This window comes from Apodemus sylvaticus, chromosome 3 (assembly GCF_947179515.1).
Source record: "Apodemus sylvaticus chromosome 3, mApoSyl1.1, whole genome shotgun sequence".
NCBI classification, from domain to species: Eukaryota; Metazoa; Chordata; class Mammalia; order Rodentia; family Muridae; genus Apodemus; species Apodemus sylvaticus.
The window spans coordinates 134,017,032-134,118,622 of NC_067474.1; the positions used below are offsets into that span (position 1 = coordinate 134,017,032).

The following is a 101,591-nucleotide window of genomic DNA, read 5'->3' on the forward strand; positions in this document are numbered from 1 at the left end:
ACAATGACTTCACAGAGGAAGAGAAGACAGAATCTCATTTAGGTTTATGGATGACGAGATGTGCAGGCACAGCCTGAGAGCAGGCAACTGCAGCCCAATCTGTGATATCATCAAGGGAAACCTTCCTAGGGAGCAGAGCTCAGGACCCCCAGTTATGCATTCTGTTTTGGAGGAGAACTCACCAGGAGTACAGTAATACAAGCACACGGGTTCACCATTCACCACCAACAGTACGCCTGAGTGGTCAGGAACTTGTAAGGACCATGATTGGAAATTAGGTGAAAAGGAAATTTGAGTTAGGTGGGATGGCTCATACCTTTAATCCTGACACTGAAGAAGCAGAACCAGGAGGGTCTCTGTGAGTTCAAGGCCAGCCTGAATTACATAGTGAGATTTATGCCAGCCGGGGCTACATAGTGAGACTTTTCTCAAATCAATCAATCAATCAATAAATAATAAAAAGCAATTTAAAAAAGAAATTTGGGAATACATATGATCAACTTCTCTGAAAAGTCAAAAGATGCGAACACATTTGTGTCTTACATGAATGCTAACCAAACAGTGACTTAAACAGAGAAGGATGTCAGTAACAGTGACCCATTCAACAGATGCGGCCTGGCAGCTCTTGCTCCAGCTACCTCTGGCACCATTCAAGGGGCTCGTGAACAACCTTCTACAGCAGCAAAGGTTATGCTTAGCCCCAGGAATATGGACTTCCATTTAGCAAAGCTGACGAGCCATAGTCCCCTACTCCAGCAGCAACAGCACCAACTGAGCCCCCGACATGACACCATTTCCCTGGGTGAGAAGCCAACTCCCAGCCGGACAGCATTTCCCAGGATGATTAGCCGATGCCCGGTGGCAGGATGACTACACTGGGCCACTTCCACCATGCAAAGAGCAGCAATCTGTTCTTTCTCGAATCAGCGTTGACTCTGCATAGGGATCTGCCTTCCCTGCATGCAATGCTCTTACCCACTGGCTCACTCGTTATCGTGCCGCTCTCTATATACATCATGGTTTCCGACTGAGGAGCTCACTTCAGAGTCAGAGGAACGCAGCAGCAGACCTGTGCTCACGGAATTCACTGGTCTTATCACCCTTGCCATCTTGAAGCAACTGGCTTAACAGGAAGTGGAATGGACTTCTGGCAACTCGGTTCCAATTAGGATGCATACAGAACCAGTGGGTCCAGGCTCTCCAGAAGGCTATACGTGTTCTGGATCTCTGCTTAATCTGTCAGTCCTCCCACAGCCCGGACTCACAGGCCTAGGAATCAAGGGTGGGAGTAGAAGTGACATCACCTGCCACCTTTGCTTCCTGGTGGCCTAACTTTATATTCTCCTAGCTGCCAGGTTTTAGTTCTAGAGGAAGAAGCAATTCCACCGGGAGATGTGACAATGACACTGAGCTTCTCCCGTCCTCCCTAGCCTCCTGGGAATCCCCATGGCTCTGAACCAACAGGCCAAGAAGTGGAGTGATTGATCCAGACTCCTTAGTGGGTATTGGCCTGTTAAACTGTGGAGGTGAGGAAGACTCTGAGCCCTCAGGGCCTCTATTTTCACTATGCCCTAGTATTATTGTCTTAGAGTTTTACTGCTGTGAACAGACACCATGACCAATGCAAATTTTATAAAAGACAACATTTACTTGGGGCTGGCTTACAGGTTCAGAGGTTCAGTTCATTGTCATCAAGACAGAAGCATAGCAACATCCAGGCAGGCACGGTGCAGGAGGAACTGAGGGGTCTACATCTTTATCCAAAGGAAGGCAGGAACAGACTGGGCATGCTCAGGTTATCTAGAAGGAAGATCTCCAAGCCCATCCCCACAGTGACACACTTCCTCAACAAGGCCACACCTTCTAAGAGTGCCTCTCCCTGGGACAAGCATATACAAACCGTCACAATTATGATCACTGAAAACTATAACCTACTCCAGGCAGGAACGCAAACGGCCTATATGCTTCAAGAATGAAGACTCGGGTCCGGTACCACTTCCCCCCCCCCCCCCCCCCCCCGGTTAAAAACCCTGATCGGCTGGGGCTCCCAGTGAAGACAAAGCGTGGGTGGTGGAAGGCCATAATTCTGAAATATCTGCTGCCGCCGTGACCACTTACAGAAACGAGTGCTCCAGCTGTCACCAACTGCTTCCTCCATGATGTGTCGATCTGTGTGTCTGTCTAAGCAAGCAGCTGTGTTTTCTTTCTTCTTTTCAGTTAGCGTGTAACATGCAGCACACAGTATTGTCAGTTTTATATCCATGAACAGAGCTTAAGGAAAACGCATGGCATTCATGGACTTCACGTCCTCTTGAAGGGGGTGAGTGGCCTTGATCACACATAGATAGCAGCACCATGTTACATAAGACCGTGAGCTCATATTGTCCTTATTTGGAGATAAAGTGTGGTTTAAGGAACACATATAGGCACCGGGTTTACAGGGAGCAGGCTTGTGGTGGGTAATATTTGCCTGGGTTAAGGGGCATGAAATGTTCCTCACAGGCCTGTGTATTTATTTGAACACTTGGTAGTCAGTCCCTGATACGTGCATTTGTCTGTGAAGGTCCTGGATGTTAACATTTGAGTCAGCTGACTGGGATGGTCCCACCAGTGAGGGTACAGTGTCCAGTCCGTTCATGGTCTGTGCAAAAGCAGCAAACTGTGGAGGGAGAGTAAATCTCTCTCCATTCCTGAGACTGCTAGGAACTCCTGCACAGGCAACAGAGCTAGCAGCATCCTGGGCCTTCAGGATCCACTCCAACCCAAGTCTCAGGACTTCAGTCTTGGATTAAGAGGTATACCTTCCTTCCTTCCTATGATTTATTTATTTATTTATTTATTTATTTATTTATTTATTCTACATATGTGAGTACACTGTCACTCTCTTCAGACACACCAGAAGAGGGCATCAGATCCCATTACAGATGGTTGTGAGCCACCATGTGTTGCTGGGATTTGAACTCAGGACCTCTGGACGAGCAGTCAGTGCTCTTAACCACTGAGCCATCTCACCAGCCCATACCTTTCTTTTTTAATTTAACACTTCCATGTGTGGGTATTTTGTCAAATGTATGTCAATACACCTCATACACGCCTCATGCCCATGGAGGCCAGAAGAGGGAACGAGGTGCCCTGTTACAGATGCTGTGAGCCCCCGTCTGGGTGCTAGCGACCGAGCCTGGCCCACGGGAAGAACAGCCAGTGCCGAGGTTAGCTGCTGCGCCGTGGCTCCAGCCCGCCCTCTCACTAGTGGCCTCTGACCTAAGACGGGTTCCTGGTTGTCTGCATACACAGGGTATGGTGGGACTTCTTAGCCTTAACAACCCGACAATCTAACCCTTATAATAAACCTCTTCTCTTCTATCTACCCATCCATCAGCTCTGTTTCTCTGCAGTTTTACTGTGGGTAGGTACTTCCCTCTTTTTTTTGGGGGGGGGGATGGGTATTTTGCCTGCATGCACAGTTATGGGTACCACAAGCATGCCTAGTGCAGTGGATCCCCTGGAACTGGAGTTACAGACAGTTGTAAGCTGCCATGTGTGTGTTAGCAAGTAAACCCCAGCCCTCTAGAGGAACACCCAGTGCTCTTAACCACTGAGCCATCTCTCACCTCCACTTTACTATCAGGAACACTCTCCTGCCCTTGTTTCAGACCACACATACTGAGAAAGCAGTTCATCCAGGGCCCTCTTCCCTCAGTAGCCTCTCCCACCCAAGGAGAGTGCCCTACTCACTGAACCATCCTCTCAGCCCTCCCTGGTTGTCAGTTTCTTGGCGGGGGAGGGGAGGTTTTCAGTAAGTGGAAAATGAGAATCTAAAACCAACCAGTATCATAAAGTAACCCAAACACTGTCCAGGGTTCAAACCATCACCAAGGGCTCTTACAGTGGTCACTCACAACCTGGCTCTGGGCCAGGCCCAATGCCCTCCATCCAGCCCCTTTGTCTGGACAGACTCCTGGAAAGCCACAGAAACATTGTGCCCAACAGGGATCAGTCTGGCACAGAGAAGTCGTCCATAAGTATTTGGGGAATCTGGCTTTTCTTAGCCTCCCGCTCTCCAACCTTGGTTGTCAGCCTCTTCCATTCCTCTTTATTTACTCTCTGAGCAGGGAGTCCAGGCCCCTGGAGACTGTGGTTCACATTCATAGGCAAGACCTTGAGTATCTTTTATGTAGGTTGTGGGAGAAAAGCAATAAAGATTCTGCCTTCTAAGTGCAGTTGTAGGAGGAACTCAGCGCAGAAGTGAGTAACAGACACAGGGAGGGACGCCAAGAGCTGGCTAGCAAGAGAAGCCAGGCTGACCGGCGTCGGGGTGTGGGTCTCTGCTGCCTGTCACATAATCGCTCTTCCAGGGAGACTCACTCTCTCCAGACTCAATCCACACGTTTATACTGCACTTGGCTGTAAAGCCCCAGAGGTCAACCTCTCTCCCAGGCATGGCAAATGAGAACATCATCTTCCCCTGGCCTCAGAGATCATTCGAGAACAGACCCACAGTGTAATCAGACTGGCGCGAGGCAAGGATTTGTGGGAACATCTGAGAAAGTGCTAGTCACGCTTTCTTCTCAGCTGTACTGAGCCCAGAGGGACAACTCCAACCTTTACGCAGGAGGAGCGAAGGCCTTTCTGTGTGGAGTCAATGTGAACAGACAGGATGCCAGAGAGTGGGATTGGGTCTGTAGCCACCATGCCTGAAGCCAGTCTTTCACTGCAGAGCCAAGGAACTGCCTTTCCTAGGGCTGAAGCTGGCTGTTTCGCTAAAGATTCAAAGCATGATGCATGTAAGCAGACCTGGATAAACTGTCTCCAGGTTACCTGTCAGTAGATATGTGTTTGGTGGCTGGGGGGACCAGCTTTAGAGCTAACCAGGCCTGCATACAATTTTAGAGTTGGATCTAACATTTCTCACCCATAATCCCAGCACTTGGGAGGTTGAGGCGGGAGTAGTCATCTGTTCAAAGCCCCTTGAGCTGCACACTTCCAACCCATCCTAGAGGATGTCCTGTCTAAAAAAAAACAAAAACAAACACATAAACAAAGAACCCAGACATTCATGGTTCACACTGGTAAACACAGAGACTGAGGCAGGAGGATCACAAGTTCAAGACTAGGCTGAGCTATATAGCAAGACACTGACTCAAAAACAAACACAAACCCCAAATGTGCATGGTTATAACTATAAATATATTGATATAAGACAATTACCAGGCTTAAGGAGATCTTGTACCATTGTTCAAGTAACACAGAATAAACTAAACTTTGCTAAATAACCTCACTTATAAACTTACAAATTAGGCATATTTACATATTTTCAACTGAATTTGTACACTTCATGCTCTCTTTTTGTTTATGCTTTTGTATTCCCAGCCAATCCAGTTCCTACCCCTAGTAAACAAGTCCTGCCCAAGTACTTTACAAAGAATTTACAAATGTAGAAATGCAAAATCACCGGGCAGTGATGGAGCACAGCTTTAGACCCAGCACTTAGGAGGCAGAGGTAGGCAGATGTCTGAGTTTAAGCCAGCATGATCTACTGAATGAGTTTCAGGACAACCAGGGCTACACAGAGAAACCTTGTCTTGGGGTGGGGTGGGGACATAAACTCAGCAGATCTAGTCAAATATTACAATACTGTTTTATGAACTTAATAAAATTTTCTTATAGTTCACAAGTCTTAATTCAATTATGCTGATCTATCAGATTCTGTAATATGCCAGGTTATTTTAAAATCTTACTTGAACTATGAAACAAATATACACAAAATTCTAAACGCAAAATTATTAACCTAAGCTGCTTAATCTATCAGCTCTATATTAATTCTCCCATCCAGGCACTAGCCAGGCCTTCTCACTTCTCATGATCTGGTGTATGTGGGTGGTAGAGGCATAAATGCTGTATTTAATCCTAAACACTAATGGTTTGAAAAAAAAAAAACATTAGTCAGCAGGGGAAGAGTCTAGCACCTCTAGGGAGCTCACATTACTGGATCAGCAATCTACCACCATGCTGGAGTTACATTCTTGGGCGGCCGAGAGGAGGTGATCAGCTCATCAATTCCTGGCTGTGACATCGTGTCCCATGCAGGAAGGCTAAGTTTGACATCTTACATTGAGTCTGATAATAGATAATTTATTCACACCATATCGCTAGCAGTCAGAAATTTGACACCTGAGACAGAACTTGAGCTTCGCACCTCTCTGGGATGTTTCTATCTGAGTCACGGTAGATACAGTGAGCCCTTTTTAAAGTCACCATTACAACATGAGACTTCTATTCCATATCTTCCTGCTGGGCTCAAATTACACCTGTCCACAATCAGCTAAATTTGCAAGCTCATCTAGCTTGTAAAAACAAAAACAAAAAATTTGTATTACAATTTGGGGGCGCTTGTTTTGTGCTTTAATCTTTACATTTTTTTTTTAAAAAAATTATTTATTTATTTTATTTGTGTAAGTACACTGTAGCTGTCTTCAGACACACCAGAAGAGGGCATCAGATCTCATTACAGATAGTTGTGAGCCACCATGTGGTTGCTGGGAATTGAACTCAGGACCTCTGGAAGAACAGTCAGTGCTCTTAACTGCTGAGCCATCTCTCCAGTCCCCATCTTTATATTTTTATGTATTTATTCATTGTGTGTGTACATGCATGAGGTACGAATACCACAGCACACATGTGGAAGTCAGAGGAAAACTTACAAGAGTCACTTCTCTCCTTTCACCATATGGGTTCCAGTGTTGAACTCAGGCTGTCAGCTTTGGCCTTGGGGCCTTCACCCACTGAACAATCTCGCCTACCTGTTCATTTTGTGTCTCACTCTATAGGCCAGGCTACCCTTCTGCTTCAGGCTCCGAAGTGCTGGGATTACAAGACTTTGGCTGTATTCTTTGACCTCTTAGGACAGTTTATGGCTCAGTGACTAAATGTGCCTGCTGCGATCCTTACCACCTGGGTTCGGTCTTGCAACCCTCATGGTGAAAACCAGAGAACTGAATTCTCCACGTTGTCCTCCATATACATAAACACATAAATAAAATAAAATACATTAAAAAGACTTTATTGGAGATGCTTATTATTTTGGAATTATATATTTCTGATGGCTTAGAAATTTTAAATATATCCCTTTAAGAAGAACCATCTTTATTATTTTTGCATGTACATGTGTGTGCCTGGAGCTGTGTGTACAGGTGCTTATGGAGGCCAGAGAAGGTGTCGGATGCGCTGGAGCAGGAATTACTATGAGCTGTCCACATGATGCTGGGAACCTCCTCTGTCCTCTCCAAGAGCCCCAGCCTCTCTTGGCCACAGAGCCACCTCTCCAGCCCTGCCACCCTCCCATGGCACTTTAAATATAGCACTTCTTTTTCTTTGGCGTCTCTTTTCTGATCTTAACCTATGTGCAGCTTGGGTCTTCCCCCCTCCCACCCCCCCACCTCCCCCCAGACAGGATTTCTCTGTGTAACCCTGACTGTCCTGGAATTCTCCTTGTAAACCAAGGTGGCCTTGAACTGCCTTTGCCTGCCTGGGATTAAAGGAAGGCTTCACAGTTTGGATCTTGGCAGTTCCCCAAATCCATATGACGAGTTTGGTCCCCTAGGTGGCGCTGTTGGGACGAAGTGGAACCCTTGAGAGTTGATAAATCAGCCTGGGCACATATTTCCCTCAGCTGATCTTTTCTGAAAACTCTTTGTCTTCTAACCGATAAGTTTATTACATTTTTATTTTCATTTGGAAAACCATTTGTACCTGTTCTGCTCTTCTTTGGGACTGATCAGCCTTTAAGTCATTTTTTTTTTCCTATTTTGGTAATCAGAATTTATGGGGGTTTTGGGCATGTGCTTACCCTGGGCTCTGTGTGTGTGTGTGTGTGTGTGTGTGTGTGTGTGTGTGTGTGTACAGCCTTGGTTGTCAGTCTTCAGCTCCCACCTTGTTTACACAGGGTCTCTTTATGGTTAGCCTCTGCGTGTATCAGACTTGCTTGCCCTGGAGTCCCCCACCCCCAACCACTACTCCAACCCTGACCCTGACATACACTCACCAAAGGGGCACTGGGATTGCAGATGTATACTGCCACACCCTGCTTTCTGTGGGTCTGGACATTCAAACTGAAGAGCTCACCTTGTGCAGAAGCCTCTTGACTCACTGAGCGGCTGCCCAGCCCTGGGACGGAATTTTTATTGCTTTTGTGGTTACATTTAACTTTTTCATGAGCACACTTAACCTTAAGAGTAAACCTGCTTCTTTCACATGAATAAACTTAAAATGTTTTACCGTAAACATTCCCTTGTAAAGTTTTTTTTTTTCCAAATCTACTTCTTTAGTATGCGTGTTTGGGAGAGAGAACAGGGGAGGAGGTGAGGATGCTCGCGGACAGCCTTCACAAGTCACTCCTGTCCCTCCACCTGTGGGCTCTGGGGAGCAAACTATGCCATCAGGTTTGCAAAGAAAACACTTTTACCCGTGGAGTCAGCTTGGTGACCCCAAACATTTCAAACTTTGATACAGAGCCTCAGATCAACAATATTAAATACAAGCCCATGGAAACATGAGACTATTTTAAAGTTCACTTTCTTGATAAAGATGCAACATATTGAGGTAACATTATAACCTAAGTATCAGTTACAATTCTCCAACCAGCATAAGCCCAACTCCCTAGCTTCTTATGTTATGGTTGAAACTATGTCATTAGCAGGAGCACCAGGAGTTCAACGTCAGCCTTGGCTGTATGAGACCTTATCTCAGAGACAAACCAAAACCAAGCCATGTCTTCAGGTCATTAGATCAGTAAATGCAGTCAAGGTACCAAAAGATGTCTGTGGGGCATTTGTCTTGTGATTTGCTATCTTTAGGGCTGGCCTCTATAGAGTTCCTGGAACTCCCTTTATAGACCAAGCTGGCCTTGAACGTGCCACAGAGATCTGCCTGCCTCTGCCTCCTAAACCCAAGTGCTGGGATTAAAGGTGAGTGCCACCACTGCCCTGTGAGAGTTCCTGTATTTAATTAATCTGTTTTTATACTTTGAGCTGGAGAGATAGCTCAGTGGTTAGATGCACTTGCTCTTCTGGAGGACTGGAGTTCAGCTCCGAGCACTTAGGTTGGACAGCTCACAAACGCTGTAATTCCAGCTCCAGGGACTCTCACGCCCTCTTTTGGCCTTCGTGGGTACTTGCACTCATACACTCACACATATACCTACACATGTGCACATGCAGAGACATATACATGAAAACAAAAATAAGTAAATAGATACGTTTAATAAAATCTTGATACTTCAGGTCTGGAGATGTGGCTAGTGATGTCAGTCTTGGCTAGCATACACAAATCCCAAACCCTGGCTGTGATCCCTAGCACTGCAAAAAATAACAATAGGTAATGTGAGACTAGAGAGATGGCTCAGAGGTTTAGCACACTTGTTCTTACAGAGGACCGGGGTTCAATTCCCCGCACTCACATGGCGCTTCACAGCTAACTGTAATTCTAATTACAGGGACTCCAGCACCCTCTTCTGGCCTCTGCGGGCACCAATCATGCATCTGGCACACAGACATAAAGCAAGCAAAGCATGCATGTAAAAGAAAAATACTTTTACAAATTACTTTAAAAACAGGTAATGCTGGCCTCCGTGGGAGAGGATGTGCCAGCATAGACAGATATGGGGAGGAGGCTCCACCCTCCCAGAAGAGAAGAGAAAGGGAGTTGGGGGGAGGGACCGTGGGAGGGGGAAACCAGGAGGGGGGGGGGACAGTGATCAGGATGTAAAGCGAATTTTAAAAAGTAGGTAATGTATTTAAGTGGCTGCTTGCTATATTTCTTATAGCTGTAGTGGTTGGTTTTTGTTTGTTTTTTAAAGAATTACTTATTTATTTTATATATATGAGTACATTGTAGCTGTCTTTAGACACATACCAGAAGAGGGCATCGGATCCTATTACAGATGGTTGTGAGCCACCATATGGATGCTGGGAATTGAACTCAGGACCTCTGGAAGAGCAGCCAGTGCTCTTAACCACCTAGCCATCTCTTCAGCCCTCATTGTGTATTTTATGACTTTACAAGTTCATTATAAGTTTAGAGCAATAGTTTTATGTCACAAGTTAGAATGGTTTAGTCAAGAGACAGATCATCTGCCTTGTGTCTTACTATTTTGACGTCTTATGTAGATAAACTAGTTATTTTATTTTCTATCCTTGTACCTACCATAAATTGCCCATTCTCAGTTCATGACCTTTAGTTGCCAGATAGTGGCCTCATTCCTGACCCAGGAGGAATGTTTTCCTTGATCATAAATTTGTTCCAAGTCTTTCTTTTCCTAGTGCAGTTAGCCTGTGACACATGAAGTTTCACAGAGCTCTATTTGCAACTTTTATTCAATATGAGGCTTGAGATTACTTGTATCAGAGTGGGAGTTCTATAAAATCATTATCAGAAATTATGAAATCATCAATTTGTCTATACAGCATTACTACATGAAAGTACATCTTCATATAGATCCTGCACAAGATCTGCCCAATCAGACGGGCTGATGCCCAGGAATCATTAGACTCTGTAAGAGTAACAAGAAAGGCAGATCAGCAGCAAGAGGCATTCCTGGATGAAGTCTCTGAGGACCCTGCATCTCCAAGCACACCTATGAAAAATGGTGGGCCATGTCCAGAAACCTCACTTGCTTGCCAGCCTGTCCTAGATGGCTTCTGACATAAAACCAAATAGACCCTTTCTTTTGTAAGTTGCCTTGATCATGGTGTTTTACTAGACCAATAGAATAGTAACTGATTCAGATATATTCTGTATATCTCCCGCTCCAGTACTTGTCTAACAAACTCCACCAGAGGGAGATACTATGTATCATAATACTTGTTATAGTTGATGAACCTATACTGACATATTATAAGTTCACATTTTACCACAGGGTTCATTCTTGCAGGGTTTGGATAAATGTGTGATGACCTGTATCTAGTATCTGTGTATCTATTAATTTGTATAATATGTAGTATTTTCACTACGCTAAAAGTCTTCTGTGTTCCACCTATGCATCTGTTCCTTCATCCTAACCCTAGCAAACACTATTCTTGTCTCACAACTTTGCCCTTTCCAGAATATCATACAGTTGGTATTATACATATGGGTTTTAAAGATGACTTCCTAAGACTTAGTGTATAAATCTAACATCCCTTCATGTTTCTGTTTTAAAAGGCTCCTTTTTAAGTGCTGAACACTACTGCATTGTGCATTGATGCACCACAGTTTATTCACATACTCAAGGGCATCTTGTTTGCTACAACTCTGGAAAATTATGGCCAGAGATGTTACAAATAGGTTCCACTTGGATATAAATATCCAGCATAAATATAAGCAACAAGGAGCAAGTGACAGCTAGATTACATACTCACAGTACATTTAGTTTATAAGGAAATGCCAAACTTCCAACAACGTGTTTGTTGTTCCACGTCCCCACCAGTGTTGTGGTCAGAGTCTCGGGTTTGGGACTTTTAAATAGACAGAGCGGCATCACACTATTGTGTTACGTGTAATTTCCCAACACCATATGTGGAATGTCTTTTCATGTTTATTTGACACCTCTATATCTTTACCAAAATGTCTTTTCAGATCTTTTGTCCATTAAAAAAAAAAAAGTTATGTTCAGGGCTGGAAAGATAGTTTAAGAGCACTTGTGGCTCTTGTAGAGGACCCAGGACCAGTTCCACAGGACATCCTCTTCTGGCCTCCATAGACACCAGGCATGATGTACTGCACATACACGCAGAGGAAACATTGGCACACAAAGTTAAATAAGTAAATCTTTTTAAAAATTGTCTTAGTTGGGCTGGAGAGATGGCTCAGCGGTTAAGAGTACCAACTGCTTTTCCAGAAGTCCTGAGTTCAGTTCCCAGAAACCACGTGGTGACTCACAATCATCTGTAATGGGATCTGATGCCCTCTTCTGGTGTGTGTGAAGACAGCAACAGTGTACTCAGATACATAAAATAAGTAAATAAATCTTTAAAAAAAAAGTCTTAGTTAGGGTTTTATTTCTATGAAGAGACATCATGACGGCAGCAGGAAAACATTTCATTGGAGCTGGCTACATTTTTCAGAGATTTAGTCTGTTTTCATCATGGTGGGAAGCATGGCAGCGAGCAGGCAGACATGGTGCTGGAGAAGCTGAGAGTTCTACACCTTGATCCACGGGCAGCAGGAAGAGATCTGTCTGGCTTAAGCTTCTGAAACCTCAACACCCACCCTCTGATCATGCATTTCCTCCAACAAAGCCACACCTTTTAATAGTGCTACTTCCTGTGGGCCTATGAGGACCATTTTCTTTCAAACCACCACAAAAATCATGTTTTCTTATATTGACTCTCTGAGACAGGGTTTCTCTATGTAGCCCTGGCTGTCCTGGAACTCACTCTGTAGACCAGGCGGGCCTCAAACTCAGAGATCCACCTGCCTCTGCCTCCCAAGTGCTGGGACTAAAGGCGTGTGCCACCACTGCCCGGCTGTCTTCTTTTTATTCTAAGTCCTTTGTGTCTTTTGCAGTTACTTCCCAGTCTGTGTGGTCTTGTTTCTCACAGAATAGAACCTTTCCGTGTTCACAAAGCCCAGCTTGCCAATTGTTTCCTGGGTCATGCCTTGGAGTTGTGCCTTGAAAAGTCATCATCACACCCAGGGTCATTTTCACACAGACACACACCCAGGCATTAAAGGTTTGTGTGCATGAGTGTGCGCATGCACTTGCATATGAGTGTGTGTGTGTGTTGTGTGTGTGTGTGTGTGTGTACTCGAAGGTGTCCACAGAGGCCAGAAGAGGGCCTTAGAGCCCTGGAGCTGGAGCTAAAAGGTACTTGTGAGCTTCCTGTGGGTGCTAGGAACCAAGCTTGAGTCCTCTGCAAGAGCAGTAAGCACTGTTTCCTCTTGACCTCTCTGAGGCCCCCTAGCGGTGTCATGTAGCTTTGCAGCTTTCCCTTAGGTCTTGTCCATTTGAGCTGATTTTATGAGAAGTTGGGAATGTTGCTTGTTTTTTATCTTGGCTTATGGATGCCTCACGGCCCAGCACCATCCCTTGGACAGACTCGGTTGGCTCCTTTGTATTGATGCAACTTGTCAAAATCAGTTAGATACATGCACGAGAGTGTATTCTGGTTCACTGGATTCTGTGTGTATCCCCTCATCGGACATACTGTCTTTCTTCATTATTACACTTTTAGGAAAGCCTTGAATTCAGCATCTTTGCTTCTGTAATATTGTGTTAACTATATTAAACCTTCCATATCTCTAAATTAAACCAGTTTGTAATATCTGAAAAATGACTTGCTAGACGTTTCATTAGGATTCTATTCGGCATATAGAGAAAATGGGGACGAGCTGACATCCTAACGATTCTGAGGATTCCTGTCCAAAGTGCACACTCTACCTTCCATTTTCCTTCACCACTTTTGTAACTCTTCTCATGTAGACCTTGTACCACACGTTGTTATTTTTCCCCTATTTCTATTTTTAGGGATGCTAATGTAACTGGTATTGTCTTAGTCATTGTTCTATTGCCAAGAAGAGACACCATGTCCAGAGCAACTCTTACAAAAGAAAGCACTTCGCAGGCAGACATGGTCCTGGAGAAGTAGCTGAGAGTTCTAAATCCTAACCTGTAGGCAAAAAGTTGGAGAGAGTCTCTGGGCGTGGCATGGTCTTTGAAACCTCAAAGCCCACCCCAGTGACACACTTCCTCCAATGAGGCCACGCCTCCCAATCCCATTCATCTTTTCAAATAGTGCCATTCTCTGCTGACTAACATTCAACTGTATGAGCCTACGGAGGCCATTCTTATTCAAATCACCACAGGAATTATATTTTCATATTTGTTTAGTGTGTATGTTTGTGTGTGTGCACACGCACGTGCCACATGCCATGACATGTGGATGTCAAAAGACAACTTGTGGAGGGGAGGTAGCAGTCCCTTTACCTACTGAGCCATCTTGCAGAACCAAATGATACATTTTAAATCTAAAATTCTATTCATTCAATGGTATTTAGGAAAGTGACTGATTTCTATGTTCATTTTGTTTTATTTATTTATTTATTTATTTATTTATTTATTTATTTATTTATGTTTTGGTTCTTCGAGACCGGGTTTCTCTGTGTAGCCCTGGCTGACCTGGAACTCACTCTGTAGACCAGGCTGGCCTGGAACTCAGAAATCCGCCTCCCTCTGCCTCCCAAGTGCTGGGATTACAGGCATGCGCCACCACTGCCCAGCTTCTGGCAATCTTAATTTATATAACTTTTATGTGTCTGAGTTGTTTTTGCCTGAATGTATGTCTATGCATTATGTTCGTGTCTGTGCCCTTGGAAGCCAGAGATAGCTTTGCTGGAAAATTGAATCCCCCTCCCCTCCAGTTCTATAGAACAGATTTGGTGTTCTTAACCTCTGAGAAAACTCTGCAGTCTTTCTGACTTTCTATAAACACAATACTGTCATCTGCAAATACAAAGTTTTATTTGCTCCCTCCTAATGAGGCTGGCCTTGAACTCACAGAGACCTCCCTACCTTTGCTCCTGGGTGTTGAAACTACTTGGGGAGTTCTGGTATGTTAAGAGGGATCCTTTCTACTCTTCTTATCAAGAATGCAATCCAATACTCCCAGGATTTACTATAATAACTTAGTCAAGTCCCCAGAGGTTAAACTCACAGCTGTGTGGAGCCTTCCAAGGCATGAAATCTCCCAACAGCTTCTACCTGCCAGATGGTCTGCACTTACTTTCCAATAATTAATCAATTACAGTTGAGGTTGTCCTACCCTGGCACTGGTTCCCACAGAGACATGTGCTCTGTCTAATTCTCTATCCAGCCATCTGTCTCTTCATTCTAGAGGCAGTGATTTGGCCTGTGAGACTGGTTCTCTTCTGGACTGAAGAACTGTTGGTTGCTCCACTTGTTCAGGCTTTACCTGTCAGGACAGAGGGGCGACTCCTAAGATTTCTACATCCAGTTTTCCTTGGAGTCAAGGTCTTACTATGGAGCAAATGCTAGTCTTGAACTCATGAGTGCTCTGTTTACCTGCCTCCCGGGTGCTAGAATTACAGACATGCACCACCACACCCAACTTGAATACATTTTTAAATTCAACACAGAATCTGGGTTTAACTAGCATACACAAGTCCTTCAGCACTCCATAAACCAGGCACGGTGGCCTATGCCGGTTATCCCAGCATGCAGGAGGTGGAGGCAGGAGGATCACAAGTTTAAGGTCATCTTTGGCTACCTGGTTTGAGGCCATTCTGTGCTACATGAAATGTTGTTTCAAAAAACTTAAATAAATAAATTCTATGCCAGAAGTAATAGTTTACAGAGCCAATGAACTGTTTCTTAGCATGTGCGAGGTCCTGAAAAAGAAACAGTAATTTATATACTACAATGCGTCTATATATGTCCATATTTGGGGTCACCAGTGGTCTTTATATTTTGTGTGCTTTTTGTTTTTTAAGATTTATTTATTTTATGTATGAGTGATCTATCTGCATATACACCTGTGTGCCAGAAGAGGGCATCAGGTCCCATTACAGATGCTTGTAAGCCCCCATGCGATTGCTGGGAATTGAACTCAGGATCTCTGGAAGAGCAGGCAGTGCTCTTAACTGCTGAGCCATCTCTCCAGCACCTAATTGATTCATTCAGTCATTCAGTCATTCAGTCATCCATCCATTCATTCATTCATTTATTTTAGTCTTGACTGCTGGACCTAGGGCTTTGAGCACTGCTAAGCTAACCCTCCAACCCTTTCCTCTGCTTTGCACTGTTGCTGTGCATTGTCTCTCTGAACTTGACTGTCCCTGTTCGAACTCAAGAACTCCCTTTAGCTTTCTTCTCTTTTTCTTGTTTTTGCTTTGTTTGTTTTTGAGTCATGGTCTCCTTCTGTAGCAGCCCTTGCTGCCCATGACTCCACAGAGATCCACCTGCCCGTGCTCCAGAGTGCTGGATTTAAAGGGTGCGTGCTCCCATGGCCTGCTGCTTTTGTTTGGGACAGGGTCTCACTCTGTAGCCCAGGCTTGCCTTTCCTGAGGCCTCCTGAGATGCTGGCACTGCAGCCATGCATCATCAGAGCAGGAAGCATGTCTGTACATCCGGTCCAGTGCTGACCTCCCTTGGCCTGTACCCGGAAAGTCCACTCCTCCTCCACTCTCCGAAGGACGCTTTTGACAGATGTAATATTTTGTTTGGCTGTATTCTTTTTTCTTTTTTCTTTCAGTATTTTGAGTATTTCATTGCACTGTCTTCTTGCCAATCAGGTTTCTGCTGAGAAATTTCTTCATAGTATTTTAGGAAGTCCCTTGTGTGTAACAACTCATTTTTCTCTCCCTCTTTTCTTTACGGTGTTTGGACTATAATATTTCTTAGCCTGGTTTGGAATTCTCTGACCTCTTGGCCATAGTTATTCATTTCTACCTTCAGATTTAGAAAGTTTTCAGTCATTATTTGTTGAAATATGCTCTCTGTCCCTTCTACCTCCCCTTTTCTCTTAATGAAACTCCCATAATGCATCCATCTACGTGATGGTGTCCAATAAATCCCTTAGGATTGTATCACTTTTTTCATTTTTATTCTTCTTGAGACAAAGTTTCACTAGGTAGACCAGGTTAGCCTGAAACTCAATATGTAGCCCAGGCTGGCCTGTAACTTCTGGTAACTTCTCTCTTCTGACTGCCCCCCACCCCCAGAGGTGAAGGGGTGAAAGGTACCTGCTCTTAAAGTTTTGTTTCTCTGATCTGGCAATTTCAAACGACCCACTTGACTCTGAGTTTTCAGATTCTTTTTTTTCTTTTGCTATTATTTTGGGCTGACAAACTGCTCAGTGGAGAAAGGCACTCACCTCAGAAGCCTGGCAACCTGAGCTGATTCCCCAGGACCCAAGTGAGAACTGATTCTATAGAGCTTTCTTCCAGGTTCTACATGTGCACTCTGGTACACGCACCTACCCCCTACATGCACACCATGTACACATATGATAATAAAAAATAATTTTTCCAAAACCAAAGCGTTTTTAAAATCTCTTTTTATTATTTTTTTGGGGGGGGGAGGAGAGGAATGTGGCACACATCTGTAAAAGGACAACTTTCTTTTGCTCTGGTTGTATTTTGTTTTGTTTTTTCAAGACAGGGTCTTACTATGCAGCCCTAGCTGTCCTGGAACCCACTCTGTAGACCAGGCTGGTTTTGAACTCAGAGAGATCTGCCTACCTCTGCCTCTCCAGTGCTGGAATTAAAGATATGTGCCACATAAAGATATGCGTCTACCTAGTGAAACTTTATGGAAATAAAGATATATGCCCAGACTTAATGCTCATTTTTAAATACACATATGTGCCTACATGAGTTTATGTGTACTATGCCAGAGTCTTCTGAATCCCCCTGGAGCTGGATTATACTATAAGCCACCTGATATAGGTGCTGGGAACCAAGCCCAGATCTTTACAAGGGTCGTGCGTTCTCTAAACCACTGAGCCAGTTCCCTAGCTGCAGAGGATAGCTTGCAAGATTCAGTTTGCTCCTTTTCCTGTCGGGCTGGAGATCAAGCTCAGGTTTCAGGCATGTGCGCTGAGCCACCCCCCTGGCCTGTGCGGATTCTTTCCCTTGCTCGAGTCAGTTATTAAACCCTCTAGTAAATTTCAGTTATTATAATTTCCCATTTCAGAATGCAGAATGTTTGTTTGGTTCCTTAACACTTCTCTCTACTGATGCCCTCAAATCCTTCCTGCATCATTTTTCTGACTTTTAGTAAATTCCACTCATACTAGGAAATGCCTTTAATAATCAGCCCACTCCATTCTGGGGGAGGGGTGTCTCCCAGTGATTTAGAGGGAGATGTCACTTTGTTTTTTAAGACAAGTTCTCTTTACGTATCTCTGGTTGTCCTCAAACTCACTATGTAGACCAGACTACCTCAGACTCAAAAGGTTCCCTGCCTTGGCCTCCCTGCTCTAGATCTCACTTCTATTTCAAGATTTTAGGAGTTCACGATCTCTTGCGCCCCCTGGTGTTCACTTCAGTCCTACAGGCTTTCTGGCAATATGCTTGTGATTGTCTTCAGTGGCCAATTGGTATTTAAATTTTGCCGAACTACATGTCTAAGGTTTCTGGTTTTCCGATTCTTGAGACTGGGTCACCCTATGCAGCCCTGGTTGTCCTGGAACTCGTATGTGGATCAGGCTGGTCTTGAAGAGATCTACCTGACTCTGTCTCTCAAATGCTGGGATTAAATGTGTGGCACATGCTGGGCTACAAGTCTTAAGTAAGGTAAGCCTGGTCACACAGCTCAAGAAAAGAAATGGGAGGGAAAGGAAAAAAGGAGGAGAGGAAAGAGATATGAAATACAAGTGCTTTACAAACTGAAGTGCTCTACATACACAAGGGAATCATCTGAGAAGTCTCTTACAGTTTCCTTTTTTTTTAAAAAAAGATTTATTTTATTATTATATGTAAGGACACTGTAGCTGTCTTCAGACACCCCAGAAGAGAGCATCAGATCTCATTACAGATGGTTGTGAGCCACCATGTGGTTGCTGGGAATTGAACTCAGGATCTTCGGGAGAACAGTCAGTGCTCTTACCCGCTGAGCCATCTCACCAGCCCCCACATTTCTTTTATTATTATTTTTTTATTGAATATATTCTTCATTAACATTTCAAATGTTATACCCCTTCCCGGTTTCCCCCTCCCTGACAGTTTCCATTTCTTATGTTACATTTACTTATTGTATGTGTGTACGCATGTGCCACGGTATGCATGAGGTCAGAGGGCAACTTATGGGAATCATCTCTCCCCTTCCAACACGTGGGCCCTGAGGATCAAACTCAGGCCACCAGGCTTGGCGGCAAGCACCTTTATCCACTGAGCCTTCTTGCCAGCTCAGTCTAGAGTTTAAATCAAATTCCTAAGCATCAATCGGGCAGTCGGTTCCATTTGTGGCCATGGCATCTTGGCCTCCATTATCTTGGACAAGTCGCTGTCTCTGGCAGCCTGTTTCCATATCTGTGAAGTGTGGATACTATTACCTCTCAAGGAGCCTGTGAGAATTCACTAGTGTGCAGTTCCTGGTATATCCTATTCGGGCTGAGTGGCAGGATCAAGTCACAGGCCATACCCTTGTTAACTCTGGTACCAAAGTAACTGGGTACACTGGGCACAATTGTAGACTACTCTTACGCAGGGAGCCAGGACCCAGATTAACAGAAGAGGTAGGAAAGGGTGTCTTGATTTTGGTAAAGGAAAGCTGAGTGAAGCTAAACTTCCAGGTGAGAAACTGACCTATGAAGCCAGGCCTAAATCAGGGCTGGAAACCTTACTGTCCGAGCCCTAGGGACAAATCTACTGTTATTACTGAAACGCTATCATCTGCTTTTTAAGAATTCTTATATCACCCCATTCCCAGTCCCCTACTCCCTGTCACTGCCATGTCCCCTAGCCACAAAAGTGCCCAATCAATAGTCTGAAGTTTGAAAGGTTCTTATCCTGCTGTGACTTCCAAGAGCAAAGAGGTTAAGGTTGTTATCAAGAGGCCACACATGCGCCCACCTCTAGGCCAGCCTAGGAAGTAGGCCAGCCTTCTTCAGAGGCCAACAAAGCATATGAAAAAGCGTATGTCTGAGCTAAAGCCAGGCTTACACAGGTCCCACCACACGCCCACTTCATGACCTTCCTTTAGACTGTTCACCGGCCTGGGAGGGGTTCTGTGGGAACAGAATGAGGTAAAGAATGGCTTGTTCAACCAGCAGCCTCCAGTGGATGCTCATTCAGGTGACCACTTCCCTCCCCATCCTCTTCAAAGGCTCCAGAGGCTCAGCCCTGCTGTCCCTCACATTTCAGAGGAACTGCCACCTTCTCAGAAGTCAACTCAACACTTTTGCAGAATGGCTACCCTGGGACAATCTCCCCAGCCCCACATCCCCCAAATAAGTACACAGGTTCTTTCCATTGAATGGTTTTACTGGTAATCACTGAGGAGACAAACACAGTCGGTAAAAGTCAAGAAAACCAGGTAAAAGCATGGGAGTGTAAGGGTCCCTGGATTGTGGATCCCTGAGGCTTCCTTTCTTACTGAAGGGCCACAGCCTCTTCTCGGACTGAAGAGGCCTGTCAACAGGAGGGCCATGCCCCCAGCCTAAGGCTCTAGAGGCTGACACGGGGTGAGGCACAGCAGGTAGGAACTCACAGGCCGTGTGTGTGAAGCTAGACAACTTTGGAGGACCTGCAGACAATGACACCATCTCAGGCACTACCCCAAGCCTGGGGACTGACACCCCAGTGACAAGAGCATGTCCTGAACCTTTCCCATTTCCCCCTCCACTGAGGAAATGAAGAGCAGGCACTATGATTTTCCAAGGCAAAGAAACTGTTGGGAAGAGGCAGGATTTTTACTCAGGCGCTTCTCAGGATTTCCTGACTGCAAAGGCGAGAAGGAGCTGTTCCGCAGCCAAGTGAAGGGTTTATAATCCTGGAGGACACGGCAGGACCGAAGGCCTCCTCCTCCCATCAAGGCGGGCTCCATGCTCCCCTCACTCTCCAAGCAGGGCTCCCCTTTAGCTAGAATCCTTCTCATCCTGCTCGCCCAAGTGTGTTTTCTGGTGTCGGATGAGGTTGGAGCTGCGGGAGAAGTGTTTCCCACACAGCGTGCACCGGTACGGCTTCTCCCCTCTGTGCGTTCTCTGGTGTGCACCAAAGTTGGAGATATCACTGAAAGTCCGCCCACACTCAGTGCACTCGTAAGGCCTCTCGCCCGTGTGGGTACGGTGGTGCACCCCAAAGCTGGAGCTGTTGTTGAAGCTCTTCCCACACTCACAGCAGATGTAAGGGGCTGGCTCCAGGTGGGTTCGGTGATGCACAGCCAGCGTGGTGCTCTGACTGAAGCTCTTGCCACAAACGTCACAGCGGTATGGCCGCTGGCCCAGGTGATCTTGCTGGTGCGTAGTGAGGTCCGAGCGCCGCCGGAAGCTCTCCTGGCACTTGGCACACTGGTAGTGCTTCTCTTCCAGGTGGATGCGCTCGTGCCGGATGCGGTTGGAGCTCCGGGAGAAGCTCTTTCCACACTCTGAACACGTGTATGGCTTCTCGCCAGTGTGGATCCGCTGGTGCGTCCTCAGGTTGGAGGCATTGTTGAAGGTCTTGCCACACTGGGCACATATAAAAGGCTTCTCATCTGTCTCTGGGCTTGAAAACGTCACGGAGTCCCCGGGGCCCCCAGCTTGGGCAGTGACTTTCTGCCGTGGCTTTTGTGGATGCGTTGCGTGGAGCCCCTCGGACAGGCTCTCCTGCCCATGTTCCTCCCCAGATGTGATCTGAGAATCCTCTGAGCCATCCGCTCTCCACGGCTTAGCCCCTTCCCCTTCCGCAGGCAGGTGTGCTTCGGGACCCTGCTCCTTCTCGCTGCTCATCTCCTAACCCTGGAATGAACACAGCCTTTATTCCTTGCGTCGGGCCAGGAGACCCCACAGAATCTTGCTTTTTCGTTGAAGCTGTGAATACCTCCCTGCCCCTCAGGAATAACCTCAAATGACTTTATTTACTCCGTAACTTTCAGATGATAAACTTTCACAGAGAGTTCAGGCTACCCACCACTAACAGATGTACTCTGTGCAATCTGAATGTCACTCTTCTTAATCCCATAAACAATGGCACTTAGACTATAATTTATGTATAAGTAAAGGTGCTTCTATTTAGAGATGAATTCAACTTCTTCCTGTTAAGTAACCACTCACTGACTTGGAGATGAACATAAATACCTAGAAGTAGTTGCTTACAAGGCCCAGCCTGAGTAGTCTCAAGATCTGCTAACCCATCCCCCTCTCCCTTCCGTAATCTTCCAACAGGCTGACAGGACCTACTGCACGGCTTGAGCTCTGGCTGTCACTGTGGATCAGTGCCAGCTTCACACAGACTCACGCACACAGCTAACCTCTTAAACAACACACAGCTATCATCGTGTTTGGCTATAGCTACATTCTATCACACCACACACAGGGCCAAACACACTGACATCAGCTATACTACATACCATGCATGTATTCATGTCACACATACAACCAACATACTGACATCAGCCATACAGACCACATACACATCCATATCTGATACAACCACAAAAAGTATACATGCCCCCGCAGTGAACAGAAGTGTACAGAAGGCCAGAAGTATATCCAGAACGGCTGTCACGCTTTCTTGCGGTTAATCTCACCCACTGCTAAGATCCCTCAGCAACCTCCTTTATAAGAGAATGCTATACATGTTTGTATACTTACTTTTTCACACATCTCTTCTCAATAGTTATGTATAAGCAACTTAAGGGACCGGATCACTGTAGCAGCTTTCTATAGCACAAGGCTGGGCGCTCAGTTGATTTTCTGAATGAGAGATAGATGGGAACTTTCATCTTGGCTCTGCCTAGGACTTTAGGATCTAATATACAAGAAGCAATGTAGCCTACACTAATTTTTTTTTTTTTTTTTTGCTTTTGTTTTTTTCAAGACAGGGTTTCTCTGTGTAGCCCTGGCTGTCCTGGAACTCACTCTGTAGACCAGGCTGGCCTCAGACTCAGAAATCCACCTGCTTCTACCTCCCAAGTGCTGGGATTAAAGGCATGTGCCACCACCGCCCGGCTCACTAATTATTTTTTAAATAGGGTTTCTCTATGTAATTGTGGCTATCCTGGAACTCTCTATGTAGACCAGGCTGGCCTTGAACTGACAGAGATCCACTTGCCTCTGTCTCCTGAGTGCTGGACTTAGAAGCAGGTGCCACCATGCATGCCCAACTGCATAGTCTCTTGTAAAACTGCTCTTGTAAAACCATATAACTTACCAAATCTCTCTCCAGGGCTGAATGCTGGGTAAATATAAGAGTAGAAGGACAGCCAGGCATAGTGGCCCAGGCCTTTAATCCTGGCACTTGGGAGGCAGAGGCAGGCGGATCTCTGTGTGTTCAAGGACTGCTGGACCTATATAGTGAGATCTGGGACAGCCAGAATTACATAATGAGACTCCATCTCAAACACTAAAACAAACAAACAAACAAAATTAAAAGAAAGACTGAGTTGGGGGCTGGAGAGCTGGCTCAGTGGTTAAGAGCACTTGCTGCTCTTGCAAATGACCAAAATTCAGTTCCTAGTACCCACATCAGGTAGCTCACAACTGCCTATAGCTCTAGCTCCAGAGGATCTATTGCCCTGTTCTGGTCTCCACAGGCACCTGCACACATGTGGTACACATACATATACTCAGGCGTACACACATACATATAATACATTTTTAAAACTGAACTGAAAAAAAAATGGTGGTAGGTAAAGACACTACTCACCAAGTCTGAACACAACATGCAAGGTTAAGTTCCAGGGGACAGACAGTACTTATACCCATTCTTTCTGGCCAGCACATGGCATATTAGACAGTAATCTGTAATAGTTAATATTTTTAAAGGCCCCACAGAGCACTCGAACTAGGAGGGCTGAGCAGTCCAAATGCAGCATCTCAATTCATTTTGACAGCACCTCTGCCTCCCCGGGGCAGGGACTGAAGGCATGTGGCACTACAGCTAGTTTCATAGTTACTTTAGAAATGATGAAACAGAGACTCAGAGAAATCAGGTCACTTGCCTAAGAGCACACAGTAAGTGGCAAAACTGAAGCCCATGCTCATCCTGCCAAAGTACTGGAGGGAGAAAGGGACGAAAGATGAGAGAAGGTGCCACAGCAGGTAGGACACACAAAGGGAAGGAGCTTCATGGAAGAGGTGGTATTTGAACTATGACTTGCAAAATGGACAGATGAGCGAGACCAAGGCTGGAGTCCATCACTGACTGAAAGGGCAATGCAGAAAAAATACAAAGTCACATTGCATTCCCAAGATCTGAGGGAGAGGAGACCCAGCGCATAGGTTTTCTTCATCGGGGCTCAGCAGCACAGAGTCGTGAGCAAGAGTGCAGAGGAGGACGAGTTCTAAGAACAAGGCAAGAAGATGAGGCTTGGTGATCACAGATGATGAAGGACACGAGCCTGGATTAGAGGGAAGAGACCAAGCTGTGGTCTGAAAGATTAAAGTTCTAGATCAAGGGCACCGGGTGTAACTTGGAAGGACAGGACGAGGGACGGGGTGTGGAAAATTAAGCAAGCACTCACGGGAGCTACATAGCGGATCAGAGACGGAGCATCAAAGGAGCCAGAGGATCTGAGGTGGTCGGGGAGAGAGGACAAAGGCTGCAGCGGTGTCCAAAGAGCATAGTTAAGTGGGAAAGGAGGGATAAAGCGGGAGGAGTCCGCTGAGAAAGCTGAAAGACCGGAGTTGGCTTCAGCTCGGCTAGCGGCCGGAGCTGGAAGAGTACAAGGGGCGACGCTAACGACACGGTGTGTGGGAGAGGCATGGAGTGATCCAAGGCCAACAGTAAGGGAGGGAGGGTAGTAAGGCTGGGCCATCCGAGGACTGGGACAGGATCGCAGCGAAGAGACACACGGTACCCGGCGGCCTTTGAGACTCGCAAAACAGCAGCTTCCAAAATAGCAGCCTTCAAGGACTTCGCGAGAGCGAAGATCCCAGGTTCGAAGCGCCCCGCGCCTCGCATCCGCCTCCCCCGATAACCCCCACGTCACCTCAACACAGTCGTGACCCACCTCACTCCCGCAGCTCGGTCAGGGACAGCGCCGCCTCGGTGGGCGGGGGAAGAGCCGGAGCCGGAACCCAGAGAGTACCCGCCTCTGCAGCGTCTGGATTGGATCCTGGAAACTGTCTTCCTCTCTATTGGCTGCACTAAGTGTCACTCTGCACAAAACCTAGTGGGATAGCCAATAAACATTGGTCTAGGGCGCAGCATGCTGGGAGTTGTAGTCCTGAGTCTTGCTTCGCTGAAAATATTCAGAACTCAGCTGTGAAGCTGTCTTCACTTCTAAGGTCATCGGGTTTCTTTTCTGTTTGTCTTTTGAAATGGTGGTCCTCGATCGAAACCTCGCACTTCATTTAAAGTTTATAGTTTAAAATTAAAAGAGCATGAACCTGGAAAGAAGTTTAAAGATAAAGTAATTTGATCTCTTTGTCCGAGAAGCTAAGTGTCCCCTTCCAAGGAATGACCTCGAGCCTGGTCGGCCAGTGGCCCAACATAGGTTTTGTTTTGTTTTGTTTTCTATGTCCTATGTGATCCTGTTAACCCAGAAATCTCTCATCAGTCTGGATATAATAGTCTAGTAAGATATCCAGAGATAGTTTTTGTTTGGTTGGCTGGTGGTGGTTTTTTTCCCAGATTTTATTTTGAAGAACAAAAAAGATAAGGAAGCTTGCAAGATAAAGAGGGTAAAGATAAGTTGTTGGGTAAGCTAACTACAAGCTTTTCCTGTTTGTGTGGTCTTTCAATGGTTGTCTTTGTAGCTGGAAAAGCTTTAGGGCTGGTAATGACTCAGTAAGAGCAGTTACAGCTCTTTCAGGGGACCTGGATTCCCAGCACCCACATCAGGTAGTTTACAGCCACCTGTACCTCCACATCCAAGGGATCCAATAGCCAATCTGGGCTCCTTGAGCACCTATACACAAGTACACATGAGCACACACACACACACATACACACACAATCAGAAAAGAGAAAAGAGAGGGTCAAGTTTTATAATCCCAGCTCTCTCCTCTATAAGATCCCTGGCACAACTATTGTAAGGATATAAGGATATACAGACTAAATGGACAGACAGACAGACAGACAGACAGATATACATTTTCTGCCCCTACAAATAGCTCTATTCTCTATTGATAATTTCTCTCAATAGGTAAGACCAGCATGAGTTAGTTTTAGGATTGACTATTCAAGCAATTATGTTTGGAACTGAAGATGTGTGTGAAGTCTAAGTATCTATCACACACTATTAGTTTATAAGTTGATAAAAAGTAAAACATCAGAAGGCAGACTCCGGAGTAAAACTGGGTTTATTAGGAACGGTGTCTAAAGTTTGCTTGAACGGTGGCTGAGCGAATTGAAACCAACCCCACAATGTGTTTTGTCCACAACCTCTTTCATGATGAAGACGACATACCAAGCAGTAAGTACTAAAGGGTATATTTAATAACTGTACAAAGACAAACAAAAATGGAAAAATTTACATATCACTTTGACCTGTCACAAAGGTCTCAGAAACTTGGTCAAACATCACATCTGGTGTCTCTGTGAGAGGAGCTTGGACAAGATCAGCATTTAATCTGTAGCCTGAATAAAGCAGTCACCCTCCTTAATTCCAGTGGGAGTCAACCTATCAGTGGAAGATCTCAGAAGAGTCTTGCTGCCTTTCAGGCTTTAGACAGATATCAATTCTTTCCCTGCCTTAGACTACAAGTAAAACTTGGCTCTTTCCAAGACTCTCATCATCTGCCAACTTCACTCTCATATTTATTTTCTGTCCCCATCTCTTACTATGTCTGCATGTATGTATGTACATGTGTATACACACACACACACACACACACACAGTTGGTTCTCTTTCTCTAGGGAACACTAGTGCAGGTTCTATTGGAAAGAGACTGTAGCAGATCTAGTTCCTGAGGAGTCCAGCTGCCTTCCCATTTGCAAATCGGTAATTATACCTCTGCAAACAGGCTGAATCACATATGTGGGTATGACTTGAAAGTGCCTTGCCTTCTTTCCCTAATCCACATCCAAAACTTGGATTCATTATTTAAGTATTTAACTTAAAAAGTGTGTGTGTGTGTTTGTGTGTGTTTGTGTGTGTGTGTGTGTGTGTTGATGTGTAGCTATGTGCAGTGAGTTGTAGGTGCCCTTAAAGACTAGATAAAAGATAAAGTCTTATCCTCTGGATCTGGAGTTACAAGTGGTTGTAAACTGCCCAATATGGGTGCTAAAAACAAACCCTGGTCCTCTGCCAGAGCAGACGAGCCCCTGATCGACGAGCCATCTTTGCAGCCCTGAATTCGTTATCTTATATTCTCATCTTATAATCTTCCAAAATGATATCTTGTCTCATTTTGAGGAGGTGGCATTGAGATAGGATTTCTCCCCACAGCCCTGACTGTCCTAGGACTTACTATATAGACCAGTCTGGTCTATAATTTACACAGATCTATTTTACAGTAATCCACATGGGATTACAGGTGTGCACCACAGTACCTGACCATAAGGTGTCTTATTTGAAATAAGACCAACTTTCTTGAAATCAATAATCTCTGACCTGGAGGCTGTTGTCAAGTCTAATAGTCTTGTCGGTATGCATGAGTGGTTCAAACTGCCAGTCTTTCTCACTGGGCCTCTCTGAGTATCAGGAAGTTTTCAGAAGGGCCATAGCCACAGACTGGAGACTAACTCATCTGCCAGGGCTGCACAGCTGGCTTGCTTTGGTTGCAGCTGTGCCTCCCAGCCTGTGCTCCAGTTTCTTGGGATTATGGTTCCTGCCATGAGGCAGGTAAGTTGATTTTTGAGAACATGTGCATTCTGGATGTCTCCGTTTCAGATTAGCTGCTGAGGAGAGCCCTGGGTGTCTCCAACCTCTGCTGTGAACAGCATGGAGAAAGCAGGAAACCATGGAGTGTCTACCCCTCTGCCTCAAACCCTGAACAAAGAAGAAAGGATGTGTGAATCCCAAGACATATGCTTGTAAAAAGCTGGCATGGGGAGTCAGAGGCCTGCCTGGGGGGAAAGAGAACAGCCTCAAGTGGAAGGCATTGGGATCTGGGGGCTGTAACTTCACAGTTGAAAGCCCACTGAGCAGGCTGACGATGAGAAGCTGGTGTCATGATTCCCTGGGGAGAAAGCCCTTTCTCCTGACCTGAACGGAGTCCTCCTGAGTCACATCCAAGAACTCCTCCTAAACCTCGACTGAGTGTGTTTTGTTTATTTCAAAAAGTCATCTACCATAGCAATGGACATGTCTAGTCTCAAGAAAAAGGCAGAGTTCAGAACTAAGCCCTGGGAGAAAAGCAGAACAGAAACCACAGAAGGATTTGGATTGGGGTCAAGGAGATGGGGTACTAGAGAAACAGGTGCTGGACCAGGAGCCTGGGTCCAGGGTACCAGGCTGGGTGGTCATGAGTGGTGCACAGGGCACACAGCCCTACAAAGAAGGAACCTTGAGCCCCTTCAGGGCAGGGCCAAGGTTAGAGTGCCAGGTATCATTAAGTATAAATAGCTCAGACCCCTGAGGGGACAGTAAGGATGAATTCACCTTGAGAGACACGTCTCCATTAGCACAGTCTTTTCCTTCTTGTTTGGGGACAATCAATTCTTCTGATTTCTGAAGCTCAGTACAAATGATTAGAGGCGCAGTGTTTTTCCCCTCGTCGTGAAGACAAGGTTCAAAGAAAGGGCGAAGCGGGCTCGAGAAACTATGGGTGAAAGTGAAGATGTGGGACTTATCGGTCACGTTGTAAAAGGAGATGATGCCGGCTTCATAGTCCAGGAAGATCCCCACGCACTTCGGGGACTCTTTGAGGCGGAAGGAGGTCTGCGGGGACGTGAGTGCTTCGTACACATTCTCACGGCTCTGTCGCACAAGCCAGTGGCCATTGGCAGGCGAGGCGGTGACCTTCCCTTTCCTGCTCACAGACTCACTACACACTCCAAGAATCCATTTGGTCTTCTCGCCCACGTACACTTCCCAGTAGTGACAGCCGGTTGTGAAGTACTCAGAGCCCAGGACGCTGACAACAAAATCAAACCTCTCTGGGTTGTCAGGAACAGGCCGCTTCCTGTTGCCCAGCCTCACACATCTCCGATCCTCAGACAGGATGAGTTTGGGGTGTGCTGTGTCGGGGTCCAGGGTCACAGCCGCTGCAGAAAAAGAGAGGAGAGATGAGTGATTTATGTTTTAAGGAATCTTCTAGTAGATTTGGAGGGGAAAAATGGTCTGGATATCTGCAACCCATCATTAATCTGATTTGGTTTATGGCTTTCTCCTGACCTCCTCCACATGTGTACTGGACTTCTAGCTTGTAGGCAGAAAGCACATGAAGTCCCAGGCCCCACCCTCAGGACTACATAAAACAGGCATGGCAACTCACTTCAGTGCTTGGGAATAGAGACTGGAACATCAGTAGCATAAGGTCACCCTAGGCTGCATAGAGCATTCGAAACCCGCCAGAAGCACCACATTAGACTCTCTCTCAAAAAGCCAAAACACACACACACAAAATCTAGACTTGGATGTTAGGCGCTGCACTGGTTACAAGCTAGAGAAGATAACAACTTGTAGGTCACAATTTCTTGGGGAATCACATATCAGATATCCTGCATATCATATATTTACACTGCAATTAGTAGCAATAGCAAAATTATAGTTATAAAGGAGCAATGAAAATGATTTTAGGGTTGGGGGTCACCACAACACGTGGAACTGCGTTAAAGGGTTGCAGCATTAGGAAAGTTGAACCCACGGAGCTAGTGTAACCTGGGAAGAGGGAAACTCAGTTAAGAGCATGCCTCTATCAGCTTAGCTTGCTATTTGGAGTTCATTTTCTTGATTAATGGTTGATGCCATGGTACTTGGCCCATTGTGGGCGGTGTCATCCCTTGGCAGACGTTCCTGGCTGTATAAGAAAGCAGGCTGAAGAAACCATAGGGAGCAGGCCAGTGAGCAGAATTCATTTCCCATGGTCTCTGTTTCAATTCCTGCCACCGTAGTCCTTGGCTTTGCCTGATGATTAACCATAAACTGAAAGCCAAATATACCCTTTCCTCCTACATTAGGAGGAAATAGGGTTGCTATTGCTGTGATGAAACACCATGACCAAAAGCAACTTGGGGAGGAAAGGGTTTATTTGGCTTTTATGTGTCCTGGGTCATAGCCCTTTAAGGGAAGCCAAGGAAAATCACAGATTTGATCCAACTATGCTACATTATGACAGTAACAATAACAACAACAATGCACAGTCTGCATCCTGATGGGACGGGATGAAACCTAAGTGGCAGAGTTCAAGAAGGATGGCTCTGAAATGAGAACTGGTTATTTATTAACTTACCAAAATGCAGCCGGGCTCTTCTCCAACCTGAAAGGCAAAGAAAGGAGTTGTTAAGGCTGAGGAGACGTGGAGGCTGCCCAGAGCCCAGAGCCCAGAGCCAGGAGAGAGCAGCTCACCTGCATTGGCAGCGGCTCTTTTCAACTCTGCGGAAGGAGAAACAAGGAATGAGCTGTCTGCCTCTGCACTTACCGAGCAGGAGACCAAACAGCACGGACATGGTAGAAACATGGGCCACTTACTCAGTTCACTCCGGAGTTTCTCTGAAGAATAAAAACAGTTGGACATCAGAACAAGGTCAATTACCCACACACAATGCTTTGGTCCCTCACACCCACCTTCCTATAGCAGGTTAGAAACGGCAATGTCTTAGGACTTCCTCATAATGTTGTCTGCACTGGTGATAGCTCCCAACTGTGGCCTGGGGGTCCCCAGAGATATGACAGATGGTCCTCAAATTTCTATGTGAGCCAAACCTCTTTTTTAAAAGATGTATGTATGTATGTATGTATGCATGTATGTATGTATGTATGTATGTATGTATGTATGTATGTATGTATATATGCATGTATGTATGTATGTATATAGTGTTCTATTTGCATGTGTGCTTTCATACCAGAAGAGGGCGCCAGATCTCATTATTGATGATTATGAGCCACAATATGGTTGCTGGAAATTGAACTTAGGACCTCTGGAAGAACAGACAGTGCTCTTAACCTCTAAGGTAAATCTTATCTACAGACCCAATAAATACTGCATGTCACACCTATAGTGACAAAATAAAGGTGTGAAGATATAATAGAATAAAATATAAGTTTATTTAAAACTATCACCTATTCCTATTAGCTCTTGATAGCATGTATATTTTTCTATGTAAAATATATAGACATGTCACATGTCTTCAGGTTTGCTTGTTGTCTTATTTTTTGTTTTGTTTTTTTGAAGTAGGGTCTCACTATGTAATTCTGGCTGGCCTGGAACTTGATATACAGACCAGACTGGCCTTGAACTCCCAGAGATTTATTTGCTTGCCTCTGCCTCCCCAGTGCTGGGATTAAAGGTATGCACCATTGTATCTGGCAGGGTATTTTTTTCTTGTTGTTATTTTTGTTATTAGATGTCAAAAATTGGTTCCCAAAGATGAAGTGACTGAGAATCCAGAGGGCTGTGTCAGGTTCAAGTAGAGACTCAACTGCTATAGATTCTGCCTAAGGCAATACTAGGCCTGCATATAAAGGACTCCCAGGTGACTTTAGCTTCAAGAGACACACATCTTGATAAAACAGTTCCCATTTAGAGGCTATGTAAGTGTTATGCAGGAAACAGAAACAGAGATCCTTCACAAAGGGGCTGTGAAGAGCCAGGAAACCACCTGTGGTTCGAATTACTCTATTCCCCCAAATAATGAAACTTGAGTCTCAGCCCACAGCCAAGATGGCAGCAGAAAGCAGGAGGTGCAGTAGAACTTGGCAAAACTTACTGAGGGCTTTGTGGAGTCTTCCTAAAAAACAGAGAGAGACGGAGAGAGAAGTGAACAACCAGCGCCTGTCCCTTTATTTCTGCAGCCCTGGGAGGCCTACCACTCCACTGCCCCACAAATTAAAGGATGGGGCTGCTTCCAGCCAGATCCAACCCCTGGTTCCAAAGGTCAGACTCGGGAGTCCACGGGAGCTTTTACCACTTTCCTGATGGCCAGCTGCCCCAAACTTTCGTTCCTCTTTCCATTTTTATCTGTCTGGTCTCACTTCCTCTGTCTGTTTCCATATTTGCATGTATGTGTGCAAGCACATGTGCACACATATGTGTATGTGTGTACGTGTGTGTGTGTTTGTATGCACACACGCGCGCGCGCGCACCATACTCAAGTCTATTTGCAGCCTTCTGGTTACAGTATCTAAGGTGTAAACCTAGCTCAAGGCCCAGCATTGACTGCCTTGTATGCCTTTGTAATTCTCTGGAACAATTCTCCAATGAAACTGTTTCCACAACTCAGGGTGACAGGAAGTTTGAAATGTTTATAGCTTCCTATGCTCTGCAGGGGTGCTCTGGGTTCCCTGGAGGGCCCACCTGGCCCATATGCTCCCTGCCAAAGAATTGAAGCTGTGCATCTGAGAGTCTCCTAAAAAGCTAAGGGCTAGACTCAAGGTAGGTTCATGGGCTTGAAACAGTGAAGCTGATTGTGTCGCAGCTTCTCAGGAGCTTAGGATTGATGGCTGTTACTTCCACGACTGAGTGCTTCCGTTTACCGTGTCCTGCCCTTACAGACAATGGCAGGGGGTCTCCTAACAATGACAAACCTGGAATTACTACTCCTGTTTTGCAGAAAGTGAGCTGAGGCTCGGAAGGGAGTGACATTTTCTCAAAGTCATTTATCTATCCCCTTGTCCTCTTCAGCAGAACAGCCAGTGTGACTGCAGCGTGCAGTGCACACTCCAACTCCAGGATGGGGAGATACAGGGGGAGGCACAGAGCCTAACACCACTCAGCTATGAGCTGTCAAGCCAGTGGTGTGCCTTCTCAGCAAGACTTCACAAGCATGTCTGTTGACACTCCGCCCTGGGTGGGCCCCAGCACACGTTCATTTGATTAATGACAAAGGTGTGGCATTGAAGAAAAGGAGCCCCAGACCCTGTGACAGATCTTTGACACTTAGAACTTACTATCCCCATATTACAGATGAGCCCAGAGCTCTGGACAAGACCGAATTACTCAAGGCTGAGATGTGGTAGACCAGCAAGCAGAGTCAAGTACTGCTGACCCCAGAGCCTGCAGTCCTTCCATGGCTCCACATCGCTGCTCTCCATGTTAGGGTCATGTAGATCCCAAAGATCCTCATGCATCCCATGTGGCCTTGTTCATATATGTTTCAGCCATATGCAGACCTCCTTTTACAATGATTGGTAGAAGGACTGGTGAGGGGAGCATATGATGGTCCAGACCCATGCATTTGGGCTATTGGTATCTCCTCAACCACCACCACCAACTCCATCACCCCTTGACACTGACAACTACATTCTGTACTGTGGAGGGACAGCCAGTATTTGTTATAAGTAGAAAGAATTCCATGTTTGTTCCCTGTCTTGCACCCTGTGCATACCTTTTTCTTTGGCATGGTCTTCCAGAAGATTTTCTAGAGAAAGAAAAGAGAAAGCAAATAAGACTCTTGGCCATTTCTGTGGTGGGTCCCTGGTCCCTGTTGGTTTTCTCGAGAGAACTGCCCAACTCTGCCATCCTCAACTCCACCCCACCTGTTCTGGTCTATCACCCTTCTTCTGAACAACAACAATAGAAGCCCAATTTGTCTCCCATGTCTTGTCTTACTCCTCTGATCTCTTCACAACACAGTAGCTGAAGAGCACACGTCAGAGAGTGATTCTGAACAGGATGTCCCCATCTCTTTGCCATCTCTTTTAGGAGAAAGACTGGGCTCCTCCATCAACACAAACTTTCAGGGACAACGTTTAGCTCTGTGGGCTCTGGAGATACAGAAATCAACCAAACAAAAGCACATCCCTGCCCCTGCCCAGGACACTTACCTACCTCCATCGCCTGTTCATACAGCAGTTTCTCTACACGGGGAGAGAGGAGAGAGTGAGCTCGGCTGAGGAAGCACCTTTTCTAACACATGTTGTGGCCCAAACATGGTCTGAGCTGTCTGAGGAGGACTGACCCCTTTGCCAATATAGGTGTATATGACCATTTGAAAAGATCATAGTCGTCACACCATCCGATGGGGGAGGAGGGGTTGGGTTATGTAACTTTCCAAATTCTTTGCAATTAAGATCCTGAGAAATGTGACCATTTTAAATGAGGGTTTTATCCAAATGAATATAATTGGATTTCCTGATTAGAAGGCTCTAATTTCTTAGTTAATTAGAAAGCTGCCAGGGTTGGTTCAGATCTAATTTCTCAAAGACTGAGAATTCACAGCTCTACCCAGAGCCTCTCCACAGCTTCTCCACTCCCTCTGCCATGTGAGTCCCTGGCATATGGCTGTCCCGGTTTTCAACCGGCAGGGTCTCCCACCTGCAGCAAGCATCGTGTCCACATCTACTCCTACGGGTCTTTCCTCCAGAGCAATCACAGTCTCCCACGCCCCACATCCCCGTGCCCACAGATCCTTTACCTTTTGATTTTTTTTGTTTACAGATGATCCAAATGCCGAGAAGGATGAGGAGCCCCAAGATGGGCAAGACCACAGAGAGAGCCACCGCTGGAGAGGACAGACTTCTTGGATCTGGGGATGAAACAAAGATCACCAATGATCACCCTCAGGGAGACATTGAGAGCAGCTCGCTGCCTCAAAGGGCAGATGGCCCAGGCACATCCTGCTGTCCCATTGCCTCTAGGAAGACTGAGGAGACTCTTTCCTTCTCTTGGGAACTCAAACTCCAAGTACAAAGAGAAATGGGGTGCTCATATTTCATGAAATCTTCCCAAGCACAAACTGATCCTGTCCTCTAACTCCATGGACACATACTCCCAAGGAACTCACAGTCCTGAACGTGTGCTCCTTAATAATTGCCAACAGTCCCTCCTTAGTCCTGACCGCATTTTCCTTCTGGTAGGCAACCACAGGCTCAGCCTCAGCAGTGTGCTCCAGGCCAGCCTCTGCTCCATCAGCAGTGACTGACAGCTCCAGGCCAGCCTCTGCTCCATCAGCAGTGACTGACAGCTCCAGGCCAGCCTCTTCCCCACCATCAGCAGTGACTGACAGCTCCAGGCCAGCCTCTGCTCCATCAGCAGTGACTGACAGCTCCAGGCCAGCCTCTTCCCCACCATCAGCAGTGACTGACAGCTCCAGGCCAGCCTCTTCCCCACCATCAGCAGTGACTGACAGCTCCAGGCCAGCCTCTGCTCCATCAGCAGTGACTGACAGCTCCAGGCCAGCCTCTGCTCCATCAGCAGTGACTGACAGCTCCAGGCCAGCCTCTGCCCCACCATCAGCAGTGACTGACAGCTCCAAGCCAGCCTCTGCTCCATCAGCAGTGACAATACGAGGTCTATGGACCACAGCAGCAGGCAGAAAGCCCAGGCAGGGAAAGAGTGCCCAATGTGGGACTGAGGACAGGTAGGGCAGGAAAGGGTGGAGCTGATAAGTGGTGGGGAGTCCCACCTGGCTGGATATCCTTGATCAAAGAGACCCAGCCTGGTTTAGCTCATCTGTAAAATGGAGATAGTGATGGCCCTAATTCCCTGGGACTTGGAAGAAGGGAAGGACTTAAGTAAGTCACCTTAAAGTCTTATCAGCTATGGAGAGGCAATGTCAGAAGTAAGAGGAGAAGGGCATAGAGGGAGGGATAAAGAACGGGATCAGCAGATGTACAGGAAGTTGCTCTACCATCTCATTGTATCACATGACTCCATATTTTAGGGATACTTCAAAGTGTCACCCTTTTGAACCCATTGATTCCATTTCCCAAGGCTGTGATTCTGAATCAGCTCCAAGTAGGTGTGACAATGTCCATTATATCATTAGTTATAACATGAGGGGAAATTGTAAGTCATCTGGATTTCCAGATGCAGCCTTTGGTTAATTTGTTTTAATCTATAGACACACAATGAAATTCTATGCCACCCCCAAATCAAGTTATGAAAAGATATTTAAGTATATAGATGAAAAATAGCATATGACTAGGCAGTGGTGATGCACACCTTTAATCCCAGCACTTGGGAGGCAGAGGCTGGCAGATCTCTGTGAGTTCGAGGCCAGCCTGGTCTACAAAGAAAGTTTCAAAAAAAAAAAAAAGAAGAAGAAAGAAAGAAAGTTTCAGGTCAGCCAGGGCTGCTACACACACTCTTCAGAGGTACATGCATAAAAGCCTTGAGAGCCATACCCAAAAAATATTTGCAGTTCTCTATAATTTAGCAGATTCTATGCTGTTGTTTTGATTTCTCTAAAATGTTCCAATTTTTCAAGTTTTTCTTTTCTTTTTTTTTTTACAATATACATTCTTAGAGCTATAATATGGTATAATTCATGGAACTTTTGAAAAAATTTAAATTTTATATAAATGGGTGTTTTGATTGCCTGTATGTCTATGTACCATGTATGTGCCTAGTGCCCCAACCACTGAGCCATCTCTCTACCCCTGAAATCTCCTTATAAAGTCTCCACTGAGGTAGGGGCTTCCTCCAGGCCTCTTGGGAACCTCAAGCTTATTTACATCCTAGCATTACCTCCAATAACCATGGCTGTTGTCTTCTCTTGGCCAAGGGCCTCATTATGGACAGTGCAGAACACATTTCCCAGAGCGCTATCCCTGATTCTGCGGGACACTGCTATTTGGAACAGCCCAGGGAGTGGACCTCCCGAAGGGAAAGTGACACTCTACCCGTAGGTCTCTCCACTCAGTCCATGGCTTTGGGAACCATCCCACTGATCGGCATACCAGCTCGATGAGTGCGGGAAATTCTAAAAAAAACTGAACCAGCACGTTCCTGCGGTTCTGCCAGCAACTCTCTCTGCCTCGGCGGCCTGGCGAGAGGCACTCAGAACTCCACAATCAGTTCCCACTGGTGGATCCCTACCACACCAACTCCCCCTCACTGCCTTCATGGTGCACACCTGGCAAACCCACGCTTTGCTACCATACCTTTCTCTCTTGAACCTGAACAAGCCACCATGTGAAGGAAAACGCAACACAAACTTAGTTCAGAAACAATGGTAACTCAATCTCTGGGTGCAACAACTAAAACTTAATCTTGTAAGCCTTATTAAAATCTGATTCCTCTGTTGGAGAATCCTTGTAGAGGGAAACTCCAGCAGCTACATCTTACCCATACGCTGTCCCTGTTCCAAAAAACAGCACCACAGCCCTTCACATGGACATAGGGATAAGAACCTAAATTGAAGAGGACAGATTGCCTGGTTGAGGCAACCTAGCTGACTGGCAGGGCCCTGGCAAGAGCATGGTCCAAGCCAATTTCTTGCCCTCTACTCTTCCAGCCTCCTCTGATGGACAGCCACAGCTGTTAACAGAACTGAAGCATCTGCCTTCTTACCTTGACCCACAGCAGCTCGGTCCACCACAATGGAATAAAACAGTCAATCCAAATAAAATACAAGATCCACTCAGGACAATACAAGCTATTGCAACCCTTTGGGGACCCCAGTCTCCATTTGAAAATGACTTACCCTCTAAAGGACTCTATGATTGCAAAGTCTACCAACTACTGTGTGTTTTAAAGGAATTCATCCCTCTGGGTCATGTAACCAAATGACAATCAAAAGATGATCAGGGGCTGGAGAGATGGCTCAGCGGTTAAGGTACTGCCTGCCCTTCCAGAGAACCCAGGTTTGGTTCCCAGCACCCACATGGCAACCCACAACTTTCTTTAATTCCAGTTTCAGGAGATCTGACCTGATCTGATCTTTTGGTGTCTGTTGTTGGCCCCTGGTACCCATGTGGTGTACAAACATACATGAAGGCAAAACACCCACACACATAAAATAAAAATCTTTGGAGTGATGATCCACAGTGACTACACAGAGCTGACACGGAGCAAATGCAGAGACTTGGATTGGGTTTGAGGTAGATTGATTTTTCTAAAAACACAGAAGCTACTTTGAGAAACAGTATCTGCATTTTTGGCCCTTTAAATACTCAGAACTCAGAAAGGAACTGTGCAGCAGCAAATCCTTGTCACAGCTGGGAATTCTGAGCCTTGAGGACTTTTCCTTGTAGCCCTGATTATGAATTTTTTGGTAGTGGAGAAGAGAAAGCTTCCCTTGTTGTCTGAGCCAAGTTTACAGGTCACCAACTGTGTTTATCCAGGTCCTGTATTGAACAATGTTTTCCAAAGTCCATGTTCATCCCCTCCTCGCAACGAAACACCAGTCGGTTTCAGTGAGTTGAACGGGCAGGACCAGAGAAGCCCGGGTTGATAAAGCAGTTGTCACTAATGACCCCAGCCCCTCCAACCTGTGCTAACCTGACACCTGCAGGATCACGTTGTCCTCTTGACTTGAGTTTCCAACCCAGACCTGGCACTGGTACAGTCCTTGGTCCTCGAGCCTCACGTTACTGATTTGCAGGGTATAGTTTCCCTTGTGGGCATCCCTCACCAGTGCCGTCCTGCCCTTATATTCTGGTATGAGGTCTTCATCACTGTCCTGCCCATCCCGGAACACGTGGACAGCCTGGGTCCGAGGCAGGTGTCCGGGCCGAGTCCACCTCATCTCGCTGAGCATCATGTTAGGCCAGAGCAAGAGAGGGCAGGGCAACTTGGCTGTGTCCCCAAGAGGGGCTGTGTAGACCTTGCCAGCATCCCCTGTTTGATGGAGACCAAAGGGAGACAAGGATGCTTTAGAGACAGCTCTGGAAGGAATGAGAACGGGAATTTTCTTAGGGAAAAGACAATCCTGGGAAGGATAGTAGAAAATGGAACCCAATAATAATCAAGTCCCAGAGCTGTGCCTCACCCCTGTCAGACCTCCCAGGCCGAGAGAGACCCAGAACGCCTACCTGTCACCCAAGCAGGCAGCCGGAAGACGGCTGTCACGAAAAAGCAGCCGACGAGCCAGGAACCGGGGGGACTTGGTCTCTCCATGTGAACTAGGACAGACATTGGGAGAGAACTGATGAATTTGAGCTGTAGAAGCTGTAGAAGCTGTAGAAGCTGTAGAAGCTGTAGAAGCTAGGAACTGGGGCTGGGACCCATGGCCCACCTGAGGATCAAGGACATGTGCTTTTAAACCCAGCTCCACTGCCCTACTCCCCTGTGACACCACCCTTACGCTGTGTGATGATGTGACTAAAATCCTCAGAAATTCTTCTTCCTAAAGTATTTTTTAATTTTATGCATATGCACCACGTGAGTGCAGGTGCCCCCAGAGGCTAGAAGAGGGTGCCGGCCCCCTGTTAACTGGAGATACTGGTGGTTGTGACAATGGTCCCCTGCAAGAGCAGCAGGTGCTCTCAACTGCTGAGCAACATCTCCAGCCTCCTGACAGCCTTTCAAGTTGACAGCCAATCATACAAGGCTGCAGAGTCCTCATCATGCTCCATCATGAAGAAACCAATCCTTCAAACAGGCATCGGGGCTAGCTGACCAGACCTGGGCTCCGGTCTTACCCTTTTCTATTTCCTAGTCCCACATCTCTAGCAAAGTTGGGTGATATCTGTGCCCACCATGTTATTAACCTGTCGGGGCAGGGCTTCATCACAGACAGGTGGACAAGATTCCGGAAGAGAGTATGCCCTGAGCACTGGCCGTAGTTGCCTGGAGAAAGGTGCTTGATAAATGCATACTAAACTCACCGGGGATAGTCATAGCTCAGAGATGCCAATCACTCTGTGTTCTCGCGGTGGGAGACCCCAGAGGGTTCCCTAGAGAAGCTCTGCCCACCCACTTGCTATTGCCTGAAATGCCATTAGCAGGAAGCATAGTCTGTCTTGCCACACTGAGGAAGAAGTTGAAAAGCGTCTAGGAGGAGAACACCCCCAAATTCTCTCCACCAGTTCCCACCCTTCCCATCACTTTGGTTATCAGAAAACAACCTGGGGGTGCTGGAGCATTGGCTCAGCTCACAAGTCTCCTGCCTGCTCTTGCAAAGGACCTGGGTTCAGTTCCCAGCACCTACACGGCAGCTCACCAGCATCTGTAGCTCCAGTCCCAGGGGATCTGATGCCCTCTTCTGACCTCCGCGGGCACTAGGCACACATTTATGCATGCAGAAACACTTATACCCATAAAATAAAAACAAATAAATCTTTTTAAAAACATAAGCCCATCGTGTTGCTTTGATACCTGACACCTTCCGTGAGTGTGGCGTTACACACATTTCCCCCGTCCCATGATCCTTTAACAACTTCAGTGTTCCAACACGGACCTGTGAGAATTTTTAGAAATAATTCCATATGGTTGAGCATTGCTACAGGTGACAGAGGGTTGGCATCTGGAATTAGGAGGCTTAGTCTAGGGTCATAGTGTAGATTCAAGCAAACTGCTTAAGCTCTTAGGCCTTGAGTTTCCTAATTTTAAAATAGAAATGTTTCAAAAAATTCACTACCAAATTGTCCTAAGGGATGAATGAGTGAGTAAATGAATAAATAAATAAATAAATAAATAAATAAATAAATAAATAAATAAATAGTTCTTGCTTTCCCACAGCCTTGCCTTAAGTGGAATATATCAAGTTAAATAATGTTTTAATCAATTTGGTAGTGAAATAATATTTTTTAGATTTTTTTTGACTTATTGCCTCATAATAAATCTTGAATAAATCTTTATATAGTAACCATTTTTCCCCATGACACAAGTTGGAAGTATTTTCCTTCAGTCAGACTCAGTCACATTTTAAGTTTGAACTAGTTTAATTTTTAAAGCTTATAAAATTAAAAAAAAGATTCCAACAGATATTCTCTTGCCAATCTTGAGCAATTTATGAAAACCCTACACATCTATAAATCGCCCAGCCCGGACCCAGCAGATGGTGCGGCCAAACTGCACACCTGCTGTAGTATTAATAACCACTGTGACATTAAGTAAGAGTCTAAAACAGAATCTGCCCATCACTCTCGCCACTTGGGTTTGAGGCTCCTAAGTGACAGCTAACCACTGTCCCATTTTGTCCTTTAAGATGATCTTTGTAAAAAGAAATATTATTTCCCTATTGAACTTGAAGATCCTGAGAAATTTAAAGAACTAAACAGACTAAGGAAAGAAAAGAAACCTGAGAGAACTCACCGCTTTTGGGATGGGAATCTGTCCTTTAGCGGCCAAGCTGGAGCCTCCTAGCTGGGAACATTGGGCTCCCCACAGGCAGGGCAGTCTGACATCAGGCAAGAGTGCCAGGAAGATCTCAAGAGATGGGTCTGCAAAAAGTTCATATTCTAGTCTGATGACCAGAGTCTCAAAGCCAAGGGCTCCATCTACCCCACAGAGGGCCTCTGGCTGTCCCTATAAACAAACAAGCAACGCCCTGTCTGCCCATCCCTGATAAAGCGAGCGTACAGAAAGGAGACTCCCCAAAAGCAAGGAACCGGTCAACTGCTGCAGAAAGACGGGGCCTTTCCCCCAGCTCTCTTTTCCCCCAGTGCGTGGTGCCATCCATGACTTCTACAGTTTGACTCCATTGCTCCTTTTTTTTTTTTTTCTTTTGGTTTTTTGGATTTGGTTTTTTGTTTTTTTGTTTTTTTGTTTGTTTTTTTTTCCAAGACAGGGTTTCTCTGTGTAGCCCTGGCTGTCCTGGAACTCACTCTGTAGACCAGGCTGGCCTCGAACTCAGAGATCTGCCTGCCTCTGCCTCCCAGAGTGCTGGGATTACAGGCATGCACCACCACCGCCTTCCTTTTTTAAAATAAGGGCTTGCTCTCGTTTACTTCCCAATCAGCATAAATTAGAAGCTTCATAAATGGAACTGGAGACCATTATGTTGAGGGAAATAAGGCAGACTCGGGAAGACTAGTTTTCTCCTATATGTGGGATTTACGTTTAGGGGTCTGTGTGTGTGTGTGTGTCTGTCTGTCTGTCTGTCTGTCTCTCTGTGTGTGTCTGTGTGTATCTGTGTGTGTCATCTGTGTGTGTCTGTGTGTATCTGTGTGTGTCTGTGTGTATGACCGTAGGTTATGAAAACCAAAAGGAGACCATGGGAGAGGAGAAAGAAACCATAAAAGGCAGAGGGAGAGTAAAGTAATACAGGCAATATGAAAGCACAGGGAGGAGCACTGGGGAGGAGGGAGAACTGTAAGAAGGGGTTGGGGAGTGTATGAGAAGATGCTGGGGAAGGGGATGAACAGGAACAACGAGTAATGGTGTGTACATATGTAAATGCCACAATGAAACCCATCACTCTGTACGCTAACTTTTAAAGATTTATTTATTTATTTCATGTATGTGAGAACAATGTCACTGTCATCAGACACAGCAGAAGAGGGCAATGGATCCCTCTTACAGATGGTTGTGAGCCACCATGTGGTTTCTGGGAATTGAATTCAGGATCTCCGAAAGAGCAGTCAGTGCTCTTAACCGCTGAGCCCTCTCTTCAGCCCAACTTTTGAAAATTGACTTAAAAATTAGAAGGTTGGTTTCAAGACACCCGCCAATCAGCCACGGTGTTTATCTCCAGCTACACCTTGATATGCGCCGACAAGCCGACTTGCCTCCTGCCCCTCCTCATGAGCTACACCCTTCCCAACCGACTTGCCTTCTTCACACTGACTGTACTCAGCAATACCGGACATGCACTTGGACTTTTATAAAGATGTACTGGTCACTCAGAATCCCCAGGGTTTCCTTTTTCAGCCAACACAGGGCTTTGAATGTAGCAGATTCCGGTGGTGGCCTACACTATGTCCCTTGCTCCTGGCTGAGCTGTCACCTTCAGTGTAGCTGAGACTTGTCAGCAAGCTGTAGAGCCCCGGAAGCTCTTTGCTTACTGTCTGAGATTCCATGAAAAGGCTCAGCAGGCTGCTCCGCCTGTGGACATCCCTAAAGTCGCCACCGTAGGTGAGGAAGGCGTCACAGGAGCAGTCCTGAGCCATCTTTACTACATAACTCCTCCAAGATTTCCCACTGGTCCCTTGGACAAAAGAACCCCCTTTCTTCTCCTAGATCTCCTTCTGAAAATCCTTGCACTAAAGGGCTTGTCTCATACTTTGCTTTGTGTATGGAGGTAGGTTGTACTAATTCATTCACCTGGCTCTGGGTTTCATCTCCAGCACACCACACACACACACACCACCACCACCACCCTCATTTGTGTTAGGAAACCCCCAACTGCTCTCTCTCCTAGTTAAACTGAATACATAACAATCTTACATGTATTCACCCCAGAATGCTAGAGCTTACGTCTCCTATCTGTTTGTTGACAGTCGCAACTCAGCCTTTGTCTATGTCCCTTCCCCGAGTTTTAATTGTTTTGTTTTCAGACAGTATCTCAACTACATAACCCAGGTTGACCTCAGACTCATAACCTTCCTGCATGACTCTTGAGAGGTGTTGGTACAGCCACTTACAAAATCAGCCCCACCATGCTTCGCTTTAAGGGGTTTATCGACAGAGGACTGGACTTCCAGCTAAATAACTATGGTTTCCTGAACATCTCCCCAAACCCCGAGGTGCTATTACAGAACATTTATTGTCTTTTCTCCTTTATTTGAAGCAGAGTCTGCTTTGTACTTCAAGTTGGCCTTACACTTGAGGCCCTCCTGGGTGCTATGACTACAGACACCATCCCAGCGTTTGGCTCTTATACTTTTCCTGGTTCCTGAAGTATAAATATCCACTGTAAACATTTCACAAAATACAGGAAAACTTAAACAAGACAAATATAATCCCTACTAATACAGCAAGATGCTTTAATAATTTTGCTGTGCTTTCTTCTCCCTCTGTTTTAAAAATATAAAACAAAATACTGTGCTTAGACAATATATGTTGTTCTTTGTGGCTTTTTAAGTTTTAATATACTAAAGCACTGCTCTGTGTGTGTGTGTGTGTGTGTGTGTGTGTGTGTATAGAGGCCAGAGGTCAATGTCAAGTGTCTGTCTCAATTGAACGCCACCTTATATTTTGAGACAGTCTCTTACTGGACCTGGGCCACTGAAGTGGTTAGGTTGCCTGGTCATCATGCTTTAGGGACTCTGCCTGTCTAAAAACCGTTGTATTATGTCATAAAACTTTCTCCTGTGCTATTTTATGGTTGTGTTGAATTTTACTATAGCTACTCTTACATACATTTTGTTTGTTTTTGTTTTGAGACAGGGTCTCTCTATGTAACCCTAGCTGTCCTGATTCCCACTTTGTAAACCAGGCTGTCTTCCCCCCACAACCCCCCAGAGAAAGGGTTTCTCTGTATAGCCCTGGCTGTCCTGGAACTCACTCTGTAGACCAGGCTGGCCTCGAACTCAGAAATCCGCCTGCCTCTGCCTCCCAAGTGCTGGGATTACAGGCGTGCGCCACCACTGCCCAGCCCAGGCTGTCCTTAAACTCACAAAAATCCTCCTTCCTCTGCCTCCTGAGTGCTGAGATCAAAGGAGTGTGCTACTACAACCAGCCTATTCATTCATCTTAACTCTGATGATAAGATGCTGGTTGTTGCAGGATCCCCCTTACGGACAGAGCTGTTTCTGGTCATTCACTTAGGACAACTCCTTAAACGTGAAATTACTTAAATTAATGGTTGTGTTGAATTTTATTATAGCTACTCTTCTGTCCTTTTTAAGGCTGGGGTAAAAACCCTTTGCCATTTTATGTTTTGCTTCCTTCTGGTATTGGGCACTGGATTGAGCACAGGGGCACATGCTCGACCACTGAGCTACATCCCCGATCTTCCTGCTTCTGTGAGACAGGCTCTGAGCAAGCTGCCCTACGCTGATCTTGAAACCACTCTCTAGGTAGCTCAGGCTGGCGTTCAACTTGTGATTCTCCTGCCTCAACTTTTTCAGTAACCGGGATTAGAAGCATAGCGTTTTAGTCATTTTAAAGTCTACACACAAAAGTATTAACATTGCCAGGCATCAAATCTCTAGAAATTTTTTCTTGCAAAATGAGGGCTGGAGAGATGGCTCAGCGGGTAAGAGCATTGACTGCTCGCTCTCCCAGAGATCCTGAGTTCAGTTCCCGGCAACTACATGGTGGCTCACAACCATCTGTAATGGGGTCTGATGCCCTCTTCTGGTGTGTCTGAAGATAACTCCAGTGTATACTCATATATGTAAAATAAATAATCTTTTTTAAAAAAATGAACGCTATATCCATTGAACAATAACTCTCCTTTCTCCTTCCCCCAAGCCCCTTATGTTTTTTAAGAATTTGACTAATTTTGATACCTCATAAAAATGGAAGCATGTAGTAATGTGTGTGCGTGCACATGTGTGCACAGTCGTGATTATGCCCATTTTTAAGGTTTTTGAGATCTAGTGCAGAATTGGCCTCTGACAAGAATATAACAACTCAGACTGAAAGCACCTCAGTGTCCATGCAGGCTTCCCATTGGATGGGACCCTGGCAGGTCTGGAATTTGCTAGGTAGGCCAGGCACACAGGGACACATTTGCCTCTCCCTTTGGAGTGCTAGGATTACAAGTGACAGAGGGATGAAAAAGCAGGTCTGAGTGTGTCTCCAGAGGCCAATGTCTTCTGAACCCTGTCTAAATGCTTGTTTTGCACTTACTAGTTGGGTAACTTTGGACACTTAACTTTCCCATGCCTGTTCCTGCTTAGAAATCATATTGGTACACATCTTTCTGAGAAATAGGGAACTTAATAACGCAACGCTCTCCGAGTATTGCCTAGAATATAGGAAGCCCCAGGGGGAAGCAGCCATTGTCGTTGATCTGGTTCTTCCTCCTTCTCCTTCAGATAGTTCTTGCTAATATAACAAATGAAATGACAGCTAGAAATTTTAATGTATACCCTGTTGATTCTCCCCCTCCTTCTCCCTCTCCTTCCACCTCCCACCCCGTGTGCGTGCGTGTGTGTGTGTGTGTGTGTGAGTGTGAGTGTGTGTGTTGTCTGAATACACTTCTGATTCCTGTGGTGGTTTGAACATGCTTGGCTCAAGGAGTGGCACTACAAAGAGGTGTGGCCTTGTTGAACGAAGTGTGTCACTGTGTGGTTGGCTTTGAGACTCTTCTAGCCATGTGGGAGATAGGTTTTTTCCTGTTTGCCTTCAGAACAAGATGTAGAGAAATGGTTAAGAGCACTTGTTGCTCTTGCAGAGGATCCAGGTTTGGTTCCAGCACCCACATGGCACCTCACAGCTGTCTTTAACTTCAGTTCCAGGGAATTCGGTTTCCTCTTCTGACCTCCAGCACCATGTCTGCCTGCACACTGCCATGCTCCTGCCGAGGTGATAATAAACTGAACCTCAGAACCAGTAAGCCAGCCCCAATTAAATGCTGTCCTTTATAAGAGTTGGTTATGGTGTATTTTCACAGCAATGGAAAACCTAACTAATACAATTTCTGTCAGGCTGAGGGTATAGTTCAGTAACAGAGGGCTTGCTAGCACATGCTTGGGGCCCTGAATTTGTTTTGTTTTGTTTTGTTTTGTTTTGTTTTGTTTTGTTTTGTTTTGTTTTGTTTTGTTGAGACATGGTCTCACTGTGTAGTTTTGGCTGGCCTGGAACTCATTTTGTAGACCAGGCTAGTCTCCAACTCACAGAAAACCTTGTGCCTCCTCCTTCTCAGTGCTAGGATTAAAGGCATGCACCACCAGGACGGGCTAGGGGCCCTGTATTGATAGATAGATAGATAGATAGATAGATAGATAGATAGATAGATAGATAGATAGATAGATAGATAGATAGACAGATCATTTTTTTTCAAAGCTTTCAAAGCACTGTGCCAAATAGGATCCCATTTGATCCTCCTTATAGATCTACAAATCAGGAAGGAAGCAGTCAGCAATCCTGACTTTCTTGATTTAAAACTTGATGCTAAGAATTCCAGTGTTAGCCCATTTCAACCGCAGGAATCAGATTTTGCCTTTCAAAGCCTCGCAGTTGTCCCAGAAACTAGAAGCCAGGAAAAGCTTTGGTTACTTGTAAGAATGTCCCTGCTCCCGGCCCCGCCCTCCAATAGCAGCCCCGCCCTACCCGCCTCCGATCCCGCCCCTCAGGTCCGGCCACGCCCAGGTGTCCTCGCTGCGCGCGCGCAGTGGCTTCTGCGGGAGGGACACCTCAGGCCGCGGCCCCGCCCTCCCCGGCGTGGCCCGCCCAGTCCAAGGGCAGCGGGCTGGGCGCTGCGGTCCCGCGGAAGGGGGAGGCCAGGGTGAACCCCGCGTGGGGGCTTGTCTACGACGTGGCGGAGGCCGGGAGCCCGAGGCCGGGTAAGGAAGCGCGCGGACCCCCGAGCCGCCATCTTGCTGCGGAGGGGCCGGGCGGGCGGGCGGGGCTGGCAGAGGGGGCTGCCGCGGACCGAGTGGCTTGCCCCTCGGCCTCTGAGACCCGGCCCTACCGTACGCCCCCGGGTTGGAGCTGCTTTCTCGGGCCTTCCCATCTGCTGCTCACCCGGGGTTGATAGGGAAAAGACCAGAAAATGACTGCTGTCCCATTGTGCGGGAAACTGAGACTCAGAAGTGAGACTCGACTAGGACCGCACAGCAAGGTGCTGGCAGTGGGACTCCAGGGCTCCCTGCCTCACCTGCCAAGCTAGGGAGTTGGGAGAAAGACTAGCAAGCGGTTCTCTTTTTGTACCATCAGGTCAGAGCTGACCAAGAAGCATTCAGAAACCAAACCATGGATCCACCTGCCCGGAAAGAAAAATCCAAAGTTAAAGAACCTGCCTTCAGAGTGGAGAAGGCTAAACAGAAATCTGCCCAGCAGGAGCTGAAGCAAAGACAAAGAGCAGAGGTGAGACTAAAGAGGGAGCTCTGGATGCCTGAGTTACCTGGGAAAGGTGCTGGAAGAAAAAAGCAGCAGAGAAAACTTTAGGAGGTCCCTGCTTGTCCCCAGGCATTGGTCCCTCGAGAGATAGTGTCCAACCAGGTTCCAAATGGCAAAGTGGAAGCCCAGAGTCACACATCAAGTTAATGTCAGAATGCCAACCTGTACCGGGTCCCCAGTTGACTCCTGGCACGGAGCTTTTGTGTTAGAGATCTGAGGAATGAATGAAAAGAGAAAAGGCAGCTGTGGGTGAGAGGGGGGTCAGAGTGGGAGGAGAATATGAACAAATGAATGGAGGGGGAGGCATGAAGTGACAGTGTGACCTTTGACCCGGTACGCATGTGCATTTGGTGCAGAGAGTAGCTAGTTGGTGGGCGGGATGGTAAAAGTCCTCACTGGAGAAGCTTGGCAGCCTGAGTCTGTTCCTCAGAACCCACACATAGGTGGAAGAACAGAAGGTCTACATAAAACTGACCTCCACACTTGCTAAGGCGCACACACTACCACCACCAAGAACAGCAGCAGCAGCAGGTTTTTACGCTGCTCGTTCTGTGTAAGGCCCGAGCTTTGCGCCCACCAGTGCTCCTTTGTTCTCTCAGCACTTACAGTCATTTAAAAAGAAAAAGCTTTAAAATGTCTGCTTTGCTAATGGCCCACGTCCAGATTTATTGCCTATTTACTATTAGGAAAACATTTGCTGGTCTTTTCTGCCTCTTTGTTGTGTGTGTTTTTGAGAAAATTTAAAGTACAGGAAACACTTGGCATTCAGCTTCTCAGACTGGTAGTGGCTAGTAGCATTGTCGCATTTTCCTAGAATTTTCTTAAGATAAATAAAGCCGCATATAAATGTGACGGCTCCTTTAACTGTCTCTTGTCTTACACTGGTTCTCCCTCTCTCTAGCTAAGCCCTTTGTTTACTGAATTTTCAAACAGGCGAGTGCATTACCGGTGCCTGTATGTTTTGTTTGCACAGCATTTTAGAGATAGTTGTGTTACCCTTAAGAATCTGTTTTCTTTGTTCTTTACAGGGTCTTCATTATAAACCTATTTTTAAAAGATGTATTTTTCATTATGTGTGTAGTGATGTGTGACCATGAGGTCGTGCGAGCACATCGGAAGCCTGGAGCTGGAGTTACAGGTGGTTATAAGCCACCTGGCATAGGTGCTGAGTGTGGAACTGGGGTCCTCCGGGAGAGGAGCAAGGGCTCTGAGTCACAGAGGCCTCTCCAGCCCCCGGGCCACCTTGTTTGGGATGCCTACCCATTCCTCCTGCGATGGGTGTTGTCATTACTTAGTTCTGCTTTTTACAAGCATTCGTGGTGGAGAAACCTTTTCAGATGCTTCCTTGGCACCTGTGCTAGGATTCCTGTCAGGTAGTCGACTGGAGGCCTTCCCAGTGCCAGTCAATTCTCCTAGACATTGCCAAATGGCTTTCAGAGGATTCTTCAAGCTTGCACTTCTGTTGACAGTGTGAGACACGTCCTGTTCCTTTTGGTCTGACAGTTAAGATTGTCAAACTTTGTTTATTGGATCCATTTATTAATACCCTGCTGCTGTTGTGGGTCACCAGACACTTATGGACTCATGACTTGCCAAGCCAGAGAACAGCCCTGCCTTCGTAGAGCATGCATTCCAGTCATCACAGTAATTTCCAAAGTCTTCTGGGAACAAATGTGCCGTTCGTTCCCTTACCCAGACTAAGCCGGGGATTGAACTGCTATGGGCTTTAGCAGGCAGTGCCAGGTTTAGAAGGCTGCTGCATGAAACAGCCCCACCCCAAACTGTTGTGTGCACACTGGAAGCTAGACACTGTTGTGTGCACACTAGGAGGGCCTCGTTCCTGTCCTTGCCAGCACCTGCTCGTCTGGCTTCCATGACTCCTTCCCATGTGAACTGGGAAAGGACGCTCGCTTGTGAACATCGCCTCCTCGACGCCTCTTTGGTAAAATGAGGGTGGTAGGATCTACCTCTCAGTGTTACAAGGAGGTGAAATAGAAATTACATAGGTAAAGCACTTACCAGAGTGCCTGGCACGCTGCAGCCGTTTAATAGCCAGCCATGATCATGACCTAGAGTCACCATGCTTCCAAGCAGCCGGCCGATGTGCTTTTACCATGTGGACTTAGAAGGACCAGCTGGTTGTGTCCGTATTTGTTTGCTGGGTGTCAGACTGGATGTCCATGCTGGCAGCAGCTGCCACCTGTAGCTCCTCACGTCAGCCTGAGGCGGGCCTGCACATGTGTGAGCAAATACCAAGGCAGGTGTCAACTGTCTCTCCCGTACCCTCGGTGAACCCTTCCAGAATAAATGCTGTAACCACAGTCCGGCTGTTCCTGAGGGCAGGCCTGTGGTCAGAGCCCTGCTTCTTTCTTTGTGACCCCTTGGTTTTGTTTCTGTGGTGTTGGGGCTTGAACCCAGAGCCTGTATTCGCCTGTGCTCTGAGCCACACCCCACAGCTGTCTTGCTGTCTTGTCTGTAGTCCCTGGAATGGAATGGAATCTTCCCTAGGAATGTGCCAGCACCTCCTCAGGAAGGAAGGAAGGAAGGGATCAAGATACTGTCTCTCCAGAAAGCTAGCCGTGAAGGAGAGCTGAGAGGCATGCATGGGCTTGGCGGCTCGTTTGGAGTTGAAGTAGCTTATCTGTGCTTATCATAGCACCGCTGTGACCCTAAGACTTGCAGACCCAAAGTCTCACTCCTTGCCAAAGATACCTGGACATCTTAAAACTTGTCTTGCCCTGCTTACTCTCCCTTCTCTCCTACAGTCATGCCTCTTTGACTGGGAGATCTCTAGATCTAGAATGCTACGTAATATCTCTGTCAGTCCCAGAACAGAAAGTAACATACAGATCACAAAGGCTGGCATGTTATGTTATCAAACATAACAAGTGGAGGGTGGGCATTTATCCTTTTTAGATATATTAGAAAGTATAAATGTAATCATGTATGGTTTAAAGAAGAATAGGGCTGGAGAGATGGCTCAGTGGTTAAGAGCACTGACTGCTCTTCCAGAGGTCCTGAGTTCAATTCCCAACAACCACATGGTGGCTCACAGCCATCTGTAATGAGATTCAGTGCCCTCTTCTGGTATGTCTGAAGACGGCTACAGTGTACTCATATGCATAAAATAAGTAAATCTTTAAAAAAAGAAGAGGAAACACCTTCATATCTAACACTCAGCCTAAGAAACTCAACTTGAAGGCAAGCCCAGTGGCACAAACCTGTAGTCCCAGCATTTGGGAGACTGAGGCAGATCGATGAGTACATGAGTTCAAGACCAGCCTGAGTATCATAGTGAGGCCTTGTTTCAGAAAAAAAAAACAAAAAACAAAAAAACAAAGGAAGAAGGAAGGAAAGAGGAGTGGGGGAGAAGGAAATAGACCAGTAACCTACAAGCCCCAGTACCACCTCTGGTGATGTGTGTGTCCACCTGACTACTTAAATTTTATGCTAATCATCCCATTGGTGTTCTATATGAACTCACTACCTCTGCAGTGTGTACTCCTGAGTAGTATTTCATAGGATAACACAAAGTCCCTTCATTTTGCATATTTCTGGATTTTTAGCCACTATATCTGGCTTCAAGTTCATTTTAGTTTGTTTTGAGACAAGATCTCTCTACATAACCCTGGCTGGTCTAGAACACTTTATGTAGACCAAGCTGGCTTTGAACTCATAGAGATCTGTCTGCCTCTGCCTCTGCCTCTGCCTCCTGAGTACTGTGATTAAAGGTGTGAGTCGCCACATCCAGCCTTTTTTTTTTCTTTAAGATTCTTTTTTGTTTTTAACTGTTATTTATGTGTATTTACGTGTGTATCCCTGGGGCGCAGGTGCTAGGAACTAAACCCCAGCCCACTTTAAGAGCAGCAGCACTCCTGACTGCTGAGCCATCTCTCTCTCTGGCCCCAAGTTCTATCCTTCTGCCTTTCAGGATTTTTGTTTTGTTGAGACAGGGGCTCTATTATGTGGCTATGCTCAACTTGTCAGTATGTTTGTTCTTCCCCTCCCCCTCCCTCTCCCTCCCTGTCCCTCCCCTCCCTCTCCCTCCCTGTCCCTCCCTCTCCATTCAAAGTGGCCTCAGACTCACAGAGGTCCACCTACCAAGTGCCTCTCAGATAGCTTTATTGTTATGAGTGTTTTGCCTGTGTGCATGTCTGTGCAGCGTGTGAGTGCGTGGTGCCCATAGAGGCCGGCAGAGTGTATAGTATCCCCTGGAACTGACGTTAAAGACAGTTAGTTATGAGCCACCATGTGGGTGCTGGGACCAAACTGAGATTCTCTGCAAGAGCAACAAGTGCTCTTAACCACTGAGCCCCAAGTTCTATTTCTTTTTTTTTCCCCCAAGACAAGGTTTCTCTATGTAGCCCTGGCTGTCCTGGAACTCACTCTGTAGACCAGGCTGGCCTTGAACTCAGAAATCCGCCTGCCTCTGCCTCCCAAGTGCTGGGATTAAAGGCATATGCTACCACTGCCTGGCCCAAGTTCTATTTCTTAAATTGGCAGTGGACGTATATTCTGTGACTGGTTCTCCATTCCTGGACATTTTTCCTTACTATATTTATGTGTGTGTCATGGCACATTGAAGGTCAGAGTGCTTTCTTCCCAGTGCATGGCCTGTGCCAGGTCGTGCTCCCACTGCTCCTCCCTGGACATTTCTGCAAATGCTTCCTAAGTAGCTGATAATCCTTCCGTCTGTCCACCACCACCACCACTGGCCTCCAGACATCCTTTCCAAAGCACAGATAGTCAGGGTGTCCCTGCATACCAATGTCTGCTGCTCTCTAGAGCTGCAGGTGAAATGCCAGACTCCCTGGAGTGGCTCTGAGGCCCAGACATGCCTGTCTCTCTGAGCTCCCCAGCTCCCCTGTGAGTCTGCCATGTTAACACACTTGAAGCTCCCAGAACTGATGCTGTTGCCTCATAGCTGTCAAGTACCATCCATGAAGACCAAGCCCGTGCCTCACTATGCTCTCCTCAGTCCCCGGGTGGAAGTTGCCATCCTGTCGTGGTCCCTGCCCACCAGGCCGCTCCTGATACAGTCAGCATTGCTACAGTGCTTCCCCTGCTAATGTATCTGTTTCTCCATTCAGATCTACGCTCTCAACAGAGTTATGACGGAGCTGGAGCAGCAGCAGTTTGATGAGTTCTGTAAGCAGATGCAGCCGCCTGGGGAGTGAGCCAGCCACATCCCAGTCAGGGGGACTGGCGCCTTTGTCTGTGAGCCCATTCCCACATTAGCTGAGCCGGCCCACGGGAGCCTCACGGAACTAATCAGGACTTGTGGAGACCTCTGCACTGAACTCCCATAGGTAACTTCCACCATACTGGTTTCTACTCTCAGAACTGCCCCAGGGCTTGCTGGGTAGACTTTTCACCTAGGACAGTGGATTTTTCAAAAAGACCTTTTTTCTATTGTTTGCGAAAAAATCATTGTTTCTTGTAAAACTGTGTGTCTTCCCTAAAAATAATAAAATACAAAAATGTTCATTTGTTCTTGCTTTAGAGGGGATGCCTACTCACAGAAAGTGGAACAAGGCGTGGAGTAGGCGGGACTGGAGGAGTGGCTCAGCGGTTAGGAGCGCGGGCTGCTCTTGCGGAGGGCCAGGCTAGGTTCCTAGCTCCCAGTTCACAACCACCTGAAACTCCGGCTCCAGGGCACCCATCATTCTCTGGCCTCTTTGGCTACCACACTCTCACACACACACCTACACAAAGTCTCACACACACACACACACACACACACACATAGTTAAAATAGGTCTTTAAAAAAAAAAAAAAGCTGGCTATGGTGTAGCATGCCCTTAAATCCCAGCACACAGGAGGCAGAGGCAAGCTGATACCTGTGAGTTTGACATCAACCTGTTCTACACATCAAGTTCCAGGCTAGCCAAAGCTACATAGTGAGACCCTGTCTCAAACACAGACACAGACACGAGGAAGAGGAGGAGGAACGGGATCCAGTGTCCTTGGGGACAATGATGGTGGCTTTGCCTTTGGAATAAGGACAGCTCTTTCATTTCTCGAGGGGAAAGAATGCAGGAGTTGGTGGGTGGGTCAGGCAGTGTGGAGGGTCTTTGGGGAGCAAGAAGCAGGGTGACAGTGGGAGGGGAGGTGATGGAGGCTTGGGGGGAGAGGGTGTGGTCTAGTTCTACAGGGAATGGAAGCCAGGCGACAGCTGGGCCGCAGTGAGGCTTCACTGGGGGTGAGCAGACTCCTGACACCAAGCAGTGCTGGCCAGGGCTCTCCAGCCCTGGTTGGCTTTGGAGGGAGGGCAGGAGATGGGGAGTTGTGAGGAAAAGAACCAGGGTTTGCTCAGCAGCTAAAGCGGAAGCAACAAAGTGTGGAGGGGGGGCATGTTCCCAGGGCACGGATTACAGGGACAGTCATGTTCCTGGAGCACGGATTACAGGGACAGCCATGTTCCCAGGGCGCGGATTACAGCGACAGCCATGTTCCCGGGGCACGGATTACAGCGACAGCCTGGCTCTAAGCTGTGAAAGTGAGTGAGAGCCCAGGTGTGGGCACACACCTGCAGTCCCAGAACTTGGGAGACTGAGGCAGGAGGACTGGGAGTTTAGGGCCAGCCTGGGCTACTGACTCAGTAAATGAGAACTGGCAGGTGTCTAAGGCTCACGGGTTACAATTTCTGAGGTTGAAACTGCACTAGGAGCATCCTGGAAGGGATCAGAGGATCCTGGTAGGATGCGGGAACGGACGGGCGAGAGGCCGTTCTTACTGGAGTGGAAGAGCCAGAAAATTACAGAAGGCCGAATAGGACGGAGGGCCAGGCCTGTGGGGTTTGCTGGAGGACTGGGAAGCTAGTGTACCGGGTCAGTCAGCACTAAGAAACGCCCATGTCAGGACTTGTCGGGTGACCTTTGGGCAGGTCACTTGGCTTCCTGTGCCGCAGTCTTCTTGTCTTAAGGAGGGGTGTTACTGCTGTCACTGGAGTCAGTACGAAAGAACCACATGTGAAGTTCATCTGCCACATAGTAGATGCTCAGAAAACAGCACAACTGTGCACTCACTCTGACCTGAGTCCCTGTAAACCTTAAAAGGTGCAAAACCTTGCTCTTCAGAAGCTGTGGCGGCAACAAGGTAGTGTGTGCACTGGGGCCACTTCCCACTGTTACTGCTGTGTCTGTGTGGCAGGCAGGGAGGCTCGCGGACCCTTCCCTCTGCCCATCCCTGCTCCCTTCTTTCCCTCCTTCGTTCTCCCTCCCTTCCCTCTCTTCCTCCTTCCTCTCCACCCTCTCTCTCCTCCCTTCCTTCCTCCTTTCTTCCCTCTCAAAAAAACACAGAAAGTATATTCCCTCCTACATGAGCAGGTGGTCGAAAAAACCAATATGCCTATGTCTGCCTCTAATGTTGTTCTAGGCCCTACTGAGAATGGGTCCAGTACACACACCGATATATGTGACCATTTATTCCCATTTGAGCCACTGGCCAGGGTTGAGGGGTGGGAAGGTAGGAAAACACACACACACACACTACAGGGTGCTAAGAGCAGCTCTATGAAGGCAGTCCAAGTACTTGGTTTTCATCTTGGGGCTGCTGTACCAGGCCTGGAGTCAGGTTTCTGAAGGGAATGTTCGGACTGGTCCCTTAGGAACCAAACACCCATCACCCAGCTGCTTCGTGGGGTAAAGGCATGCAGCTGTCTCTGCCTCAGACATGTGTTTCAGGGGTGTAATTCAAGTCAACATGCTCGTAGCAGGGTTACTGCAACACCAAGCAAGCGCTGGGATTTCGGGCATGTACACCACGCCTGGAAAAACTAAAAGTCTTTTTTTTTTTAAATAATTTTTCAAAGTTTAAAGAGTTGTTAAATTATTGCTTTTATCCATCCTTTACAATAGAGATCCAATTAAATGATAATTGAAGAATCTGGGGGTGGGGGAAATTGTTAAAAACAACAACAAAAGCCTCATTTATGAAGCCTGACAACCCAGAGAATGTAAGTGGAGTTTATGACAATAAACTTTTGAACATTTCACCCTAAAAACAAAACAGAAACCTAGAGAAATTTACATATTTACTTTATATCCTGCTGATCCCATTGGAAAGTGTTTGGGCATTAGGAAGGAATTAAGCTCACAGACGTAGACCTGAGTTTTCCAAAATTCCATTTTGCATACAAAAGCTCACATTAAAAAAAAAAATGTTCTCAAAGTAGGGTCACTGGTAGTTGGGAGAGGGACCTCTGAAGAGGGCCACACAGAGGTGAGGCTGGAAACAAAACAGCTCCTCTGCACAGGAGCCAGTGCCCTGAACTGTCGAGCTGCCTCCCCAGCTCCTCAAACACACACCCCCTCTCTCACCTGCACAGTTTATATCAAGAAAACCCAGTTGGAACCGCCCTAGCTCGTATTTGTCTTCCTGTGCGGGAAGAAAATCTCCCATGCTACAGAGGAGGACTTGGGCTTATAGAGATTAAGCATCGCAGTCAGGACCAGCCTGCAAAAGCAGGATTCCACTCGGAATGGAGCAGTGCTTTGGGAGGGCAATCACCACTGTCTGGCTTCAGACCAGAGACTTCATTCATGTGCTCAACGTGCTTTCATGGTGTCCTTCACCTCTGTCCCTCGGTGAGAGCCCAGGAGGAATCTCAGAAAACCTCCTCTCTAGGAAATAAGGCACTGAATGGTGAGCTGACAGCTGAGCTCTCCCCCATCCCCTTGCACCACACTGCTGAAGACAGCAAAGGCAGACATATTGCAGAGGCGCTCTGGCGCCACTGTGTGGGGAATGGCAGAATTAGTCAATTGTCCTGATGTCCCACCTGAAGACAGAATCTCCCTTGGTCTTTCTCCATAAGGTGTAACTTTAGAATATAATGTAATAGCATGCAGTATTTCTGTCTTGTTTGCATTTTAAAAGACAAACTGGCATCTGAGTAGAGTTTAGTTTTTGAGAATTTGGAAAGGAAACATACAGAATGAGATCTTAGAAGCCAGATTCTTGACTTTCTGTTGGAAGACAGCCATTGTTGGATTACTTAACATGGGGCTCCTGTTTCTCTTGTTGCTGTTTCTTCAGCTCTGTGAAGAACCTGTGAGGAACAGGGGATTGGGTAGGAGCCATTCGAATAAACCCACTTTACTTATAGATAGATAGTCATCCTATTATCCCTGCTCTTGACTAATATACTGAGTGATGCGCTGGGCGGTGGTGGTGCATGCCTGTAATCCCAGCACTCTGGGAGGCAGAGGCAGGCAGATTTCTGAGTTGAGGCCAGCCTGGTCTACAGAGTGAGTTCCATGACATCCAGGGCTACAAAGAGAAACCCTGTCTCGAAAAAAACAACAACAAAAACAAACAAACAAACAAACAAAAATCCAAAAAACCAAGTGATGCATTTAGGCTGCCAATCAATTTTCTTGAGATAAAGTCTCATGTATCCAAGGCTGTGTTTGAGTTTCAGCCGAAAACTTAGCTTGGAAGCAAAAGTCTATCCTACAGAACTGATTAAAGTATTACCCCAAAAGGAGTCTGAACCCTCAGTAAGGAGAAAGAAGCAAAGGCTTCTGGGCCCACTGTGGGTTGATGTGAGTCAAGGCAAGAGAGAGTGCACCCACCAAGCACATGACAACACAGGTATCCGAAAGCTTTAATGAGGACAGGCAGGTCTCGGTCCAGCATGCTAAACCCACAGAACCAGCAGGAGTGGTGACGCTATGGTTTCCTCTCGCTAGAGCTTAATACAAACTCCTCTGCCCCACAGGGTTTCAGGGGAGAAGATGTAGGAGAGTGACCAAGTCAGGCAGTAAAAGGCGGTGAGCGGGAACGGAGAGAAAAACAGCAAGATAACACCTGGAAAGGAAACACAGACATTCAGTTTCATGAAGCACCTCGCACCGCTCCTACCCACCACCACCCCACCCACCCACTCACCCCTGTCCCTCACAGAGCTGAAGAGACAGCAACAAGAACCTCATGTGTAAGTTCAGTTTACTAAGAATATGGAAGCCCCTGATTGGAAGCTAATGCAATCTCAGGTCCATTCTGTTGATCTCAGACCAGAGGCCAGGTCCCAGCCAAGACTGAATCCAAGTTGACCAGAGCCTTTTCAATGGGAAAAAAAAAAATCCTAATTTGGAGTTTAGCATGCTATGTTAAATGCCTGAGACTGCTTACAGAGTGGCCTCAGCTCTCATACCAATAACTCTATGATTGCTCAGAGAGGCTCACTGTGCCCAGGCCATGCAATACGTGGTCTGTGCTGAGCACCCACTTGCACCCTGGTGTCTGGATCTGGTCCCTGCTAGGCAGAGGGTGCCTATGTGACTCTCTGATGACCGTCCCTAGAAGACAATGCTTTATGTGAATGACCACAGTTCAGAGTTTTAGGAACTGAGTATAACTCTCTGATGTCACCTGGAGTGAACTCTGATCAGCTAGCATCTCCTTTCTGTGGTCACATCCCATACACCCTCTGCTGATTTTGAACCACATCCTTCATTGGTGGGTTTGTTTTGTTTGTTTGGTTTGGTTTGGTTGTTATTGTTTTAGTTGTTTGAGACAGTTTCGCTGTTATAGCCCTGGCTGTCCTAGATCTGGCTCTGTAGACAGACTAGCCTAAAATTCAAAGATCCAACTGCCTCAGCCTCCTGGGTGCTGGCATTAAAGGCATGTGTCACCACATGGGGCCAGATTCTTGCATTCTAACCAGTCTTAGCCATAAGTATCACAACATGCTGAGTCCCAAGATCCCTCCAAGCACCCGGATGTGTTCTCAGGTACTCCCAAGACAATCTACATTTCAGATGAGACACACTCAGGCATCTGGACTCCATCACGGTACCCGTGCTCCACACCAGCCTCTACTCCTCACTTACACTCCATCTTATTCCTGGGACTTAGAATTACACCTACCTTTCTCATGGGAGACATGGGAAGTCGCCTGCACAAAGGCCTAATTCAAGTCTAAGTCGGCCTGACCTTTAAACACTAGACATTGAGCCCCAGTTAACAAGAGTACAGCGCATCAATAGGATCTCCTACTCACGATAGGATCTGAGTAGCCCAAGCTGGCCTAAAACTTGCTGTGTAGCTGAGGGCAACTTTGGACTTCTGATCCTTTGGCCTCCACCTCCCAAGTGCTTAGACCGCAGGTATGTAGCGCCACAGCCTGTGTATGTAGTACTGAGGTCAAACCCCAGAGATCCGTGCATACTATGAGCATGCTCCACCAACTGGACTGCATCCCCAACCTGACCACAACATATTCTGTAAGATCCCATTAGACTGTGACAGGTGACCTAACAAAAGGTCACTTCTGGGGAAAAGAATCCATTAAGGAGATAAGCTAAAGCTTTGGAAAACTGCAATTGGAGAGCAGTCATTGGTCTGCTGAGGCAAGCAGGCAATGTTTAAAGCCAGCCTTGTCCTAAAAAAAAAATAAACAAATAGATGGCATCTACTCTCCACTGGCTGTGACCCTGCTTTTCAGAGTCTGGAGCTCTGTAGGGAAGGAGGGTCGTCAGTCTAAGGTAACCCACTGTTCCCCAGGCCAGCAGGGTATTAACACCATCCACTGAGAAACGTGCACAGTACTGGCGTCAACTGGTGTCAGAAGCTACGAGGTGCTCTTTCTCCCCTAACTCATAGAGCAGAGAAACCCCGGAGTCTCACACTAAGTGTGTGGTTTATTTTGAGCAAAGGAGATCAACTCTAGGAGTGTAACCTCTGAGGAAAACACTCTGAGCTAGGAGAGAGGAGGTGGGAAGAGGGCGGCAGGAGCTGCCGTTTCCCGTCTAGGACCCACCAGAGAATGACCTCCTACCTTCTTTCACACTCAGTCTCAGTGAACCTACAAGTGGGAACTCGGGGCTTTAATTATAGATGAGGGAGACTGAATTCAAAATGGTGAGGGATTAACCCTAATTTATACAACAACCACATGCCGAAGTCAGAGCTTCAACTGAGGTACATTCAGCTACAGACTCTCCTCACCATTCTGCTATGTGGGCACCAGGAAACCAGCTCCCAGAACTTGGACAAGGATGTTGTACTAGTGCCACATAAGATACAAATCTGAAGGAAACAGACCAGGACAACCCAGAGGGGATCACAGCAAAGGAACAATGGAGGACTCTCCATTCCCAGGTATGCTTATTCACAAGCACACATCATAGAAGAAAAACTAAGACTCCTTGAAGGAAGCCCTAACTCAGGGCAACCCTGTCTGCCCACTTCACTAGTCCAAGTCTTCGTCACTGGCTTTCCACACTAGGACCAGCCACACTGGCAGCTACCCTCACTTTAGCACAGCCTCTCTTGTGTGGGAATGCCCCTTCCCTGCATTCAGTCACTACAAAACAGTATCCTCTCCCTGCACTGCCCTTCCTCCCCATCTTTCAGACCTCACTTAAACATCCCTCTGTAATGAGTCGCCCTCTGAGAGCACCCTATACTTTCCCAGAGCATCAAAACAAATCCCTAATTGTAGTTACTTAATTTATTTTTGGGACAGAGTTCACTCTATAGCTCAGGCTGGCCTGGAACTCACTATATCTTGAACTTGCAATGATCCTCCAGCCTCAGCATCCCAAGAATGGAATTACAAACACAACCACTATACCCAGCTTTGTTTGTTTCTTATTCTTTTTTGACATTTTTATTTGTGAGTTTGTTTTGGTTTTCTCCCTACCAGAGATAAGGACTATGGCTGGTTTACCAGACTGACTCCCACATAGGCACATGCCCCCTAATTCTACCGGACTCATTCATTAACTTAGGTAGATATTACTGAGCGCAATCTAATTCGATGCACTGGAACTCAGAGCATAAAGAAAACAGTTCCCTATGCAAGTAAGTACATTTGGTATTTTCAGACATTAAAAATAGTAAATTTTGGGGTATTTGTTTTTTGGAAACTGTTGGATAACAACAGATTCAGTGGTGAAAGGTTCACAAGTGCAGGGACAGTGCTGTGGTGAGACACCACAAAGATGGCGGCAGGTATTTGAACTCACCTCCTATATAAACAATTTTTTTCCAGTTGTCCGAATCTAGGATTTCATCATGTGGGTAGCAACTCTGGTCGATCATGAAGAGAATCATGAGTGAGGCCATGCAGCAGAGAATGAATGTGTTGCCTTTAGTCAGAAGGCAGGTGGAGGCCAGCACACAGGAAGCATAGGGGCAGGGCAGGCCCTTGTACCCAGAGGGGCCTCCTCCTGGGGAAAGACCATGGGATCAGCTGCTTCCTGGCTCTAAGGGCACCTATTAGTTTGCGGCTCCTCTCCATGACCTGCCAAATCCCCGAAGCCCAGGAGTGTGGAGGCCATTTAGTTATTCACAAGCATCTGTCTCTGTTGGTTTCTGGGGGACAGCAGGCACCAGTGGTCTACTAGGTGTGCCCACACTGTAAAGGGTCCTTGAAAAGCCAGTCAGAGATGAGTGCTGGGTTTGCAACCCTTTCTGTGTGGCTGTGGGAAGGCAGCTAACCTCACTTTGGCACAGCCCTTTTGTTTGGGAGAACTGGTGTGAAGCAATGCTCCTTACAGTTAATACCAGAGAGATACAGCTGCTGAAGAAGCAAAGACCCGTCTCAGACCAGGACTCGGCCAATACAGCCCTTAACCTCCAGCAGGCTCAAGAAGAGGAAGAGGAGGCCATACGTGACCCCGGCTTCTCCTGCCCCTTGATCCCTGCCACAGTTCTAAGATGAATTAGATTCCACTCACCAGTTGAATAAAAACACAGGCGGAAAGAAGTGGTTAGCACATAGATGATGGCCAGGAACCCATTCAGAGGCCCATCCACGCCAAGGAGCAGAGCTGAGGCCAGGCCAAAGGTGGTGAAGACAGCAAAGTCATTCAGCTCGAGTCCTGCTTCAGAGGACAAGGTTAGTTCCCAGGTGTGCGGTCTGCACCCTGGCCTCACCTGGGGCGGGGACAGTGTGGAGTGCTGGGCTCTCAGAGGGCAGCGGCTGCCCCCTTAAGGTGGCCTGGAGGTCAAAGCCTGCACCTTCCCTAGGCTCTGCCTCTGCTGGCCCTCGTCAGCTGGGCACACGTGCTCACAAGCCTAGGCACCTTTTTCAGGCAAAATCTTATGTGGAAACTTTCAAGGTATTTTGGACCAGCTGTTTTGCCTAGTCTACCTCTTGCCCTCACCATCCTCTTCACTAAGAAAACTATAGAGGGCACTCTTCACTTACAAAGAAGGGGATCCCCAGTGAACACTTGGAAAGCGAGAAAGAGTAAACAGCAAAGGAATTGCTTGTGTAAGTCAGAGTGAGATCTTACCTTACAAAACTCACAATAACCATAATGTGCTATGAAGTGTAAACACAAAACTTCAGCAAACTAGCACAAATCAAAAGAAGAGTAAATGGATTAAAACAGAGAGACGAAGAAATAGGAACTGCACACCAGGGTAGGGACGGACAAAGATGGGGAAGAGAGCCAGCCCAGGGGGTGGGTCTAGGCTGCAGATAGCAGGACTGTTTCTGCTATTTGCATATGCGTGTGCACAACTGGGAGAAACTGGGGAAAGCCCGCCTGAGGATGGGGGGGTAGCCGGAGATGGACGCTCCCCTCTCCAGGGCTGAGAGTGGGCCTGAGGTCTAGACTCACCCAGCTTGTGGCAGATGTTGAGGTGTCTGGTCATTGTCTCTATGGCGATGTCTAACAGGAAGCTGATCAGAAGCATCCAGGAAGCACAGTGGGACTTCCTGAAGGCAGGCCAGCGGGGCAGCTTCCTTTAGTGCCCACTGGACGAGTCCCCACTCAATACCCACTCTCCACAAATCTCTCTCTCTCTCTCTCTCTCTCTCTCTCTCTCTCTCATACACACACACACACACACACACACACACACACAGGAACACACACAAGCACATTCCTTGCACTCATAGCCCTTCGATATTGTGCTTTAAATGTTTCACAACCCTCATATGTGGCTCTATCCCCCCCCAGACTCCCAATACATGGTGGCTTCCTGACCCCCTCCCCACAGTAATCACCAAAGTCCCTTCCAGCCCTTAAGTCCCGGGTATGTCTGATGGCTTGGGTTCTTTCCTGAGTTTTCAGCTAAGTCACTAGGTGTCTCTCTCGGTGGTTTTCTCCACTTGTGAAATGAATTTATGCTAAGCAGTCTCCTCTCTCCTTTCCTTCACTCTGTGGTAGTTTAGGTGAGAATGACCCCCCAGTTGGTCAAACTGTTTGGGAGGGATTAGGAGGGGTGGCTTTGTTGGAGAAGGCATGTCTCAGGGACAGACGGGGCGTCAGGAGACCCCAGCCACTCTTAGTGCGCTCTTTCTGCCTCCTGCTTTCTGACCTAGATGTGAGCTCTCAGCTGTCTCTCCCCATGCCTTTGCACTGCCAGCATGAACTCTAATCCTATGTAAACCCAACTAAATGCTTTGTTTTAAAGTTGTTTTGTCAGGTGTTTTATCACAGCAAAAGAAAAAGTAACTAAGTCCCCAGTCCCCCAGAGCCATCCCCCGTATTTTTTGAGACAGGGTTTCTCACTGGGACCTGGGGCTCACTGGCTTGGTAAGGCTGGGTGGCCAGTGAGCCCCAGAGATCCTCCTGTCTCCACCTCTCCAGCAAGGAGTCTGAGTGCATGCCACCACGCCTGACTTTCTTACATGCTGCTAAGAACTGACCTCAAGCCCCCGTGATTGTACCACAAGCACTTCATCAACTGAGCTATCTCCCCAACCCCTGGTCTTGAACCCTTGATCCTCCTGCCTCTGCCTCCTTAGTGCTGGGGTTACAAGCTTATGTCACCATACCTGGCTAAATTCTAGCTTTCCTACTTTTAAGCATCTGGTACTTTTTTTCCCAGTACTAGAGACTGAAGCTTGGGCCTCACACATTGTAGACAAGCACTCCCACGAGTGATCCCAGGTCGGGGTTTGTATATTCTTTCTCACTACTGAGCTTTAGTTTAATTCCATTTGACCTGACATCACCTTCTTTATGACTTCTAGTCTTTTATATGTCCAGGATGCAGTTTGTCTTAGTGAATTCTCCAGGACAGCCTGAGCACAGAGGACAGTCTGCTGTTCTTGGACGGATCATCTGCAGGTGTCAATTACATCCAGACAATGGGGTAGTGCAATCAAGTCTAATATGCTTGCTGATTTTCTTGGATGAGTTCTAGGCGATGGCTTCTCCAACTCAGATTCAGATCTATTGGTGTCTCCCAAAGTTCTTTCAAATTTGGTGCTGGCTCTATTCTAAGTCTATTCTAAGTGACTTCCCAGAGTTCCTCTAGCCCCCACATTCTCCATTGCATCTTGTCCATCATGTGGTCCTAAGTTACTCTGTGAGCAGCCACACAGTCTAAAGCAAACCTGCCCACAGAGGTCCACTGCCAAGTCTGCACTGGATTACAATGCTTAGATGACCCAGCAGAAGCAAGGCAGCCGGACCCCAGCCACTCCCAACAGCTTCAGCATTTGTTTAGCCCACCCCTGAGTCTCAAAAGGGGCCTGAAGCTAAATGAAGACAACAGAACCTACAGTTGTAACACAGAACTACCCTCCAGGGGTTTTGCGCTCTCCCGGTATATTAGACTCTAAAGCTCCAAAGTTATGGATAAAAAACAGATACAAAAAGAATCAAGTAGCCAGGCAGTGGTGGCGCATGCCTTTAATCCCAGCACTTGGGAAGCAGAGGCAGGCAGATTTCTGAGTTCGAGGCCAGCCTGGTCTACAGAGTGAGTTCCAGGACAGCCAGGGCTACACAAAGAAACCCTGTCTTGAAGAAAAAAGAAAGAAAGAAAGAAAGAAAGAAAGAAAGAAAGAAAGAAAGAAAGAAAGAAAGAAAGAAAGAAAGAAAGAAAGAAGAAGAGAGAGAGAGAGAGAGAGAGAGAGAGAAAGAAAGAAAGAAAGAGAGAGAGAGAGAGAGAAAGGAAGGAAGGAAGAAAGGAAGAAAGGAAGAAAGGAAGAAAGGAAAAGAAAGAAAGAAAGAAAAAAGAAAGGAAGGAAGGAAGGAAAGAAAGAAAGAAAGAAAGAAAGAAAGAAAGAAAGAAAGAAAGAAAGAAAGAAAGAAAGAAAGAAAGAAAGAAAGAAAGAGAAAGGAAGGAAGGAAGAAAAAGGAAGGAAGAAAGAAAAAGGAAGGAAGGAAAAAAAGAAAGAAAGAAAGAAAGAAAGAAAGAAAGAAAGAAAGAAAGAAAGAAAGAAAGAAAGAAAGAAAGGAAGGAAGGAAGAAAGAAAGAAAGAAAGAAAGAAAGAAAGAAAGAAAGAAAGAAAGAAAGAAAGAAAGAAAGAAAAAGAAAGAATCAAGTACACATCAGGAGTGCATCACAAAGAGGTTTCTTTAAAGGGCTGGTTTATCAAAGGTCTCAAAATAGAATCCAACTTCTAGGAACATAAATTGTTCCCACTTTCTTGGTGGCACAGTGTGGCAGAAGTTCCAGAGCAGTGCTCATGTCAGATAGACAAATCATATGTTCTGATTCGAGAACCAGAAAATACGAACAAAGCCAAGTGGGGTGGCTCACACTACAGTGCCAGCACTCGGGAGGTTGAAGCAGGAGGATCAGGACAATCTAAGGACAATCTAAGGACAATTCAAGGACAATCTAAGCTACATAGTGAGTTTAAGACCATCCTGGGCTACACTAGGGAAGAGAGAGGGTGTGAGGGGGAAGGGAGGAAGAGAAGAGAGGGAGAGAGAGAGAGAGAGAGAGAGAGAGAATAGCCATGAGAAAGTACTACTGTGCCTTTTCCCCTCCTACAAGCCATCCTCAACTGCTATAGCTGAAGGAACAAGGATAGCTATAAACTCTTCATGCTATGTGGACATTGACATCACATCTCAGATCATAATAACATGAAGGCCAGGATCACAGGTTCTTGAATTTGAAGCCGAGAGAGAGAGAGAGAGAGAGAGAGAGAGAGAGAGAGAGAGAGAGAGAGAGTGTTTACTGTCCCCATCCCCAGCCAGGTCTCTGGAGTCTATACCTGTTTCCTCATGCCATAGGCTCTCGCTTTAGGCTAAGAGCAGGCTGGGTCCCAGACCTACCTGCTGAAGCTGCAGAAGATGGAGAAGAGACCCAGGATCATGTTAGCCAGGGCCAAGGCATTAATAACATCTTTCCAGGAAAATTCAGTCATCTGAGAATTGATCTGCTCTTGGTTTATGATGCGATGACCTGTGGCCCAGGAGAGAATTGCACAGGGTTCTCAAGGTCAAAGGATCTCCAAAGAGGCTCCCAGAGCCTCTAGATGGAGTCTAGAGACCCCATCTAAGGACTGCACCCTCTTTACACTCTGTCTTGCCAACTGAATTGAGAGGACAAATTAGCAAGAAGACACTAGAGTTGAAGACAAGGTTTGGGAAAGCTTAGCAGTCAGCCAGATGAACTTGTGTGGGCCTCCATCCCCCTCGCCCTGGCCTCACAGGAGTGTTCTCAATACCTCAAAGGTCTCTGTCTGAGATGGAACCTTGTCACAGACTAATGGCTGACTTGAGAGAAGCTACGCCCACTCTCTCAGAGACCTCAGGGCACACCACAACACTGGCCCCATCTCCAACAGAGAAGAAAATCAATTTCTCGAATGGATGTGGGCACCTGCCACTCAGTGGCTCGCCAGCACTGTGCCCTCACCTCTAGTCTGGGCCAGCGCAGAGCGTGTGCTCTTCCTCCCCCCATTTTATGAGTGAGGAACATCAAGTTCTTGAGAAATCATGGAGAAATCTGTTCAAAGTTACATGCTAAGTAAAACCAAACCCCAGATCCTTGGACCTCAACTTACTGCTGTTCCTCTGGGGACCAAGACCCCAGTAGGAGGAGATTTGGGGGCTAGGACTGAGGAGTTCACTGGGACAACTTTACCAGACAGCCTCTGTGTGTTGAGGAAGGCCATTTCCAGGCCTTTGACCACCCGTCATGACATCTCACACAGCAGCATGAAACCAGCTGGCCATCCATCTTCACAACCAGTCTTGGCTATTTTTATACTATGTCCAAACAAACATTCCCCTTACACATAAGTTGTGTCCTCTCTGAGCCAGGTAATCCCCACTACTAGGGGTAAACACAACACGTCAGCACACACAGTGACTCTGCCCCTGAGTGATATGGTTAATTCTTGTTCTCATGTCTGCTTTCTCTTCAGTCTTTACCCACTTTGAGGCTCAGGCCTCCAGACAGCCCCTCTGGACAGTTACAGACTCTATGGCCTGAGCAAGAATTGAGACAAGGCCAGACGTGGCAGTACACACTTTCAATCCCAGCTCCTGGGAGGCAGAGACAGGCAGATCTGAGTTCAAGACCAGCCTGGCCTATAAAGTGAGTTCCAGGACAGCCAGAGCTACATATGAAACCTTGTCTCAAAAAACAAACAAAATAAAACAAAATTTAAAGGATTGAGACAAGCTTTGCTTTGCTTTGCTTTGCTTTGCTTTGCTTTGCTTTGCTTTGCTTTGTTTTGTTTTGTTTTGTTTTGTTTTGCTTCAAGAAAGCCTGACAGCAAGTTGTCCAAAGCTGGGAGGGGCTGGGCTTGGGTCAGGGACTGGAGGCATCATTGAAGTGCTGGTTGTTCCCATAGGCAGCCTTAGTCACCAAAGGAATCAGTAGCTGTGTGATCACACCCTTAGGATTAACACCTAAAATAGGAAGCAATGTAACCCTCAGAACGCGCTGAGGGGAGGGGGGAGGGCTGACTGAGGGAAGGGGGGAGGGCTGACTGAGGGAAGGGGGAGGGCTGACTGTCCCATCCCACCCCATGAAGTTACAGCCATCTCTCCTGCCTCAAGACCAACCCCAGCAGGATAGGATACCTCAGTTTCTGAGCCAAGTACTCCTTCACCTGCCAGCCCACCCACTTACCATCTCCTACAAGAACAGCATCCCTGGGTCTCTGCCTCTCAGGGCAGATGGGCCAATGCCCAGTCTCCCAACAACCAGGCACTGCCCCATCTTACTGCTCACAGATGTTTTAGTCACAGATGTGCTGCAGTGTAGCACAGATCTGCTACACTGTCTACCCTGTTCACAAACCACTTGGATGCCTGGGATTCCCACTGGCCCAGTGAGCTCAGTCTGGCAAGGGTTATTACCCCCCGCTAATACATCCCAAGGAAGGCAAACACAACAGCAAGGGCAGAGCCTCGGAAGAGGTCACTCTGAAGTTACAGGAGGAGCCTCCGCTCTGCCTTGAGTGTTCGTCCCTCTGTACTCTGCCATCTACCAACAAACAGGACCGGAAGGTGCCTGTGCTCTGATTAGTCAGAGTTAAGAGAACCCTTGTTGCCTTCAAAGAATGGACACCAGTCTGTCTGTCTAGAACAGTAGTTCTCAACCTGGGGGTTGTGACCCCTTTGGGACTGAATGACTCTTTCACAGGGGTCACATATCAGATATCCTAAATATCAGATATTTACAATTCATAACAGCAGCAAAATTATAGTTAATGAAGTAGCAAGGAAAATAATCTTATAGTTGAGGGTCACCACAAGATGAGGAACTCACTATTAAAGGGCAGCAGCACTAGCAAGGCTACAGAACTGAGGCACAAGCATGCGTTCACGAGCATTCACAGTGCCCCTTACTTTACAGGTGAGAGAGCAAGGCTTCCAAACGGACAGGACTTGTACTGAGTCTCCTCTTTCTCAGTTAAATATTATTTGCAAAAGGAAAGGGCTGGGGATAAGAAGGGCTGTTCAAGTCCCCAGAAAGGGAGAAATCTCCTCATTCCCACAACACACACTGGTTAGCAGCAGGTCTGACAGTTGGCCCTGTGGACACAGAGATGACTTGGATTGATCTCTCAGGGACAGTCAGGCAGAGGATGCAAGCCAGCCTGGGAGAGGAGACACCACGTGTCACCACGTTGCCCTGCCTGGGGGAGGTTTTCAGAGGAGGGACACAACTGAAGCTGGTCTGTGCCTGCCCTGAAGGAGTGGATTTGGTCAGATGCCAGCTTCTGGGATTCTTCAGTCTGGAGTCCTGCCCCACACCAGCCCTGCCAAACTCTCAGCTCGCACTCTCAGCCCTGCTGAAACCCCTCTCTTGGGTATTCCCTGGGCCTTTGATGGGTCCTCTTTGAGGAGCCTTCTGATGCTCGTCTTGGAAGGCTTCTGGTGCTCACTGTGTAATACCTGGTGTTCTTTACTCACTGCCTACCTTGTCTTCCTTTTTTCCTAGAGGAGCTGCAACTTGAGTGCAGACTGGGGTCTCCTGTGCCAAGCATGAGGCCTGGCAATAGAAAGTGTTCAATGTTAGTTCACACAATACACCACTTAGGCCCTCCTGCTACGCTGACTCTCATGGACCCAGAATCTAGGCTCCTCGTGGAGGCCTTTGAGAAGATATTTGAGATGAAGCCCCGCCTGCGGTGGCAGTGCACGCCTGTAATCCCAGCACTCTGGGAGGCAGAGGCAGGCGGATTTCTGAGTTCAAGGACAGCCTGGTCTACAGAGTGAGTTCCAGGACAGCCAGGGTTATACAGAGAAATCCTGTCTTGAAAAAAAACCAAATCCAAAAAACCAAAGAGAGAGAGAGAGAGAGAGAGAGAGAGAGGAAGCCCCTTCAGCACACCAGGCAGCTGCTCACCCCTTGGCATTTATCTTCTTCTTCCAGTGCCTCCCTGTACCATGCTTTGCATATTTGTGTAAATAGAACAAGACCCATGTGCCAACTTCAGATGATACAGTCTTGATGGGATGTTAGGTTCTTGAGGAGACATGTGTTATGTGCAACTAAGCATGTTCCAGTTGCCCTGGGTATACCAGGAAGCAAAGACCAAGTCTGGAGCAAGGGCAAAGAGAAGGGAGAATTTCACCCATGTGGTGGCATTTACCAGGACAGAAGGATAGGTGTGATTGCCAAAGAGAATTAAAAATACAGCAAGTCTTGGTTCCCAAGACACGGGTGACTGGAGGTGTTGGGGAAGTCTGAGCTGGGGCCCTCCAAGAGGTGACTGTGAGCCAGCCCCATGTGGGAATGAAATGAATTGGAGAGGAATTGAGAAACGGAAACTGTTGGTGAGAACCTGGCCCAGCGCGACCCCGGAGCTCACATGACTGTGGGTTTTTGGAGGACTGAGGGATTAGGCGCGTTCCCTCACCAGGCAGCAGGTGCGGCTGGTGAGAATGAAGGTGTACTTTCCAGCAGTGGTGTCTCTTGTCCTTCCTCGTGGCGCACATTGCTATCCCTTCCCCGGAGGCCAGAGGCCATCTTCTGCATAGACCTGGCCTCTTGAGAACGGGACACAGCACTAGTCTCTCGCCAGCTTCCCGCAGGTTGTCCGGGTAGCCCGGTTAAACCCAGTTTTGTCAGATGACGCACTGGCTAGCCTGACGTCCCCGTCCCTCTTTCTTGCCCCACCTACTCTACGTCAGTGGGGAATGCTTACCTGGGGCTCAAACATTCCTAGATGAGGCTGAGGCTTTCCCGCTGCCTTTTGAGGCAGTGGGTCCAGCCCAGGCGAGGGTGCATCGATGCGGGTCCAGCCTCTTAACTTGGCTCTTAGCTCACAATCCAGAGGTCAGGGGAGGGGCTGCAGTCTTGGACAGAGGCACCAGGCCCTCAATTTACAGCTCTTGCAGTGGGCTGCAAGAGGCGGAGCATGGAAGATTCTTAGGGGAGGAGCCTGCTTTCTCCACCCACTTGAACCTAGATAGAGCCACCCTGGGCTCACCCTGGGCTTCTGTTTGGTGCAGGCTCCCGCTGTTGAGTGCCTGAGGTTTGAGATAGGCTGGGCATAAGGTGAAGACTGTGAAAAGCAGGCTGGGGTCCACATCGTGAAGAGCCCCTTGAGTGTCAGCTCCAAGACGGTATGGCCTTTTATAGGTTCAGGGGTTTTGTACCTAAAAGGTGGTATAAACATAGAGTAACATTTCTCAGGGACATGAAGATCTGAGGAATTGAGGTCCAAAAATGAAGACAAGGTTTTAAGTTCTTACAGAAAGTCACTGTGAAGGACAGAAGTAAGACGGAAGCTATGTCAGGGAATGGAGAGGCAGCCAGTGTGAGAGGAAATGCAAGAGCGAGGGAGGCCTTGAGCAAGGACGAAAGCTCTGGAAGGTTCCAGCAAAGCAGCTGAGTGGACAGTGTGGCACAGAAGACTCCCAGACAGGGTTTCTCTGTGTAGCCCTGGCTGTCTTGAAACCTGCTCTTAGACCAGACTGACCTCAAACTCTAGAGATCTACCTGTCTCTGTCTCCCGAGTGCTGGGATTAGAGGTGTGGACCGCCACATGGCTCAGTAAACCCTTTTTGTTTTATTTTTGTTTTAAGACACTGACCCACTGTAGATCAGGCTGACCCAAACTATGTAGCTGAGGCTAGCTTTGAACTCATGTGATCCTCCTGCCTCAGTCTCCCAAGTACTGAGACAAGGTGTGAAGCACCCATAGGCTTGGAAAGCAACAGTGCTGGGTAATATTCTAGGTAGGGTCCACCCTCGGCTGTCCCACATCCACACCACACTGAGGCTAAATTGAAGCAGCAAGAGTATCCAGGGCCCAGAGAATATGCAATAGAAAGGGTGGAGCTAAGAGGCCATGTGACACCACAATCAGCAAGGGAGAGGGCATCTAGCATGAGCCCAGAGGCCAGATACACACTGGGCTGGAGGCTGTGCACAGGATCTCCCTGGGCTTTGGACTGGCCTTGCTACTATAGCCACAGTCTTGTTCTACTCACGGAAATGGTGGATCTAATAGCTCATCTACTGTCAACTGCACCATTCGTCATCAGTGGACCTGAGACGAGGACATGGCTTTACTATAAGTACTTGTTCAGTGTATTCAAAGGCCCCTGACTTATCCCCGGCACCTAACATTAAAGTAAGAACTTTAAATCAGACCTGAGAAGAATCTGACACTCAGGTCTGTAGAGATAATCTCTTGTGCAGTGTATGGAATCCTCACCTGTCAATAAAAAATCCTATGGCCAGTGAGCTGAGGCAGGACATCCAGCAAGGATTGTGGAAGAGAGCTGGGCACAGGAGATTTGCCCCAAAGACAGAAGATGGTCATATGAAACTGTGGACCAAGTAACCAGCCACGTGCCATGACTTAGACCAGAATAAACAGGTAATTAAGTCATGAGCCAGTCCGGGAACAAGCAGAGCTTTTGGCTTAGGCATTTATTCATGAGATATTAAGTCTCAGAGTCATTGTTTCTGGGAACAAAGTGAGTGGACAGGTGGAAAAACATGAAGTTAAAGATGGACAAGCTGGGGCCAAGAGTGTGCTACAAATGCAGCTAACTCACACCGCTGCCCTCTACTGTCTCCACGGAGGGTCACAGAGCCTGGGGATGTTCTGAAGCAGGTGTTGGGATGGCTACTGGTGTTAAAAGATGTCGCTAACGGTCTCTATGGAGACACTCAAGGGTGGGGAAGGAATCAAGGAGGCCCACAGGAAGCTACTGCCTTAGTTAGGGAAAGGCATAGGTGACCTAGACGAAGAAAAAAGAGTGGAAGTGATGAGAGGGGTCAGATCTGTAGCTGTGCTCTGAGGGCAGGGCTGACCGGCATGGAGAGGAATGGAATAGAGGACGGTTAGTGTTTCTGAACTAAGTAACACTGTGAGACAGATGAGGAGAACATAGAGGATGCACATTTCAGGGGTAAACTCGGAGTTATGTTAGACACAGTAAGTCTGTAGTGGATGAGTCTGGTAGATGTGTCAAGTCCAAACACAGGGCAAATGCACACTAACTTGAGTACAAATCAGAGCTAGAAATATGTATGACTTGGCAGCTTAGGGTTGCCAAGGCCCTGGGAATGGGTTGAAGCATGCCAGAGGGAGAGAGTGCCGAGACGCTGGCCCTGGGAGAGCTTCGGATTCGGAAAGGGTGAAGTGGGAGAGATGAGGACAGGACAACATCCCAATCAAGATGTGGACACACATGTTCACTAGTGACGGACCCACACAATCAAAGCTGCTCACGACCATACAAGTCCAATTTCTAAGGGCACTCAGAAGCTCCTTCCTCCCAATTCCAACTCCGGAAACAAACCTTACCTTCTGCACACAAGTTTCACACAGGCTTTAATGCCAGACACACAGGTTCAGTTGCTTAGGAGGAGTAGACTTCTCTGCTTGGCTAACCTCTGCTCTGTGACAATCAATCACTGGACACTGAGTGAGCCACTCCACGATGGTCGCTCACATTCTCATCCTGCTTTTATTTGACTTTGGAGGCTGGGTGTGTGTACACATTCTCAGAAAGGCTGTGCACCTTGAGTTTTTGAAACAGGGTCTCTCTTTGGAGCCTGGGACTCACCAACTACACTAGGCTGGTCTGTGAACTCTGCCCTGCCAACAATGAGATTTCAAGCATGTAAGACCATGCCGGGGGTTTTGTTTGTTTGTTTTTCTTGGGATTTTTGTTTTGTTTTGTTTTTTATTTTTTCGAGACAGGGTCTCTCTGTGTAGCCCTGGCTGTCCTGGAACTCACTCTGTAGACCAGGCTGGCCTCGAACTCAGAAATCCGCCTGCCTCTGCCTCCTGCGTGCTGGGATTAAAGGCGTGTGCCACCACTGCCCGGCAATGCTCAGGTTTTTAAATGTGGGTGCTGAGGATCAAACTCAGATCTTGTTTATGCAGCAAGTATTTTTACTGCCTATTTCCACAGGCACCAACACCACTGTCACTCCCTTTTTTTTTAATTTTTTTTTTTTTTTTTTTTGAGACAGTCCCCCGTGCTGGTCTGAAACTGGCATCCAGACTCTCACCTCAGCTTTCCAGGAGCAGTACAGGCATGCATGCACTAGAGACATGCACCCCACACTAGCCACACGCACTTTGGTTTTTGTTTTGTTGGTTTTTTGAGACAGGGTTTCTCTGTGTAGCCCTGGCTGTCCTGGAACTCTGTAGGCCAAGTTGGCCTCGAACTCAGAAATCTGCCCGTCTCTGCCTCCCAAGTGCTGGGATTAAAGGTGGACACCACCACTGCCTAGCCACACTTACTTTGTACGTCACTCTGTAAAGTTCTAGAACTACCTGCTAAGACATGACCGAGGTAATGCATGGATGGAGGTAGATATGATTTGTTATGGCTTGCCCAAAGCAAATACAGCTTTGTTTAAACCTGACCTCACCATTGCTATCTGAATAGCCAGGAGCCACTTTCTGAACTGAAAATGTTCCCACTCAGACCTCATGGGCGATGGGCCACATGGAGATTAAAATCAGATAAAGGGGACATTTGATAGAATAAAAGTTCCCTAGACATGCTATCTCTTTACCTATATACCTAATAACTTGGAAAAGTAAATACAAAAGTTAGGCCTCCTTCTAGATCCTAGGGGTGGAGAAGGAGCGCAGTCAGTGGTTACACCCAGTGAGCTTGGGCAGAGCCAGCAAGGTAGATTCTTGAAGTAAATATAGGTCACTAATTATGTTAAAAGATATCAGAGTGTCTTGAACAGAGTCCCAGACCTTAGGCTGTAAAACTCAGCACGTGGACGGCAACACCTGCCCAAACTAAAACAAAGGCCTAATCCATCAAACTCATAGTTCTGGGAACAGCTCTAAATGTGCTAACCTTGCTTTCCTGCTTCTGCTCCTGGCTAACTGTTCTTGGTAACTGAAATATTTCAACCCAGGACGTGGGTTTTGTGCTTAAAAGCTCACCCTGAGAAAGGCTCAGTGCTACACTGGGATCCTCAAGACCGAGTGTAGTAACCAACCAGCTAGTAAAGCCTTTCTGTTGGCTTGAACCCATGTCTGAGCGGTCTTCTCTGGTGCATACCCACAACAATGTCTTTTTCTTCCATAGTCTGTTGAGAGGACAAACACACTCAAGCCAGACATTGAAGAGCCGCTTTAGATTCCTCCTCTGGCTTATCTTCTTACCTTCACTGGCTGCCTATCAGACTGTAGAATACCACATGGACATCATCAAGTCAGACAGTAGTCACTGTAAGCCACACCATTACACAGCGCTAAGGTGAAAAGCCCAAACAAAACAAACAGGGGTCTAGAAAGATGAGTCTGTGGTGAAGACTGCTTACTGCTCTTGCAGAGACGGATCCACATCTCTGGCCTCTATATACCCACACACAACTCCCCAAGAAAACAAAGTGATAAGCCACTGACTTTTAGGACTGAAATTCCAGAGATAACACAGATAACACTGTACAACTGACACAATCTGGCACCTCGCACTCCAGTGCTGCTGGCTCGGTCCAGGCCCTCCCTGTCCTGCTGGATGAGACATGGCTTCTTGAAGGCCAGTAGTGCAGACCTGGGTTCGGCTGCCATCACCCCTGCCTGCCAGGGCTCGCTCCAGCTGCTGTACCTCCGCAGGGGTCAGGCTGCTACCGATGCCCTTGATGTTATTTATGTCAACTGCATCTCTTTTCCTCCTCCATCCATCTCTTTAGTTGTTAGAATTTTCTGCCTAGAACGGTCTTACCACACTCCTTGTAAAGACCAAGAGTACTTTGTCTGATGAGGTTAAAAGCATATCCAATACATTTCACCCACAAAGAACCCTCCCTGGCCCCCAAACACAAGTGCCCTATACACAGAATAGAGCCTTCAAAGTCTTCCCACATTCTTCAGTGTCCTACCCATACCTCCATGAAGTCCTTATACCTACCATGCTATAACTAGTTTCTTCCCCTAGCAGACTTTGCTTCTTTTGAAATAGGGCCCTGGAGCCAGGCTGTGGTGGCTCACATAATCAATCCTAGCACTCAGGAGACCGGGATAGGTGGATCTCTGTAGATCCACGGCCAGCCTGGTCTACAGAGTGAATTCCAAGACAGCCAGGAATCCAGAAAGAAACCCCGCCTTGAAAAAACCAAACCAGACCAAACCAAAACACTCTATCACAAACAAAAAAGGCCCTGTCCTACCCTGAGATTATCCTCTAGAACCTGGAAATGAGAACTTAGTGCTCAGGAAATGGCCAGGACAGAGGGATGAGCACCTGATGAACAGCATTTGTTACATATACTCACTAGGTCCTAATTCTCCCATTCTGAATCAGGTATCCAGAACCACCAGGCATTATCAATCAACAGCTGGCACTCAGCCAGGCAATCACAGTAGCCAGGAAGGAGCACGGGCACTTCCTGGTGGCCAGTGCAGAAGTACATCTTCTTGAATAGAAAGTTTTCCTCCAGGTGCTGTTGGAAATGTCAAAAGTGGGGGTAATCTACAATTTCAGTGGCTCAGCCTGATGACTGCGTGTCACAGGACAGGGGAGTGGAATGTAGTCAGGAGGCTATTTTGCCAATGCTGACTGTCAAGTCCAGGTCTGTAGTATCAACACTATCCAATCACAATCACCTTTTGATACTTCTTTTACCCCATATTGGTTACTTTCTCTGTCTCAAATGAGCACTGCAGCAGACTGTAAGATCTGTGATCTGTAAGATCTATGATCTCTGTCTTCTGCACTCTATACTCTTGTGTAATTTCTTCCCTTCCATGTGCTGGCTTAGAGACTGGCTTCTAAACAGAATCCAGCAAAGGTACCATCATTTCTGTGGTGGGACTACATAGGTTAGAATTCCTGCCCTAGTGAGCGCCAGTCCTTTCTCTGATAGAGAATGCCTATGTTGCTGGACCCCTGCATTACGAAGCTGAGGGGGCCTCTACCATATCATCAGGAGGTATCTTAGCAATCTCCAAGGAACCAATATTCTGGCAAAATCAAGTGAGCTTGGAAGCAGACAGTAGGGCCCTAACCAAAAACCTGACTGCACCCCTGCAGGATCACCAAAACCCAGAGGCGAAAGGCCCAGTCAAACTGTGGCCACAAAACCATGGATAGATGAATGTTGCTTTAAGCCACTAACCCTGTGGCAATTTGTTTACCTCTCAAACTCCATCATTACCACACAGGTCAGAGCCTCCTGAAGACGTGGGCAATGTTCAATGTCAGAATGAACTGATATCCCAGCAAAGCCCAGCTTCCAGCTCTGCAGCTTCCCAATGAGCGACTCCCTCACACGGCGTTTCTGTGGGAGCTGAATGAATGAGTGGGGAGTCCCTTGTCAGATATCAGTTCTTGTGCTAGGCATGGATGTTTCTAGCTCATAAGGTGTACTGTTCATAAGGGAGGCCATGAACAACAGCACACAGTCTATACCCAAACTTGGGCTTGGGGGCTCAAACACCTAGGCCTCAAGTTCTTGAGAACAATAAACTACATGGCACTGAGGCAGTCACTTCTGACTAACTTATCTAAATGGGAAATGAGGTCAAGGTCAAAAAGCCCAGTCGGTCACAGCAGTTTTAGCTAAAAAAGGCCCTGTCCAGCACCTTCTGCTTGTGTGCGGTACTGGAGATGGAATCAGAGCCTCATGAATACTGTAAACACGCCATCACCCTGTCCATTCAGTTCATCATTTATTCAGTAAGAGTTCCAATCTGAGCTAACTTGTTAGGTGTGATGGCTCATGCCTGTAAATCCACCACCAGGGATGCTAAGGCAGGATTAACATATTAAAGCCAACCAGTACTAGTCAATTACAGGTTAACAACTCCTAACCTGAGGACAGATCGGTCTTTTTTGTTTGTTTTTTCAAGACAAGGTTTCTCTATGTAGCTCTGGCTGTCCAGGAACTTACTCTATAGACCAGGCTGGCCTCGAACTCAGAAATACTCCTGTCTCTTCATTTTTCTTGTTTTGTGTCCTCCTGCCCTATTCTTCCATACTATCCCTCTTTGAGAAGATTCATTTTTAAATGTATGGATATGTATATCTGGGGGGGTGTTGGTGTGTGCCACGTGTGTCTGGCTAATGGAGTCAGAGGAGAGTGTGAGGTCTCTCTTACAGGTGGTTATGAGCTGACTGGGAATGGAACTCAGGTCCTCCAGCAGAGCAGCAAGCCCCTGGATGGCTGACCTTCTCTCCAGCCCTTCCATTTGATGGGTCTGCCTTGTGGTGGTGCTGTGCTCAGGCTGTCCCTAAGAAGGCTTTAGGAAGGACACATAAACAGCAGTGGCAGCCTTGCATACATCTTCTAGGTCTAACCTGCAGGATTTAGGATGACTTCCCAAACCTGGCCTGCCGGGCTGCTGCTTCAGTGTCCCGTCAGTCTCACTAGGATGGAAGGGCAGAAGGGCAAACGGGACGCCATCAGGACTGAAACTCTAGAGTCAACACTCTCACCTAGCCAGGCCAAGGCTTTGCTGTTTTTTCAATCCCTCTTAGGCAACACTGAGGCTCCTGGGTCAGCCTGAGATCAGCGTGGAGGCACCTATGAAGACAGCTTCAATACCAACCCGACACAAAAAAGAGACAAACGGTTCCTCTTGGAGAATGACTCACCAGCTTGCTAGGAAGGCTCTTCCTCCCCAGTGTTTTGACTTAAAGGGAGGAACAGCTGGAGGTGAAGGAAAGCACCAGCCAATCCTTGGAAACCAACTGACTGAGCATCAGCGGACCCAAGAAGATCCCCCAGTTCTGTGATTCCTTACCATCCCAACTGACAGCAAAACAGCAGCTACATCATCAAGATCATCTTCCAAGCAGTTCATGATTCACCCAAATACCCATAGTCCTCCTTCCCCCCACTCCCAGGGAAAGAATGATGTGGACAGGAGGTGGGTAGCGCTCAGGCCTTGCTCATGGGGCTGCTAGTCAGAGCCATACTCAGTGAGGCAGTCCCTGGAAGGAGGGCTCAGTGCATGGGGGCAAGGCCACGGGCTGGCTCAGCAGTTTGTCCATCATGGCGATTTTAGCATCTTGCTTCTCCACGTCTTCATAAGGAGTCCACGACATATCATGTTGCAGCTTGTAGGCACCAAGGAAGTCATGGGGACAGCCTGCTCCCCATTCCTAGAGGGCAAAGGAGCAAGTTCTCATCAGGGTGAGGAGTGAAAAGTTCTCTTCCTACAGACGTCTTGTGCTTCTCACCTCAGACTGCTCAAACCATTGCTGGAAGTTACAGTACATGTCAGATAATGTCATTCAGGCACACATCACTTGTTACCACACCTGGGCTCACATCACCTCGTTTTTCTAGGAAACCACAGACCAATATGCATGTTTACATTTTCTTTTTTTTTTTTTCTTTTGGTTTTTTTGTTTGTTTGTTTTTTGGGTTTTTGGATTTGGTTTTTTTGAGACAGGGTTTCTCTGTATAGCACTGGCTGTCCTGGAACTCACTCTGTAGACCAGGCTGGCCTCGAACTCAGAAATCCGCCTGCCTCTGCCTCCCAGAGTGCTGGGATTACAGGTGTGTGCCACCACTGCCCAGCACATGTTTACATATTCATACAAATATGCCCAGAATTCCTCAAAAGCTGGAGCTGGTTTGGAGGTAAGAATGAATGTTCTTACCTCTGGAGAAATAATGGAAAAGTACTGCTGGCCACTTTCCCGCTGGTAAAGGTAGTAAATGCTGCCAGGTTTTTTCACCATATTACAAGCCACATGGTGCAAGTCGGCATCTCTGCGAGCATCCTCCAGCACCTGCCAGTCACAGAGGAGTGACAGCTGATGAGTCAGAGGTTATCCAGCCTCACCCACATCCCTCTAACCAAAGCATGCAAAAAACCTTCAATCCCTTTCCCCAGTAGCAACAACTTCCTATTGGGGTCCAAATAGTTCTGAGGATGTGAAAATTACACAAACTGCTACATTGGGAAAAGCTTTTAAAGGGATAAGGTTTTTAAATGAGTGTGGCTGGCTTGGGGGATTCTGAAGGTCTTTTCCTGTTTCAGGTACATTGCTTTTATAAGAGAGACCCTCCCTCCCTTAAAAAAAACAACAAAAACAAACAAACAAACAAAAACAAAACCCTGCCCTTTCTCCTAGCTAAGAAACAAACAACGCTCACTTCTCTTAACCTCTGTTTTGGGTCAGATGCCATTTATCTCCTAAAGGATCCTAGGAGCTTGGTCATGAAAGCAGAGATGTAAGAGGAAGGACCTTGAGTCTCATAGGCACTGCCCTCAGGAGGGAGTTTTGGGAAGAGCAACATGAAGACTTGAGTTTGGGTGCAGCATTGTGAAGGCCTGGGCCTCACGTCTGAACCTCTAGCTTCCTGTTTGACGATGTCTTTCTTCCCCCCCCCCCCCCATGAGTAGATATGGTCCAGACAATTCCCAGGGCTGAGCTACACCAGCACCCTGCCCTTGAACCTCTAAACCCGTGGGCTAAATAAACATCATAGGACTGGAGAGATGGCTCAGTGGGTAAGAGCACTTCCAGAGGTCCTGAGTCCAATTCCTAGCAACCACATGGTGGCTCATAACCATCTATACTGGGATCTGATTCCCTTTTCTTACATGCAGATAGAAAAGTCATACATTAAATAAATAAATCTTTTAAACACACACACACACACATTATAGGGTTGACCTGCCCCAGGTATTTCATCATAGCAATGCCAAATAATTGACGAAAGCCTTTGGGCATATTCCTTGCATTTTATCCAAAATCTCTACATGTTCAGAATGTATTAGAAGCAATGGTGGTGGCATGATTATAAGCAAGGTCATCCAATCCTCCCAAGCACAGGAAAAGGACAGCTGGCCTAACCAGCACCAGCCCTGATGATATTTCTTTCTCACCTTCCTAGCTTGTTCTTGCAAATGCTGGATTTGCTCAGCAATGACTGTCAGCTTGTTAGTAGCATTTGCTCGGATGAATTCATCAGCCTACAGAGGAGAGAAAACCAAACTCTGGGATGAAACAGCAAGAGGCCCCGTGCTCTCACGGGGATGCAGTTCAAGGAGTTATGCCAGCAGCTCTGCCCTACACAGAGCAGCCTTTCCATTCCATTGCCATGTAATCCCGACCCACCCTCAAGCCCCACGCAGGGGAAGCCCACACTTTAATGACCCCACACCCAGAATTAAAGGCTCCTTCATCTCTGCTGCAGTTCACTCTCAACTCTAATCACACTGGGCTTTGATGCTTCCACACCCTCATCTCCTGACATCATTTGATTTTGTTTTCCCCAGTGTGGAGCTCCTGTGGTTATAGAACTCACTAATGAACCCAGGCAAGCCTCAAGCTTGCAATCTTCCTGCCTCCTCAAGTATGAAGATACTGGCGTGCACCACATCCAACCCATTTTCCATGTTTGAACATCTTTAAAATAATGAGTTTTGCAAATGAAAATCAAGCCAGATGTGGTAGCTTACACCTTTAATCCCAGCACTCAAGAGGTAGAGGCAGGTGGGCCTCTGTCAGTTAGAAACCAGCCTCATCTATAGCCAGGGCTACCTATATAGTGAGACAGTGTCAAACAAGAAAAAAAGAAAGAAAGAAAGAAAATCAAAAGATGCTTGTGACGGACTATTAGCACCTGCTAGTGTAGGAGTCTGATCATCACCTCAGTTGGATTACCTACACCATACCTACCTAAAACTTCAAGGCACACATAATGAATTTTAAAAGGGTAAGGGCAGCAACCGGTCATGGATGGTCCTATAGGCCATGGTTTAAAAAACAAAAAACAAGCCGTGGTGGTGGCACATGCCTGTAATCCCAGCACTCTGGGAGGCAGAGGCAGGCAGATTTCTGAGTTCGAGGTCAGCCTGGTCTACAGAGTGAGTTCCAGAACAGCCAGGGCTATACAGAGAAACCCTGTCTCAAAAAAACCAAAATAAAATAAAATAAAATAAAATAAAATAAAATAAATTGTTTTTAGGACAAGAAAAATCCATATAGCTAATAAAGAGAAAACGCAGTCTCCATATTTAAGACAGGTTTATGAGAAGAATAAGCTTATAATCACCTCCCTTTCCCTTTCATTTTTAAACAGCCACTTTAATTTCATATATATGAGTGTTTACATACTTGTATATATGTGTGCTGTGGGCTTTCTTGGTGCCTGAGGGGGCCAGAAGTTCTCAGATCCCATAGACTCAGAGTTACAGAGGGTGCATACCACACCATAGGACTGGGTACTGAACCCAGGTCCTCTGCAAGAGCAGCAAGTGCTCACCTAGATGACCAGCTGTGGTGGTCTGAATAAGTTTGGCCCAGGGAATGGCACTATTAAGAGGTATGGCCTTGTGGAGTAGGTGTGGCCTTGTTGGAGGAAGTATGTCATTGTGGACCTGGGCTTTAAGACCCTTGTCCCAGCTGCCTGGAAGTCAGTCTTCGCCTGTTTGCCTTCAGAACAAGATGGAGAACTCTCAGCTCCTCCTGGACCATGCCTGCATGCCTGCCTGAACACTGCCATGATCCTGCCTTGATGATAATGGACCAAACCTCTGAACCTGTAAGTCAGCCCCAATTAAATGTTGTCTTTCTAAGAGTTATCTTGGTCATGGTGTCTGTTTACAGCAGTAAAATACTAAGGCACCAGGCTATCTCTCTAATCCCTTTTCCCTTTATGGGACATTGTGCAAACCAGAGCCTAACTAAAAAGAAATTAAGGAAAGAGTACATTTTTGAAAAGTTGTATTTATTCGTACGTGTAACATATGTGTGCCTGGCATCTAAGAAAATCAAAAGAGGGCAATGAATCACCTAGAACTGGAGTTATAAATGACTATGAGCCACTAGGTAGGTTCTAGAATCCAAACCTGCATCCTCTGCAGGAGCAAATACTCTTAACCAGTGAGTCCTTTTGCCAGTTCCAAAGGGTACACATAATTAGTAGGCACTGATCCTGGACCCAAGCACTCTGAGAATCTCTACATTAATAATGGCCTCTAACTCTCCAGAAACGATAACTTAAGCTACGTATTAAGACTCAAGGCAGGCATGGTGACATTTTACAATAAATGGCAATTGAAGGATCTGAACATAGTTAAATTTAATTCCAAAATCCATGTCTCAATCCCAACCTCCGAAAGCTTTCTGACCACACATTAAAGGAATCAGGAGACAGTCCACGCAGCACGTGTATTTCAGTATGTAGACAGTGAATATGTTGATTTCATTAGCTCTTAATTGTATGTATATAGGTGTTTGCCTGCATGTGTGTATGTGCATTGTGTCCAAGCAATGTCCAGAGAGGCACCTGAACCCCAGGACTGGAGTTACAAATAGCTGTGAGCCTCAGCATGAGTTCTGGTCACTAAACCCTCAACAAGAACAGTCAGTGCTAGTGCTCTTAACCACTGAACCTCTTCTCCAAGTCTCAATTCATTTTTAAAGTGTTTTTTTTTTCTTCAGCTTCTCAAAGATGGATTATTCTAGAGAACTGGAGGCAACAGAATAATATATCCTTTATATGTCACCAGCATAAAAGACTAAATCTGGGTTAGAGGGACGGCTCAGCAGTTAAGAGTTCTGACTGCTCTTCCAGAGGTCCTGAGTTCAATACCCAACAACCACATGGTGGCTCACAACCATCTGTAACTGTAACGGGATCCAATGCCCTCTCCTGGTGTCTCTGAAGAGAACGACAAAGTACTCACATACATAAAATAAATAAATAAATCATAAAAAAAAAAAAAGACTAAAACTGTGTTCCTTCTCTCTTTGGCTTAGTCCATGACAGTCACTACTCAAAAATTCAAAATGTTAGCAGGGCAGTGGTGGCGCACGCTATAATCCCAGCACTTTGGGAGGCAGAGGCAGGCCTGGTCTACAGAGTGGGTTCCAAGACAGCCAGGGCTATACAGAGAAACCCTGTCTAGAAAAAAACAAACCCAAAAAACAAAAAAACCCAACAACAACAAAAAATTCAAAGTGTTGATTGCCCAAGATTTTATCCCTAGCTATCCTCCCTCCAATAGCAATCTGATTAAACAGACAAGTGATAGTCTTCTAAACCTATTTTGTGCCCATCTCTCTTAAAAAAAAAAAAAAAGTAAGGTTTTAGTTAAAAGGGCTTTCCTAAACATTTGATTTTTTTCTTAAGTACTACAGCAGACACATTTTTATGTGAGGGATTTTGGCCTGTCAATCATTAATTTTCTTGATCAAAACAAACTCTTGAACACGATAACTGCCAAATAAACTAGTTTATACAAGAGAAAGGGAACACTAGAAGCTTTTAAAGCAGTCAGGCTCTGACACTGAAAAAGACTCTACAGGGGAAGTCTTGCTAAGAAAAGGAAACTGGAGTTTCACTTAGACCTGTGAGCCTCTCCACCTCAAAGCTCTCATTCTATATACTCAGAGCCCCAGAAACAATGTGTCCAAAACTACTAGGGAGAGAAACAATGTGTCCAAAACTACTCGGGAGAGAAACAATGTGTCCAAAACTCCTCGGGAGAGAAATAATGTGTCCAAAACTACTGGGTCAAAACTTCTATTGTCTTTTCCATTATTTTGCATATGTTCTTTATTTTACCTATTATGGCAACTGATGTCTAAGCTCTGGACATAGGAATACTGTATCCACTGAAATTCACCATGTGTGACAGCAACCTTTATAATACCCAGCCTTTGGGAGGCTGAATTCAAAGCCAATCTAGTCTATACAGCAAATGAAACTGTCTCCAATTTTATTGTGTGTGGTCTTTTTGAAATAGGAATTTTACACTGTGCCTTTTTGCATGTTTTTTGGTAGTGCTAAGAATCAAATTCAGGGCTAGGCAAGTGGTTTAACACTAAACTACACCTCCAGCACCATTTTGTTGTTGTTTGTTGTTTTTTTAAGGAAAGCAAGAACATATATTTTTAAGTTCCACAAGCTCTTGGGTGACAGATAAAGACCTTACGGGAAGCAGAATAAAATAAGTGACTATTTAAAAATTTGGTATAGAAGCCATACATGGTGGCTCACACATTTGATCCCAGCATGGGGTGGGGGTTGGGGGTGAGGGCGTAGGAAGGTGGATCTGTGAGTTCGAGGCCAGTCAAGTCTATAATATAGTGAGTTCCATGACTGCCAGAGCTATGTAGAAAGACCCTGTCTCAAAACACACAACAACAAAGGAATTGGGATAGAGTGCTCCTCTTCGTGTGAAATGGAATGGTAACTTCAGTTCTGCAGAGTTCACAGGTTGTCCTAAGGGTGCAGATATAAAGTGAAGTCCGAGCCCAAAGAGGCAGGATAAAGTACGAAGATGGCTGGCTATTCCTCACCTTCTGCACCTGCTCAGCGAGCGCCACGAGGTCTAAGGGGTCCCCGACCCGGTGGGTATGGTAGGGGCTCACCAGAGCCAGGCCGCCGGGGGTCGGGGTGAGCTCCACCAGGGCTCCTGCGATACACACCCGGAACATAGGCGTAAGTTGAAGCCCTCAGCCTTCCGCGAGACAGCAAGAAAGAGCAACCCGGCTGCGACCTCTTACCCCGGCAACTCAGTCCCACCTACCTCCAGGACCCGCCGCCTCCTTCCCCAGATTTCCCGTGCCACTTTCGTACCGGCCGGGAACCCCGGGGTCCGCCATAATAGCACCTCAGCCCCACCACCCGCTGGGGAGCTCAGCCTGACGCGCAGGCGCACAACAGCTGTGGGCGTGGCTTTCTCATTCTCAGGCCACTGAGCTGTGCGCAGGAGATTAGAGGCGGAGCCTCACGAAGAGTAAGTGTTTGGATTGGTTAAAAGCAAGTTTCCTTCTGGGGTTGGGGCGTGGCTTCTGTGGGGGCGGGACTCTGGAATGTGCCCCAGGCGAGCAGTCCCGTTAAGTGGAGGGGCAAGACCGTGGCAATGAGCGTAAGGAGGCTGCTGGCCGCGATGCTAACTGTCGCCTTAGCCGCCGTCTTGTGGGCTGCGGCGGAGTCTGAGCCGGGATGGGACGTGGCAGCCCCTGACCTGCTTTACGCAGAAGGGACCGCGGCCTACGCGCGCGGGGACTGGCCCGGGGTGGTCCTGAACATGGAACGGGCGCTGCGCTCACGGGCGGCCCTCCGTGCCCTCCGCCTGCGCTGCCGCACACGCTGTGCTACCGAACTGCCGTGGGCGCCGGACCTCGATCTCGGTCTCGCCCCCAGCCTGAGCCAGGACCCGGGTGCCGCCGCCCTGCACGACCTGCGCTTCTTCGGAGCTGTGCTGCGCCGTGCCGCCTGCCTGCGCCGCTGCCTCGGGCCGCCCTCTGCCCACTTGCTGAGTGAGGAACTGGACCTGGAGTTCAACAAGCGGAGCCCGTACAACTACCTGCAGGTCGCCTATTTCAAGGTGCGACTGGTCCGGAGCGGTGGCCGGGAGCGACCTGGGGGAACTTGGGGAGCAGAGCAGGGACGAGAAGGCAGGAAGGGAAGGGAGCTCTTGGCTGGGGAGCTCTTGGCCGACTTTGAGCGCTTCACCCGGTTCTTATAGGCAGATGCTAACCCTAAAGGTCCAGCCAGTAGTGACAGCCCAAGCCAAGAAAAACCTGACCTTTTTCTTTTGGGAAGCCCTCCTAAGAGGGAACGGAGGCGGCCGCTTGGGTCTCCCAGCCGAACTTCATTGCAAGTGTCCAAGTGCTTCTGCCGCATCTTCCTTCCGGTTTGTTCTCCAATCGTGCTTTCCCTGCTCCCTAGTCCAACAGCAGCGCTCTTTCAGGACTTGGGATTGCCACGTCGCCAGCAGGGGCTGCCTGGCTCCGCCCTGTGGAGGACCCTCTGGCTTTTTTTTTTTTTTTTTTTTTTTTTTTTTTTAAGAAAATGACTGTGTTTTGGGATGCCACAGCGCTTTAAGGCCAAGTCAACAAACGGGCTTGGAACACCAGCCTTGTCTGCCGGTGATGACTGGCAGTATCACCCAGGATTCTGTTAAAGCACTTTACATTTGTTTATTGCCTCATTTGCCCTGATACAGTATCCTTTGAGTAAATGTTTTTAGTCTCATGGTAGAGGGATGGACTGCACATGCAGACTACATAGCTACAACAGTTTCACAGACCTTTCAGTTCGACCTAAAGAGAGACTTAGAGGCTCTTGGGGACCTCAGATTTCTGCTTTGTCCCCTTCACTCCTTCTGGTTACTGGAAATTGTGTTGGACTGATTGGGTTCTTCCTGGGGTCATTTTTTGTTTTGTTTTGTTTTGTTTTGTTGGATTTGGTTTTTTCGAGACAGGGTTTCTCTGTATAGCCCTGACTGTCCTGGAACTCCCTCTGTAGCCCAGGCTGGCCTCGAACTCAGAAATCCGCCTGCTTCTGCTTCCCAAAGTGCTGGGATTACAGGCGTGCACCACCACCACCCGGCTGGGGTCATTAATTCTTAATAGCACTACTTAAAATTTGTTGACATTTATTGAGCACCTACTACATTCCAGTTCTTGGACAGTTGCTTACAAGGATTGATCCTTTGTTTTTCTTGTGTCACTGCTAGGAGTCACTGTACAAAGGGCTAACAGAAAAGGTTATACAGTTAAGTTGGGACTGGGGGAGCACAAAGGAGGGAAACTCTAGCTTTGCCTCAGTTAAATTAGGCCTGGGGAAGAGGAGACACTGAAGAATGGTTATTCCCAGAGAGGGGAAAGTAGAGGTAGAGCATGATGTATTGGGGGCCATGGGGTAGCCCCTTGCATGACTTCCGTGTGGGGAGGCCAGGAATGACTGCAAAGTTTAGAGAGGCTTCTGCACATCATCAGTCCTCATTCTCAGAAAGTTAATTCTGGAAGGAGAAAGTGGTGGTGGTGAAAACGGGAGAATTAGAAGCCCTGTGCCTTAGTCCACCAGAGGAAGCTAGGTGCCAGTGCCCAGAGGGAGGACGGTGAGGGTTGAGGGACCTAGCAAAGGAAGCAGGAAGAGTCCTGAAGCGCTGGGGAGTGTAAGCTGGGCGTGGTGCGTGGTGGCACAGTATTCTACAGCAGCCCTTGGATTGTCACCACAGTGCAGTTGTTAACTGCTCTTTCTGCAGGATTGCCAAATCATTGCAGCTGTAGACCCTTCAGCTCAGTCACTAAGTTTCAATCAGTTTTTGTTTAGTTGCTTGTTTTTATTTTGTTTTGAGACAAAGTCTCACCTATAATCCCAGCACTTGGGATCTGAGGCAGGTGGACTGGGAGTTTGAGACTGACCTATATAGCAACACCCCATGTCAGCATACACACACACACACACACACACACACTTATGCACACACACACATGTATGTACACACAAAGAAACCAACCAAGCAAACAATCAAAATGCACAGAATTTGCATGTGAACTTATTCTTTTACATCATCTATAGATAAACAAGCTGGAGAAAGCTGTGGCAGCGGCACACACCTTCTTTGTGGGCAATCCTGAGCACATGGAAATGCGGCAGAACCTCGACTATTACCAAACCATGTCTGGAGTAAAGGAGGCAGACTTCAGGGATCTGGAGGCCAAGCCCCACATGGTGAAAAGACATCCTCCAACGCAGGCGCGCGCGCGCGCACGCGCGCGCGCGTGTGTGTGTGTGTGTGTGTGTGTGTGTGTGTGTATGAAAAAGAGAGGGGGGGAGGAAGAGGGGGGAGAAGGAGAGAGAGAGAGAGAGAGCACTGCTATGTGGTTCTGTGCTGTGTATTCCAGGCTCTCCCCAAGTCTTCCATATTTCTTTTTTGTTTAGGATTTTATTTATGTATGTGAGTACACTGTAGCTGTCCTCAGCCACATCAGAAGAGGGCATCGGATCCCATTACAGATCATTGTGAGCCACTATGTGGTTTCTGGGATTTGAACTCAGGACCTCTGGAAGAGCAGCCAGTGCTCTTAACCACTGAGCCATCTCTCTAACCCCCATATTTCATTTTTTAGCCTAATTTAATATCATATTCTATGTGTATTTTCAGGACCTTTTTGATCTAACATTTGAATAGCATTTTTATAAAGAACTCATGTTCTTGATCATTTTAATAGTTTATAAATCAGAACATTGGAGAACCTAGGGTATACTCACTGGTAGAACATGTGCTTAGTATGCACAAGGCTCTGGGTTCATATTCAACAAAAGAATGTGTGTGCGCACATACATAACATTCAGATATACATACAAATATAAGAACACTATCAGAACAACAGCACCCATGCACAGTATGCACACTAAGCACTCTACCAGTACCAGAGGACTTTTAAAGTAAGCTCGGTTGGCTGTACGTGATAGCATACACTATAGTCACTGAGCCGTCTTCCTCTAGCCTGTGTCATCTGAAAACCGTAAGCACCACAGAAACCTATAAACATCACAGCGAGCTCTCTCTTCTCCCTACAACAAGAGTGAAGCCTTGGGAATTCCAGGGTGCTTGGAAGCCCGTTTACTGTCAGCCTTTGTTGTGTAGGCACATCCAGGACCCCGTCCATCCCTAACTCAGGAGTAGGAATCGTCACTCCGTGATAGTGGCTTAGGACAAGGCGAGGGGCTCCTCTGGAGCCTGTTGTGAGTACACTTTCCCTCCAGTAGCATGAGTTTCGGCTAGGGGTGCGACTCTACTCAGAGGAGAAGCCTCAGGAAGCTGTGCCCCACCTGGAGGCGGCGCTGCAGGAGTACTTTGTGGCTGATGAGGAGTGTCGTGCCCTCTGCGAAGGGCCCTATGACTACGATGGCTACAACTACCTAGACTACAGTGCTGACCTCTTCCAGGCCATCACAGGTGGGTGCCGTTGAGAGTGTGGCCTGACCAGGCCTCAGAGGGCTTTAAGGTCAAAGTCCTGACAATGCACACAAGCACCATGTAACCCCATTCCCCAATTTTTCTTTCTTTTTTTTTTTTAAGATTTATTTATTTATTATATGTAAGTACACTGTAGCTGTCTTCAGACACTCCGGAAGAGGGAGTCAGACCTCATTACGGATGGTTGTAAGCCACCATGTGGTTGCTGGGATTTGAACTCAGGACCTTCAGAAGAGCAGTCAGTGTTCTTAGCCGCTGAGCCATCTCTCCAGCACCCCCAATTTTTCTTAAACATTTGTTTATTTTATGTATATGAGTACCCTGTAGCCATCTTCAGACACACCAGAAGAGGGCATTGGATCCCATTACAGATGGTCATGAGGCACCATTTGGTTGCTGGGAATTGAACTCAGGACCTCTGGAAGAACAGACAGTGCTCTTAACCGCTGAGCCATCTCTCTAGCTCCTCAAATTTTTGAAGTCTGGAACTCTGAGTAAAAATTGCTTTCCAGGGGCTAGGGAGATGGCTCAGTGGGTAAGAAAGATGCTTGCTGCACAAGCAAAAAAGACCTGGGTTTAAGAGCCAGTGGCGGTGGTGCACGCCTTTAATCCCAGCACTTGGGAGGCAGAAGCAGGAGGATTTCTGAGTTCGAGGCCAGCCTGGTCTGCAGAGTGAGTTCCGGGACAGCCAGGGCTACACAGAGAAACCCTGTCTCAAAAAAAAAAAAAAAAACAAGCAAACAAAAAAAAAACAAAAACAAAAAACCGAAGACCTGGGTTCAAATCCTTAAGCACCCATATAAAATCCAAGCATGGCAGCACTCCCCTGTAATCCCCGTGCTAGAGCTTGTCTCATCATATGGGTGAGCTTGAGGTACAGAACCTGTCTCAGAAACGTAATGAAGAGTGATGGAAGAAGGTGCTGACATCACCTGGCTCCTATACACACACGTGTTCACACTTGCACACATGTGCATGCACGTGTGCACAAAAGCATGCACTCATCCTCCACACAGAGATCGCTTTCCACTTCGGTTTGCCTATGTTAGCCAGAATCTGAATCCTAAATATGACTTTATTAGTCAGGCAGTGGAGGCACACACCTTTAATCCCAAAACTCAGGAGGCAGAGGCAGGCGGATCTATGAGTTCGAGGCCAGCCTAGTCTACAGAGTGAGTCCTAGGAGAGCCAAAGTTACACAGAGAAAGTTACACTTGGAAAACAAAATTAAACAAGCAAAAGACCTCATTATTCTCCTGTCTGATTCTTTTCAGATCATTACGTCCAGGTTCTCAGCTGTAAGCAGAACTGTGTTACTGAGCTGGCGTCCCACCCAAGTCGGGAAAAGCCTTTTGAAGACTTCCTCCCTTCGCACTATAATTACCTACAGTTTGCCTACTATAACAGTAAGGCCTGCTTTCTCCTCTCCAATGCCTCAACTAAGAAGTCTAGCCAGATACCACTCCTGGGCATATACCCAGAAGACTCCCCACCATGTAATAAGGATACATGTTCTACTATGTTCATAGCAGCCCTATTTATAATTGCCAGATGCTGGAAAGAACCCAGGTATCCCTCAACAGAAGAGTGGATGCAAAAAATGTGGTATATCTACACAATGGAGTACTATTCAGCCATTAGAAACAATGAATTCATGAAATTCTTAGGCAAATGGATGGAGCTAGAGAATATCATACTCAGTGAGGTAACCCAGACTCAAAAGGTGAATCATGGTATGCACTCACTAATAAGTGGATATTAACCTAGAAAACTGGAATACCCAAAACATAATCTACACATCAAATGAGGTACAAGAAGAAAGGAGGAGTGGCCCCTGGTTCTGGAAAGACTTAGTGAAACAGTATTCAGCAAAACCAGAACGGGGAAGTGGGAAGGGGTGGATGGGAGGACAGGGGAAGAGAAGGGGGCTTACGGGACTTTCGGGGAGTGGGGGGGCTAGAAAAGGGGAAATCATTTGAAATGTAAATAAATTATATCAAATAAAAAAAAAAAAAAAAAAAAAAAAAAAAAAAAGAAGTCTAGGCAGGCAGGGTTTGTGACCACTCCACTTCTTTAGCATGTCTATGGCTATGGGAGGCCACATGCCTATTCCTGGGTGTTTTGTCACAAGCCAGTGACCCAGGTAGCCAATTTCTACTGCCCAGAAGGGAGGAACTGGGGAGTCTAGGGCCTCTTTCTTTTGTCCCTTTTTGTACATTTATAATCTAACTTTGCATTTGAATGAAGATTAATAATAGCACAGTAAGTTTGTACAATTGTTGATACGAGCTCACAGTCTTCCTCCCAGGGAAAGGGGACTAAAAATATCCAGGAAAAACAAACCTTCAGCAAATTAGCAATTGTTTACTGGGTACCTACTGGGTACCAGCCGATAGGGCACATCCAAGAGTACGTGGTGTGTGTGCATGTGTAGTTGAGTTGGAGAGGTCCGTCAGTCTAGGAAGCTATCGGCTATTATAATCTTACTCTTCTAGACAGTCATGTGTAGCAAGTTACTGCTTTGTCCTGTCATTGTGGCCTCAAGGCTTCTCTGAAACTGGATGCTAAGTGGCTGTTGGTGTCTAGGATTATACCCTTCCCTCACCGCCATTTTCTTTTCTTCCTTTGCAGTTGGGAACTATACACAAGCTATTGAATGTGCCAAGACCTACCTCCTCTTCTTCCCCAGTGATGAGGTCATGAGCCAGAATCTGGCTTACTATACTGCCATGCTTGGAGAAGAAGAGGCCAGCTCCATCAGCCCCCGGGTGGTGAGTGACTTGCTTCAGCGAGGGCAGCTTCTGGCTGAACCCAGTCAGAAGGAAGAAGATGCTCCTGGTGCGGGTGGGGCGGGCCTGGACTCAGCTTGTCACTCAGGGTGGGGAGGAGTACCAGGAGTCTGCAGAACATGCCAAAGCCAAATCCTCTAGATTTCGATGTGCATTCTTCAGATTGACACACAGATTTCTCTGCCCAAACTAGATGCTGGATGCTGTTTACCCAAAGTCAGAGCTGTTTCCTTCCTAGTGGCTCTGTTTTGCCCACACCTGCTTTCTGTTTCTGTTTTTGTCTCAGAGTGCATTTCTCCCTGTCATTGTCTGCTCTCTACACTTACTCAGCATTATCCACATCTCTAGAATGAAGAGAAAACCTAGGTAGCTCGGACTTCAACTCTGAGGGGCAAGCCCCAATTCCTCCCACATAGTTCTGGCATTGAGTCTCTAGAGAAAGTAATCCCATTGTCAGCCCCTCCCAGGTGAGACTGGCTTTCTTGTAGTTATCCTTCTTGGCCACTAGATGGCGGCCCTCTAGCTTTAAGAAAGCCCTTCCAATCTTTCTTTGTCTTGCTTGGTTATTACTTTTTTTCCTTCCTTGTGATCCTATTAATGAGCCTGGGAAGGGAAGGGAAGTACTCCGTGTGGCACATTTACTTAGAAGTCTGCCCCCAGGAAGAACTCTCCCCCAGGCAGGAGTAGCTAATACTGGGTTTGATCCCCAGCCCAGGCCACTCACCCTGCTGGGAAGCACCGTGGAGCAGGAAGCCAATCATTTAAACTCCTTCAGATAGAGTTTCCACTTCCTCGAGGCTGACTGTGGTAGCCAACAGGGTGGATTCCTTTAATGTGTTCCTCCTTGAACTGCCTCCACTTTATTACTGTCTCTCTTTTTCTCTTCCTTCTGCTGCTTGGATCCTAGTAAGGGACCCAGGGAAAAGATGTGACCCTGAAAGGGACTCAGTTCCCCAGCTCTGGGTAAGCCCTACCCCTGAGCACACATGCGATGTCAGAGTGCCAAGCGTAGCTATTCTGCAGCTGCCCACCTTCAGGGAGGGATAGAGTCCGGCCATTCTGAGGAATGGCGGGTGGCCAAGTAGAAAGAACATGAGCCTGAGGACCCCAAAACCCGGTGTGAATGAAAGACCTCTCTCAACCCTGCTGCTCCCAAGAGTCTTCTTCTTTAAGATGAAGTTCACAGTGAAGTGCCCGTGAGCTCCCACTCAGGGAGCAGAGGCAGAAGAATCACAAGCTCAAGGCTAGCCTGGGTTATGTAGTGAGACGGCAGACAAGATGGCGCAGTGAGTAAAGGCGTTTGCTGCCGAGCCTGGTGACCTGAGTTTAATCTCTGGACCCTCATGGTACAAGAAAGAAACTGACAAATTGTCCTCTGACCTCCATAGCACACACACACACACACACACACACTAAATAAATAGAATCAAAAACTAATTTAAAAAAAAAAAGTATTTGCCACATGAGCTTGTGACCTGAGTTCAATCTACAGAGTCCACAAAGTCGTCCTCTGACCTCCACACGTGCACAGTGGAGGTCGCCCACTCCAGAACACACGAAGTAAATAAATAAAACATACCAAGAGGAGAAGAGGGCTCAAGATACAATTCAGTTGGCAGAGAGCCTTGCCTGGTACGCTCGAAGCCCTGGATTCAATGTCCAGAACATCAAAAGCAAAACTGGACTCTTTCCATTCTGAGGGTCGCCAACTCTCCCGCTTCAGAGACCCACTGGGATCTCCTTTCCTTCAGTGAAGCTGAATTATGCTGCACCTCAGTCGCATAGGGAAGTGCAAAATGCCAGGGAGGGCCACCCTGGGCTGAAGGGTAAGGGCTAAATCTAGGAGACTTTTTGTTTCCTCAGAGTGCCCAGGAATACCGACATCGAAGCCTGCTGGAGAAAGAACTGCTTTTCTTCGCTTATGACGTTTTCGGAATTCCCTTTGTGGACCCGGTGAGCAGGAGCTGCGAGGGCGGGAGAGAGGGAGGCACTGAGTGTGGGGAGATGCTTTCCGGGACTGAGCCAAGCATAGGATGGGGGCACAGTGGATGGATGGTGGAAGGCGGTCCTGGGCCATCAAAAGTAACTTAGGTCCCAAGAGTCCACCTTCCTGCAGGCAGTGAGGCAGGAAGCCGTATGCCACACATGATACCAGGAAGATTAAGTCTCCTGCTGTTTTCCTTAGGACTCGTGGACTCCAGAAGAGGTGATCCCCAAGAGACTGCAGGAGAAACAGAAGTGAGTAATCCCACGGCTGGCTCGGTCTGACGGAGCACCCAGGCAGAGGGGATCCTAGCCAGGGCTGGGGAGGTCCAGTTTGGGACACTGGGGTAGGAACCAGGGCTGACCTCAGCACGGTCTTCAGTGCCGCCATGCTCACAGGTCAGAACGCGAAACTGCAGCCCGCATCTCCCAGGAGATAGGCAACCTCATGAAGGAGATTGAGACCCTCGTGGAGGAGAAAACCAAGGAGTCCTTGGATGTGAGCAGACTGACGCGGGAAGGTGAGCCCGCAGCAGGTGGCATGCCCGCCTGCGTTCACCAGGGGGGCAGCACCCACAAGGCTTTTCTCAACCCGTCATATACCAGCTTCTGCTGGCATAGCAGGTGCTAGGACTTCCTCCACATTCAACACACCAAGGAGCTGCCATCCAGACAGCCCTGAGAATGGGCCTTTGGCTAAGAAGTAAGATTCCCATGTCACAGTTAGACTAGCTTAGTCAAAGCAAGTATGGCTAGCATAAGCCTCCTGCCTCACGCTCCAAGTGCTCACGTTGTTATCAGGAGCTGGAAGCTTCCTGTCTTCTCTGCTCCATTTGCTGCACTCCTGGTCCACAGTGATGGCTACCCTCTGCTCTCCTCCTCTCCTGCCTTTCCCTTTCCCATTGCCTTTGGCCCACATAGGCCCAACCCCCTTCCTGTCTGTTCTTACCCTTTACCACGCAGATGCCAGGCCTGTCTTCCAAACACCAGGACCATGCATTCTCAATAGTCAAGCATCCTCTGTGTACTTGTTCTCTCTCTCTCTCTCTCTCTCTGTGTGTGTGTGTGTGTGTGTGTGTGTGTGTGTGTGTGTTTGTATCCCCCATGTCTCTACATCAAATGGGATGAGCTGTTTCTGGTCCCCTGAGCCTGCTGTTGGCCCACAGGTCATGCTTGTCCCCACTCCCAATGTACTTTGCATCATCTCTTCCCTTAGTCACACCCAAGACCTTACAGAGCCTCCTGTAACTTCCCTCCTCTGAGTTTGTGAGGGCTCTGCGGTGTTTCTCGCGCCAGCTATTGTCTGACCGTGGGGAATGGCTCTCTCCAGCTCTCTGACTATGGAGAATTGTGTTAGGCCCTCGCTCTGCCACATCACTCACAAGGTCTCAGCATTCAGATGGGGTTGAGCCAGGTATCTAACATGGCCCAAGCAGACACCTTGCAACCACAGGCAGAACGTTGCCCCTTGCCATTTCTAGATTGACGTGAACAGGAATAGTGTGTGACAAGTCTGTTCTGGCACAGAAGTCGCTTTCTACTTTCCTTGCTTCTCTTCATGTCTATGAGGTAGGTTAGGCAGATTATAAGATTGTTCTTATGCATAATATGACAATGAAGATATCGTGGGCAACATTTTTGAGCATTCACTGTAAATCAAATACTGTACTGAGAGTTTAGCTTGCTTTGTTGTTCTCATTAATCTGTTGTCAAACTTATAAGGTAGATGCTATTAACTGTGATTGATTAAAACTTGAGGCTGGGGCCGGGCAGTGGTGGTGCATGCCTGTAATCCCAGCACTTGGGAGGCAGAGACAGGCAGATTTCTGAGTTCGAGGCCAGCCTGGTCTACAGAGTGAGTTCCAGAACGGCCAGGACCACACAGAGAAACCCTATCTCGAAAAACCAAAACCAAAAATGAAAAACTTGAGGCTGGGTGTGGGGGTTCCGTGGTTCTTGCTTTTAACCCCAGCAGAGGCTAGTAGATCTCTTGAGTCTGAGGCCAGCCTTGTCTACACAGTGAGATCCAATCTCAAAGAAAAAAGCGGGTTGGATGGAGGTTTGAAGAGATAGCTCAACAGTAAGAGCATTGTCTGTTCTTCCAGAAGACCCGGGTTTGAACCCCAGCACCCACCTGGTGGCTCCCAGCTGTCTGTAACTTCAGTCCACTTCTTCAACGTCTGCTTCTTCCAGGCAGGGTTTCTCTGTGTAGCCCAGGCTGTCCTGGAACTTTCTCTGTAGACCAAGCTGGCCTTGAACTCAGAGATCCACCTGCCTCTGCCTCCCAAGCGCCTGGATTAAAGGTGTACCACCACTGCCCGGCTAAAATAAAATAGTTTTTAAAAATTAGTATAACTCGGCCGGGCGGTGGTGGCTCATGCCTGTGATCCCAGCACTTGGGAGGCAGAGGCAGGCGGATTTCTGAGTTCGAGGCCAGCCTGGTCTACAGAGTGAGTTCCAGGACAGCCAGGGCTACACAGAGAAACCCTGTCTCAAAAAAAAACCAAAAAAAAAAAAAAAAAAAAAAAAATTAGTATAACTCAGAGTGGTTAAGTAATTTGCTAAAGTCACCCGGTAAGTGGAGGATTTGGGGATTGAGCCCAGCTTCTGAGGTTCGTGTTTTGGGAGTGTGTGCAGCTGTTTACTCAGGGGCCGGAGCCAGCGGCTGTTTGATGGCAGCGTGGGGCCTTGGATGCAGACTTGCACCCCTTTGAAGCCTCTGGAATGCCTGCTCTTTGTGAGGAGGCCCTGGGCAGAGCTGCCCTGGGACCTGGTCCATCCAGTCCTTGATTTTCAGGTGGCCCCTTGCTGTATGAAGGCATCAGCCTCACCATGAACTCCAAAGTCTTGAATGGCTCCCAGCGAGTGGTGATGGATGGTGTGATCTCTGACGATGAGTGCCAGGAGCTGCAGAGACTGACCAACGTAAGGAACCCGTCACGGCACCTTCTTCCCGCTCTGGGTGCAAAGCGGTCCCTGCTGCCCTGCGGCCCTCGGTCAACCCCACTCATCACACACCCGTGGGCATGAGCACACACACATGTGCACAGGTGCACACACACTCAAGCACATACACACACACCCAAAGGCACATGCGTACACATTCAAATTCACACGCTCTCACACATGCATGTCCACATGCACAGACACACACACACACACACACACACACACACACACACAAAACTGCTCTGACTAACTTTGTCTTGTCTTTTGGGTCCATTAGGCAGCAGCAACGTCAGGAGATGGCTACCGAGGTCAGACCTCCCCACACACCCCGAATGAAAAGTTCTATGGTGTCACTGTCCTCAAAGCTCTCAAGGTAAAATCCAAAATCCATCTTGGTTCTCTAGAGCATGGAGCAGGGAGAATCCGTCTGCAGGGGTTGAGGGGATGCGCTCCGGCTCTAGGGAGGAGCTGGGGGTGGGGACAGAGAGGGAGAAGTAAAGTGTCTCACTGCTGACGACATTCCAGCTGCCAGCGAGGGTGGATAAGCTAAGGCGAGGAGGTTTCCTGGTAAATCTTGGCTGCTAAAGCAGGCGCAATAAAAATGAGGCAACTGAGATGAGACGGGTCCCCAGGCGTGGGGCCTGATCCCAGGGGGCTGTGTTGCTGAGCAGAGGCCATGAAAACTATAAAGGAGAGCGGAGAGGAGCCTGTCAGGTGTGGGGGACAGAGATCGCCCCTTCCTCGGTGGGACGGGAGGTGCTTTCATTGTGCAGCCTCGTACCTCAGTGTCCTGGCAGCCTGTAGAAGAGAGTCGGGGCAGCTGACCCCCAGTCTTCTTTGCAGCTCGGGCAGGAAGGGAAGGTTCCTCTGCAGAGCGCCCATATGTACTACAACGTGACAGAAAAGGTTCGGCGCGTCATGGAGTCCTACTTCCGCCTGGACACTCCCCTCTACTTCTCCTATTCCCACCTGGTGTGCCGCACTGCCATCGAAGGTGGGCCTCATCACCCCTGCGGTTTCTGGGGAGCAGGCCATGCGCTGGCTCCATACTAGACTCTGAGGGCATGAGGGCATGGTTCCTTTATACCGACTGGGACATCTGTTGCTAGTGTGTTGGCTGCAGCCCAGCATGTTGAATGTAGTGTGCAGGAAGATGCAGTCAACCACCCAGGGGTCAGGAGGCCTCCCAGCGGGGTGGTGAGACTTCTGTAGGATAGCTGTGTTTGTGGGGCTGAGGGCAGCACGAAGCCTTACAAGCTGGAGAGACCAGTTCTAAAGGAACAGAAGCCTGAGGGAACTAAGAACACTGCCAGTGTACGTGGAAGCACGCTGGAGCTTGTCCCGTGTCCTTTAATTCGGTCCCTTGGTCCTGCTCTGAGCTGCAAGCCCTCTCTAGTAACTGTTAGGTACCAGGCGTGTGTGGGAGCGGGTGCCTTTGAAGTCAGACAGAGGTACAAGGCCTGGTTCTTTCTTCTGACATCCCCTTTGCTTTCACAGCCACGAGCAGGGGTGAGGCACAGCCAGGCAGCCAGCAGCACATTTCTGTGGCCCAAAGCCAACTCTGTCCTGCTGTAGCTAGCGTTCAGAAGACTCTGGCTCTGACACCGCCTTGGAAGGTGACAGGCGCTGGAAAGCGTCTCTCTCCCTCAGGGTGTTAAAAGCACTAAGAAAATCTGGACACACCAAAGGAATGTGTCAGGCACTTGACTGTGTGCCACAGAGCCTCCAAGTGAGTGCTGGCATGAGGAGGAGGCGTGAGCAGACGCTGAAGGGCTTGGCAGGGTTTTCCTTTCTAAAAGATGAACTTTGCGACTGTGTGCCAAGAGATTGGGAGCAGGTGGATCAGACTTGAGGCATGGGAGCCGGTCAGCAGGGGCCACGGTGGGCGAGGGTGAAGGCTTGAGATCTGGAAGGGGCAAGGAAGCAGAGAAGAGAGGCCACGGGAGAGGTGGAGAGGAAGGCAGGCAGGGGCCGGTGACTGGCCGGACGTGATGAGGCAGCATCTGCCATTCCCATACAGTGTGCCAAGGTTTACGCTGGAGGAAGGTGTGCTCTGCTGGCATTTACAGTAATCCTGTCCTTTCTCTCTGTGTCCCCTCCCTGTGTGGCTTCCCACCTAGCCCCACTCACAGAGCCCCACTTCGTGGGCTATGGCTCTCAGCTTCTGTTCACCTGCCCCGCCCCGCCCCACCCCTCCTGAAGTCAATGGAGCCTGCACCCACCAGCCTCCACTGTTGGCCCCTGTGGTCCTTCCTGTTTCAGAAAATCCCTAGCTCTACCAGGGTGATGGCACTTGGCCCAGGATCTGCCTCGTGGCCTGCATCCTGTTCATCCCCAAAACTTGCCGTCATCTCTAAGCGCTGGCTTAGCTTAGACTCCTCCCACCCAGAACATGGCAGTTCCATAGATTCGCATACATGTGGGACACACCTCCGTCCCCTGCTCCATGCGTCAACCGGAGAGCACCTCACTATGTTTCCTGTCTATCTACTCTAACAAGTATCTTGGCCGCAGAGTCCCAGGCCGAGAGGAAGGACAGCAGCCACCCTGTCCACGTGGACAACTGCATCCTGAATGCCGAGGCCCTCGTGTGTATCAAGGAGCCCCCAGCCTACACGTTCCGGGACTACAGGTGAGCGCAGCAGTGTGGTGCCCAGGCGCTGCGCTTGCCTTGGAGGCTCCTCCGTGCCCTGCGCGTGGCCTCCCAGCCCTCGCACACGTGCACACACAGGCAGAGAGAAGCAAGCTGTCTGTTGAAGCCAGTTCCTCAGCCTAGACCCCACCTAAGAGGACAGGCAGTAAGGAGACCCTCAGGAAGGGTGTGAGTAGCGGGGCACACAGGTACACTGGCCAGGGTGTGGCCAGTCTCCAAAGAGGGGTGGGGGGCCATGTGAGCTGTTTAGCTTCAGAAGAGCTTCTGGTCTCCAGTTGCTAGTGGAAAGTACACAGAGGAGGATTCTGGGGAACAGGACATAAGCCATGTCTGGATTCCTGCCTTTCCAGCGCCATCCTTTACCTCAATGGGGACTTCGATGGAGGAAACTTTTACTTCACTGAACTAGATGCCAAGACTGTGACTGTGAGTGCTCCCCTGTCCTCATCCCTGGGGACAGAGACCTTGCTCTCTGGAGCTGATGTCCCCAGAGGACAGAATGACTACTGGGCTTCCTCCTCACCCCACCCCCACCAACCCCCAGCCTGTCTCCCGTCCCTGGGCCAGGGGCTTTGGGATATGATAGCTCTCCTCTGACTGTCCTTTGGGTCCTTGTCCTAATGATGCTTGCTCTTCTGAGGCTTAACCCCATCCCCCACCCCCCACAGGCAGAGGTTCAGCCCCAGTGTGGAAGGGCAGTGGGATTCTCTTCTGGCACCGAGAACCCACATGGAGTGAAGGCTGTCACCAGGGGGCAGCGCTGTGCCATCGCCCTGTGGTTCACGCTGGATCCTCGGCACAGTGAGAGAGTAAGGGCTGTTGTCTGTTTCCCTGAGACTCCCCACCCAGGCACTCCCTGCAGTCATTGCCTTCCTGGACCTTCCCTTTCACGTGGAAGTGGGAGAGGGTGGGACTTGATGTGGAGTCCTCGGTTCGGCCTGGGTAGCTCCAGCTACCAGAACTTTAAGCCTGCTGGGAAGGAGGCGGTCCCAGAGCCCCTGTGGCAGCACGGCCATCTGCCATCTTTCTCTTGGAAGCAGCCACTAAGAAGGTGAGGGCCTAGCCAGAGGCCCTCTGAGAAGAGTTTGCCTTTGCAGGACAGGGTGCAGGCAGATGACCTGGTGAAGATGCTGTTCAGCCCAGAAGAGATGGACCTCCCCCAGGAACAGCCCCTGCCTGACCAACAGGGCTCACCAAAGCCTGGAGAAGAGCTTCTGTCAGACAGAGTGTCGAAGCACAAGGATGAGCTGTGACAGCAGCTAGGTCACAGTTGGACTCATGGGGGGAATTCGGTCCTGCAGCCCAGACCTCCCAGCCCCTCAAGGCTGCAGAGTGAGGGCACTTCTGTTTGCTGCCCAGCCGGAGGATCCTGCCCACAGCCTTCTGCATGGTGCTACTGTTCTTGGGGTGGGCGTGGCAGGACGCACTCTTCTCTGGGCCTGGCTGAAGGCTCAGGATGCAGGCCCAGAACCACCCTGGGGCCTATGTAGGCAGCTGCCTGTCAGCAGCATGGTATATTTAAGTGACTGTATAGACAACCAAAGAATAAATGATTTGTGTTTTTTTTCACTTAGTGGTTTGTTCCAAGAGAGGAAATGTTGCTGTTCTTCCCCAGATGCCGAGCTTGGTAGCAGCTACTCTGGGTAGTGTACAGTGGCACATGCCTTTGTAGCCTCAGGCCGAATGACCCAGGTACCCTGGGCTGTTACCATAGAAGGGGCATCTTGTCCTCACTGTGCCTGCCTTCTGTGGGAACTGGGTGGCCCAGATTCAGCACCCACTCTGGAAGCCCTGGTCAACTGTAGAGCTTTAAGCATCTGGATTGGTACTAATCCTCTTCTGGCAGAGAGCAGCAGTCAGTGCTGCTCTGGCACGGCAACCACACGCTTCCTGCCCCGCTGGATGGCCTCACAGCCCGTCCCTGACTGGGGATTCAGCTCCTCCAGCCACATAGCTGGCACTAAGCCTGCGCCACGCCTGAGATGCTGCTGTACAGAGTGTAGGAGCCTGCGTCTGAGCAATCAATAGTCAGTCCAACTATTTATTTAATGAGCACCAGCTTATCGCTGGGAATATGAGAGGGAGCAAGGCAAGTCTGGTCCTCAGAGCTTGTATTTTATAGGGGATACATAATAAATGTGTAAATATATATGTGTGTGTGTGTGTTGTGTATCTCTAAGCCTTTGATATACAAAATCAAGTCAGATCCCCAAGGCAGAAGACACAGCAAGGGCCAGGGGAGGGGATTCAGCACTCAGGAGCCCTTGCAACTCTTGGCATCCTGGGTCCCAGATCAGACGACTTATAACCTACCTGTAACTCCAGTGCCAGGGGGCCTGATGACTCCTTTGGGATCAGCACATGGCACACACACATACACATAAAAATATCTTTTTTTAAAAAAAAAAAAGGGGGGGGAGTTGGAGCTAGTGCCTGGGCAGAATGGACCAGAAGAGAAGATCTGAAGGCCCCAGCAGGGTTTTGATCTTGGAGTCTTAGAGCATCAACATGTGACTAACATTAAAAGCCTCATTGGCCAGGGTAGTGGTAACCCATGCCTTTAATCCCAGCACTCTGAGAGGCAGAGACAGGCCAGCCTGGACTACAAA

The 101,591-nt window shown here is 47.6% G+C and overlaps 6 protein-coding genes across 12 annotated transcripts; 2 read left to right on the forward strand and 4 right to left on the reverse strand.

Annotated features, from left to right (window-relative positions):
* Nucleotides 1–19,449: 19,449 nt before the first annotated feature.
* Nucleotides 19,450–25,885, reverse strand: Znf691 (zinc finger protein 691). 3 transcript variants are annotated; one of them, XM_052177188.1, is made up of 4 exons: nt 24,494–24,600; nt 22,846–23,690; nt 22,287–22,388; nt 19,452–21,431 (listed from the first exon to the last, which is right to left on the reverse strand). In XM_052177188.1, exon 4 carries the CDS (start codon nt 21,420–21,422, stop codon nt 20,571–20,573), a length of 852 nt encoding a protein of 283 aa, XP_052033148.1. In that variant the 5' UTR covers nt 21,423–21,431; nt 22,287–22,388; nt 22,846–23,690; nt 24,494–24,600; the 3' UTR covers nt 19,452–20,570. The 3 variants fall into 3 exon arrangements, with proteins under 3 accessions (XP_052033149.1, XP_052033148.1, XP_052033147.1); XM_052177187.1 differs by lacking the exons at nt 22,846–23,690; nt 24,494–24,600 and adding an exon at nt 24,647–25,884 and having other exon boundaries at nt 19,453–21,431; XM_052177189.1 differs by lacking the exons at nt 22,287–22,388; nt 22,846–23,690; nt 24,494–24,600 and adding an exon at nt 24,647–25,885 and having other exon boundaries at nt 19,450–21,431.
* A 169-nt stretch (nt 25,886–26,054) lies between these two features.
* Nucleotides 26,055–40,880, reverse strand: Ermap (erythroblast membrane associated protein (Scianna blood group)). 3 transcript variants are annotated; one of them, XM_052177183.1, is made up of 12 exons: nt 40,665–40,880; nt 39,726–39,807; nt 38,441–38,530; nt 37,908–38,246; nt 34,099–34,209; nt 33,509–33,541; nt 33,070–33,102; nt 31,453–31,473; nt 30,215–30,235; nt 30,092–30,118; nt 29,976–30,002; nt 26,055–28,788 (listed from the first exon to the last, which is right to left on the reverse strand). In XM_052177183.1, exons 2-12 carry the CDS (start codon nt 39,757–39,759, stop codon nt 28,073–28,075), a joined length of 1,452 nt encoding a protein of 483 aa, XP_052033143.1. In that variant the 5' UTR covers nt 39,760–39,807; nt 40,665–40,880; the 3' UTR covers nt 26,055–28,072. The 3 variants fall into 3 exon arrangements, with proteins under 3 accessions (XP_052033143.1, XP_052033146.1, XP_052033144.1); XM_052177186.1 differs by lacking the exon at nt 39,726–39,807; XM_052177184.1 differs by lacking the exon at nt 30,215–30,235.
* A 5,721-nt stretch (nt 40,881–46,601) lies between these two features.
* Nucleotides 46,602–52,788, forward strand: Svbp (small vasohibin binding protein). Of its 2 annotated transcripts, none has more exons than XM_052177191.1 (3): nt 46,602–46,747; nt 47,121–47,270; nt 52,394–52,788. In XM_052177191.1, exons 2-3 carry the CDS (start codon nt 47,157–47,159, stop codon nt 52,478–52,480), a joined length of 201 nt encoding a protein of 66 aa, XP_052033151.1. In that variant the 5' UTR covers nt 46,602–46,747; nt 47,121–47,156; the 3' UTR covers nt 52,481–52,788. The 2 variants fall into 2 exon arrangements, with proteins under 2 accessions (XP_052033151.1, XP_052033150.1); XM_052177190.1 differs by lacking the exon at nt 46,602–46,747 and adding an exon at nt 46,860–47,025.
* Nucleotides 52,789–56,889: 4,101 nt separating this feature from the next.
* Tmem269 (transmembrane protein 269) lies at nt 56,890–68,678 on the reverse strand. 2 transcript variants are annotated; one of them, XM_052177193.1, is made up of 6 exons: nt 68,394–68,678; nt 65,288–65,417; nt 61,886–61,983; nt 60,995–61,138; nt 60,281–60,484; nt 56,890–57,116 (listed from the first exon to the last, which is right to left on the reverse strand). In XM_052177193.1, exons 1-6 carry the CDS (start codon nt 68,458–68,460, stop codon nt 56,995–56,997), a joined length of 765 nt encoding a protein of 254 aa, XP_052033153.1. In that variant the 5' UTR covers nt 68,461–68,678; the 3' UTR covers nt 56,890–56,994. The 2 variants fall into 2 exon arrangements, with proteins under 2 accessions (XP_052033153.1, XP_052033152.1); XM_052177192.1 differs by lacking the exon at nt 68,394–68,678 and having other exon boundaries at nt 60,995–61,141; nt 65,288–66,026.
* A 7,896-nt stretch (nt 68,679–76,574) lies between these two features.
* C3H1orf50 (chromosome 3 C1orf50 homolog) lies at nt 76,575–84,562 on the reverse strand. Its single transcript, XM_052177194.1, has 5 exons — nt 84,418–84,562; nt 84,188–84,303; nt 79,762–79,848; nt 78,527–78,658; nt 76,575–78,022 (listed from the first exon to the last, which is right to left on the reverse strand). The coding sequence occupies exons 1-5, from the start codon at nt 84,491–84,493 to the stop codon at nt 77,837–77,839; spliced, it is 597 nt and encodes a 198-aa protein (XP_052033154.1). The 5' UTR covers nt 84,494–84,562; the 3' UTR covers nt 76,575–77,836.
* A 119-nt stretch (nt 84,563–84,681) lies between these two features.
* Nucleotides 84,682–101,131, forward strand: P3h1 (prolyl 3-hydroxylase 1; the record flags this gene model as incomplete). Its single annotated transcript, XM_052175841.1, has 15 exons — nt 84,682–85,221; nt 87,204–87,356; nt 88,398–88,587; nt 89,883–90,014; nt 91,240–91,379; nt 93,261–93,350; nt 93,583–93,635; nt 93,780–93,901; nt 96,178–96,305; nt 96,607–96,702; nt 97,173–97,323; nt 98,844–98,961; nt 99,333–99,408; nt 99,651–99,791; nt 100,080–101,131. Coding segments are annotated over 15 exons (2,286 nt in total), but the record flags the coding sequence as incomplete, so codon positions are not given.
* Between the last annotated feature and the right edge of the window lie 460 nt (nt 101,132–101,591).

Coding starts and splice junctions, on each gene's coding strand:
- C3H1orf50 (XM_052177194.1), bottom strand. CDS start 84,493: ATGGCGGACCCCGGGGTTCCCGGCCGGTACGAAAGTGGCACGGGAAAT. Junction 78,659..79,761: donor TGCAAGAACAAGCTAGGAAG/GTGAGAAAGAAA, acceptor TGTGACTGGCAG/GTGCTGGAGGATGCTCGCAG. Junction 78,023..78,526: donor TTTCCATTATTTCTCCAGAG/GTAAGAACATTC, acceptor TTTGCCCTCTAG/GAATGGGGAGCAGGCTGTCC.
- Znf691 (XM_052177189.1), bottom strand. CDS start 21,422: ATGAGCAGCGAGAAGGAGCAGGGTCCCGAAGCACACCTGCCTGCGGAA.
- Tmem269 (XM_052177193.1), bottom strand. CDS start 68,460: ATGCTTGGCACAGGAGACCCCAGTCTGCACTCAAGTTGCAGCTCCTCT. Junction 61,984..65,287: donor ATCTTCTGCAGCTTCAGCAG/GTAGGTCTGGGA, acceptor GCCTGCCTTCAG/GAAGTCCCACTGTGCTTCCT. Junction 60,485..60,994: donor CCTGTGTTTTTATTCAACTG/GTGAGTGGAATC, acceptor GTCTTTCCCCAG/GAGGAGGCCCCTCTGGGTAC.
- Ermap (XM_052177183.1), bottom strand. CDS start 39,759: ATGTGTGTAACGCCACACTCACGGAAGGTGTCAG. Junction 33,542..34,098: donor TAAACAAAAAAAATCAAAAG/GTAAAGGATCTG, acceptor CTCCCCGTGTAG/AGAAACTGCTGTATGAACAG. Junction 30,236..31,452: donor AAGACTCCACAAAGCCCTCA/GTAAGTTTTGCC, acceptor TTTATTCTTCAG/AGAAACTCCGGAGTGAACTG.
- Svbp (XM_052177190.1), top strand. CDS start 46,957: ATGACTGCTGTCCCATTGTGCGGGAAACTGAGACTCAGAAGTGAGACT. Junction 47,026..47,120: donor GACTAGGACCGCACAGCAAG/GTGCTGGCAGTG, acceptor TTGTACCATCAG/GTCAGAGCTGACCAAGAAGC. Junction 47,271..52,393: donor AGCAAAGACAAAGAGCAGAG/GTGAGACTAAAG, acceptor TTCTCCATTCAG/ATCTACGCTCTCAACAGAGT.